Source organism: Helicoverpa zea, chromosome 7 (genome assembly GCF_022581195.2).
Source record: "Helicoverpa zea isolate HzStark_Cry1AcR chromosome 7, ilHelZeax1.1, whole genome shotgun sequence".
Taxonomy (NCBI): domain Eukaryota; kingdom Metazoa; phylum Arthropoda; class Insecta; order Lepidoptera; family Noctuidae; genus Helicoverpa; species Helicoverpa zea.
This window is the reverse complement of record NC_061458.1, coordinates 5,642,977-5,787,155: the sequence shown is the minus strand read 5'-3', so window position 1 is coordinate 5,787,155 and position 144,179 is coordinate 5,642,977. Positions and strand designations below refer to the sequence as shown.

Genomic DNA, 144,179 nt, shown 5'->3' with positions numbered 1-144,179 from the left:
AAGTTTGTTTGTGAAAATAAGACAGGCCAGGAAGTGAATTGCTTATAAACACCAACAGAGCATTTGCACCTGTTTGCTTGATATTTCCCTTTGTTTGTTTTTGCTGAATACTAATCACATTGGAGGAAATCGAATGATAATAGAGTACCTTATTTCATTTGTGAGTAACAATGTAGGTAAAAGTTGTTTTATCCTTGAATTGCCATTTGCGTTTCCTTCTTTGTTTATTTTAGGTACAAATGTATGTATTGCTTACATTTAGATTCGATTCTGCAATGTAGCTACCGTAAATAGCAATACTTGGAATACACATTAACTCATGCGGTTTTCTGCAGAAATTATTCGGTATACCTAGTTTTCTATGTAAATAACATATCATTGGGGATCGGATTAAAATAGATGCGGTAATTTCTATGAAGGAAAACTGGACGAGTTCATCAACGAAGAGAGTCATTTCAGTTCTGAAACATATGGGACACTGGAAAAAATACGTAATTAAATTTTAAAATGTGTTACATTTAACGGAATACTTAATTTATTCTTTAGTTGCTGCATCTCATAATCTGATGTTTGACTGTTCTGTTTGTATCACAGATGCGTACATACATAGAATAACTAGGTATGTAATCAGGATCATTTGTCTCCTTTCTGACTGACGGAATGGCGAGATTCCATCAGAATAGAGATTGATTAGAAGTAAACCATGCCAGTCAGTCAATCTGCACCAAATCCTCTAGTGCATTCTAATTCAAGCAGAATGGATTAAAATATATACCAGCATATTGCGGTTACCCGTAATCCTAGGATTACTAGGCACTAGGTACATGTGATGTCTAGATAATCTTCCACCAAGCTCCTTTGCTCTTCCTCTACTAATTTGATTATTCCACAGAAGCGGATAATATTAAATATAATATATTAGAAATAAGCTTTTGCGGTGCGATCTTACAAAGCGAAATAGAAAATGGAAGATTTAGTTTTATGGTGTCACGGTATGTCTCGGTAAGAAGCGCGCAAGCGTGCCAACTAAGTTAAGTGCTTACCGCAGTTCGTTACTGCATTTCCTTGTGACACGTCAATCAAAACGTGAATGTAGTAGAGAGCAGATACCGGAAGCATCAGACAGAACTTCAAATAAGTTCTACGTTGAACTATACTTGACAGTAGAACAAGAGACTTAGGTAATAAACAAATGCCGGTAAGTTCAATTGGTTGTTGTAGAAGGATGGCTCGCTGATCTTATTTATTTCATAGCTGATTATAATAATAAAATTACGGCCCCCACAATTATCAGTTTTAATAAAAGACATTTTTATATTGTCGTACATTCACATTTTCTCGAAATACATTGATAATTTAACTAGCTTCAAAGTTCGCCAGTAGCATAAAGGATCATGGTCCGAAGTGCATGTCTCCTACATCTAGCCTTTCCTAACTACGTACGGGGTCAACTTTCACTTCTCGTTCTGACTAGATGCTGCATATTTTACGAAGATTGCAACTTTAGGTGGACTTGGTTCCTGGGATGTAGTCGCTAACCTGAATAAGGATCAAATCCTACTGCCGGTATATATCGGTCGGTACTTGGTCGTTACCGATATTTTAAACACAGTGCAGAGTTTGTGTTATGAAGGAATTTCAATGAGTCCTGGAGCGAGATAAAAACGCAGCTACCTAAGACGAATAAGGTCGTTTATTAATATAGAGGTAATTGCAATACATAGGTATACCTAGAACTTTTTGGACTACCTTTTCAAGTTTACTGCCATTCCATCTGTTATAGGGCATGCAATACCTTTTTCGTTTTTACCGGTAAATCGCCCATTTTTGCGAGTTTTAAATTACCGGTAAAAATAATATGAAACCGGTAATTTACCGGTTTTAACGTTTTTCTGATAAAATATAGCAATTGTTCATTTAACGTCAAATCTTTGTTATGTAGCCTGAATATAATGTAATGTTGCATACATTACGTATTGTAAGAGTGTTAAAGTTGCTGTTTTTTAGAAAAGTAAACTTGTGTGTCCTTAACTATCTATAAGTTAGATACAAATCTTCTTTCTCATCTTAATTTATAAAATCTAAACAAATTGTATTCATTCGGTTATTCTGTTTTTCCTCATAGCTGTCAGCTCATACTAGGTACAAATGTAGCTAATGCTTATTTTACCTACTCTATGACCTTACTGAGCAAGGGCTTTTACTTCACCACCATGCGGACAGCTCTGAGGACACGGTGGAGCACACAGTCCAGGTGTGCACTGCCTGGGAAATGTACCGCCGTGTTGTCGTCGAGGCTATAGGCAGCGGCGACCTTTCGCGTCCTTCCCTGGTTCAAGCCATGGTCCGGAGCTAGAGGGAATGGGAAGCCGTCGCCCCTTCTGCGAAGCAGTCATGCTCGAGAAGGAGACGGCAGAGCGACTGCGAGTAGCACCTCTCATCCCAGCCGCTGTAGTGGACCAGGAAGACACCACGGGCGCCAAGGGTCGAGAGACGACTCCCGGCCACCGTAGGCGTCGGTCTGTGGGCGGTGAGTTCGGTTGGCTCATCGTTCCACCGTCTGCATAGACAACAGACCCGTGTTAGCAGTGCGCGTTGTTCCACGGGTTCCTCAGGGAGATGTCACCAAACCCAGTGGGGCCCAGCAGGGCCAAGGCCTGCCGGGGCCGCGGGATTGTTCGAAAGAGTTACCGCTACCCTGGTCCATAAAACGCCTACTAAAAAACATGGGTTTTAGACAGAAAGAGTCTGTCATTTGATGATTTACCATAAAAAAGGGCTTTCCCTTCAATGAAAAATATATTTTTTACGGTAATTCTTAGCGTTCATCCCGTCTTGTGATGGGGTCGGCTTTCCGTATCTTCCTTCTTCCACTTGGCTCTATCCTCCTGAATAGACATCTTCCTCTTCGAGTTCGCAGATTTTCATGTCATTCATTACGACACTCAACCACCACGGTTTCGGCCTGCCTTTGCGCCTTTGACCGGGTATATTGAGATTGAGTATCACATTCACACTGCCGATGTCCTCAGGTGTCACTCCTTTTTACATGTCCGTACCATCGCAGCCGTTTCTCTTGCATTTTGTCGGCGACATCGCGTACGGATGGTACTGACATGTTTTTTGTTACGGCCCACGACACAAAAAACGTTTACCACCTTATACTTTTTTTGACGACCTCGATGGCGCAATGGTCACCATGCCGGACTGCCGAACCTGAGGTCCCGGGTTCGATTCTCGGTTCGGTCGACATTTGTGTGATGAGCATGCTTGTTGGCCGTGGTCTGGGTGTTATAATGTGTATTTATAAATATGTATATATGTAGCTATATGTAGTTTATCAGTTGTGTTAGCACCCATAACACAAGTTAATTAATAACTTACCGTGGGGCTAACCGACCGTGTGTGAAAAATGTCCCGGCATTATTTATTTATATACTTTGCATATTTATTTAGTTTTTGCTTTAAGACTACCCAATCTTATTGTTACAATATCACATTTTAAAAAAATTACCGTTTTACCGGTTTACCGGTAAAAATATTTTTATTACCGAATTTTTACCGGTAATTTTTGTTTTACCGAAATTGCATGCCCTAATCTGTTATAATAAAAGCTTTACCTATTTAACGTATAATAAGGTATAAAATATAGGTATATCTGCGTCACAAGGAGTTTCTTGTGTTGCTGAGTGCATCGATTTCTCACAACTCTTACTAAGTCGCGAGCTTCAGCTCTAGGGTAAAGGCGGGATAGATGCCCCACTTTTTGAAATATGCTTATAATTTAATAAATATTGGTTCTACATTAATAACACCTATGAATGTAACTAGTTTAATCCTTTATGTTTATTTGTGATTTGTCTTTTTGGACCTATATACTACACGTTTTGCAGATTTTAGCTTTTTGTAGACCTCAATTTTTGGGGATAGATGCCTACCCCTATGGATAGTTGCCCCACCTTGAAAATACTAGCGAGGATAGATGCCTACGGTGCGGGATAGATGCCCTTCATACTGTTTAAGTATATTATATTAATAATATTTATATATTTTTTGACTTTAATTTATTTGAAATGAAAAGTATTTTGCAGTTTTTAAAATCTTTTTATATTCATTATCAGATTCATTAAAATTAACACAATAATATTCTAAAAGTATTTGTTCAACAAAAATAATGTATTTTATATTTGAAACACTTATTATAAAATATTAATTATTTAGTTTCAACATGCAAAATCATAAAAATCATTCTTTCTTAAAAACTAAAATAACACAATATACTTAGCATCATAATATTTAACCGGACAGTGCTTTAAGTTTTCTACATCTCGAGCAAAAATTTCTGAAAAGTATAGAGGTTTCATGTAACGAGCACTGACACATTACACATTGAATCCAGTCGGATTTAGACTTTGTTTATTCATAGTTTTCAAAGCATTATATGCAGTTATTTTTATTTGTATCTTTAGGCTCATCCTGCCCATCTCTTTTAGTCTTCTTCACCGGCAAACCTTTAGTTTTCTATTCCTTAACTTTGTTCTTAAGTGAATTGTCTTCATCTTCACTGTTTGAACTGTAAATCATTCGTAATCAATAAAAAGTGTAAATACCTATACATAAACACATGAAAAATATATATTCAAAGCACTTATAATACATTCAGGGTACACGTGGTGTATGGAGGGATAGATGCCCCTAGGGGCACCTATACCGTAAAAAATCAGGGCAACTATCCTTTTTGACAGGGTTAGATGCCCTAGTATTTTTTTAAATAAATAAATACAATAGAGCAACTATTTACATCAAAATGTATACTTCATGAAACAATATACATACGTAATAAAAAAATTGATGGAATTAATATCTACTTATAAAGTGATACAACAGCAAATACTCACCTTTAAAAATTTTACGCTCGCTGTAAGTTCGCCGCGGAGATGAATTCATACACGAGCGAAACGCGACCTCATCCCTCGATGGCGCGTGGCTAATTTAGGTGCGGGGTGCTTGTGGCTTCTAGTTAAACGGTTGTTTCTTAATCGCGAACATGGGAAGTTAGGTTTTTTAAAAATGGGGCATCTATCCCACTGCGGCATCTATCCCGCCTTTACCCTAACGTAATTTCCACTGTAAGGTTAAATACCGCTTTATGTTACCAATTGATTGAAATTCACGTTTGAATTGTTGTCGAGCAGCTATTCAAGATATGGAATTATATAACTGGATATAACAATTTTCAATGGCAATTGGCTTCGAATTGTTCCAAAAATATTTTGAATTGTGAACATTTATGATAAATAATTTATACACAAATGATACCATACTATAATACAGTTTTGGATAATAATGTTTTGCATCATATTATGATATTAATGATCGGCTTAATTCCAAATCCTGCTTTGAGCAATAAAGTTTTGAACAAACATAACACTAAATGCAGATTTATTGCATGTTAAAATAGCCTGGATTATAGCAATGAGAGTGGCAATTGTTTAGATAGCAAAGGTAACTATTTGCAGCATTTAACTGTCAGGGAAACTTGACTAATGAAAAAGTACCTGAAGTAGTGCTCACACCGAGCAATTTATTGCGAGCACTTAGCAACCCTCCGCGAACACGCGTTAAGTCAGATAGTAAAGTGCCCTCTTGCTTGAACCAACACTTAAAATATTTCTTCTTTATGTCCACGCCGAGAGCTAAACGGTTAAGCGCAATAAAATTTGGTTCACTGTTTTCTAGTGAGCTGCATATCAAGTACATTGTACACGTGTTTTCACTGAATTGCAGATTTAAGGGTGTTGTAATTTACACCCAAAGTGCATTATAGTGCCGTCAGGACCGAAAACGACGCGCCTTGGGAAATCAGCTCAGCAACCGCCTTGCTGACTTGTATTACTTGCTGGGCCTATAAAAGTTTTTACTGCGGTATGAGCTATTTAAAATACATATCACACTGTCTGGTACAAAGGTAAGGGATTGGTACATTTATCAACGTCCATATTTATATCACAATTTGATCGCCTGGTGCCATTTTAGTTCTAATAGATATAAGATTCTAAGGCATTCCATTTTGCTAACACGAAATATAAATCACGAATACTTTCAGACATATTAAATTGAATAAATTACGTTTAATATTAATATTACGTACGCCGAAATCCGTTGGGTGGTAAGTCAAAATACAATGAACATTCTCGAATCAATTTACATAATACACGTAGCGTGTACTTGAATTTAAAAATCAGCGACGCAAGAAGAGATTGTGAGATAAAGTTATCCCGGGTTTCATCCCGGTTTTATCCCGTATTCGCCGCTCATATGCAAAGTGACGGCCAAGCAGAGCCTGAATCTGACATAAAATGCACGCTAAAGGGCGCACACTAGCAAATATTGTACTTACCTATTCGCAAAGACAACGTAAAATGTTTGCATTTCAAACGTTTCCCGTCTTAAATATTCTTTTTACGTATTTTTATCATGTTTTAGAGCGAAACGTTTTGATGGAAGATTTAATATCATATATAATTGCTTAGTACGTACGTTCTGAAGATGTGCCGTATGTCTGCTGATGTTTCTCAAATTTCATTTATGCTGAGAAAACAGAAAGATTTTGTGAAACATACATTACACCTGTAGGTCTAAGCAAAGTTATTCGGAGATCTAATGTTGTGAGAAAAGGCCACCCATAGTTTGTTAGGGTCGGGTTTCTATCTTGTCAACAGCACCTATTTATACTCAGTCCTGTTTAAATTATGTACAATAACACAAGTTCTCATAAATATAAAAAAAAGTTTAGTAATAACATGTTACCACTACGATGAGAAGCAAAAACATTTGAAAACTGTTCATCAAACAAGATATACGCGACTATGTAGATACTTGGTTCAGGTATGAAATATTTATTTTGCTCTCCAAAATGTAGTTAGATTTTAGTATTACAGCTTGATTGCTCTCGGGAAGCTCTTACGGAAAATATAAAGTTGTTAACTGGATGCCGTGCACAGTATGCAAGCACCCTAATGTTTTTTTTTGCAATACTGTGATTCATGTGTGCAGTATTGAAAGTTGGCAGGTCGTTAAAATTTTGTTAGGTGTTTTAACGCTATGAATTTTACATAGTTTGTGTTTTAACTGTATAAATTCTATAATATTCAAAATCTCTCTGAATTTTTCCGAAAGTGAAATACCGAAACTATATTCATTCAATACAGTAGTTACCAGAAAAAAAATAGAATGGACTTCTGACGATCAATGGACGATTTAATCGGTTCCCAAAACCCATGCCAATTTATATCTATGGACAAGTTAGATTGGCTACAATAATTTGGGTCAAGCAATCACCACGGCCAACATGAGATTTGCCATTTGGGATTTCGTGAGGGTTGCCACACTTTGTATTCATGTCAGTATAAAATGTCAATCAAGCTGTTATCTTTATCAATTACTTTCATAATAAATGTAGAACATTGGGGTACCTACTTAACACATATTGTTATGGTAAGTTTCTCCATGACTAAGTTTATAGACATGCACCTTTGCGCATACATAGATTTAGTGACATACCTACATTTATGCAGTGAAACTAAGTTAAATATATTTATTTGTTTGCAAACATACGTTCTACGCATTTAGAATTCAATACTATTCAAGCAACAGGTAAGCCAGTAATATTGATATATCGGTCACCATTGAATACGACAATATTCAATTACAATAGCAATTAATTATGGTACAAATGTTAGCACTATCTAATGTACGTACAATTATAGCTCATAAATAAGGTACCTACAATTGCTTGTTTCTGAATAAACATAGGACTTGTATTCCTACAGTAGTGGAGTTCGTTTTCCACATTTCCTTCTGCTCTGCAATAGCGGAAAACGAAAAGCATTCCAGACGTCCACCAGACAGAAAAATAAAATTTAACCAAAAGTAAATCTCTTAGTAAGTTCAATTTCGCTCTCAAAGTTGCGTGAGAACGAAAATTGCACTAGAATTTACCGAAGAATACATTCATGCCTTTTAGCGATTCCACATTGCTCGCATATTTTTTACCAGGCTATCAGAACTCGCAAGTGATGTTTCAGGCGTTCATTCTCGCGTAGTGTGCAAGTGTTCAGTTTAATTAAATATTGCAATCGGACACAACTGTGTTGTTTGCTGCGATAGAGTACGTTATAGTCTCCGTGGAGCTAAGTCGTAAACACGAGCGCGGGTGAGCTAACATATTCTGTTTTCTTTCGCTCGCAGATCAGCGGAGAAGCAATATGTGTATCTGTAATTACAGTTGCAAAGTAACGTCTCTACGTAGTGAGTTGTGCTTTCCGCCGACGAATGCGGTTAAGCGAAATTATGTGTTGTACGTGTCCCGCTCCGTGTCGCTTAGACAGAACTAATTCTAGATATCCGTTTTTGCAGCTTTGTGTAAACAATTCTCGTTTAAGCTCGACCATCGTTTTGTGCGACTGAACTTGATGCAATTATTTTGTTGTAAATTGTATTAAGTTGCTGTGCTTAATTAAGAAATTTATTTTAGCAGAATAATCTCTATACGATATTTTATGTAGAGGTTTATATTGCATTAAAATTTAAGTATTTTACAGCTTTTCGTAACATATTTTCAGAAAAGATATTTCAGATTTTTTCTGCATCTATGTTACCTACTAACACATGAAATAAAATATGAAACAAACAATATTTTGACAATATGTTTTTGTTTAAATATATATTTTCTTACCTATAAATCTTACCTACCTCTCAAAAGAACATTGTCTCAAAAATTAATATCTGCGTGAAGGATATGTAACATTGATCATGACATAAGTCTCTGTTTCAGATGCTGCACTTGTTTTATTGCAATCTATCGGTGCGGGCGGCAGCTGCTCGGTAACACTCCGTAAGGCACGTTATCCACCTTCGCGGTGCAAGAACATTTCTCTCAAACGTTTTATTTCCCAGCTTCGCTGCAATATCGGGGATAATCCCCGTTTCTGCAACTTGTGTCGGCATTTTCCTTTTTTCCGGGAACACCGCACGCTACTACATATCGATTACACGTGAAACAAACACAGAATTAGCTAACTAAACACTGAACTTTGACCGAAGTTTTCCTATCTTACATCTGTATATATTACGAAAGGACAACAACAGCCATATTTTGAAAAGAATGTTGTGTCCCCTAATAAAAATTCCCTTTATGTTCCATAAAACCCCCAAACCCTTTAAGGCAAAAATGGAAGTAAAACACGTAGACTCATAAATATGTGACCGCAGTGTCCAAGTGTAGTTGTTTAAACTTACAACCCGGCCAGAAACATAATTATTAAGTTGAAACTACACTTCTTTAGCAGGGGACGCGACGGGACCGGACAAAATCTTCAAAGCAATAAAGATATCTTGGCGTGAGATAACATCGTAACGACTTAAAAACTATGTACAGTAAATACTTAATCTTAATTTAAATACATAGTCCGAAGAGTTGGAGGAAAATTATCCTGATTAAATACTACTAGTTTTCAGTTTAAGAAAATCTACCGTCTTCTTAAGGTCGACGTGATAAATCCCAGCTTTGATTCGAGTTTGGGACTAGCTGAAGAAATTATTTCCTTGAATTATGATACACAGAATACATAGGTACGTACTTTTTTCTGCTTATTCGATAACGATCATAATATAAAATTACCTACAATACACTAACTCTGTGTTCCATTAGGTAACAATAAAGTCTGTTAATCATAACTATTGGATTTTCAAATGACTCATTATTACTGGAAATTGTTAATTACAGAAATATTTATCATTGTAACTGTTGCACATAATTCTATTACGCTTATTCTGTCAGGTCTTGTGCCAAAATGAAAAAGGTGCACGCAATCACGTACCATAGTGAATGCTGCATCATAAAAATATTCACCGACAAAAATATGCGAAAGAAAAATATAATTTCCTTTGCACTGTCACATGTCTTCGTCACAGAAAGTTGTCTGTTTATGATACACTGAATAAGGATATAAAAAAATGGTACGTCTGCGTATGACGTTAGAATTGCAACTGCAGTAAAAATGTGTATTCGTCTTGTGAGCCGCGGAGCATTGCATAAGAAAGGATGCTTTTATATTTTCAGTGGGGTGGCGTGGCCGGAACATCGCCTCACTCTGCCTAGAATTTTAAGGCTAGTTGTTACATTCGCTTTATGCATTCACTTTTATACAAGACGTGAATTTGAACCACAGTTAGACTGAGATGAATGTGATTGGAATTTTAACAAGAAACAAGTCAAATCGAGCCGTATTTTCTTTAGTACTTTTTGTGTTACGATTGTGACATTATTATTTACTCACGAGCTGAAAAGAGACATTTTATTAAAGAAGAACCTCTGAATTGATTTCAATTAGATTCTAAAATATGATTTTTGTGAGCGTTGGAAGCTTTGTAGTTATGTACACCTTTTTAGTCATCCCAGTACCTCTAAATATTATTTAGGATAGGATGTTAGTTCGGGAAGATGTTAGATAGACTCATTTGTCAGCTAGGGCGATGCAGGCGCTCTGCCATGTAGGAATTCTAATTAAACTTACACAACATTTAGACGAACTTACATAGTGTGGAACGATGAGCTCGCTGAACTTTGACCGGGTTACTACATGTAGATATACACGCCAATACGGGATCGTGTCAACACATTGAATATTTGACGACTTCCGAACCTAAGCCAAATTACGGGCACATTACCCTGACTGTTTAATGTTTTACAGTCACGTCGCAACGAAAAAACACTGAAAGTATAAACTTTTTTTAATTTTTTATTAGTTCTCTAATGGTTGCCATTTGCAGGTTTTGAGCATAAACGTGTAAAAAAGGGGAAGAGAGACTAGAATAACGATGGATGGATTGTGCGTTACTTGTGAGATGGCACCAAATAGAAGAGTATGGAAGAACCAAACAATTCGCACCGACTATTACTAAGATTGGAGTAGGTAGGGGCATGAGGTAATGATTGATTCAGTATTTCTCTCCATTAAAAGGTAGAACTTTTTCAGAAAATCTCATACCTATAAAAGGGTTGTGTCAGTTATTTTTTACCACAGACGAAATGCAACCGTAATTGAGGAGTACTTTAGGACCGTAAACTTTGACTGAGAGTCGGCAAATGAACGAGGACAATAAGAAAATTCACGCTTTAAATTAGAAGAAAAATGCAGTCAGAACCACTTCCAAAGCTTTTTATAAGTACCTGCTATTACTCGGACGCCATCAAGTTTCACCCTTTAGATTTGTATGTGGGATTTTTATTAAGACTGTTTATAAATAAGCTAAATTGAACTGTTTGTTTGGATAGCAACAAAAATAGCAACTACACGATTTTTAATTCCCCATTTTTATAAAAGGCAACTAAGCTATGCCAAAATTTTCACTTTCCATTGTTCCGCATCACAGTCGGTTGGAAATCTGTAAAGAATGCAAAAGCTTGGAAGACAAATTCCCTTGGAGAAATTCGCGACTTATCTGTCACTTTCACATCATTGCACCGAATAGCCCTAGCTTTGCAATTGATTTTCCGCTTGGCTAGAGCAGAAACTGCAAAAAAAAGTAAAATACTATCATATTTATGAGACCGTAGCCCATAAATTGTATCTAAAATGACGATTTTTGTATATAAGTTTCGGAAATATAGATAAACGTTGTAACGTTTGCTTTTATAAAAAAAGCTCTGTCGTATTAGCGGTAGTAATACCACCATCTGAAGACAACAAGCGGTCAAACTTGTCGACGTCATACTCATAAATGTTGTTTCTTGACTACCTATACCTAGCATATAGCTATGCATATAAATGTCTGCGTGGTATACGCCAAATCCAAAGAGCGAAATAATGCCTTTGTTTTATATGTTCCTATATTATTTAAGTCAGTCGGTACATCAGTAAGTGCGAATCGTGAAATAGGCTTTCAGACAAAAGTTTCAAAGTTAATTTCATGAAGACAACCAGTTTGAAAGATGTGCTTTAATTTAATAAGCTCAAGTTGTTGATGAAGATTTTGTTTCTTTGAGATTGCATAATAACTGTTTTCCGGAATGGTCATTTTATGTTAATCTGTAGATACACGAGCATATTGTATATGGTAATGTTAATATGTTCGCAACAGAATCGAATTTTCCCTTTTCCCCGTTAAAATTCGTTTCATGAATAAAGCTGCGTGTCCCGCGGGACAGTCATCGGATTCGACTTCTAAATTGGATCGGAGTTTTCTTAGTCGATACTTCACCGTCCGCTCGGATAGGATGTGAGTGGCGTGACACGCATCGCTTGCCGCGTCTCTACTCATATCACTCGAATAAAAGTGAATAGCTACAAACACTGCGTACGGCTGAGTCGTCAGCGCGACAACCGTGAATTTCCTCTGATTGCCATATACGACTATATCCAATATTTTGAGGACAACTGGATATGTTCATTAAAAGTGACATGTTTTTAGGCTATTGTTTTCCTTTGTAGTCAACAGTCCCAGCATGGTGCTTTAAATTTTCTATGCCGTAAGTGGCCTTTATAATAGTCATGTGGAGCGTATATCCGTAAATTCCGACTGTTCCAGATATCTCGCAGTGCGACATGCAGTTCCCGTCATTATCAAAGCCGTTGTTGCAATTTAATAATTGCGCCATTTTGAAGCCTCCAACTGTGAACTATCGCATAGTTATCAACTATTTTGGAAGTGTGTGAAGTGACATTGCTATGTGCGCTTATATACTCGCAACACGTAAAGTAGGTCGCTACTCAAGTTTTAATTAAACTAAACACTTGATGTAAAAGGTCTGCAGGTATTATCGCAAGCCAAAAAGTTATACGTCTTCTTACGAAGTAAATCTAATAGGGAGGGAAGATTTCTTTCTTTTGTTTACTTTACTCTCCTGTTATCAAGCTTTTGTTATTTTTCTATAAAGGTCCTGCCTTTATACGTAACTTGAAGATTTTGGTTAAAGGAATAGAATCTATGGAGTCTTTTGTACGTAAAAGTTAGTTAAGTAATTAAATTGGGAAGTATTTTCTTCTACTTAGTTCCTTATATTGTGTTGAAATTGTTTCCAGGAAGAAACGTTTTTACCTTTGTCGACGTCATGTTTGGCAGCATTTTGGTGACGCTAATAGAACAATCCTGCCGGGTAATTGCGAACACAATTGTATTCACAATGCACGCTGTGTTTTGCCATTTTCAGAGTCGTAAGTACTCTGTTAATCTAGTTGTCTTTTAAATAATACCTATGGCTTGTCATCATCATCATCATCAGCCTATCGCAGTCCACTGCTGGACATAGGCCTCTCCAAGTGCACGCCACTGAGATCTATTTTCGGCTTCTCGCATCCAGCTCCTGCCAGCCGTCTTGCGCAAGTCATCACTCCACCGTGCCTGAGGACGTCCTACACTACGTTTGCCGAGGCGTGGTCTCCACTCTAGAACTCGTTTACCCCAACGGTTATCGGTTCTTCGGCTAATATGGCCAGCCCACTGCCACTTCAGCTTGCTGATTCGGTAGGCTATGTCGATGACCTTGGTTCTCTGACGGATTACCTCATTTCTGATGCGATCCCTCAGAGAAACGCCGAGCATAGCTCTTTCCATAGCCCGCTGAGCGACTTTGAACTTGTGGACCAGCCGTACCGTCAGTGTCCACGTTTCGGCTCCGTAAGTCATGACAGGTAGGACGCACTGATTGAAGACTTTTGTCTTTAGGCACTGTGGGATCGACGATGTTAGGACTCGACGTAGCTTCCCAAATGCAGCCCAACCCAACTGAATTCTCCTATTCACCTCGTCCTCAAAGTTGTTTCTACCTAACTGCAATGTCTGCCCGAGGTATACATATTTCCGAACAACTTCGAGAACGGCGCCGTGTATCGCAATCGGTTCCGGTAGAACATGTTCATTGAACATGACCTTGGTTTTGTCCAAGTTCATCCGTAGGCCGATGCGTAGAGAAGATTCAGCCAGGTCGTTCAGCATCTGTTGTAGGTCCTGCAGCGTTTCCGCCATGATGACGATATCGTCAGCAAATCTCAAGTGAGAGATGTGTTCTCCATTGATGTTGATGCCGCGTCCTTTCCAGTTCAGCGTCTTGAACATATCCTCCATTGCATTAGTGAACAGTTTCGGGGAAATAACATCCCCTTGTCTCACTCCTCGATGCAACGGTATGGGCCTTGTTTGCTGATTCTGTACTTGGACGGACATTGTAGCGGCTTCGTAAAGACATCTCATCACTTGGATGTATCGCCAATCTACTTGACAACGCTGCAGGGACTCCAGAACAGACCAGATTTCAACCGAGTCAAAGGCCTTCTCATAGTCCACAAATGCTAGACACAGGGGCTGATTATACTCTTCGGTCTTCTGTATAATCTGCCGCACTGTGTGGATGTGGTCTATGGTGCCATATCCGCTCCGAAACCCAGCCTGCTCCGGTGGTTGGAATTCGTCGAGTCTTCGCGCAAGTCGGTTCGTGATCACTCTTGAGAACAGCTTATATACGTGGCTTAGGAGGGAAATGGGTCGATAGTTCTTCAGCTGGGTTTTGTCTCCCTTTTTGAAGAACAGGACGACAACACTCCTACTCCACGCCTCTGGAGTTCTCCCTTCAAACAGGACGGCATTAAAAAGCTTCTGGAGCTCCCCCAGTACGGGCTTACCTCCTGCTTTTAAAAGCTCTGTTGTAATGCCATCCTCGCCAGGGGCTTTTCCATTTTTGAGCTGTCTCAGAGCGATCTCGATTTCGCCACTGCTGACTTCTGGCAGGTCTTCGGTGAAATGGCGTGTTAATGTGGCTCTAGAATCCTCATTTCCGGGATCAGGTCGAGATGCATGCGATGCGTATAACCGGCCATAGAAATTTTCCACTTCCGAAAGGACTGCCGGCACCGAAGAAACGACTTCTCCACTTGTTGTGGTCAGCTTCGTCAAGTGGCTTCTTCCAAGAGATTGTACGAACACCTTTGACCCCCGATTCAGCTCAATTGCTCTTTCAATGGCAAGAGTATTGGAGCACCGGAGGTCGCGTCGTACGTGCTTGTTGATCTCTTGGTTTAGAGCCCGCTTAGCTGACGAAGTGACAGGCGGGTTTTCACGTCGTTTCTTCATAAGCCCTAATGTCTCTTCCGAAAGCTTTGATTTCTTGCCCTTACGCTGCATGTTACAGAATCGCGAACCTTCCTCCCTGAGGATCCGAACCACATATTCATGGTTCTGGTTAACGTCTGTTGTGGTTTCCACGGCGGCAAATCGGTTCTCCAGATTTGACTGGAACGTTTCAGATCCTGTCATGGTTTGGAGCAGTGTTGGTCGGAGCCTGGCCTTCACCAGACGGAAACGTTCGGCCTTGAAGTTGATATTCAGAGAGCCTCGGACAAGTCGGTGATCGCTCCCGGTATTAAACCTATTGATCACGGAGACGTCTCTGAATATGTGCTTCTTGTTCGTCATGATGAAGTCAATCTCATTTTTAGTCATAGTGTCGGGGCTTTGCCACGTCCACTTCCTTTGGGGCTGCTTTTTGAAAAAGGAGTTCATCAAAAAGAGCCCCTCGCGTTCGAGGAAGTTGACGAGCATTTGCCCCCTATGATTCCTGCTTCCAAATCCATGGGATCCTACTGCCGATTCGCCGCAAATCTGTACTCCCACTTTAGCGTTAAAGTCCCCCATGACAACGGTGTAATGGGTCTTTGTAGTGAAGTGGAGGGCCCTTGATATATCATCAAACATATCCTCCACTTCATCGTCTGAATGTGTCGAGGTCGGTGCGTACACTTGCACTACCTTGAGGCTATACCTGTCGGTGAGCTTTATGATAAGGTACGCTACCCTGTTCGACACACTAGACACCTCCACAACGTTATCAGCTAGGGACTTATTTACCAGAAACCCAACGCCACCTTGGGATTGTTGGTCTCCCTCTCGGAAGTACATTAGGTGACCTGATTCGAGGGTTATGGTGTCCTCCCCCTCTCTTCGAACTTCACATAACCCTAATATATGCCACCTAATCTTCCCAAGTTCCACCTCGAGTTGCGCCAGATGCGAGTCAAGCCGCAGCGTGCGGCCGTTGTACGTCGCAAGAGTAAGTTGTGTTTGGTGGCCTCCCGTAACCCGGAGATTCTTCGCACCCCCTGTCCCGCCGTAACCACGGTCGCCACCGTGACCGGGAATAGCGGGACTGCCGGGAACTAGGGGCCGTGGCTTTTTCGTTCTGCACATTGAGGAATTTAGCCTACTGCTATCACGCTGGCCAGACGGGTTGATAGAGGGTTTTTTTCGAGTTTTCCTTCTCTCGCACGGTGTTCGGTGCATTTTTGACTCCATTAGTCGACTTCTACGACACCCACTGGAAGAAGGGGGTAGCGACACATGTATTCTTAAGCCGTCGCTACACGGCAGTTTTTGTATAAAACGTTAGAATAAACCTTACTGGATAAGTTCTCAAAAATATTCTAAAGTAAACAAAAAAATATTGTTGTATATAAACGCTACATTTCACTCCAATATGTAAAAAAAACTTTCAGTTGTTCTGCCAGTTTATTAAATGGGATACAAACATTGAGAGGGAAACAATAATCCTACTAAATTCCGCTATATACGACCAATATTTGTTCAGTCGTTCGTTCCACGATATTACAGGCCCATAAGTAAGTTCAACTTAAACAATATACAAAACTTTTGCTAATAGGGAGCCCCAATAATAACAGTAAAAGGTCTCGTAGCTTATCTAGATGGCATATTTGGAGGATATCCAAGCCATTTAGCACGACGCGACAGAAATACCACTTTAGACCCAAAAGCAAATGACGTGAAAACATAGATATTTATGTCCGTCCGTCCGTAGATTACTCTGAACCCACTGGACTGGTTAGCGCTGCGTTTTAAAGGGTACCTTTAAACTTTGAAGTGCTTTTTTCTCATTGCAATTAGACATAGAAACAATCCATTATAGCTCGATACCAAATGTGTAAGCCCCAGAGGAGTATCCGCCAGTCATTCTTTTGACCGTAATCTTTATAATAAGGATAGTTCAATAGCTTCGCTAAAAGTCTCGAGCTAATATTCCAATTCAAAAAGTTACTACAGTTCTAAATCTAATTAATATTCAAACACCAATTTAGACCACAAACTTATTTATCTTACAAAACTTCCTAAGATTAAGTTTTTCTTCCTCAGATTTTTTCGTTACTGATCTAGATTCATCGTCCTCGAGTGTAATCTCCACTTTTTTATTGGCTTACGAACTAAATTACTTGAAACTGCAAGCACTTCTCGAAGTTCTATTCTCTATTCTCTTACAGCTGGGGATTTGCAGCGTGCCCGACGGATGGCGATTGGCTTAAGGCGACGAATTGGTCAACAATAATTCCATAACCTGCACGCGCATCTAAGGCGCCAAAAGGGGTCGGAGCGTCTGAGCGGGGCGAGGATAACAATACGCGCGCTAGCTTATAACTAAAAGTCGTAAGCGACAAAATGGTTTTGTAATTTTATTATTTAGAAATGATAATTTGATAAAAATTCCTTCTACAATTTTAAAGAGTATGTATATACTCAACTACTAAAAAACTTAAGAGGCTTAAATCGGTCCCGTTTGCCCATAATATGTGAATCTCTTTTTAAAAAGAGGTATGTTTGATATATTTTTCTCTGTTACAAAAGTTACCTAATCATGTTTCTACGTCTAACAAAATAAGGTTTATATCATGAACTTTCAGGTAACCAAGTTGTATTTTGATCCGTTTTGTATTTACTGAGAAAAATTGAGATCCTTGGCGCCAAAAATTCCAATTCGTCCTCTTAATAGTATTACTGGGTGTAGTAACATAATTATGTCAAAGGCGAAAACTATTTCGGTTTCACCAAAAGGTTGATGAAAACTTTGTTTGTGTTTTCTTTTTGTGTGTTTCCCTTTTTCAGTTGTTATTTTTTTATTGTAAATATTAATTTGTTTTGAATAACACTGATCACCCTATCTGTTAAACTGAAGCATTATTTGTCAGCATATTGTCAATATTAAGCAGTTTGTAGAGGTTTGGCTAGAGAAAATAAATGGATGTATTAAAATAAAAACTAATTTACTAAATTAAATACCTGAATACTTGCCCAACACTTACAAAAAGAAGCATTAGCCACTAATGCTTCTTTTTGTAAGCTATTTTAAAAACCAAAAACTTGGTATTTGGTACAGCCGACTAAATATGGTCTCACGTTTCTATAAAACACTAGGTAATTATGATAATGTTTATTATTATAAACTATTTAATAATAAGACGCCAACAAATTATCCTGCGATACACAACAGTAAATAAGTGGTACGCAATAAAATGGCTGATAACGTTCCTAATAACGAAATCTTTTTGTACATAAAATATATAAATAAAAGTGAAACCGTCAGATGTTTATACCGTATGACAAGAGCGACGCAGCCTCCCTAGGGGTTGATTAGTTGTCGGGGGTTCCACCTGACGAGATTAGCATACTGAAATTATACGAAAAAGCCTATTGCTTTAACATGAAATTTTCGTAATAAAGTTAAGAGTATATTGCATATTATAATGCTACACGCTGTATATGAAAAAGCAATTTATATGGCGGCTGGAGACTGAGGCTTATTTTTTATTTTAAAGCTGATGAAAATACGAGTACTTAGATGTAGTAAGAAATAATGCTGATTCAGAAATTCAATTTGTGATTTACCAAATATTTTAGCATTACGAACGAGATTCTAAATATATTATTAAATGCCAATATATTAGTATTTATTGACCCCTTAAAAAACTCCACTATTTTTCTATTATAACACTTAAATAGACTGGATTTTAGCTATCACTTACGGGAGCAACAATGGACAATTAGGCGCCGTGTATACAAGTCACTTATTAACGTAAGCTTGTAATTAATACAATTTTACTGGAGTTACAAATTAAAGCAGCGTTTTCTTTTAAATAACCTCTAAAAGGCAGAGTCTGCTATTTTTTAGCGTCTAAATTAATTTCATTTAGTGCCTACTTCAAGGTAACGCTTGTAACTGTTAGGAATTTATAGTCTATGACATTTAAAAAATGTAGGGTTGTTAGTCTATGAAAAAGAATGACTGTGGTGTGAATTGTCATGATGTAAAAACTAGTGAGAACAATGTTATAATTCCTAACAAAATGTGATTGTATTTCTTTAACTATTAATAAAGGCTTTCAAGAATACCAGAAGTTTGAATATCTACAATAGGTTATGGGCCCAGAACGCCCGAGAAGAAAAAATTAAAAACCGGGATTGGGTAATGAAAAACCCAACATAAAAAACAAGTGAAAAAAAAAAAACTAAAAAAAAGTAATAACAAGGAAGAAAATAAAAAACGGTGAAAAACTAAAAAATGGAAAAACCTGAGATAATACAGATAGAAAAATTAAAAGATGCGGAAACATTTTTATTGTGGAAATTTGAATTCAATATACACTTAAAAGCGGCAAATCTTGCAAAAACAATTGCACAAACAAAAGAAGATGACAAGAAAAGTGACTTCAGTATCAAAGATGCTCAGGTGCAAAGAATTATCATAAGCAGTATTGATAAGAAACTAAAAGGTCACATAATTAATTGTAACAGTGCACGTGAAATGTACGTAAAATTATGTGAAATATTCGAAGGTTCTGAGCAAAGAAACAAAGATGCATTATTACAAGAGTTTTTCACATATAAGAAACAAGAGAGTCAATCGCTTTCCCAATTAATAAGTGAAATAGAAAATTTACAATTTCGTATAAGTCAGCTAGGAACAAAAATAGATGATGAAATGGTCATATCCAAAATACTAAGCTGTTTACCAAATAATTTAAACTATTTTATAACTTCTTGGGAATGCATGGCAGACGATAAGAAAACCCTTCAAAATTTAACAAACAGACTTCTGGCTGAAGAAAATCGAATGTTGAAAGCAAAAGAAAGTGACAAGCAGCTAGCATTTCAAGCTACATCTTCATCTACATCAAAGAAAAAGTTTAATGCAATAAAATGTTTCAAATGTAACAAAACAGGGCACATGAAGAAAGACTGTAGAGCCTGTAGTATCTGCAAAAGGGACAACCATGAAGATAAAGACTGTAAGTTTAAAAATAAACAGTGCTCAATCTGTAAAAAAATTAATCACAGAGAAGAAAATTGTTTTTTCAAAAATAAGAATAAGAATGAGAATGAAGAAAAAAGTAACAAAAGAATAGAAAAGGCATTTTTTACAAACGGTGAAATTCAAGAACCAAAACTGAAAGAATTTGTTGTAGACTCTGGGTGTACTGCACACATGACCAAAAATGTAGACATACTAAAATTTTTTGAATGCAAACCATCATCTGTTTTGACTGCAAATGAAGAAACAATAGAGGTGAAAGGGACTGGTAAAGTCATTGGAAAAAAATGTACTCTTAATAATACCCTGCTTGTTCCTGACTTATCACAAAATTTATTATCGGTTAATGCAGTTACAAACAATCAAGGAGTGGTTATATTTACCAAAGATAATGTAAAAATATATAAGGAGTCAGAATTAATATTAACAGGAAAAAAAGAAAACGGTTTATATAAAATTAATTTGGATGATAATAATATGCAAGAAAAAACACTGTTAATGAAAGAAAATGGCACTGCCTTAGAATGGCATCAAAGACTTGGACATCCAGGAAAGAAAATACTAGATATATTACCAGATGTGGCAGATGGAATAAAAATAAATGGATTAAGGCAAATAGACGAATGTGAAATCTGTACACAAGCTAAACAAACAAGACTTCCATTTAACACAGTAAGAAACAGAGCCAGTAGACCACTTCAATTATTACATACTGATGTATGTGGACCGTTCGAAAACAAAACGTATGATGGCTATAGTTATGTTTTAACCGTCATGGATGATTATACTCATTTTACAAAAATATACTTGCTTAAATATAAAAATGAAGTTAAAGAAAATTTAAAACATTATATAGAAGAAACAGAAAGAGAGAGAACAGAAAAGGTATCTACCATAAGATGCGATAATGGAGGTGAATACACAAGCAATGATTTTAAAAAATGGTGTACTGAAAAGGGAATAAAATTAGATTATACAGTACCATACTCACCACAACTAAATGGTAAAGCAGAAAGACTAAATCGAACATTATTAGATAAAACCAGAGCATTACTATTTGATTCAGGGTTAGATAAAGAAATGTGGGGTGAAGCTGTATACTGTTCTACTTATATTATAAATAGATTACCAAGTGAATCTTTGAAGAATAAGACACCTTATGAGATGTGGCATGGTAAAAGGCCTAATATATCTAATATATGCAAGTTTGGTTCAATAGTATATGCTAAACAATTACATTCAAATATTAAGAAACTAGATCCAAGAAGCAAAAAGTTAATCATGATTGGATATACTAATAATGGATATAGATTGTGGAATAAAGAAGAAAGAAGAATTGAAATAGCAAGGGATATTGTTATAATTAATAATAATAAGAAAATTGGAGAAAAATATGAAGAAACAGGAAGTTCGGTGATAACAGAAATAATACCAGGTAATAATGAAGAAGAAATAAATCAAGAAGAAGAAAGTGATGACAGTTATTATGAAATAGAAGAGTTAGAACAACAAAGTAATGTAATAGAAGATAACATCCCAGATATTATTGATGAAGTAGAAAATGATGAAAATAAAGAAAGTAATACTGCAGAGATAGAAACTATAGAAACTATAAATACAAAACGACAACGGAAAAAACCAGATTACCTGCAAGATTATGTATTACTTACGTATGATGAAGTCATGAAGTCTGCTGAAAAGAATAATTGGGAGAAGGCCATCAATTCGGAGAAGGAATCATTGGAAAGTAACAATACATGGGAAATAGTTGATGTAGGAAGAGCAAAAGGACACAAGATATTGTCAAGTAAATGGGTATTTTGTATAAAAGAAAATGGTACTTACAAAGCAAGACTTGTAGCAAGAGGCTTCGAACAGCAAAGCATTGACTATCAAGAAATATATAGTCCAGTAGTAAGTCAATCAGCAATAAAATCATTAATAGCAATTGCTGCTTCAAAGGAATATGAAATGATAACTTTTGATGTGAAAACAGCATTTTTGTATGGCGAGTTAAAGGAAGACATATTTATGTATATTCCTGAAGGATATGAAAGACAGCCTAATAAAATTTGTCATTTAAAGAAAGGACTATATGGGCTAAAACAGGCACCAATGACATGGAATAAAAGATTTACAGAAACTTTAAGGAAACTTGGACTGAGAGCTTCAAAGTCGGATCAGTGTGTGTTTTTTAATGAAGACAAAACTATAATATTGGCTATATATGTTGATGACGGTTTGGCCATATCAAAAGACAAGGAAAAGTTATTACAGATCTTGCATCAATTGGAAAAAGAATTTATCTTAAAAACATATGAACAACCTCAAAACTATATAGGTTTTGAAATAAAAAGATCAGAACAAGGCATTTTGTTGCATCAGCAGAATTATACAGAAAAATTACTTAGAAAATATAATATGTATGATTCCAAAGCTGCAGATACTCCATGCATTGTGGGAAAGGAAAATGAATCTAAGATGGCTACGTCAAATTTCCCATACAGAGAACTAGTTGGTGGATTATTGTATTTGTCAACCAGGTCAAGACCAGATATCAGTCAAGCTGTGAATGAAGCAAGTAAAAAGGTAGAAAATCCATCAAGGCAAGACATATTAGCAGTAAAGAAGGTGTTGAAGTACTTGAATGGAACGAGAGATAAAGGGATTTTGTATAATGCTGGGAAAGATATTACAAGATTGCATGCATATTGTGACTCAGATTATGCAGGTTGTACAGAGACCAGACGAAGTACAACAGGGTTCATAATAATGTTGGCAGGTGGACCTATAGCTTGGTGCTCCAAAAGACAGCCGATAGTAAGTCTATCGTCAACTGAAGCGGAATATATAGCAGCAGCAGATTGCGTTAAAGAGTGTTTATACTTAAAGACTTTTATAAGTGAATTAATTGGTAGCAGTATTAAGATTAGTTTGAATATTGATAACCAGAGTGCTATCCAATTGATTAAAACAGGTTCATTCAGCAAGAGATCTAAACATATAGATGTGAGATTTTATTTTATACACGAAAATTATAAGAAAGGATATTTAGATGTTATATATTGTCCTACAAATTATCAGATAGCGGATATGTTGACGAAACCACTATATAAAGAAAAATTTAAATTTCATTGCGATAAAGTTGTTGTGTAAATTGAGAGTTATAATTAGAAGTGTTTAAGTTAATGTTTTGAAAACTTGTTTAAGTTAATGTTTTGAAAACTGATGTGTTTCTGAAGTAATTATAAGGTATTTTTAATTTATGTTCATATATTAAAAATAGGAGAAGGTGTTAGGAATTTATAGTCTATGACATTTAAAAAATGTAGGGTTGTTAGTCTATGAAAAAGAATGACTGTGGTGTGAATTGTCATGATGTAAAAACTAGTGAGAACAATGTTATAATTCCTAACAAAATGTGATTGTATTTCTTTAACTATTAATAAAGGCTTTCAAGAATACCAGAAGTTTGAATATCTACAATAGTAACAAGTAATGGGGATAAGAGCTTTCATAATACAGAATTTTTAATTAAATAATATTATTATAAAAATATGTGCCTGGAATTCTTAACTAGCTACCCATTCCGATTCTTAATTTTAAAGCAGGTGACAGTGTTCAAGACAGCCCGAGAACCAAGTTCTCAGTGCAAGCGTTCTAATGTATTCCCAAGGTCACTTTTGTCCTTGTACTTAGGTACTAATAGAGCCCGGGCACAACTTCCTAAACGGCGTCTTGATATCATGATTGGTATAAGTTATCGGAATCTCCAATCCCCGTAGGCTGCAAACTCGGGGTCCCGGGGACGACCAACTTGGCTATATGATCCGCCATACTTCAGATATAGCGAATACTTGTTAAGTATTCAGGAGGTAATCCCTCTAAACTCATTTTGTGAACGGTGTTCTATGTGCGTAATTGTCTAATAGCGGAGAATACCTTGTTAGTTGACTTAATTATTGGAAGTTTGCTTTACGTGCCAGATGTTGATTGCTATTAAAGACTTAATGCATGGTTCTTATCATACCTATACTTTATTTCTATTTTCGAATTTTAATCCCTTACCTTTATTAATCCTTTATTTTATGTGAATCATCGTACTCTTAAGCTGTGAGTGCAGCGTGAGGAAACAATGAACAGAAATGTCAGACTCTTAGTGACTAAAACCCAACATGTTCCTTCATAACCAGGGCCGCGGTAACTCTTTCGAACAATTCCACAGCCCACCTTTAACCTAAATATAATAGTATAGGTGTATACGTCTCAGCCTATCAATCTCAAAATGTTTGCTCGCAACACATGTTTTAAAGTCTTTTATTTTGTCGTACAGCAAGAACAGCTAAACAGATTTTGATAAATGAGCTGTCATTGAATTCGTATCAGCGTCGCAAGTATCATTGCATTTGTATCAATGTCGGAATGTCGCTAGGGAAAATGGGAGAGGAGCACATCTTATAAATATATGCATGAGAAAACGCTTTTGAAAATGCCCGAATGACTTTAAAATGCAAAAGATTTTGTTTCCGGTTTCAATAATAACTACCATGTACATAATATGTTTGATGTACTTTTATGAGTATTTTCCTCTGAGCTATTACGACAATTGCATCTCGTTAAGCTTTTATAAATAAGATATTAGGCGATTATCACACTGCCCCGCATGATGCAGCGTAGTGCGTGGATGCGTTTTTTTTCGTTGTATGGAAATATCTCCGTTTGTATGGAAAACACGCATAGTCCAACACACTGAAAATGCATCCACGCGCGTTCATGCGGATCACGCACATACATGCGGAGAAACACGCACCCCCGCGCGTAGGTGCGGGGCGAGACGCAAGGTATGACACACTGAATCCCGCAATGCCGCGCGTGATTTTGAATGGGCGTGACGTGTATATTTGAAAATGGAACTCGCTGTGCGTGAATTTACAAAACGCACCTACGCGCGTGAGTGCGTGAAAAACCCGCACGATGATGCAGATCTGCACTCCCGCAGGACCGCGCGTAGGTGCGTCGACACGCAAGATGCAGCGTGATGCGGGGCAGTGTGAAGAGCACCTTAGTCACTACAGCTTTTCTGACTCTAGACTTCTGGCTATAGTAGGAGTCTAAACTTTTATTTTTAAGACACAATTAACGCTAATTGTTCCAAAAACGGAAACAAACAAAAACAAATTCGTCACAAATATTAAAAATAGAACGAAAACACGTTACCAAGTGTCTAATCTCGACTTAAGTGGATGCCACCCCGATACCTAATTAAAAAGATTTTCAGAACACCAATCAAAGAAGGAACAATTAATGAGAGATATCCACACGAATGAATTTACCAACTAATTAAGTGGTACTCAAATTGAAGTGTGCCTATTTTTGAACGAGCATGAATTAGAAGAATTTGTAATAAGAACGCCAAACAGCTTTTTAAAACCAGCAGAATAATAATGATCAGTCTTTGATATGGATTAAGAACGTACTACAATAACGGATTGTTGCTCCACATACATATCATATTCCGTTATCTTCTCTAAACACTGAAAGCTCAGCATTTAGCTTGTTAACTGGCCAACAGATCTTAAACTATATCGATCAAAAGCTTCTTAATATGTGCTCAAGACTCAACATAACCAATCTAGAGAACTGCCACGGAACCTGAGCGCCGCTTACAACTATGGAAAGCAATTACAACTTACTGTATGATGCAGAAGCACATAGTCGCCTGATATAACTCTAAAACGTACTAACAATATATACCCATTGACGTCATTTTCTTCTCTAATTAAAAAACTACTTAAAGTAAAGTAATCAACTTTTCCTTAAATGTTTGTAGAGTGCTCTTACTTTCACACAAATTACTGTTCGCTAAATTTAAATAATTACAGAGTTCCAAAAGATAATTCAATTAGCGAACAAATAATTACTAAACATTAACTTATGTACATGACGATAACTGGAAATTTTTCCTTGTTCAAAGATACGAGTATCATTATGTATAATTAGTTAAAAGCCCGTCGCTTCTGAATTTTAATAAGAAACTTTCGAACTGTCGTAGTTGTTATAACTTCAGCGTATGCCGTTAAATAGTTCTTTCTCATTTTTCAAAGGAAGTTATTAAACAAGTTCAGATAGCGAACTTAATCTTAAGTATTCTCATTGGTTATGAAACTTGGGACCTACTTAAAGTTAACTTTAAAGTCTAAAAGTACTTTTGTAAGTACTTGGCCCTTGAGACCCAGAAAGTTATATTCTCCTGTTTGACATTTCCCATAAGCGTTAAAGGTGAGGTGGTGGAAACAAATTGTTCGTATTGAGTAGATGCCACTTACTTAAATTGTGAAGACACGACTCTTTGCTCTTTCGAGTTCTTTTGACCTTTGGATTCCCATTTTCTTTTTATTTCTGGAAATTATATTAGATACACGCCTGTTATTTTCTGCCAAGAAAAGCTATTTCTGTTTAAATTCTATCCGAGGAACATTAAAATCTACAACTTATTTTGACGTGTCGTTAACAGATTCCGGGAAGTTATGGTCATTATGGAATAAATGAAAGTCCTTTGAATATAATTCAAAGGAAATTTTATTTACTCGACGTTTTACATTGTGATCATAATGAACTAAAAATTACTGCTCTGCTAGAACGACAACACAATTTATATGAGGCATGAATAATATAAATTGAATTACTATGGCGCTTATAAATGATGGATAAGCAATATCCAGCGCCGGGAGTTTATTTTATGATGTTCCTAGAGATAACAAAAAATGCGCTTCGCTAACTTAATAAAAAAATACGGCGATACATTAATACTTAAGTACTTTGGAGTACTACTTTCTGAATAAGGAAATATGACTCCATATTAAAAGATGCATGTTTTATGCCGCCATATTTCTTTAAAATTTGCTTTCACTGTCATTAATATCGCGTTTCTGGGAACGAGTAATAAACCAAAAAAGACAAACATGTTCGTTTTAATCAGCTCGCGGTGGGAGTCACAGAAAGCTGCCTTAATTTGTTTAATAAGGCATTAAAATAGCACGTAGTTGCACTCATGGCGGCTTTGGCTGGCGTATTGGGCCTTCATGTTTGCTCGTTAACATCGCATTACGTGGGAAAGCCTTCATTACGATGAAAGCAACCAATCTTTGAATCCTGGCTTTCACTGCCCACCGTTGTCTAAAACTGCTCACTTTTATACACCATTACCAGCAACCCGATACACCCTTTTATGAAAACCCTTTGGCTAATTCAGAACGCATTCATGGGCGTAATTTACAGTGAAATGCTTTTCATTCCATCTGAGTAATTAAAAATGTATGTTTACCTCTCAGATTATTTTATTTATGGCTATCGTTAATTACGGATGGTAACTTTTACGTACTTTGATGCCAGTGTAGCTCTGTAGGAGAATATTGAGTGTTCGAATCACATTTACTGCGATGGAAATATAGGAATTAAAATACATATGTAGTAGTCATTTAAATCGATTTAATAAAATATTGCGATTACATAACATACATTCTTATTATTATTTACAACAGTTTTTTTTATTAATAAATACATTACTCTAAATATAAAAATCTTTGAAAATATTATTAAAAAAATAGAAATATAAATGCGACAAATTCTGCTTATTGCATTCTTGACCCTGAAGCAAAAAAAAAGATTTAACAAATTATTTAATTTGTGTTTACAGTAGAAGTCCTAACCATAAAAAGGTGAATTGTAATCAGGCCAAATAATTATTTTTATTAATTACAACTAAAAAGATATTCCAATCTGGTCAAAAGCCTGCGTCTTAGTATATTTCAATAGATTCCTATATAGGTACCTGCAATTCCTCCAAAGCCAGCACAAAGTGTGAGATTACAATCCAAGTGATCTGGATTTGCTCAAGTTTCAGTTCCCGTTTTCACTAGTTTTCTCTGAAAAGTAAAATTATCCGCATTTCAGACATCAGCCGACAAACTTATACCATTATTTATAAACGCAAAAGTATTTGGAGTTATAGGTCTTTTATAGGTATCATTTGCAGAGTATCGAGAAATTGCTTCAATCATTTCATTTCGTCAAATGATACTCGTACTTTGGTTCTGGTCATTCCATTTACCTTTAGTTAAAACTTTACGATCTGTCAATTTAGATTAGTTCCTGCGAAGATTATAAAATGGAACCCGTTTTAACTTTTAAGTATTTGAATCTTTATGGATATAAAGATACTATTAAACCATAGATACTGTAGAATCTATAAGCAACAATCACCTGATTTATCCTTTGTGATTTGACGCACGTTGGACATAACCAGTCCCCTTCCGGCGGCGATGTGATACCTACACAGGAGAAGTGGTACCACTGCAGTTGACAGCTGGGTCCGTCGCACCCTATCATCGGAGCATCAGCGATATACTTCCCGCAAGAACAGAAGTCGGTCTCTCGCTCTGAATAATAGGGAGGGTCCTCCGAATTCAAATCGCTGTCTTCGAGGATTTCGTAATTTATCGGCAGAACATGGCACACGTGAACGGCGTATCGCCACCGCTTCAGCTCACACTGTTTACACCAAAAACTTTCGGTTCCATGGCGCCAATATAGATGCTCCAACAAACGTTTGTAGTCAAAATACAACATGGAACACCGGCCGCACGTGAACGTAGATTTTACAAGGGAACTTTTGGAAGTTTTCATTTTGTAACTTCAAGTTTATAGCGAAAGTTTGATAATCCTAAACCTGGAGCAGACTGGAGCTGCCTGGACAAAGTAACGAGAGTTGTACTAGAAACAAGACATGCCTAAGGGTAGTTACACCGACAACACTTTAGGTTTAATCATTCAGTTATTTTTAAATCTTACATTTTATACGTGTCAAAGAAGTATAAATCTTATGAGAGGGGGTGCAATTAATGCACCCTCATTATCTGTAAAGTCTCTAAATGACCGACATTATCGACAAAGTATAATAGGAGCTAATTAGTTAAAGTTTAATTAGTTTCAGTTAAATAGGAGCGTCAAGATAATTACTAATAAGTGCTTGCTAATTACTAGCTTTGTTTTCTGAGAAAAAAAAAACGAAAATACCCTTATCAGATAACTAAAAAAAAACACAAGTTACTGTATGTCGTTCCGAGTAAAGTAAATATAATAAGTTTCGTCAATTAATGCAATTTACAAGTTGAATTATAATCATTAATGTTATATTGTTGTTGAGCACGCACTAAAAGGCTCTGAATCTCTGGACTCTGACTTTGGCGAGTAGTTAACTATGACAGTTTTTTTTTAACTCCTTTATTTAGGATATTTTAAACAAAATAGGCCCGGAATATACATACAAGACAAAACATTCACGATGAAAATATACAAGCAAAGCTGGTACCCGACTTCAAAAGTCTTCGTGGTATTTACGAAACGAGACTGAGTAAATAATTTATTTGCGTGGGCTATGTAGAACATCGTCTAGGTTCTCTCTTCACTAGCAAAGGCTTCCTAATCGAAAGTAGCTCTTCTCAATAGAATCGCTCTGGTTATCATTTTAAATAGAAAGGACAGAAAGAATCGATTTTAAAGGTTACTAGTCACCAACAGCAGTAATCGAAAACACGCAAGAGTTCAAGAAATTATTTTTGTAGATGACTATTTCGTTTTAAGTTTATCAATTAATGAACTAATTTTAATTCCAATACATCAAATAATAAATACAAATGCACAAAACGATTCTGGCTTGAGATGCAACTGCACACTCTTCAAAGCAATCTCGGTTCCAAGCACTTGAGCTGCAAGGACAAAATTACCCGTTTAGCAAAATGTTACCATCGAAGTCTTTCAAATTCTATCTCAGATATCGGTGAAGGAAAATTTTGAAATTCATCCCAAATCCTCCGCTGCGCTGGTGGACCCTAACCTTAAGGCGGCACTTAGATAACAGACGGTCTTTTCAATCGAGGCGGGAGCTTCCTTGTATGTATAGCGTTCATCCCGGCTTTGTCAAAGATATGAATAAGAATAATCTATAACACTTGAATAGCTTTTCAGGTTTCAGGAAAGTACTGTTATGTAGGTTCGTCGAATTTTAACGATTCTGTGTAAAGAGAAAATTGACTTTTCGACTTAATATGGGGTTTTTCATCACCCACGCTTTGTTCGCTTGAAAGTAAATTATGTAGACTAGTAGGTATATGATTTTTTTATAACATTTTTATGGTTTCGAAATAGTCGTATTTTTATCCTTAATCCAATGCTGGCAAAAGTATATAGCGTCCGGCTTCTGACACAAAATGTCGGGTTTAATTAACTGGCGCTATCTTATTTTAGATCTGACAACCCTACGCGGGTCCATCAGCTGCATTTAATGGTATCTGTTCACAATGGTCAGTGTTAGCCACACCTCCACTACGGCCGATGGAACTACTTTCATAGACTTACTTTGATCGAATGAAGCAAAGAAATGAATACAGACTTGAGACCTTTATCTACTTTTTTTTACTGCACTAAAATCTTGCGTATATTTTCCTTTTTAGGGTTCCGTACCCAAAGGGTAAAACGAGACCCTATTGTTTTCGCTCCTCTGTCCGTCCGTCCATCCGTCCGTCCGTCCGTCCGTCTGTCACTAGGCTGTATCTTATGAACCGTGATAGTTAGAGAGCTGAAATTTTCAGATCATGCATTTTTGTTGCCGCTATATCAAAAAATACTGAAAACTATAATTAAATAATTATTTTGGGGGGCTCCCATATAACAAACGTGATCTTTTTGTCCGTTTTATAAATAATGGTATGGAACCCTTCGTGCGCGACTCGCACTTGGCCGGTTTTTTTTATGTAGACAAAACCCAAGCTACTATCATGAGCTGTTATATTTAAAATGGAATTGTTATGATTTGTAGAAAGTAGAAAATGGATGCGTCAAGCTCAAAACCGCATGTACTATACAAGTTTAACTACCCATGTCCAGGGTTGAGGGTTCTTATACATATTATACAACGGTGTCAATCGAAAATTCCTGCATGACCAGGGACTCAAACGCGCTCCTTTTGCTTCAATAACTTTTGACATAAATACGCAGGTCTGTCTGATATGAAACCGTGTACTAAGTAAACAGATCTGCAAGCCGTACAAATAAACGGAATAGGACTTTAATTTTCAAATATTATTAACTTCGTATATACAATATATATACATAGTATCACATACCGAGTGGTTGGTTGGCTACCATCAACCTGTTGAAACTTTAATTGAAATGTAGCAAACTAGTTAACCTTTACTGTACTAATACAAACGTTGGCTTAAAAAAGAACTACGTAAAAGGAAAAGCAAGTTACCATGGGACATAGACTGACCAACGAGTCGTAGATACAATGAACCTATTCTTACAAGATTGTTTCAAAGAAACTAGTATGTTTTGATCAATCAACCGCCTTTCTCAGTCATACTAATTGGGTCATTGGTCGCTTTTCCAGGAACAGATAATTCTATGAATCCATTTTACTTCAAGAGAAGATTATATCCAAAGACAAAACATAAAAAACAAAGACCAATATTTTTGACACTCTTTTAGCTAATTTTGGACGTGTTATTTTGTGAAATTACTGGCTGTCAGAGAGTAAATAGCCACGCTCACCTACAAACGCTGGGCATAAGAAATGGTTAAAATATAGTGAAACTTGTGCAGGTCATAGCCGTCGGCTGCCGGCTCTCCCACTGCCAACGTATATGTATGTAAATTCGCTTGCAAATTTTTAACGTTACAAGCTTTGTTCTACCTGCCTTCAGTTTTCTTTAGTTACCCCATTGCTACTTTACCGAGCTGCAGAAAATCCTAGACCGTCATAGAACTAAGTGCATGTTTACTGTAATTTCAGTTAATGAAAATACAAAATTATGATTTTTTTCATCGTTTATCTGCAAGTGATTGCGTTGATGAACATGATAAGACTTAAGCTTAGAAGTGCCCAATTTTAGCGACCCTTTCAAGTTAGACCACTACATAGAGTTGTCAAGAAAACTGCCCAAAAGTTTTCTATAATAATAATAAATAAACCAATTCTTATATGAACAAAAGACAAAAGAAAAAACACGAAAATCACCAAAGAGATTTCAAAGCAATATCAGTTTAGTAACGATAGGACATATCGTCGCGACTGTAAAAACAGTGCGCAAACGGCTGTCCCCTACACGCCTCGACATTTGCCTTGAATACGAATATATCTGCGTCTGACCTCATTCAATATCCTTTTTCCAAGCGAACAATTTTATCGTCTTTGTTATTTCCACCCAATGAACACTAACCCCTCGAAGGGAATGATTCTGACGTGCACACAAAATCTTTTACTTCTTAAACCTTAAACTCGTATATCCTTTGAGATTTCTTTGTACTTTATTACCTTTCCATTAAATTGTTAGCTACTTCACAGAAGTTATTATTTTATTTAAAACAAATTAATTATATCTTTTGACGCTTTTGAAAGAAAGTTATAAGTTTTATTTTGCGTGAAAACAATATATTATATCGGATAAAAAACTACAAACCTTTATAATATAATAAATGGGAATCGAATGAACCTCAATGGCAGTAACGTGATCAGATTCACAATATGAAAACTATGAGCAACGAATTTCTTCACAGTGAAATGCAGCCATTCAGGAACGTGACTCAATATTATCCTCTTAAGATGGATAAATGATTTTCCCATATTTTACCAATTCTACTCGTAGCTGTTCGTAGTCATATTTAGTCATAATTTATTATAGAGCTGCGCATTGAATTGTATGGTATATTGGAACACTAATGAACAGTCGCTCCGTTACGTGGAAAAGCATTAATTCCGTTTTCGGCTAAAAGGACATCCGAGAAATCATATCAGCATGACAGCTCAATTACGTACTTGTGGTTGGTACAGGCGAATTGAAAATTCATCGCAGTATAGGCAAATTGAATATCGAGAAACGTGCTAAAGGAGTTTACAAGTTTATTGTTTTTCGGTTTTAGCTTTCTGTCCACAGAATTTCAAATTTATCCTAACAGTGTACCTAGATACATAAACCATAGTTCACAATAAGAAAACGTCGTCTGGAAAATACAGTTCTTGAAAGTTCCCACTGAAAGTATAGTTTACAGAGCTATTCGCGTCGAACAGCTAGTTAGGCAAAGTTAACAACAGTTCATGTCGACTGAATAAGAAAAAGCTGTCGCAACGTCTCTGATGCATTCACTGAAGAAAAAAACCTGTTATGTTAAGTTATTTTACAGTCGACTGCTCCCTTTAGCATTGGATGCGGCGCGGGCATTCTTTGCAGAGTTGTCAAGAACTTGTGGAGTTCTACACAATTCATCGACATCACTTCGCCTTACTTTGGATTAAGTTTACAAAATTTTGTGTTCGCTCAGTCGATCGTGATTTATTGTCGGGTCTGCTCGCTGGACTGGCACGTCCGCGTTCATAAACATGATGCTGGTTTGACTTTGCTATTTTTAAAACTCAGCAATTTTTCAAGTATGCCTTACATAAGCATGAATCGACATCATGTAGACGTAGTCATTTACAGATTATAACAATTTAATGACAAAAAATATGTTCAATTGTCAACTGAGAGCACAAAAATAATTGATATTCGATCAAATATTGGACGATAGATAGATTAACAAAGAAAACAACAACACTAATGGTGGATTACACTAATATTTAATGGAAGCCATTAGCTAAATATAAACTACAATCCAACCATAATCCCTTAAATAGATTCATAGTATAATCTATTATCACAGCGAAGTTGATTATTGCCGTATCCATTTATATAAGCTTGCCAGTGACACTCGTAATGCTGGGCTACTTAATTAATTTGAAGTAATATGTAAGTAATTTATGGGGAAATAAAGAATTTGTTATGATATACAGAGAGTGGATTAACAAAGGTTTATTTTTTTATAGAAATTTGTCAATTGGGTTTAGAATTAAGATACTCACTTTTTTATCAACTAATCTAATAGATATGTATGATTTAAATAAAATAAATGAATCAATAAAGACTTAATAACGTAACAGGAATGCTTCAATTTGCAATAGTGACAGACTAACATTTTCTCATGGCATGCATGGTCAGTCGGTCAAGTTCGGTGACCCGAAACCGCCCCTGTGCTTAGGGCGTTCCATTGTAACCTCCTCTCTACAGGAAAATTATGGGCTAGCTGTAGTTTTCCCTTACTCCTTTATATCATAACCAGAATTTTTATTTAATAAATACCTAAAAATATTATATGTATAGAGAAAAATTATAAAATAAAGTCTCAGATGAACACAAAACCGCCAAAAACTCAATAAAAATTTATATCGACTCCTGAGTATAACGATACGATTTTTCAATACAATTCTGATTTTCCTTTCAATAAGTTTTATAACTAGAGCTTTCCAAGAGAAATTGCATTAAAAATAAATTGCTATTTGTATTTACGTTGAGAAAAAAACAGGTTTATTTTTTATTTGACTGCGTTAGCTGCAATTTTATCGCAGAAGTGAGTGCGTACTTGACATTTAAAATACTCTTGAGACTAAATCTGTGTACACATTAAATTCATATTTAACTAGAGTGTTGCCAAGCGGCGGCTTCAAAATTGTTTAACACATAAATCATTATTAATTACATAAAACACACAACTTGTTGGTATGATTATATAATTATTCAGCTTTGAATTTAATTTATCCCACGATTAATTCTTATAATGATCACTAAACACTTCGCAACAGTGTTCATATTTCAGATTTATGTCTAGAATCTAGATATACCAACATATTTTACGTTCTTATCCCGCAGCCGATATTCCACTTTCATCAAAGTGCTACATAAGAAAGCTTCTTACTTCTTTATCCGAAAATATAATATAAATGAGATTAACCCGTTAGTGCTGAGGTACCGAGGCAGAGCCCGAGCCGATGAAATCTCCGCCGCCGCCGGCGCGTAAACGGCATATAAATAACGTTTTATGACATATTAAATTCCGCTAAACGTTAAATATGCCATTCTCATGTTTGAAGTGTTCTCGACGAGAAAAATATTAATTTTCAAAGTACTGAAAATACGTTTAAAACACAATTGCATGCCCTCGCATGTGAAAATTCTGAAAACGGTCCAATCTTCATAAAAACGTTATGTTAGAACGGCTGTTTAAATTATTAATAACCATAACCGTAACTCCGAAAAATTAAGCAGATACGTGTACTTTCTTACATTTAGAGGCAGCTGATGGTGTTGCTAGATCTAAAGTGAAAGAGGCAGGAAAAGGTATCAAGAATTTTCTGGCTGAAGAAAGATCACGAACTAATAGAGGAGCGTTCTAAAGTTGAAAAGGACACCAGACATGCAAACTAGAGTTTGCACTATTTGATAGTTGTTACAAATATGTTTAAAACCGGTTTGACATTTACTTTTAGTAATCCCGATAAAAAACTGCTCGTTCAATTCAAAGCCATGTTCCAAACTAACACCTTTCTTTTTCACATTTATTTTAATATAGGGATTACGGTGTAACAGCACGATAAAACACGTGTGAGTCTTCGTAACGACGAATCCATTACTTTTGCTGACTGCGCCCTAAAAATCTCATTAAATTGCGATTACAGTAACACTCGTCTCATCTAGCATATGCAGACTGTATAATCTAATAGGTACTTCTCTCACACGAGGGCTCCAGAACACCTTTTTTTCGTACATCGTAAAGGAAAATTCCGATATTGAATATTTTAAGCAAAGCTCTCTAGGTAAGGCAAATCAAAAATCCTTTAAAAGCTAGCGCCATAACAATTTTATGATGCTGCACTTTTATTGTTATTACAGCCTTTGCGACAAATTGGGTTTGTATGAGAAATATTTATCTCCACGTTTGCAGCACTGAACGGAGATATGAGAATAATTTAACGAAGTCACTTAGTTGACATGCTTATCTGGCGAAAAGAGGCGGAACGGCGACAGAGTAAATGGTTTTTATCAGCCCAATATTGTTTCAATCCAAGCCAGTTAGTCTTATTATAGGTTATTCTACCTAATTATAGGTACTTAGTAGTATAGCGTACGAGCAACATACCTGGAAAAGTAAAACGATATGCTTTGAGCATATCGATTTTCTTTTCAATAGTTTCCTTCGTGTTAATATATAGAGATGAAGCCGTTCTGGTTCTGTTTTTTTTCCATATTATACAAACAGATGTAATAGAATTTAGTACCTACCTACATATGAACAAAGTAAAACGTCGGAATATTTTTTCAGAGTACAGCAACTTTCACAGGGCGCGGCCACAAGGTTCAGAAGTGTTTGAGATAATGCCTCCGTCTTGTGCGAAACATTTACAGGTAAAGTTATATTTCAAGATACACGTACCTACCAATTTTATTTTCGTCTGCGTCATCGGTATGGGGGAGATGAAAATCCGAGAAAATCCTTCAGGGACGCCAACATTAGCATATTTATTAGTATCATCCGAGCCGCGTCCGCGCCACGCTACGGATCTGTTATCAATAATGACTTACGCGGAATTACAATAAAATTTATATTGACTTGTGACCGTTATTAGAAGCGTCTTCTATCGACCCGAATGGAAATTACTGCGAACACTGCAGTTACCTAGAAAATGCTTACAATCTAAGTACTTACCTAGTTTCCTACCAAGATATGGTAGGTACATGATTTATAAACATGACTTTTAGAGCCATAACTCCTTAGAAAGGGAGTGCGGGAGTAAAATAAACACGGATTTATATGAAACGTCGTTAAATTGTTCTATTATAGTATTACAAAATAATTTGCATGTACTAATGGCTCAAGTAGTGACGTGGTGGCGGCTTTATTAAAGTCATATTATTATATGAGTACATAGGGACCGAGTCGTCTGGTCTCAGCGTTCTGAAGTCAAGGCACGTCTTGCTTGTAGCAGCTGTATCTATTATTTTACATAGGTCTTAGTGGCATGGTTGTGTTCCTTCTGACGTGTGTCTACGTACTTACAAATGTCACTGTTGCCCTAGTGCGAGACTGAATATATTGTTGTTTATGTTACATCACAACTTATACATCAAGGCATATATCTACTTTTAAATATGGGTAGGTAATGTATAAAGTCAATAAACTTGTTACCCTTCTAACGATTGTTTTTTCTGTAGTCGTTACAGACCTACGTAAAACCACTAGCAAAACCACATCAAATCAAAATGCAAAATGTTTAATTCATTGGTGATAATATACAAAGTATGTCATACTCAATCACATTAAATTAAATACATTAATATACTGGTAAATATATGTCGATTAACACAAAAAAAAATACGCAAAAATTAAAAAAAAAGAATTATTCACTGATTTGTGTTGTAGGGGCGGCAACGTCGCATCGCAACAAATGTCGGCGAACCAAACGCGGCAGACTTAAACAATCACTTTCATTTTGAATATTCATTATGAACCACTAGATCAATATTCACTTTGATTGCATTGCTCTTACAAAGATTCGGGAATCTATTAGGACAAACGCGACTGTTTCCATATCACTCACGATATGTCCGCAAAGCTAGAGCATTTCACGAATACAGGCTTCATTTACTAACACTAGCAATAAATTCACTACATCATCTGTCTGTAGGTTGTACATAATCTTCTCAGCAGAGGTATTGAAGTCATTATGCAAATATCATGAGCCGGTGCAGCGGATGTTCACTTACCCCCGCTTTACTTTAAATTCTCTTCCCGCCCACGGTACATACGCACCCTTTTAACTGTAACTACTACAGTTCATCAAGAATTTAAAATTCCAAAGTGGTCTTTTTTAACGAGCGAGTTATAAAGAAAAGATGACGAAATGTGCACATATCGATCAAATTACCACAACATAAGAAATAAAGTTATTGTATGTTCTAACATGATTGTACGTAACTACAATATATAATGCAGATCTATGTACTTAAATATCACATTTTAGCTTACACAAAAACAAATTTAGTAAGTTTTTCTACTTAAGACTGAATTTTGTGGATAGGGTCAATTTTAATCGGTTTTTCACGACTACGATGTATTGTTATCAAGAATACAGTTTCTAATTAAATAGCTAACTGTAATAAGTACAGCGCCGAGCGGAGCACAGCAAACAGCGATGAATTCATCGGGGAAACAAATCAAGCGAAGCTACAAACATATCCAAGTGATTGTCGAGCGCAGTTTTGATTGTCTAGCTCGCTCATTCGATTTGGAGCTTTACAGTAAACTCCGTTGACTTTACCTTTTGTCCAGTAGCCGGTGTCATTGTGTGAGCAAGAGGTGGCCGTATGCAAATATAATTGCGGCCCGATGCAACGGACGGGCGCGCATTAGTAGCGCTTTGTGCGGGAATGACTCGGTCCATTTCACACCGCTCTCTGCAAATTAGCCGCTTTCGAGTCTACAGTTAGATACGCCTAGCCATATTTCCCTATGTTCCTCTCAAAGCGCTGAAGGGATCACAGTAAAAACATTTACGTCTGCAAAATCATCATCCTCCGAGCCTTTTCCCAATCATGTTGGTCACATTTACGTCTGCAAAAGCGAATACTAATTTGATTCCACGCATACTGTTGACGCGGTACTCGACGGAACTAGGCAGATGTTAAAATTGTTTTCGCTCAATCAGAATGAGTCAAGAAAATTGCTTGTTATGGAACATAAAGAATTACAGCCAGTATTCATCCTCATATAAAGATTCAATTTATTTTACTTGCCTTAAAAAATATAGTACCTAATCGTAGGTTTATGTTCATCGTGTCGTTTATGTGAATAACTTTACTATGTAGGTATTGTGCATATGACGGCAACAGCAATGTAATCTATTGAAATGTTGAGAATGAGAACTAATTTAGCCCCGTTAAACAATATCCTTCCAAATAAAAAGACAAGTTGAAAGGAAAAGAGTTTGATGGGACACAGAAATTATGTGAAAGCCAATCAAAGGAAAGGGAGTTTGTCAGTTTTTAGCTCTGATCCACTGGAAAATAAACCTCAGAGGATTTATTCATGCAGAAATATCATTAACGCTTATGCGAGTCAAACGCGGATCATTTTCCGCGCGAGTGCCGGCCGCTGCATACAAACAGAATCACAGAGTGCGCGCTAAATACGACCGTGTTCCAATTAACTTTGTCGTAGAAAAAATGCGGAATTAGGAGCGCAACTCACTCTTTGCATTCACCAGAATGTGAACGCGACCATACGAGTACCGCCGCGCGATTTCCGAACCAACTTAGTTTAAAATTTGTTCTAAATTCAAACGAAGTCGCTCTTTGTAGTTCCCTGTGGACGCGCGATAAGGCTATTTCGAAGGTAAATTCTGTACTCGTATAAGTATCGCTTCATTGGTTTTGAATTAAAGATACTTTGTTTTCGGAAAATCTGTTATTATTGGAATCACGTACAGCTGCTGAACATGCTTTGGTAATAGCAAAGTTTATTAAACGTAAAATAAAATTGAAAACTCACGCTAATCCTAAAAGCATCCATATTACTTACGCCTCATGGGTTACAAAGATACTTTGATTAATTTCGTTTTAATACTTTGGAATTAAATGCGCAGGTACCTAGTTTAAGCTTTAAGTATTACTTTTAGGTGTTTAAAGCTCTCTCTTATCTGGGTACAGCATTCTGGGCAGCAAGTGTTAGGTAAATATTTAGCAAAACCTTGTAATCCTGAGGGTTTTTGCTCGTCCGTACGGCGGCGGTGGGCGGCGTGTCGCCGTCGGCGCGACCGGTATTCCTTTGTCCTACGCTTAGTGAGAACAAGCCCTCTTATCATCACGCTTTGTGTGCAATGATAAATTGTTACCGCAACTTCGCTATTTTACCTTTCTTTCCTCAAACTGTATTTTTTTACGTAAATATTCAGAAGCGATTGTCATTACTGCGGAAAAGCGACGTAATTAATTTATTCTTTCCTACAACTTTTAGCAAGTTCCTACCTACCTACATATATACCAGTGCCATCACAATGTATTCCACGAAGCACACAATACATAGCAGGTAGGTATACCGTTCACGTCGATTGGATTTACAGGCAGCGGGACAGATTGGATGCAAAAATTACAAGCGGCCTCCATGATGAATAGCTCGACGTTATTAAACTCATTCTGCTATAGAGCTCGTAAAAGTTACTATTAAAGAGCACAAAGATTTTGGTCCTTTTAAGTTTTCATCCCAAAGGCTAGCAGATGATTACGCGGACGAAATTCTTTTATAAAACCTTATAGACTGCGGGAAAAGAACAGTGTGCGGTAGTAGCCAAACTCAAAAGTATGAGTTGCATATTTCTGACTAAACCAACGAGTTATATCAACTTCAGCGAAATTAAGCGATGACTTATTAAAGCAACACGAATTCCCAACACAATTTGGGCAATATAAAATATGTGTAATGCTAGTCATAAAATATAATAACCTAACCGCGCCAATCTAACGGAGTTTGGAAGTTTCGTCAATTAGCTGGAGCCAACTAGGTCAATCGATCTATCAGGAATTGATCTGAGCCTTATAGGCTCATCTGGAACAGAAGTGACTAATAAATCAGATGTCCCGATTTACAATTAAGCAGTATTGCGTAACCATTGTAAGTATTTTCAACATAATTTTGTAAAAAATTTGACACTCAGGCCAGAATAGGAAATGCATCTCTCATTAAGTATCTGTGTACTCATACCTATTGATGCATATATGTATATCATACCGTATGAAAACATGACAAGAGATTCGCAGTATTCTAACAGCACAGACCTGTTAATTCGATAAACATGGCAAATGTAGGTACTGCTGTTGATTTATAGACTGGCATTATGCGACTCATCCATAACAGCCCGGTTTTAGCGCAACTCCTTATTTGCGAAACGAGCACCATGGCAAGTATCTGAGCGGATATAAACAAATAAACATCTGAATTAGTTGTTTGACAGGATAAACAATTTTATGAGCGGAAAATCTGTAGTAGCAAATCTCAGGGAGCTGTGGGGACGTTGTTGTGTGAAAGTGAAAATTTATCCGTCGGGATATCAAAAGCGCTTTTATCTCGCGAGATGACGTAACATTATCGCAATATCCGTGCGTCGACGCTGTCCCGCGCCCTGAGAATATCAAGAAGATATATTTTCACGGAACAATGCCTCTCCGGTATCTCAATTTTCATTTCCCCTCGGCGGGACATCCGGTGTGATTTGTAGCACGAGATAATATACAAAACGGTGGCTTCGCGGGACGTTCCGAACTCCCGACACTGCGTCAGCGGAAAATCTAGGCCCTATCTTTATCTCTAATACTTTAACCGGCTTTCTCTATAGAAATATCAAGCGGATCTTTCATGGCGACTACTATCTGATCCTCTCACATAGTTGACTATGTTCTGTACATATTCACCTATGTATTTACAATTGTTAGTGTATCTATGGATTTCTCTTGAATTTTAGAAGATAAATTTTAAGATGATTCAACTCATTTCTACCTAACCTTCCATAAATTAATACAAAAAATTACTTAATTAAAAATCAAACACAGTCTTAATTGAAATAAACAGTCAATTGAACCCTTATACCCTAAAGCCAAAAATGCACTTATACTTATTTCTATTAACATTCAGCTATAGGAAATCCATAAATACTTAATGAAGTCAAGTACTTGCCAATAAGCAATTTTGGAGAAAATTATTTTGGAGGTAATTATGTAAATTAAGCTTTTAATCCGATTACAAAGGCAATGTTTCCAAGTTTTTTTTGATTTTCAAATAAAGCTAGTAGTTAATTCACAGCGAAAATTGACAAACAAAATGACGGTTTTGTTTTAATTATTAATTAAGTTAATTTTGAACAAAACGCCAATATTAACTTTCTTCTGGCGATAATAATAATTTATCCAGCCTCATGTCAGTACAATAATTCTAGATAGGTCATAGGTCTTTGCGCCTCTTTGGATAAAATAACTGCCGTACGTATTTCTACATGAACATCTGTTGCTACATCTGCGACAAGTTTTGCTAAAAGGTACGTCTGTAGAAGTGGGTAGACGTTTTGTTGTGGTTTCAGTCTAAATATTCATGTTTCACCAACACATACACATTTACCAAAGTTGCGAGGACTGTTGCAGCATAGATGTAAGTAAACTTTATCTAAGCTCAGAGACGGCTAGGCTCAGACAACCACACCTGGGCTCTCACAGAAATCTGTATTTTACTCTGCAACAGAAACAAATCTCCTTTACCGCAGTCTAAAATACGTTTATTATTTACAGCGGCAAGGAAACCGCACATCTCCTATCTGTGACGAAAAATGTCTATAAAAGTATTTTCGTTGCTCGTAAACACTACAATAAAGTTTAGTGGCCACTTACGAGTATGAACGTTTGCAACGTTCCCTCCGTTGTGTCTTCCTCCTAACGCCACTGTCCACTTTTAATTTATCTAATGTTTCCCCTCACATAACACTGTCAGGCTTTCTGAAGAATTTATATACAATGTGACTTTCGATATATTGAGGTCTTCATAATGTGGAATTACTCTTGATATGGAATAGAGAATGATTAGGCATACCTTAGTATATTTTATAATGCCAGACAAAATTGCTATTTCTAAGGCACACAAATAGTTTATTTTATCTAAGGCTGTCTCGTCAATTCTTCTGCCCGACAATCTATGTGTAATTGGACGTCTGCGAACATATTATCTCACGGTCTACTATCATAATTCATCTCTAATATACATAAATGTACATAAAACGTACATTACGATCGTCCTCCATGTCCCCAACGTGGAGTTATCTCGAATAAATCTTAGTATTAATGATAAGCGTTATCATTTATCTCATAATTTATAGCTACCTAATAGGGAACGTACGCCCAAAATTCGACATAGATAAGTGGTTATGTAAGCAAATAAATATGAAGGACCCTATCCCAGAAATAAGATAAATAAAATTGACGGTCTTCCCTCATTTGACAATATTACTGGAGTCCGCGGTTCGCCCATACATATACCTACCTTTATAATATAGTGTTCCTATCCGCCGGATCACTTATAGTTCACGCAGTTCAGAGGTTCCATTTTATTATGAATTTTAATGGCAATGCTCGGACTGAGGTATTCGCGCAACTCAGATAATCTCCTTCTGTTAATGCCTGTTTAAGCTAAATCAGATAAAGTTAGTATTTAATAAAACATTCATCCGGTTTACATCTTATTACTTAATTTCGGGGTAACGAAGTTTGTTAGAGGTGAGTGGCGAGGCTCTAAAGTTAAAAGTTTCATCTATGATATTAAGTTAGTAGTATCCAGTAGCAGCGGCTCGCTATTATAAACCTGCCAGTATCTAGCCGCAATCTAAGTTTCAATTCTATTTCTGTACAGATCTGAATATAAATTGAATTTGCAGCCACAATGGAGCGAGCATATTGTCCTCCGCAGGACTTTGCTCGCAGAGAACATTTGTGCTCGACAAATTGATTTATTAACCTGAACCGAAATTGCAGACGAAAAATCTATTCGTTTAACAATAACGAGGTAATAAACCCGTTTGTATATAAATTATGAACTGCACGGCTTTAAATGGGGTTCTCATTATTTTGAGCTGAATTATGGATTGTATGGACCTACTTAAAAGACCGCGTATTTATAGGATTGAGTTTTATGTAAATAGATTTCTTTCGGGATCCAAGTACAAAGATGTCAAAAGCTTTATCGTGGTTGTGCGTCTTATCCACGCAAAAAATTGCCGTATACTGTTGTAATTGAAGCTTTTTAGCATTCGTTGCAGCACGAGTTGTGCTAAAACCATATTTCACTACAGAGAAGATTTTCTTGTCAATCAATTAGTAACTAGAAAGGTTTATACGCAGACATTTATTACTCAGGTATGAATACAGAATATCGAAAATGAGACCGAACAAGTTAATAAAACAAAAGAGGAATACGCAATTTCAATACAGAAAGAATTCAAGTCGGTCTTATGAGTTGCGCAGAAATCATTCATGGGCAATAACACCCATTTCTGCTGGGCGCCACCTCAGTTATTGCCCCGGGATAGGATTATTGGCAAATTGTTCCGTTCGCATTCCGGCCTGACTCGCACATGAAATATTAAGCACCTATGTACCGATATCGAAGGCCTACGTGGGTACCTACTAACACACGTCTTGTACACGTAGGTATATAAATATGTGCCGAATGATGTTTGGCCTTGTATGACACGTTACTGAAACCTCTCATTTCTTTGAATATTTTATCATAATGTTGTAGCGACAAGTCTTGTTTTGTATTCCAATATAGGTGTTAAGTTACTTTATTTAAAAATATACTGAGGCAGGTAGGGTGCTGATTTGAACAGCAAGGTAGGTAACGACCTTGAAAACAATTTACGTGATCAAGAGAAATAATATTGTTCGATAAAACCTAATCGACAATCATTATGAAGCAGCGAACAATAACAATAGCACTGGTACTAAAGATAAAGCACAGGTAGCTCCGTACCTTCTGTTGTACGTACTATGTAGTCCCCAGTAGGTAGTATGAGATAAAGCCGAGATTATACTGGCGAATATTTAAATACGAGCTGAATATTTGCTCTAACTAGGTTGTAACGGTCGATTCCTGCCTCGCGAACGGATGTTAGCGCCCATAAACTGAGAGATAAGGCTCTCAGCGCGGATGCTGCTCCGTGCCTATACTCCAACTGACACATTAATGCGTGAAAATCAATTTTCATATGATTTTATACGTTATAGTACAGTCGCAGGTATTGTACTACTGACCGTTATTACGTAATGTGGCACATAATAGTTCCTTCCAACAAAATTGTTTAACGTTCAACGCATTTATGAGGGTTTCTACCTACACAGAGCTATAGTGTCTCACAAAATAAAAAGTCATAGGTATAGGTACATAAACATATTACATTTCAGAAATATCTACGTATAAACACAAACAAGTTTTCTCTTTTTTTTTCTTAACAACGTAAGTATATGCCTACTTTTGGAATGTTGAGATGGAAAATAAAACTTTCAATATTCATATTTTTATGGTTTCATAACAAAAGGAGCTTTGAATGTGAGATTTTAGGTATGTAAAAATGTATACATAAGACAAATTGTTGAATATGAATGTTTTATTTTTTTATGTGACATGACATTAGAGATAATCGAAAATTATACAATTCTTAACATACGAGTACCTAGTACCTATGACACACATTGTTTAATCCATAGGTACATGAATTGACGACCTAAGTATAGTTATCGGCACGAATCTTGAGCTCTGACCTTCACCTGCGCAGAAGTAATTTATTGGGTCCCTTTTGTGGTATGAAGTGAGGCGCGGGGGCGGGCTAAAGCGGTGATTGGCCCGCAGTGCATCGCGTCATAGCCGTCACTCGGGATTGGTTCTTTGCTAATAAATCACTTCTGCGCAAATGCAGGTCAGAGCTCAAGATTCCTGCCGATAACTATAGGTCAGTTTGAATGTTATTTACCTTTGTTGAGCAGACGTTTCATACTGTACAAGTTTTTGGACATCCACAATTTGATCCATATAAGTAAAACAAATAAAATGAATGTTGAAAATTCGAAACTCCCAACTATATTCTACCAGCTAAACAATGCTACATTACGTTTGAAAGTTACATGAAACATACTAAAACGAAATTAGGTAACCGAGCACATAATTTTCTAAACAGAAATTGTATATCAGGCACACAAAGCTTGTATGCTTTAAACCAAAAATATAGACAATACGGAGAGAGCAACTCCTATTGTGGTCTCACGTCTTTGTTCACCTATCTATGAATCCTATCGCCTCTCCTTATTACATTTGGGCGTACATTCTGTGGATTCAATGGCCACGGTATGCCGGGGATGGTACTCAATACAAAATATGCCTTTACCCTTACGATGACACTGTTTTTATGATTTCAGGAACATATTCGAAGGGACTGAAATTTGCTTTTGGAATAAGATGGTTTTCTATCTTTGATACGCGATCTATCTATATTGTAATCAGCCAGTGTTTGTCTAAAACTGATAGGAAAGCAAATCTATTAAACCGTCCCTTCTGTGATACCTAAACATAAACAGAAAAAAAAAATAATTAGATAAACAGTAACAGAAATCGAAATAGGTAAGTAAAATTAAAAAGTATTTCTTTTCCAAGTCAAGTACAAGTCGTGTCTAAAGAAATAGCTAACGGTTACAACGAAACAGAAGGAAATGAAAGTCATAAGTCGGACCATACGAGCGAAGAGTTTGTTACTGGGGCCCATCAGTTCCGGCCATGTTACGAGCCTGCGAATTTGCGTGCAAATAAAATTGCCAGCCACATTGGTATCGAACGAAACTGGACTACCCTAGAGACGAACGTAAAGCGGGTGGGATATAAAATGTGGACTCGCCCAAGTCATCTCCTACGGATGTTTGCAAGTAGGGACTTGGACGTATAAACAACCTTCAGTGCCGTTACGATGGAGATTTTTGTAAATAATTTTGTGTGCGAAAAATGTTCGGTCTATATATAACCTTGGAGAACCTCCACATTCAAACTGACAAACTTGTCTAGTATTAGTAAAATAAATACTTTTTCCCATAAATAATGCTACAGTTTTTGGATTACCTAGAATTGTACATAACTAATGCCACAATTCCAATTGTTATAATATTGAGCAGCATAATGCTACTGACAGTAGATACTAACAATATTGCGAAATCCGAATTTGAAATGCAATCTAATTGAGTTTAATATTCATCTAAATTATTAATTATTTGACTAAAACACACATGTTGAAACTGCGTTGTCAATTAACTAATTAACGTAGCTACATACATACCTATTGCAATAAACTGACCTACGTGACACTGATACGATCTACTTTATGCGGGTATAAAATAAAAGTATGCAAAATTTAGTTTAGAAACTTTAACGGTTCCAAGTTTTCATGTAACTCGATAAACTCAATCATAAACTCTCCAACGGCTTGAAGAGTGGCAAACAAAGTAGTCCTAAAACAGAAGCAGTTCTCCATTGAACAATACTACCCACCAATTGCGATAATATCTCTTCGCCAGTCATACTTTTAGCTTGCGGCGATTCTGCGTGGTCGCGCCACCAGATTTTATAAGGCATAAACCCTGAGATAGCGGCAGTAAAACTTGGAACTGAGGCAATATGCCAGCTCCCTATTGCCAGTTCCATTGCTTTGTTTTAAACTGACTAGGAGGGCGATACCTATACCACAGTACGAACACTTCACAGTAAACTCAGTTAGATCAAACATGCTTGATTGCATTCCTATACCTACTGATAAATAAACGTTCTACAAAATTATCAACTACATAGATGTCCAGTCACGCCTTCGTAGAAATAAATTGCTGACGTTAGAAAAACCTAAGTAAACAACACATATCGAACATTTTGTGCCGCTTGCTTATATATTTAGGTATTACATAAGCACGAAGCGTATTAATAAAACTAAGTTATAAATGTGTCAGCTAAATTATTTATTTCCAAGAAACTATAAAAGAAACAAATTATTATCAAAGGCGAGAGGCTAGCAGTGAAAGCATTATTTGTTCGTAATATTTTGATACCGCAAATATGATATCATAACTTTTTATGGCTAAACCAAATAGTGTCATCAGTTTCCTGAATGGTCCTAAAGAAGTATCACTCTATTACGTCGGAATAATGCCAACCCTCCCAAATCCGTTTATCGCTACAGTGGTAAGACTCTCTGGGAGGCGTTTCAGCCTGTTTAGATACACTGCACTCGATATACTTCGTTCAAATTGCGAATTTCGCTGTTCTCCCTGCAACATCATACCGAAATAGCCGAGAAAAAAGAATACTGTGATAATGTTTAACATGAACCAAGCTCTGAGGAAATTGTTTTATACTTACGAGAAACGAATTTTGAGCTCTTAGACATTTAACTAAAGTGTTTTCCCTGTTTATATGTCTGATATATTTTTGAGATGTCTTCTTCAAACTAAATATTTTTATTAGGTTTGTGTGTAAACGGATCGGAGCAAAAGTGACAATCCTGAATATTAAGGAGACGTATAAAAAGTAGGTAGAGTATCGGGGAGTATTCTAACAAACAGTAAGTAATGTTTATTGGCTGAAATATAAATGCACAATATACGAAGCGTGACGGCAACGATACTAACTCCGGGCTATGTACGCTCGTAAATTGAGGAAGTAACCGACCACTAGCGTTCGAGCCGCGACCGGCCTTCGGATTTGGGTACAAATAAAACGAACGTTTTATCAACCGCAGGGTAAAATGTCTACTGCAATAAAAACGTGAAAAGCATCGATGATACAGTTTAAAATATGATTTTTAAAACTCATAATTATGGAACCAGTATGAAGTTAACTTAAATATCTAGTTTAGTATTTTGCATAGGTTTTTAGTTTCTCAAAATAGTGGCTATCACACTTCTGATTTGTATAGGTAATGAAGCTTAATATAAAACTAGTTTTACATAAAAGTGTTTTTGAAATTAAGTAGGTAACCTAGTCTGAAAACTTTCGTATAACAACAAAATGTAACAAGCAAAACGCCAACAACTTACTCTTTAATAAGAATATCTACTTATATTCTCCACATCCTTCACAAAAACTCTGTCTATCATTTATAGACAGACGTGACCGTCTTTGAAAACTGAATCCTCATGTGTTGATATCTATAGACAACTTCACCACATGCTTGCATGCAAACTTAGTATAGCTATAGCTATACCACCTAATAAATATTCTCTTATCTGACACTCACGTTACAGAATCACTTTAAAATAACTGACATCACTCATCTTGAGAGAATACATCCTTTTTCAACCGCATTTTTTATATAAATTCATATCATAAACCCCATTTATATTATAAATTGGGTTAAAGGGAGTCGTACGTTCTTCGCCTCACAAACTCAAATAAAGAAATTTGTGATGGAAAGCTATAGATCCTACTGAGTAAAGCCTCCTTTAAGATAGCTCTACTTAGGCCTGAGAAATAAGGATGTTTAAAATTCAATATTTAATCAAATGCTCTTATTCACAAATAATTTATTTAACATGCGAGAAATTCCTCCATCACCTTCGTATTTAATTACGTAGTATCTTATGAGTTGCGCAGAAATCATTCATGGGCAATAACACCCATTTCTGCTGGGCGCCACCTCAGTTATTGCCCCGGGATAGGATTATTGGCAAATTGTTCCGTTCGCATTCCGGCCTGACTCGCACATGAAATATTAAGCACCTATGTACCGATATCGAAGGCCTACGTGGGTACCTACTAACACACGTCTTGTACACGTAGGTATATAAATATGTGCCGAATGATGTTTGGCCTTGTATGACACGTTACTGAAACCTCTCATTTCTTTGAATATTTTATCATAATGTTGTAGCGACAAGTCTTGTTTTGTATTCCAATATAGGTGTTAAGTTACTTTATTTAAAAATATACTGAGGCAGGTAGGGTGCTGATTTGAACAGCAAGGTAGGTAACGACCTTGAAAACAATTTACGTGATCAAGAGAAATAATATTGTTCGATAAAACCTAATCGACAATCATTATGAAGCAGCGAACAATAACAATAGCACTGGTACTAAAGATAAAGCACAGGTAGCTCCGTACCTTCTGTTGTACGTACTATGTAGTCCCCAGTAGGTAGTATGAGATAAAGCCGAGATTATACTGGCGAATATTTAAATACGAGCTGAATATTTGCTCTAACTAGGTTGTAACGGTCGATTCCTGCCTCGCGAACGGATGTTAGCGCCCATAAACTGAGAGATAAGGCTCTCAGCGCGGATGCTGCTCCGTGCCTATACTCCAACTGACACATTAATGCGTGAAAATCAATTTTCATATGATTTTATACGTTATAGTACAGTCGCAGGTATTGTACTACTGACCGTTATTACGTAATGTGGCACATAATAGTTCCTTCCAACAAAATTGTTTAACGTTCAACGCATTTATGAGGGTTTCTACCTACACAGAGCTATAGTGTCTCACAAAATAAAAAGTCATAGGTATAGGTACATAAACATATTACATTTCAGAAATATCTACGTATAAACACAAACAAGTTTTCTCTTTTTTTTTCTTAACAACGTAAGTATATGCCTACTTTTGGAATGTTGAGATGGAAAATAAAACTTTCAATATTCATATTTTTATGGTTTCATAACAAAAGGAGCTTTGAATGTGAGATTTTAGGTATGTAAAAATGTATACATAAGACAAATTGTTGAATATGAATGTTTTATTTTTTTATGTGACATGACATTAGAGATAATCGAAAATTATACAATTCTTAACATACGAGTACCTAGTACCTATGACACACATTGTTTAATCCATAGGTACATGAATTGACGACCTAAGTATAGTTATCGGCACGAATCTTGAGCTCTGACCTTCACCTGCGCAGAAGTAATTTATTGGGTCCCTTTTGTGGTATGAAGTGAGGCGCGGGGGCGGGCTAAAGCGGTGATTGGCCCGCAGTGCATCGCGTCATAGCCGTCACTCGGGATTGGTTCTTTGCTAATAAATCACTTCTGCGCAAATGCAGGTCAGAGCTCAAGATTCCTGCCGATAACTATAGGTCAGTTTGAATGTTATTTACCTTTGTTGAGCAGACGTTTCATACTGTACAAGTTTTTGGACATCCACAATTTGATCCATATAAGTAAAACAAATAAAATGAATGTTGAAAATTCGAAACTCCCAACTATATTCTACCAGCTAAACAATGCTACATTACGTTTGAAAGTTACATGAAACATACTAAAACGAAATTAGGTAACCGAGCACATAATTTTCTAAACAGAAATTGTATATCAGGCACACAAAGCTTGTATGCTTTAAACCAAAAATATAGACAATACGGAGAGAGCAACTCCTATTGTGGTCTCACGTCTTTGTTCACCTATCTATGAATCCTATCGCCTCTCCTTATTACATTTGGGCGTACATTCTGTGGATTCAATGGCCACGGTATGCCGGGGATGGTACTCAATACAAAATATGCCTTTACCCTTACGATGACACTGTTTTTATGATTTCAGGAACATATTCGAAGGGACTGAAATTTGCTTTTGGAATAAGATGGTTTTCTATCTTTGATACGCGATCTATCTATATTGTAATCAGCCAGTGTTTGTCTAAAACTGATAGGAAAGCAAATCTATTAAACCGTCCCTTCTGTGATACCTAAACATAAACAGAAAAAAAAAATAATTAGATAAACAGTAACAGAAATCGAAATAGGTAAGTAAAATTAAAAAGTATTTCTTTTCCAAGTCAAGTACAAGTCGTGTCTAAAGAAATAGCTAACGGTTACAACGAAACAGAAGGAAATGAAAGTCATAAGTCGGACCATACGAGCGAAGAGTTTGTTACTGGGGCCCATCAGTTCCGGCCATGTTACGAGCCTGCGAATTTGCGTGCAAATAAAATTGCCAGCCACATTGGTATCGAACGAAACTGGACTACCCTAGAGACGAACGTAAAGCGGGTGGGATATAAAATGTGGACTCGCCCAAGTCATCTCCTACGGATGTTTGCAAGTAGGGACTTGGACGTATAAACAACCTTCAGTGCCGTTACGATGGAGATTTTTGTAAATAATTTTGTGTGCGAAAAATGTTCGGTCTATATATAACCTTGGAGAACCTCCACATTCAAACTGACAAACTTGTCTAGTATTAGTAAAATAAATACTTTTTCCCATAAATAATGCTACAGTTTTTGGATTACCTAGAATTGTACATAACTAATGCCACAATTCCAATTGTTATAATATTGAGCAGCATAATGCTACTGACAGTAGATACTAACAATATTGCGAAATCCGAATTTGAAATGCAATCTAATTGAGTTTAATATTCATCTAAATTATTAATTATTTGACTAAAACACACATGTTGAAACTGCGTTGTCAATTAACTAATTAACGTAGCTACATACATACCTATTGCAATAAACTGACCTACGTGACACTGATACGATCTACTTTATGCGGGTATAAAATAAAAGTATGCAAAATTTAGTTTAGAAACTTTAACGGTTCCAAGTTTTCATGTAACTCGATAAACTCAATCATAAACTCTCCAACGGCTTGAAGAGTGGCAAACAAAGTAGTCCTAAAACAGAAGCAGTTCTCCATTGAACAATACTACCCACCAATTGCGATAATATCTCTTCGCCAGTCATACTTTTAGCTTGCGGCGATTCTGCGTGGTCGCGCCACCAGATTTTATAAGGCATAAACCCTGAGATAGCGGCAGTAAAACTTGGAACTGAGGCAATATGCCAGCTCCCTATTGCCAGTTCCATTGCTTTGTTTTAAACTGACTAGGAGGGCGATACCTATACCACAGTACGAACACTTCACAGTAAACTCAGTTAGATCAAACATGCTTGATTGCATTCCTATACCTACTGATAAATAAACGTTCTACAAAATTATCAACTACATAGATGTCCAGTCACGCCTTCGTAGAAATAAATTGCTGACGTTAGAAAAACCTAAGTAAACAACACATATCGAACATTTTGTGCCGCTTGCTTATATATTTAGGTATTACATAAGCACGAAGCGTATTAATAAAACTAAGTTATAAATGTGTCAGCTAAATTATTTATTTCCAAGAAACTATAAAAGAAACAAATTATTATCAAAGGCGAGAGGCTAGCAGTGAAAGCATTATTTGTTCGTAATATTTTGATACCGCAAATATGATATCATAACTTTTTATGGCTAAACCAAATAGTGTCATCAGTTTCCTGAATGGTCCTAAAGAAGTATCACTCTATTACGTCGGAATAATGCCAACCCTCCCAAATCCGTTTATCGCTACAGTGGTAAGACTCTCTGGGAGGCGTTTCAGCCTGTTTAGATACACTGCACTCGATATACTTCGTTCAAATTGCGAATTTCGCTGTTCTCCCTGCAACATCATACCGAAATAGCCGAGAAAAAAGAATACTGTGATAATGTTTAACATGAACCAAGCTCTGAGGAAATTGTTTTATACTTACGAGAAACGAATTTTGAGCTCTTAGACATTTAACTAAAGTGTTTTCCCTGTTTATATGTCTGATATATTTTTGAGATGTCTTCTTCAAACTAAATATTTTTATTAGGTTTGTGTGTAAACGGATCGGAGCAAAAGTGACAATCCTGAATATTAAGGAGACGTATAAAAAGTAGGTAGAGTATCGGGGAGTATTCTAACAAACAGTAAGTAATGTTTATTGGCTGAAATATAAATGCACAATATACGAAGCGTGACGGCAACGATACTAACTCCGGGCTATGTACGCTCGTAAATTGAGGAAGTAACCGACCACTAGCGTTCGAGCCGCGACCGGCCTTCGGATTTGGGTACAAATAAAACGAACGTTTTATCAACCGCAGGGTAAAATGTCTACTGCAATAAAAACGTGAAAAGCATCGATGATACAGTTTAAAATATGATTTTTAAAACTCATAATTATGGAACCAGTATGAAGTTAACTTAAATATCTAGTTTAGTATTTTGCATAGGTTTTTAGTTTCTCAAAATAGTGGCTATCACACTTCTGATTTGTATAGGTAATGAAGCTTAATATAAAACTAGTTTTACATAAAAGTGTTTTTGAAATTAAGTAGGTAACCTAGTCTGAAAACTTTCGTATAACAACAAAATGTAACAAGCAAAACGCCAACAACTTACTCTTTAATAAGAATATCTACTTATATTCTCCACATCCTTCACAAAAACTCTGTCTATCATTTATAAACAGACGTGACCGTCTTTGAAAACTGAATCCTCATGTGTTGATATCTATAGACAACTTCACCACATGCTTGCATGCAAACTTAGTATAGCTATAGCTACACCACCTAATAAATATTCTCTTATCTGACACTCACGTTACAGAATCACTTTAAAATAACTGACATCACTCATCTTGAGAGAATACATCCTTTTTCAACCCCATTTTTTATATAAATTCATATCATAAACCCCATTTATATTATAAATTGGGTTGAAGGGAGTCGTACGTTCTTCGCCTCACAAACTCAAATAAAGAAATTTGTGATGGAAAGCTATAGATCCTACTGAGTAAAGCCTCCTTTAAGATAGCTCTACTTAGGCCTGAGAAATAAGGATGTTTAAAATTCAATATTTAATCAAATGCTCTTATTCACAAATAATTTATTTAACATGCGAGAAATTCCTCCATCACCTTTGTATTTAATTACGTAGTAATTACTAACTTCTGCTCACGTTTATAATAAAATACTTTAGTATGAAAACAATTTGTATTTATCTTATACTAGCTTCTATCATACTCTATCTACATATTCTATCAATTTATATTTTTCGTCCCAATATCAGAATTTCGCACCACATTTTTTTCTATTAATGTCTCCATTGGGCAAAATAAAAGTAATGTGAAGTGCCGAATTATAGGGTCGTTGAAAAATTATAAGCTCGATTAGTTTTATGGCGTTAGGGAATATGATTTACTCGGCTATAAGTTGTTGGACTTATCTAACTATTTTGTTCCGGCCGCTAGAGCCCACTTTACTTCCACGTAAAACTTGGATCTATACGATTAAAGATTTCATCCGGCGATATTGGACGATCGTAATATTTTAACGATGGCCCAACCCTGCAGCTACTCCTTTGTTTTACTGCCCTTATTTTATTATTTATCGAAACATTTGATATAAAAGAGCCATTATCTACAATTTTATGTGATAATTTATCACCCAACCTGCAAATAACAGTAGTATCGCTTTTTAAAAAAGATCAGACACTTACATGTGTGGGAAGAAGATGGATGTTGCTATTTAGGCGGCTTTGAAAAGAATTATTACTAAAATTCCACGTGCCTAATACCATTTTCTTTGGCAGCTCAGGCATGATAAATTAATCAATTAATATTACTATGAATTGCATCCAAGGCAATCCAAGGCTATTCTTTCCTAAAATACAATAGACTTTGGAATTAGTACAATTTTCATATTTTTAGCTACGATATCACGAAGGGATATTATGTTATTACGGATAGTGTTGTTTAGGGAGGTTTTGTAACCAATCCTGGTTTTCTTTTATAAAAAATAATGGAGCTCAAATATCTACACACCAGAGATACGTTACAACATAGTTTACCCTTATATATACCGTTACACATTCTTTCTTATATCACAATGATATTAATACAACGAATAAATACTGCGGTAACATAAATAGCAATACAAGAATAACAATGTCGTTTAGATACCTAACATTTTGTTACAGTAGTTATAATATTACATACAATGTATATGTACGTGATCCAAGAAAGAAATTCTGTATGAAAGCGGAAGACACGTCTTAGTACATTCATAATGACTCAGGGTATTCACTATTCCCTTTATACTCCGATAATATCGGAATATGTAGCGAAGATTTCTTTCGTTCCTTTTATTTTCTTACAGGTTACTTGTAAAACAGGTGGAAATTGAGTTATCTTTTCAAGACAAAGAACGTTAAATACTTATGTACCTAGATACTCTTATACTATTTGCATATATTACCTACGTATTATTAAATAAGTGTAGGTACATAATTAATCCTCTATTTTTTTAATGATTACAATTTTTAATTAATAGGTAGGTATAGTTGGTAATCTGAGTAGGCGCCTATTTTTTGGGCTCATCACAACTTTGGCAGTAAAAATAATTACGATTAAATCACGTAAATTATTCATACCTTAACCTGACGGCAGAGTTAACAATGGAAACGTGCTCATAACATAAACCTCGTTGCTGCTTCAGCATTTATTAGAGAAGTTTATAAATATGAGTGCATCGTAAAAATGTACGTAATCAACGAAGTCGTTTGATCAAACGAGATAAAAATGACAGAAAATGGAAATCCGAAGATGGCTTTACTATGTTCTCTTTAACTGTGTGTTAATTAAATGTACGTGTGACGTTTTTCTGAAAACCGTTGGCACCATTAATTAAGAAGAGTTGTATTTTTAATATAAAAATCTTATTTTCTTCAGATCTGGAAGCAAAAACGATTTCGTTGAATGAAGTGATCACCGCAGAATCAAATCAAAAGGAAGCCTTCGAGACAACACTTCCGCCTAAAACAGGTTGGTGAAAATTGTATTGGTTACTTATATTAAAAAATGCCTTTGACAGCAAAATAAAATATCATAGCGAATTGGGTCCCTCGAAGATTTTACTAGGTATAATGATGATTGGGCGACAGTCGTTTGTCCTAGGTCTGAAACTTCTGATTGTAGGTACCTACTTAAATATAAATATATTTAAATATATTTATAGTACCTATAAATTGAGCTTGCTTTGAACAAACCTAACTCTTGAGTCTCATTTTGCAACTGTTTGCATTCTGTGGAATGTTTAACTGCATCGTTGTCAGAGGTTCTAATTCCGATCTTTAACATGTACCTACCTAGGTGCACATTGTATTTTAAGTATGTATACCTATCCAAGAAGTATTCGTCACTATATAGGTAGTATATACTTAGTTTCTAAGTGGTTTTAGCGCCTAGTCTTTTCCTAGCGCCGGTCGACATCAATCATTCTTCTTTTGTGCTCATTCATCAAGCCTAATATTTAATATGTATTGTTAATTAAACTAACACTCTTGTGTTCTACAACATACCTACACTGTTAGAGTCTTCTCTTTGAGTCACTGGTTCGATTCTATAATGGAATAATATGAATTAGATTTTACGCCTTTTAAGATTAACGAAAAATACTCAATACGTATCTACTTATGCCTGCCTAACTTTAACTTTTTCTTTTATATATTTTTCAGAAGGCATTGGAAAACGTCTGCCGCTTATAAAACGCCTGAAGTCTACCTCGAGGATTAAAGATTTCCTTAAAACAGGTCTATCACTAGGTACGTACCTACTTGATCGAATTGTTTTTTATTTTATATCTAACAGTTAGTAAAGGTGTTTTTTTTTTATCATTCTCCAGATCATTCAGCCATAAGAGGACATACACTATCGCCACTAAAATACAGGAAGACATTTCTGATCAAAAGTCCATTAAGACCTAGAAAGTTAAATCTTTTACAAAAATCAAGATATAAACGTAAAAACCAATCGGCAAAACGCGAAATTAGTGGAAATGAGAGTCTCAAACAAAAATATATTCCACTTCTCAAAAGTCTTAGCATGTTGTTTGATAATCTTCTTAATTCAGACGAGAGCGAGTCCTACGAACGCAAAACAAAGAAATTTAAGCGAAATCGATTTTATTCAGAGGAGACTTTCAACGTCCCCATCAAACTTACAAGTGAATCCGATTATGGAAGTCTTGAACCCAAGTCGCAAGAAAAGACAATTACTGTTTCCACGCCTTTCGCCACTGAGACCTCGCCTTCTCCCAAGATTGCCACCACTGCCGAGGCTGCCTCCAAGACAGCCAATTTTACTGCCACTCGTAACTTCGGTTCTTTCAGACAGCATAAGAACATACCCTTATTACTTACAAGAAATACCTTTAGCAATCGGAGAGTCGATAATGGAGTCAGTAAGAGAAGCGGCACCTCACTTCACGGGGACATTGAAAGAAATATCACCGGGCATTATGGAGATTATGAACATGCTGCCGGAGTCAGAGAAAATGTATCCAGCACAGAAAATGATGAAAAAAATACCTACAGTGATACACGAAGCAGTACAGGAAGCTTTCGACACCCAAGACCCTCGGGACATGGAAATAATACCGGATTATTTCAGAGAGGAATCAGAACTGTTTCCGAAGATAAAACAAAAAACGCAAGCGTCAATGACTCCCTTGGAGAAAATCAATTCAAAAATAGAAGAAACGAAACAAAGAGCCCAAGAATTTTACAAAAATCTGTTCGAAGACTACGAGGATTTGCATCCGAAGATAACGACCACATCACAGAGCATTTTAAGCCCAAAGAAATACGTGAAGAAGGCGACAGCGATGTCACATACATTGACACCGGTTATCAACGAATCACTGACGGAGGTAGCACAGTTACCAAAGAAGATCAAAAAGTTCGTCAAAGAGATGAAACAATGAAACAAGTAGACTCAGCAGGAATATTCAGAAAGCCTTCCTTTAAACGACTCAAAGACGCACACAGTAAAGTTGCCAAAAAAGATCAAAGGGATGATCACGAAAATGATGCAGCGACGCTAGTAAATAAGTCGGAAGACAACACTAAAATCATAACTCTTGACGCCGGTTTACAAAGTACCAATGATGAAAGTAGCACAGTTATCAATGGTAATCAAAAAGATCTTGAAAGCAATGAAACAATAACGACAGTAGATAATTCAGCAGGAATATTCAGAAAGCCTCACGCCTATTTTAAACAAGATGGCGATGCCACAGTTTCCAAAAACGATCATAATATCCATCAACGAAATGAAAATAATAAATTGGTAGATATCGTAGGTGACCCCAACGTCTTAAATGATAGAGCCAGTTATCAGTCAAACACAAACGGAAGTGGCTTAGCTCAAATGAGACACCAAAAAGTTCGACAAGGTAACGATGTGATTTCGTTAGAAAATAATATAGAAGACAATGGCGTAAATGTAAACCACGTTTATGAAGAAACCACTGACGAAGATAGCACGGTTAGCAAAGATCAAAAAGCTGGTCAAGAACAGGAAACAATAACTGTTGGATATAAATCCACAACGTTTGGTGATATCACGCCCACTGACACGAGTAATCAGCAAATTGTTGATGGCAGAGGCTTATTCGCCAATGATCAAAAAGCTGATGATAGTACTGAAATAATGACGTTAAAAGATAAATCAGAAAGCAACAAATGTGTCTTACTCATTGATCAACCAATCACTAAAAAAGGTAGCCTGGTTGCCAAAGAAAATCAGAAAGGTCTTGGTAATGAAATCAATAGGTTGGCAGCTAATGTAACAACAGTTCAGAAAAAAACCCCAGTTGTTATGATTTTTGATGGGTACAGTATAGCAAGACACAAAAATGGTGAAAACAAATTCTCAGAAAAGTCGATTCGTGTCCGTTCTTAGTGAAGGTTTTCAGTGTTAGTATTTTACTAAAACTCTGTATTTTGTGTTTTTGTGTAGTATATTAGAAATAGATAAGTATTTTGTACAAATAATTACTTTTGTAATAAACAAATAAAATTAACGGCGTCCTTTTTTCCCCTTGCTCTTGCTTGTTTGGGCTGCTTGTTGAGGTTGATCAGCAGGTCTGAAATTAAAGAATGGAAAATTAGGCAAATAGATATTCATTAACCAGTTGTATAAAACAATAGAAAATCAATTGTGTCTCATATCAATGTTATATTAATTAAAATTAGTAAGCTAAAAAAAGTTGTGGTGGCCTAGTGGGTAAAGGACCAACCTCTCGAGTAAGAGGGTGCGGGTTCAATCCCAGGTCAGGCAAGTACCAATGCAACTTTTCTAAGATTGTATGTACTTTCTAAGTATATCTTAGACACCATTGGCTGTGTTTCGGATGGCACGTTAAACTGTAGGTCCCGGCTGTCATTGAACATCCTTGGCAGTCGTTACGGGTAGTCAGAAGCCAGTAAGTCTGACACCAGTCTAACCAAGGGGTATCGGGTTGCCCGGATAACTGGGTTGAGGAGGTCAGATAGGCAGTCGCTTCTTGTAAAGCACTGGTACTCAGCTGAATCCGGTTAGACTGGAAGCCAACCCCAACATGATTGGGAAAAAGGCTCGGAGGATGATGAAATAAATAGATTACCTGTTTTGTCTTGTCTTCAGTTTAGGTATTGATTCACCGATATGCTTCATGACAGCCTCACGCGTTGGAAGGTCTGGTTTGACAGGAGTTCCATCATCATTTTTTAACTGTACTCTGATTCTACCTCTGTATAATATTTCCTGTGTGGTAAAAAATAAAAATATAATAATTTTTTTTAGAAGACTTATTTGTTTTATGTTCCAGATTCAGTCAAAACCATTGAATTTTTATATTTAATCGCAAGTGATGAGTCGTGGCATTCCAGCATCTATTTTTGTGTATTTTATTTAACAATAATATTCATATAATTGACCATAACTTAAATCATTATAAAAGTATGACAAAATCGCAATATTATAAAATGTGCCAATATTATCAATACAAAGCTTAGCACTTACCTTACTGGGTTCCCTAGGATACAGCTTGTTCTCAACCCCCACTCTCAAGCCAGCTGCTACCAAAACATCTCTGATCTCCTGATGAGTAGGATTCTCCACACAGTATGATTTGGATAGCTTACGGCCCTGAGCTAGCGTCTTCTTGCTATTCAAGTATGCAGGGTAAATACATATCCATCTGTAAATTGATAAACTTTTTTTAGCATAACGAATAATCCTGCGTTGCATTCAGACTGTTACTATAACAATGCAAATAATCACCATTGATTTACATGAAGTTTAAAAGAATTTTGCACTCAAAACCATGAATATTTAAGTTAACCAGGATAACTTACCTTTCCACGTCGCTGTGCTTCTTCTCTGGATTCCAAGAGCTTATCATAGCAGCCATGATCTACTCTTTATAAAATCTCTTAGAAACGATGTTTTAAGTTAACTCCAGAAAGTAATATTTTAATCAACAATCTGCAATTTTAACAAGAATACGTATTGGTTTTGGTTTTGATTTTCTATGACATTATCAACCTGACAGTGACATTATGTTCCACGTTTTAATGACATTGACTTCAAGTGCATCGTCTTAAAAAAATGCGAAGAAATACCGAGAGATACAGAAATTATTTGTTTCGGTATAACTTAACGAACAGCTGGACAACGGGCACGGCGGCCATTGAGTATGCATTAAATTAATCACTCCAGCTGGAGGCAGGGAGATCTACCCCCAGCTGGGGCGAATGCTGCGTAATGGAAAACGAAATAATGTGTGCAGAAATATGTCCATCATATATTTTATCAAAATTCAACAATCAATTGTAACAAATATTCTTTATCCATGGAAATAACAAATAAATAATATTCATTTTAATGGTTTACCTTTTACACCACAATCTTTTATTATGTCATGCTAGTCATACCAAACAAGCTCGATGTACCAAACCAATATGCCAAATTAAAAAAAATACTGACATTGACATAAATTGAGACTTCTAAAAAAATAACCTGCGAGTGCAAAGCAAAAAGCCTAGTTGTAAAGTTAAAACTTTAAATTTTATTAAAATCTGTGCCTTGTATTTAATTAAGTATAGTGTTAAATATTTAAATCATACATATAACGTGCAATAATATAAATAGAATACTTAGTGCAAAATGTCTCATTTAGTAGTAACGGATAAATACATTGCAGTAGCTAAAGAACTTCATGTGGATTTTTATGACTATTCAACCCATAAAACTATTGACATTCCACTGACGCCCAAGCAGTCCGAGAAGGATTATATATCCGATATTTCAATTTCTAGTGATTCCAGCCACTTAGCACTTGTAACAGCTACGTCAAAGCAACTAATTGTATATGATTTGCTTCAACTAGAACGTGAGCAAACGTTTATTGTACCCAGAAGTGCTAGCAGGATAAGGTTCACAGTAGATAATACGCACATATTATTGGCTGACAAAAGTGGTGATGTGCTGATTTACGACATAAAAAAGGAGAATTCTGGAACTAAACTTCTGGGCCACTTGAGTTTGTTATTGGATGTTATCCAATCAAATGATACTAAATCTATCATTTCATGTGATAGAGACGAAAAAATCAGAGTATCTTGCTACCCCAATACATATAACATCCAAACATATTGCTTAGGCCACAAAGAATTTGTGAATCACATAGAATTTCTGCCACACAATGACAAATTCTTGACAAGTTCCTCAGGAGATGGTACTATAAAAATCTGGGACTTCAATGAAGGCAGATTGATTCACACAATGGATACATCAAATGATGTAAATGATAATCAATTGAGGCAAAACTTTATTAATGTAATGGATGAAGGTGGTATTGAAGTAAATACCTTGCCAATCGTGCATTACACTGCGTCTAAGCTTAATGACAATATGAGTATACTGGCTGCAACCGTGCACACATATAATTCAGTTCTTATTTACTCGGTAAATATGATTGACAATCAATGTAGTCACAAGTTAGAAGAGAAATTAAAATTGCCACGGTTTCCAAGTGCAATGAAACTACACAATAACACACTTTTTGTTTATGATGACACAGAGAGCAGCATCATTGTATATGAATTAGAAGAGAGTGATGGAAAAGTTTCTATCAAAGAAAAAAACAGAATAAAAATGTTTGACAACAAAAATATTGACTCAGAAACTGAAGAAAGTCAATTAGAGTCCATCAAAGTATTGTACAAAAGAAAGTTTGACAATGTTCAAGAGTATCAAGAAAGAAAGAAACAAAGGCTAGAGAAAGCATCAAAATAATCTTTGTTGACAATTTGTTTTATAAGTATTACATTGTTAACACTCAATAAATACATGTTATTCAAATCTATATTTATTATTGATCCACCATAAGTGTTTTCTACCGTATTCAAGACTAGAGCGTATTTTGAATACATTTATTTTCTCGCACCCATAGAAACACAATAGCCTATGTTGGAAAGAAAGAAAAATGATTTAGACAAATATTTTGATTCTGTGGCACTTTTGGGGTGCCAAGTCTCAAGTGTGCATTTCCAACAAATACCTATTAATGAGATCCTAAAGCTGCCAGCCCATGTCTGATATTGGTGACCTATTTTTTTTATAGAAACAGTTATAGAACACGCTGGTAGCAATAGTGTAACAGACATCTTACAAGCAGGCAGCCTTAAGCTAACAGTGGTATCGCAACCCAGGTGACAAATCACTTTCATGACATTTCAACTTTTTAAGTTATACAGAAAAGACTAGGCAGAGGATGAGACAGCTAAACATTTTGGCTCCTGTTGGGTGCTACACGCCATACACACAAGTACACCCTTGCCTCCGCTGCGCCGCCATCCGTACTCAATCGGTTAATATTAGGCTGGAAACAGTGCTGACCGTACGACCGGACCGAATCACATATAAAATCACGCATATAAAATCGCGCGTACCGTCAGCATAGCTGTGAGCGCGTTCATAGACTTGCACAGATATATCTATGTCGACCGACTGTTTCCAGCCTTAGACTTCAAATAGTAACTCGGTAAATAGGGTAGGTAAACCTTTTGCTGACAATAAAATAAAACAAGAAATCAACCAGGTAATTATTTATTATCTTTGTTACAATTCAAACAAGAAATGTGAAATGTGCAAGTCTTATGGGTTTTATAAAAATAAATGAAACCTAACATTAGTTAAGCTAAAAGTTAATCTAAGCCAATTTCGTTACAAAAACAAAAACCTAAAAATCACAATATCACATTTTAACTAAACACAACAAGGCATGTTATAACTAAGTTATAAGATTCTGGTATTTTTAATACTTATTGCTTTTTGAGAAGAGCAAAGTTCAACCTGGCAAAAGATTCAAAAAGTTCATCGAACTTTGATATATTTTGTATCACTATAATAATACATATTTAGGTATCTAGTTTTTACAATCGCCATATAACTAAATGCAATAAATACATACAATCTGGATTGTTTACGTAATTTACCTAGATTTAAGCACATTAGCAAAGTTGCGGAGCTGAGAGCCAAGATTGTCGATTTCATTCAAAACACTGTCAACTTCATTTTTCAGTTCCATTAAATCAGGCAAATTGTTACAATCCGGAACGTTTAGTAGTGTTGTAAATATCTTGTCCCATAAACCAACCTTCATGTACCTAAAAACAAATTTTAACATCAATTAATAAAATTACAAAAACGAAAACTTTCAATTATTTTAAAAGCCGTTTTCTCGCAGTTTCACCCGCATCCCGTGGGACTACTGCTCGTACAGGGATAAAATATAGCCTATGTGCCTTGGAAAGAGTGTAGCTTTTCAACAGTGAAAGAATTTTCGTAATCGGTCCAGTAGTTTTTGAGTTTATCCATTACAAACAAACAAAAAAAAACTCTTCATAATATTAGTATAGATTTAAAGTAATGTGTAAACTGAACGCGATATGGCAAAATTGAGTTAGTTTTATAACACAAGAAAACCAATTAACTCACCTTGGAAGTTTCTTGTCTATATTCCATTGTCCTAACCGATTAGCTACTTTCATATAACTGCCCATTAAAATGACGTGTATTGTACCCGCCAGGCAGTAAAGATCAGTTTGATAAGTCCAAGGTTTTCTTTCCCTCATCTCAGTACATGTGAAACCCTCTGTTGCAATCAACTAAAACAGAAAAAGATGTTTTAAAAATGCTCTGTAAAGATTTTTCTTTTAAATAAAATTATACATTTTATTCTTTTTTGTCCTGAATACTTACTTCTCTAAATGTAGTCCCTTCAGGAAACAGGGACATGTCTATTGCACAGCCAAGATCAATCAGTTGCAAAGATGGGGTTCTCCATTCCTGTGTAGGTCTGCAATAATATAGGGGTAAGATACAATTTCATAATGCAAGTAAATGTTTGGTACATATAGGGAATAGAGAAGGCCTGTTAGTATTTTCATACATTGGTATACTTACATCTTCATCAGCAAAAAGTTGTCAGGCTTAATGTCAGCATGTATGATCTGAGCTTTATGTAAGTAGTGAATTATCGACAACATCTCCGATGTTAGTAGGATGACGATAAATTCATTTATACATTTAGAAGTAGCAGCTCTGATTTTATTAGCGACATCTAACAGAGATCCATATTTCGAATATTCCGACACAAATAAGCTGGCATTATCTCCTAAGAAAGCAGTTGTTATGTCCATGTATCCTGGAAGCTGGAATGAAAAATGTTATTAGTAAAATTTTATTTCAATAATCTTTTGTGATTTTAAATAACAATAAAACATTACCATGAATGGGTCTTTTATTCTTGCTTTTATTTCTTGGCAAATGTAGAACTCCCAAGGTCGGCTCGGCTTTTGGTATTTCACTGCTACAGACTTATTAGAATGTAAATCGAGGCACAGAAAAACTGCGCCGTAATTTCCTTTACCGAGCTGCTTGTCAATGGATAATTTGCTGTGTCCGACACTAACAACAGTTGCCAATTGCACTTTGGGAATGGTTCTGACCTCGACATATCCATCAGCATGCGTCTTATTTGGAAATTTAACATATTCTAGCAGAGAATTCAGTAGTTTTTTACTGAATGGATCAATTAACGCAGGAAATTCAATATCAGCTGGCCTAGGTATGTCACTGGTCTCTACTAAGGATATAGAATGAGTAGATTTAAATGCAGCACACTCCATGGAATTTTCACTGTCCACATCCATTCCATATCCATCAGAATGTCTAGAGTAGACTCCTGAAATTCTACTGTCTTTGCTTACAGAGTCTCTGCTATCTTCAGATTGGAATTCAACTCTGTGCTCAAAGTCCAACTGCCTCTTGGAAATATCTTTTTGTTTGTCAACAGCTTGTGAAACCTTAGCAGATTGAATAGGTGTTCCTGTTTGTGCTGTCATGCCATCCTTACTGTCTGAGTCAGACATACCAGAGGAAGGAGGTATTTGTGCCTGCTCTGGACTGGACACATACAAGTTTTTATGCATTTTTTGAGAAATGCTTGGACTGTTTGAGAATTTAGGCGTATTAGCATTATCTTTTGGTTCATTTCTGTTAGAAATGAAATTGAGATACTGGTTTGAAAAACCAATATCTGGTGATTTCTGACCAATTTTTACTGGGTTTGGTTGGTCATGTCTCACATTTCTGAGTGCAGATGTAGGGCTTTTATGTGTTTGTGGATTTTTAGATCCAGTATTATTTTTGTTTGATACATTGTGATCTCCTCCTGCAGCATTGTCCGGCATCAAGTGCATCTCTGAAGACTGCTCGGTCACGTTAGTAGCGTGCGCCGCGGGACTGCGGTAGTTACTTTGAGCGGCTTGAGGACTCTGATATATTTGGAACGACTGGTTGTTAGTAGCCCCATACCCAGCAGGTGAATTTTCAACCATTTGCTTAGGATGCTGTCTGTATTGACTTTGCATAGTGTTATAACTTTGGTTACTTGAATGGTTGGGGTACATATTAGCGTTATTGTACTGATTATGCATATGGTAGCCCTGCTGGTTGTAACCTTGGTTGGCTGGTGCCGCTGCAGGGCTAGGTCGCTGATAGTACTGAGGATTTTGATACTGAGTCTGATGTGGAGGACTTTGAAAAACAGCTGCTTGTTGTTGCTGCTGTTGAAGCTGTTGTTGCTGCTGTTGGTGCTGTTGTTGCTGCTGCTGTTGGTGTTGTTGCTGCTGCTGCTGGTGTTGCTGATGCTGATGCTGTTGTTGGTGTTGCTGATGCTGCTGCTGTTGTTGATGCTGATTGACATAAATATGCTGCCTATCAGTTTGACTAGGATAATGATAATCCTGACGGCTTGCGAAATTTTGTTGAGGGCTCATCATTGCATGTCCTGGACTATGGTAACCAACTTGGTTGGAGTAAGTAGGACTTTGAAAGCCAGGAGCAACATTTGATCCCATGGCATGAGGACTTTGCATGCCTGTGTGCTGGGGACTGTGGTAAGCATTAGAACTAGGACTCACATAGCCCTGCTGTTGCTGTTGATTCATCATCTGGTTATTAGAATAGTTTTGTTGGTAACTATAATTTTGCTGCTGGTAGTGTGCATGCATCGACCTTTGCTGAGGAGAGTAGCCGTTGTAATTCGGCGGCATAGGCTTTTGGTATTGATGATCATGCGACGGGTAAGCTGAAGTTGACGGCGCAGCAACTTTATTTTCCGGCATTTCTCGCTTTTGAGGATGGATCCTGGCAAACTGTCCATTAAGCTGCCTAGGCTGAGAAGATATAGAACTCCTTTTTGATGTTGTGGGCTGTTGTGATGGATCATTATTGTTGTACATAGAGTCATAGTTAGTTGTGTAGGCAGTGAAGTTGGTTCTTGTTGATTGTCCAGAAGAACTAGAGCCCGATTTACTGAAATATTTAAAAGGATTATTCATTTTTTACTGACTGCATAAATCGTTTTAAATATCTTGATGAATGGCACATACCTATTATATTCCCTTGTAGCTTCCATGATTACTGAGAGTCCATCTCCTTGATTAGCTACTGTAGCATGTTGATCAGTTGCGTGTTGTCTAGAACTTTCGTCCCTCTTGGTAAGGCCAGCTTCCTGATGTTCTATGGCACTCTCATCCATACAAAATTTAGGCATAGATGGGAATTTACTCGACTGATCAATGCAGGAGGTTGGTTTCTTGAACTGAGACATGTTTGGTGTACTAGCATCCTTTATATTGAAATTAAAAACTTGTGTACAGGAGGGCTCTTCATAGTATGCAGTTTTATTAACCTGTAAACATCATTATGATAAATGATACAATATATTTTGTTACTTTCTTATAATATGTATTCCTAAAAACAAGTGAATCTTACAGTTTGCTGCACAGCAGGTGCAGGTGCTTGGAATTTAGAAGCATTTTCTTTATCTTGAGGCACCACGTTCATTTCAGTTAGTTCCTGCTTCTTCTTAGTATTGATAGCCATTGTAATTGACCTATCCTCGTGAATGTCAAAATTAGGAACTTCAAATTGTTGTACAACAGGCTGGACTATTGATGGTTCTGAAAAATATTAAAATGTAAGTAACATAATAATTTAAAGTAAATTGCAAAAAAATTCTGATGTAAATACTTATTACCATTGTCATTAAAGAGGTTTCTTAGTTCCCATCTGGCCTCTTTGGTGTTTACTGTTACAGAATCACCTAAAAGGTTACCCATCAAGCTTCTGTTGAATTCCTCCATCAAGTTGTTTTTTCCATAATTAGGTACAGCATTTTCATTCCCATAATTGTTACTTGAAGTAAGCATGTCATTTTCTTTGTCAGACATACTTGAACTTGGTTTGTAATTTTCATCAACTTTCTTAGCAGCAGTCAACTCACTGAATTCCTTAGAATCCAAGTTAACTAACACTTTAGGTTCACCAGGTGAATGCATGTTAGTTACTTTTGTGATGTTTTGTAATGTAGGCATAGTCAAAGGCATCAGTTGTCCTAAATGATCTTGTTCTGTGTCCAGGGCACAGTTAGCTAATGTTTCTAGAGCACTGCACTGGGCAAGTGTCTCATTAATATTTTCATATTTCTGTGGAACTTCAGTAACTTCAGTTTTTTCAGTCTTCACTTTTATCTCTAAATTATATTTTCTAGATCTTATTTCTTCTAAACTGTATTCTTGTTCATTCACATACACCTGGAAAGCACAATAATGTGTTACAATTAGCATATTCTGTAGAATTAGTTGATTTACACTGTGTATGTAAATCCTTACCTGTGACTTATTATAACAAGGAATTTTCGTTGAATCTGGGGGATCAGGTACACATAGAGGCACAGTAAATGATAAGTCATCCACACAATAAGGCATGTGATTTGCTGGAAGCCTTAAGACATCATCCTCGTCTTCATATGCTGTTGAATAACAAACAATCGAATTACATCTTTATTTACAAAGACCCCAATTAGTAATTCAATGATGTAAATTATACTTACGTGTAAATGGCAGAGGTTGATGTGGTACAACATTAGAATGTACCATTTTAGTTTTTGGATTAGTCCATATCCCAACTTCTTTCTGATTTTCAACATTACTGCATGCCTGAACTAAAGATGCTGGACCTGGGTCCTCAGCAATAGGAATAGTAGCTTGTGATGTTGATGGAGCATCCTACATAATGATACGAAAAATTAAACACATGTAATTTTCTTAATGTGGCTAGATTTTTTTCATATAGCATGTAAGAATACTGTTTTCAAGAGTATCAAACTAGCTTAGGTGTTCCAAGAACGCAGAGATGAACATACCTCATACACATTGACCATGACATTGGAGTTAGGCAGCCTGTTATCATAGTTGCCTGCCTGCTGCCTCACCACTCCAGGTACAGAACTCCTTACACTCTCCCCAACCCTCTGTATCGGCACATTGGCGATGTTACGACGTTTGAACGACTTCAAGGAAGTGAGAGCCATCCTAGTCTCAGCCAAAGCTGATGCTGCCTTCCTTTTAGTTGGAGAGTCATCGTGTAACATTCTTTGCGCAAAGAATAGTTGAAAGTTCCTGGAAGCAATGTTTTGAAGAGTGACTATTGTTGGGAACTGTTATTATTTACAGTTCTCCTAAATTCATTGTCTCAGTCCACTAAATTCTGAGCACAAGTACACACATGTACCCTCACCACTACTACTGTCACCCACTGATACCTAATACTGGGGTTGGTGCAGCAAATCTTCTTCCATACCTTCCTACCTGCCCTGTCTTCCTGTTACTTAACATAATACGGAAGTAAATTCATAATTATGCAAATTCAAGGCTCAGTTGCCACAAATTTTTGAAGCTAAGATGTTTGAAAGTAACATTGAATTCATTGTATAAATCTGGCTGATTGCCAAAATTATAAACTACTGTAAATTTCCAAAGCATACTGGCAAAATTGATTAGATATCTCTATATTTTATTTTTTCTTAAGACTTTTCTTGCTTAATTAAATCTCAAACAAAATCAATCAGCTAGTGATTTGAAATACATTAAAATTTTGAACATTGTTTCTATGATCTACTTCTGTCGATTTTTAAAATGCACACATACTGAAGACTAAGAAGTTAACATTATTTTAACAGAAAATGATACTTGAATTCAATAGTTCAACCTAAATCTATTCTTGATGATCCCCATACCTTATTTTGATTCTATATTAAAGACTTATTGTACATTGAAGCAAGTCAGATATACTATTGAGAAATTACATAACTTAGCCATAAGACTTACATATGCGCCTGTTCCAATTCATCCAACGGTTGAGCCTTAGCCTGCAGACCCAGCATGTACACCTGGTTAGCTTTCTTATAGTCTCCAGACTCCTCACAGTAGCATGCCCAAGCACGGTAGAACTCTGAGCATTCTACTCCAATACCAGTGTTATACAGCCTTTGGTATATCTCCAAAGGGTTAGAAAGACAATCAACCTACAAAAGTAACATGTGTAAAGCAACATAGAGTTTCCTATCAAAACAGTATGACATAAGAATCAGGAAACCGTATCAATCATAATTTCAGAAACAATAGTAAAGTTTAAAATAATATCAATGTTTATAAGAAGCAGTTGTGTTGACAATTATATTCAATTTAATTAATTGCTAATCAGATTAGTCTGCAATGGCAATTTTGTTCTTATAACCTGCCATTTTGATGACACAATGGTAGATTTCATCACTATCATTTTTAGCAGTTTTTTATTGGATTAGTACTTAATGTAATAATTTTTTTGCATAGTTATAATACGCTTGAGATTACCAAACTTAAGAGCAGATATACTTTAGGGAAGCAGTAAGATGGGGACATTTTACTCACATATTTTATCCACAACTTAACAAATCTTCTATCTTGATAATATTTCCTTTCATTTTCAAACAACTGTAGGCAGTCTTTTATTAACTTGTCAATATGCCCTTCATGTCCATGTTTAGGATAGCACTGTTCAACCCATTGGATGTAGTTGAACCATGGATCCAATGGATCAGTTCCTTGATAGAGTCTGATAGCTGCTTCATGTTCCCTGTCGATGTAATTGATGAAATATCGGTTACTGATGATAGAAACAATACAAATCCGCTAAGATGCTTGCAACATAACGAAATAACACCACAAAATACGTGTGGAACAACAAAATTATTGTGATTTCAAAATGAAGAAATTTTGGATAGAAAACATGTCAATTTATTTATCAATGCTTAAAATGTGAGAGCTAGGTGTAAGTTTAAAAATAAGTTCAGAAAAACTTTACTCTTTTTGCAATTGCAGCTGTCTCTGTGCTTCAACATCCGACTGAGCTTGCAACGCTGTACCCAACTGCACAAGGTTTCTACCACCTCTCAGTGGTTGAATGTTTTCTTTACTAACGTCGATGTCCATTGTAGAACTAAAATAACGCTGAAATATCACAGCATGAGGGATAAACACAGCACAGTGAACCACAAATAAGCGATCTTGAAAAATTAGGTTTTAAGCCTAGATATAAGTTAGTATTATTGTACCGCGTAGATGATAAAAGTAAACTTATTGTATTACTAGATTAACATTTTACTACAAGCAATAGTAAATTATTTAAAGTTTTAGCTTTGAAAATCCGAAAAAAATTGGCGACTACCAACTGAAGCACCAAAAACTAACTCGAAATTGACATAACTCTATAGAATTTCAATGTCTTTGACAAGATTTGAATTTTCACAAAATAAGTCCGTTACAGAGCGTGACTTGTCTTGAATACAAGCAAAATATTATAATGAATCAAGAAGGAAGTTTGTTTCTTCGTTTGATAATCAAGACTTTAGTTATTATTCTTAAATAGGTTGATCAGCTTCATCATAAGATATTTTTTCAAGTTCCTGTACATTAAAATTTTAAAAGAGATTTAATTCAGTAATTAAATATTACCTAACTGATTAGAGAATTTATCGTCCAAATAGCAAGTAGTGACGATGAGTGAACGAATGTTGCGAAGTCTGTTACTGATAAATATGAATGTATGAGACATTAAAGAATGTCTTTCACGCACTAACTGTTGCTAAAAAAGATTTTGCACGTCTCGCTCGATATTCATGTATCTGTTACAGCCTTTTTATCGTCCCACTGCTGGGCACAGGCCTCCTCTCACACGGAGAAGGATTGAGCATTAATCACCACGCTTGCTCAATGCGGGTTGGTGATTTCAGACTATATAGTCCAGGTTTCCTCAAGATGTTTTCCTTCACCTTTTTTATCAGCCATTGGTGTCTAAGATATACTTAGAAAGTACATACAAACTTAGAAAAGTTGCATTGGTACTTGCCTGACCTGGAATCGAACCCACACCCTCATACTCAAGAGGCTGGTTCTTTACCCACTAGGCCACCATGACTTATTCATGTATCTATTCTATACTATTATTTATTTGTTTGTTTGTTTGTTTGTACTCTAAAGGCTCACTTGCACTGTCGGCAAGCTACGCTGTAGCGGGTGACATTTATATTTTATGCGGGCACGGGAAGAAGTTTCCTTGAGAGTCCCGAGGTGGGACGCATTACGCTGAAAACGGGAGAAACAGCTCATATCCACTTCCTATCCCTTCGTATTTATTTGACCATATTTACCTAAGAAACCATACGTCGTCTTAGAATGAAAACCTCGGAAATGCATTTTTTCTCAATATTTTTTTATTGCATTTCTTGGAAGATAATCGTAAAAAATATGGAATACTAATCCTTATCATGAAAAATGCATTTTTTCTCAATATTTTTTTATTGCATTTCTTGGAAGATAATCGTAAAAAATATCGAATACCAATCCTTATCCTGAAAAGTTATCTCTTGCACTTACGAGGTTTTCACTCTAAGGCGTCGCATAGGTATTTGAAGTGGGGTGGTGGGATCTTACCGAGTCTCTCAATCATAATATGTCTCTTCTTTCAGCTGAAGTGAACATTTCAGTAGTAATTTGAAGGGTGTACTATAAAGGCCCCAGTACACGTTGGCCTGTGTTGGGCCAAGCTGTGCAATGCACAAATGTAGGCCACGATCAAATGGTGTTTACACATTGGCGCATGGCTCATTGCTGCCTGGCAAGCCACTTGCGATGGACGTCGAAGTAATTAAGGCTTCGGCTATTTATTTGTACACTACTATACATATTTTTATTATACTACACTACTATATATATTTATATTATACTACACTGCTATATTTACTACTATATTTATTTTTACACGCAACACAAAAGTGTACAATCCTCAGCGGTCGGTGACGAACTAAACATTGGCCGAATGTGTAAACACCGCACGCCAAGCTGGGCCAAGATTCCTTTGATGTGTGCCCAAAAAACCGACAACTCGCCAACCTTGACAAATGTCCGCCAACCTGCACCAATACCCCGTGTACACATTGGTGATGGCATGTATTGGCCGCACTTGGGCCAACGTGTACTGGGGCCTTAACCGTTGACATATATTCTATAACATATATTATAACATATATGACATATATATGACATATATTATAACGATAGACAAGAACATCCATACAAATAATGTACCCGCTTATGTCGCCTGTTGACATCTTGTTGACGTATTGTGACATGTAGTCATCCTCATTGATGTGAATTGCAGAAGTGACATAATATTTTCGCTCGTATTTTGCCTACACTGTTCATTACTCAAAAAGTTTATTTATATCTAAGTGAATTCAAAATCATGTTATATATTAAAACTAGGAACTTATTGTTAAGAATCTTTGAATATTAATTACGATGTTTTCTTTCTTAAAACTAATAAACCTTAGACATGAAATGCACTTCGAGTGTGATGCATGTTTGTTATTGGATGAAATGAATGGATATCGATGTTTATGAGAGGTATGGCTTATATGTCAGAACTACATATGTAGAGTTTTTAAGAATGTGGGGAAGCCCGCACCGGGATAAAATATAGCCTATGTTTTTACATTAGCGAAATACATACATTATTTTCTTGAAAGTAAGAACCATGACAAAGTAAAGCCAGTTTTCATTGATATTTTACCTACTACCAGTTTTATGACACATCTGTTTTTGCATGATTTGCATAATCTATTTTTAAGATGGCGGGAACAACAAATTAATGTATATTTGTAAAATTGAATTATAAATGAAAAGTGTGATGTACGATGGTTGTAATTGCATGAACAGCGTGTAATTTTACTAACTTGACTATCGAATAGTAAATATATGTAATTATTAATATATGTAAGTATTAATGTATTATGTTTTTTCTATTTTACAATTGTCGTTTCATAGACATCCATCTGACGCAAGTGTCAAAATCGAACTGATTTGCTATGCACAGTCTGCAGTGCATTTCAGTGTGGTAAGCTTTTTGTTCGGAACGTTCTATCTAGTACGTAGTACATATATATCGATGACTATAACAGCCTTTTTACAACGTCAGATCATCCGGGTGGAAAAATAGAGCAACATGGCCCGATTTCTATGTCTCGAGCTCGAGATAGTCGCAAAATATCACTATCTACAGAAATTAAAACTGGGATTTTCTAAATTTTCTAAAGGACTGGCACTGAAATTAAAACTATTTTCATGAAGTAATTTTCTACTGTCGACGACAAATAATGTCATAATCAAAAATTGCTGTCAATGTCAGTGTCAAGTTTTTGCCAAGCTAAAGGTTTCTGTTGTTATTAGTGAAAAGGTTATTTTTATATTGTACAAAATATTCCCTTACGTAAATTTAAAATTTGGTGATGCCTAATAAATATCTATGATGTTCAAGATCATTTGAATAAATTCGGACACCAACGACACCAACATCCCTAACTGCCATAAGTGTATCTGTTTAAAATTTTGAAACACCTTTTTATCCTTCAAATATTTGAAAATATCCAGAATGTCGCTTCGTTTACAAATAGAGAAGCAAAAGGCTCAAGAAGAGATGCGGCGGTTGATGGCTGAAAGGAAAAAAAAGAATATAATACCTACGAAGATAGATAATCCTCTTGCAAAATACAATAACACAGGACAACTTATGTGTATCCTTTGTAATTCGGTAGTTCGGTCTGAGCATGTTTGGCAAGTGCACTTAAATAGTAAACAGCACCGAGAGAATGTTGAGAAAGCGAAGAAGCTAAAAGAACTGACAAATAATTTCACAGTTGGAAAGATCAAACATAAAAGTGGAAGTCCTCCGAAGGATGCACCACCTGAAAAAAAATTGAAGGGAATTTTGAAAAATGTAGAAACCCCTCAACCTATTGTTCAACCACCTAAAAACAATGCTCCTCAAGTCATTTCATTTCATGATGAAGAAATCAAAAGAACACCGTTAAATGTTCCACCTGCTGCTAACAGTGGAGGTAAAGTTAAACTTGGTTCAAAATTAAGAATAGTACTACCTACCCACTATACCTTTAATACATAGTTAACGATCTGTATCTTAAGGCAGATTCTTGTTCAAGAATTTGACTTAGATTTTGATTTGACCTAAATTGCAGTCATTATTTCATAAGTTGAGTACTTTTACACAGTACTGGAAGCATGAGTTAGGTTTTGTATTATTGACTTAAGTATACACAAAACAAAAATACCTAAATAATAACAGCGTAGAAACTGACTATATTAACACGTTCGTTAGGGTGTCCCTTAAAATTCAACTTCAATATATTTTTACGCATACCTTCTAAAAAGTTTCGTATGGACTTAATAAAGTCTAGAAATAAATATAAGCCCGATTTATAAGCGATAACCGGTGCCGACTTGAGTTTTTAACTTGTCCATACAAGTTGCGCGGGAGCAGCGCGGCGACCTGTTATTGCGAGTTTCAATTGTCATTTCATAAGTGATTTCTAACATTTTTAGTGCCTTGTTGTTTATTTTGTGAAAATGTCTGTGAAATTACGAAGTAATAAACAAAATATTTTCCTTATCGGACTGCCAAGCCACCAGATAAATGGTGCAAAATTACCATCTAATCGACCAGTTCTCACCGTTTTATTTTACAATATTCGTGAAGTCAAGCTGACTGTTAGTGAAAGTGCGAATCTTGTTATAAGAGAGTGCATTATATTTTGGGAAAAAGCCAGAATTCCTACGAAGACAATCCCTAACTGCGTGAAGAAACTTGTTGATTTATATCATGTTTGGAGGGAGCTGCAAAAAAACTGTAAGAAAACTCAGTTGACTTTCAAGAATCGTGAAACTAACTTTGTAAAAGACCTTGATAACTTATTTGATATTGCACATGCAGATGCTTTTGACAGAATGAAGATAGAGGAAGACAAAGATTTCTTAAGGAAACAGAGAGAGCCAGGTCGACCGGGATGCTTAGGTGGAATCGACAAAAAATTGGCGGAGAAAGAAGAACGAGATAGGTAAAGACGATTGGAAGAACAGGAAAGAAAGGTAAAACAAAGAGAGTTATTGGCTGTTGCATCTACTTCTTCGATAGATAACTTGGAATGTCTTGAGAATTCGGATGAGGAACAGATTTCGAACTCTGAACTTAGTACTCAGATTCCTTGCCCTGAAAACAGTTTTAAAAGAGGCACGAAATTTCGTTAAAGCACATATTGCTAAGACAAACATTACATCTTTGTTAACTTTTTATAAGACTGAACTATTTGTTAGAGACGATTACCGCGAATTGGTTGAACTATGCGGTGTGTTCTTAGGAGGAGACACAGTGTATAAACTAAAACTCAGGCCCCCCGAGCTTTGCATCAAGCGCGATGGATGGCGAGAGCAATCTATTCTATAAAAATATGTTTGCTTCAATCGCAACTTAAAATTACTGCAAAGGACAAAAATGCTCTACAAGATGTTTGTTTATTTATCGTCACCTTGTATACCAAACCTTGGCTCGAATGTACAATGGCAGTTAAAGCACCTAACCAAGACTTGTCCTTTTTGAAAGCTCTAAAAGAATATGAAAAAGTAGACGCGACAATTTCCAAGGCATCCATAAGCAAGTTTATTCGTCATTTATGGTATTTGTGTGAAGAAACAGTCATATTATCACTCTTTGATGAAGAAGTTGATACCAAAACCAAGACAAAAATTATTAATAATTTAAACAGAGACGAAAGTTCAGATTCCTCTAAACGCTATGTCCCATCGAAGGAAGAAATTACGCAAAATTTGTTTGGTAAGTACTTAATATTTTCTTGTTTCTTTTTCAAAGTTTTGTGGTTTAGTTTTTGCTTATTTTAATGGTTTTTTCTTTATTTCAGATATGACGCTGGATGATTCTGTAACTCAAAGAAGCAAACGATTTCTATCTCGACTACAGATCGACGACAGTTTTCTTCGGGAAGACGTATCTTCGTGGGGTGACAATCCTGCTTTTTTGGAAGCTAGAAGACGATTAAGTCGTTTGAAGGTCGTAAATGACACTGCTGAAAGAGCTGTTAAATTAATGCAAGATTATAATGGTCTTATCACGGCTGAAGAAGAGCAAAATCAGTTTTTGTTGCGTTGTGTTCAGGAACATAGAAATCTGTATCCAGACTGTAAAAAAACTACACTAAAGAGAAGTTACCCTAATTCATTATTATTATAATTTGTATTTAAATAAAAGTTTGTATTGATATTTTTTTAGTATTACTCATATTTACTTTATTTGTTGCATTTTAATTAGTTTTGGATCAACCCAAAACGTCAGACCAAAACACCATTTTTTATTAAACTTTAGAGCCCGGTCGGCACAGGTTGCAAACATGCTACAGATATGAAATTTCATATTTAAGTACATTTTAGCATTTATAAAAAAATTGGAGGGTATGCGTTTCGAAATTCTAAAAAAAAATTTTTTTTTGCCATATAAGGGACACCCTAACGTTCGTGGACAGAACGAGATTAAACGTCATCGTTCGAAATTAACGTGCAACGTGTATACACGTCCCGCGCGCATATCGCGCTCGGTTGTGTCATGATGTCTTGGGACGATACGCTACGATGGGACGCAACGTACATACACGTCGTATTATTTGTATGGACATTTACTGTGTCATTTTGGTACACAATTTAAAGTTGTAGTGTCCGCGAACGTGTTAAAATGCTTAAAGCTTGCATGATATTCATGAAATTGGCACAATTGATAAGATGGTATTTCTAAATTGAGCACAGGATTTTAATATCTTTTCTAAAGGACTGGCACTACCTGTGTTATCATAATATTCGTAGCTCAAATTCTGTTCTCCCAGGACCTGTTTTAACAGAAACTTATTTTTGTATTATTTACAGTTTTTTAAAAATTTCTAATTGAAAACTACAATCATTTAAACGATATAGGTATGTTATAGCTAAATAACATTATTCCGACTTTTGTTTATGTATTCAGATGTTCCGGCAACAAGTTCAACAGAAGCAGAAAGCGTACCAGGATCAGAGCAACCTATCCCTGAAGGATTCTTTGATGATCCCATCCTAGATGCCAAGGTATGCACTGAGAGTAAAAAAAGTTTTATATTTTTTTTTCTATAATGGAAAAAATAAAACATAATTACAGTTGAATCCGTTTATAATGACATCGAAGGGACTTTACAAAAACGTCATAGTAAACGGACGTCATACAAAGCATTTCATAGAAAATAAAAAATATCTCCTCATTTTGTCAGTACCTATGTACAAATTTATTTAACTAGAAAAAAACAATAAGAAAGATAATAGAGAAATAATATGCAATAAGTACTCATGTGAAAACAAAAATTTAAAGGACCAAGTAACAAAATTAGAACTAAAAATCACCAGCATGGAAAAAGGAAAGCGGAAAAATAACCTGATTTTCTTTGGTGTAGAGGAAAATGGAAAAACAGAGGCAGAACTTGTGGATCATATAAAAGAAACCATTGAGAAAGCGGGTATATACTATGCTTAACATCAAGTTCCCCAACTACACGAAGACCTGGACTATTGTCCAAGCATATGCACCAACGGAGAAAGCTGCAGAATCAGAGACAGAGGCATTCTACGCCGAACTGGCAAAAGTTATTGGAGACTATGCAAATAATCATATTATATTGAAGGGTGATTTTAACGCCCAAGTTGGAAAGAAGCAAAGCACTGAATATATATTAGGAAGCTATGGGTATGGAAAAAGAAGCCCCAACGGCCAAAAACTAGTTGATTTTTTGCTAGAACACAATTTAACCCTTTTGAACAGTAAATTCAGAAAACCCCCAAAGAATAAATGGACCTGGATTTCTCCAGACGGTAATTACAAAAATGAAATAGATTATATAATAAGTAACTCTCCCAAGGCGTTTACAGATACAAGCGTAATCTCAAAACTTAATTTCAATACAGACCACCGCTTGGTCAGAAGTACCATTCTGCTGGCACCACCAAAAAAAGCAAGGAAGAACATCATAACTCCAGCCAAGACCGTCGCTGAGAGTTCGAAAGAAATTAGCCAGTCGTTAATACTAAAACTACAAGAAGCTCCATACGCTAAGGAAAGCGATATCAAAGATAACTATGCGAACCTGGAAAAACTACTTTCCTCCACTAATAATGTCAACAGAAGCAAAAACAAACTCCTATTCAGCGACGAGACTATCCGACTTATAGATCGTAGGAAATCCATATTGGCCCAGGGGAAAAACAGAGAAAACATGAAAATAGTTACAGAAATCAGCAAACAAATCAGAACACTTATGAGGAGAGATCGTAAAAACAAAAGAAAAGAAGTTCTAGAGAGACGAATATTGAGAACAGGGGCCCGATTCTCCTAATTTTACTTAAGCGACATACGATTCACGTTCGACTCGATTCGACTGAGATCCAATCCCGACTCGATTACGATTGAAGCGTATGTGGCATTCCGCTATTTTTTCTTTGAAATAAACGTTTTTATCCTTTTCTGTCATTCAATAATGAATCATTTTGTCTGCAAATGATTTACGATTGCAAAATGATTGTACAGCAAACTACCGTATAGACCAAAATCACCAAAATAGCAGACCAATCGCACACCAATCAAATGTCAATCGAATACGATTGGTCTTTTATTAGTAGCAGAATGCCCGATATGGTTAAAACTGCTATTGCTATCATATTGCGATTCGATTTCTATTCGATTTTGACATTATTAACTTAGGAGAATCGGGCCCCAGCTCTAAAAGATCTTAAAGAAACAGGAAAAGAGTGGATACCTAAGCGAAAGAAAAAAGGAAAGGAAGTTACGGTCACAAATAGAAAAAGAATACAAGAACTAGCCACAGACTTCTACAAAGACCTGTATTCGAACAGAGACACACAAATGCCTCCATCCACGCAACTGTTTAGGAATGAAACAACAGTAGATCAGCCCGAGTGGCAACCTCATATTTTACCGAGTGAAGTGGAGAAAGCTATCAAAAGCCAAAAAATGGAGAAGGCACCTGGAACGGATAAAATCGCAAACGAGATGCTGAGAGGGGCTATTGACGATTTAGTGCCAATACTTACTAAGATGTTCAACCAAATACTGAGAAGTGGCTATATACCAACACAATGGGAAACCTCATACATAACTCTACTACACAAAAAAGGCGCAAAGGATGACATCGGGTTCTATCGACCAATAAGCCTACTGTCGAATGTCTACAAAATATTTGCAAAGATCATCTTGGGCAGGATAACAGCAAAACTAGACGAAAGCCACCCAATGGAACAGGCCGGTTTCAGGCGGAACTTTCCAACGATAGACCATATCCACACAATCAAACAGATAATTGAGAAGTATAACGAGTATAATAAAAAACTTTATATAGCATTTATAGATTACGCAAAAGCATTTGATTGCATCAGTCACAAGGCAATTTGGGAAAGTTTTGAACGTCAAGGTATACCGGAACAATATATTAATATCATCAAAAGTATATATGCAAACAGTAAAGCTAATATATAACTGGAAACTTTGGGCAGAGAATTTCGAATCAAGCGAGGAGTTAGACAAGGAGACCCACTGTCCCCAAAGCTTTTTTCAGCAGTTTTAGAGAATGTCTTCCGCATGCAAAAATGAACATAACAAAGACAAAACTAATGACCAACTCGAAAATGGAACCCATAGAAATTGAAGAGCAACAACTAGAATACGTTGAAGAGTACTGCTATTTGGGTCAGATCATCTCCCCTAAAGACCAAACAAGTAAGGAAATTAACAAAAGAGTTGCCAATGGGTGGAAAAGATATTGGTCCTTAAAGGAAATCGTAAAATCTAAAGACCATAAAATGGCAAACCAAAAGAAAAGTCTTTGATCCTGCCATGCATCTCCTACGGCTGCGAAACATGGTCCCTTACAAAACACCATAGAAACAAATTAGAAAAATGTCAAAGAGCTATGGAACGAAGCATGCTAGGAGTAAGAAGGCAAGATAGAGTTAGCAATATCCAATTAAGAGCAAAAACCAAATTAACTGACATCCTGGAAAGAATAGACCTACAAAAATGGAGATGGACCGGACATCTGTTGAGATCCAGACAAGAAAAGTGGAGCCAAATTATAACGCAGTGGTATCCTAGAGATGGCAAAAGACATAGAGGATGACAACAGATGCGCTGGGAGGATGAGCTCAAACTCACTGCGGGTTCGAAATGGAGGAGAGTTGCTCAAGATCGGAACCAATGGAAGCTACTGGAGGAGGCCTTTGCCAACAGGCATACTGAGCTGAGAGACATTTTATAACTACAACATATTGTTGACACAATCTAAGGATCAGTTCTCTCACCCAGTCCAAAAGGCTAAATAAATAAATAAAAAGTACACATGTTTGTACATTTTTCTCTGAATTAGAACATGTCGTCGGACATCGCATTACTCCCCCGATTAATGTTTAAGGTAGGGTGCAGATCAGTCGGTTATTGTGACGCATTTTTAACAAATTTAGCAACATGTCACTGTAAGGCAACATGTCACTGTAAGCAAAGTCATTATATCTGAATTTTTTAGAGAATTTTATGTGAAAACCAAACTTCAAGTGCAGTTATGTCACAATAAGCGGTTGGTCAATATAAGCGAAGTCAAAATAAACGGATTCTACTGTATACCTTGAAGCCCCACATTAATGGTAAACTTTTACTTCATGGTAAGATAGAAACAAGTACTTTCCCTATTAACATTTACTTTGCAACATACAGAATTGTCAGCAACATATTGCCAACAAGTGAGCATCATGTTAATGCAACTTTGTTTATAAACAAAAGTTTACCATGGATATGGGGTTTTACCGTTGTCCCTAGTCAAGGTATCCACATGCATCCTTTTCATATGCAGTTGTGAGCTTACAGCAATTCATAATTTAAGAGGGTTCTATTTTGGGCACATAACCACCAAAAAGGTAAAGGAGGACCAAGCCATATGTTCCAATAAAATATATTTCTCACAAAAAGTGTATACAGTAAATAAATGCAGTATAAAACGGGAAACAAGTAATGATACAACATGAAATTTAAATTGGTGTAAATTAAATCTTCATTGTCATTAGTTTATCCCTCATAAAAGAGCAGTCCAATATTTTTGCTTATCTAAAAGTTGAACTTTGATTTCAACAATAATTATACTGGTTATTGACCAAACAATTCTTCAAAAGACTCATGGATGTGTTCAACCATATCGGAAGCTACCATACTTCTTCCTTTTTTTGCAAAAGCTTTCTCATTGCATAATCGTATCAGACGGCTTGCACCATAGCAAGACAGGGATGAAGCTAATAATACCTTATCACATGTCTCTATTTCTATTTTGTCTTTGTTGGCTAAAGTCCAGTTCATCATGGTAGCGATAGCACCAGAGAGCAAGTCTCCTTGCCCACCACAGCGTCTGCCAGATCCTCCAACATTCGATTTCCATTGGACTGCAGGATCTACACTATAAACTTCATCTTCAGCACCCTTTTTAAATACAGTCACATATTTGCCCAACTGGCTTAACCCTGAAGGCCCATTTGTTTTGGCACAAAGCCTTTCAAACTCTATTTTGTTTGGTGTCAATATAACTGGAGACATAAAATCTTTTAATAAATGTATCTTTTCATTTATCAAAAATAACCCATCAGCATCAATAAGCAGTGGAATCCTCTTCTCTCTTATGACCTCTATTAATTCAACAACTACATTAAATGTTTCTTTCAATCTACCCAGTCCTGGTCCAATAACTATAGCATGGAGTCGTTCAAACCATACTGAAATTTCTTGAACAGAATTTGGCCAATCTAATAAGGGATGCACTATTAGCTCTGGACTGTATGACTTTATAACAGCAGCTGAATCTTTTGTACAGAATATATGACTTAAGTCTGCTCCAACCTGCAATGATAAAGTGCTCTTTAGTTATTATGTTTGTCATAATCACTCTGACGTAGAAAAGATATCTCTGTAGTTACATAAACTGACCCTCAATGCACTTATCCCCGCAAAGTATGGTGCGCCTGTGTACTCTAGTGATCCTCCTATAACTCCTATCCTTCCTGCTTGGCCTTTGTGACTGCTTAAATCTAAAGGCGGAATACACGCCTTGATGTTTTTCATCAAAAACGAATCTTCCATTTTATGTAAACTACTCAAGGACCTAAAATGATTTCTAAATCTTGTCGCCAAACCTTGGGACAACACCATCGAACTTCAGTAACTACACGTTTGCTCTAATAAGCAGGAATTAAACAGAATATATCTTTTTTTCTCTAAAGGTCCAACAAATTGCAAAGGTCAACATGAAATTCAAAATCAAAACATCGAAAATGTTTTGTCATGCATGATTATGTCATTGTCAAATATTTGACATGTATGCTGTACATGTTTACTTCGTTTACTTTCTTTTTCACCGCTTTCGGTTTTTTTCATTCGCATCGCATTGGACAGCAGCATTTTTATACGGGTTTATTTTGTAGTGTACATTTTTTGACATAATATAATAGTTTCGCTAAACTCATTTATTGAAAGCAAAAGTTTTGATTTAATTTATTTCTTTACAGGTACGAAACATAGAATATAAAGACCCAATTGAAGAGGAATGGGATAAATTCCAAAAAGAAATAAAAGAAGAGGCAACTGCATCGGCAGAAATTATTGCGGGTGAGCAGGAAGAAGCAACTGCTGAGCGACAAATTGATGAGATCGACGAACAAATTCGGATTTGGTCTAAGTACGTATTGTATTGCCTTTGTGATTTAGATTTTCCTAACAAAAATTAGTAACTGATGTTATCGAATTTGCTACACAGGGTTCTTGACCTGGAGTTAAAAAAGGAAGAAACCAAAAAAACTATACAAGAAATGGAAAAGATGAGCGAAGACGATATTGGAGATTCAGAAAATGAAGATGATATCGATGAATTTTTAGATTGGCGAGCGAAGAAATCGTATACCTAATATTGTATATTATTATTTATAATAAGGAAATAAAACTACATTAACTAAATTTTTTGCTCTGATTTTATTACCATGACATTGCATTTACAGTCTTCGTCATTATCGTTTTGGCCGAGAGACTTCCAATGATTGTGTCAACTTGGCTTAGTTTTTTTATCAACACACACTCATTTTCGCGTATCCTGCAGAAGGATGAAATTGTCGTAAAAAGGCTGAGGTAACACCATCATTCTGGCCTCAGTTTAGTTTGCGACCTTGACTTTAGTTTCTAAAAAGCACCATCGACAATAGAGCTAACCCGAGACAAACATCTAGCTTCGGGAGCTTCGGTCACAAACTGCTAGAAAAAAAGTGTCAGAATGATCGTGTAACCTCCACCTAATAACAGAAGTGCGTACTAATTTCGATTAAAGAAGGACATCTCTAACAATGACTTGACAGATTTCTACAGAGGTTCAGAATGACAGTGCTGATTTATGACGTTTACTGTTTATTTATTTGACAGCACGTATTTGAATTTGTTTTGCATTCATATTTTTTTCAAGATTTACCAGTCTCGTTTTCGCAACCATTTAATATTTTTTATATTGAATACTGTGAAACAAATAAAATACTAAATAAGATGTCGACTGAGGATACAGAACAGTATCGCCAGTTCATAGAGAGATTGCAGAAAGAAGAACATAGACCGGCTGCACTGAATGATATCAAAAACTTGTTGGCATATAAGCCTGCAGGCGAGGCTATCACTACCATAAGAGATGTTGGGATATCTAAAATCGTTCAATGTCTAAATGTACCTAACACGTATGTTTGTGAACTTTCTTTCATATTATGCATTTTACTTTAGCACTCGAAAATAGAACATTGAGACGATTTCCTTTTCAGATCTCATGTAGATTTAACATGCGAAGTTCTAAGGGTATGCTTTGAGAAGTTTCAACCTGGAGATGTGGTGAAGAACTATACAAGTCATATCATGTACTTGCTTCGTCATGGAAATAGTTGTGTGAGGAGACTAGCTATTGATCAAGTTAGTATTATTTTTGACTGAGATCAACTGCTTTGATAACAATAGTTTCATAGTTGACATACCTATTTATTTTCAGGTACAGAAGGCAGTTACTACTAGTCCTACAACATTGCCGGTACCACAATACATTGATGTGTATGTAGCAGTGGCTCAATTAGTCAGCGATCCAGATATTAGTGTTGCCAATTCAGCTGTGTTGATAACATCTAACTTGCCACATGAGGCTTATAGTAAAGTTTTGGAAGAGATGCGGATTGCCCTTGAGTATAATAGCAGCAGCAAGTGTAATGTTTTTGAGGTAATTTATTATCTGTACACTAATTTTATAGGATATGTGATTTTAAAATTAAAGCACTAAAGGGATAAAAGTTACATCTAAAATAATAATTTTCTCACTCATTCAGGTTGTGGTCCATATCTCAACAAAATCCTATGAGCTGTTTAAACTGTGTGCTGACCTGAAATATGTGGATTTCATGATATCAGAACTACAAACTGATGATGTACTGTACCAAGTCAACATTCTAGAACTGCTATCAAGGTTGATTATCAAACCTCATGGCATCAATTATCTTGTAAAAAATGGAGCACTGCAGAGAATTTTGGGTCATGTTACAGAGTTGCAGAATAATCCTCTTCGTGGGTTGTTGATACCAGGTATCATAGAACACATTTACATTATACATATTTAAGTACTAACTGGATGTAGCTGAGTGCATACGTTAAATAAAGGAAAGCTTTAATCATAAATATACCTAACAACATTTTCTACTGATGGGATGGAATAGGGTTCTCGAATAATGTACCTCTTTTGTTTTAACCCCAGGATACATGAAGTTCTTCGGGTGCATTGCTCACAGTTACCCTAAAGAAATATTTGAGAAACACTCAGCAGTTTTTGATACACTATTTGAAGCCATTGAATCTGGTGACCAAACTGTTTTACCTGTTGCATTGGATACTTTGGGATTTATTGGTACAACTGTGGAAGGAAAGTTATGCTTGGCTGCACTAGGTATGTAATAATTTTATTGTGTACAAATTGAGATGAAATAGAACCAAAAACTAATCAACCATTTTTTCATTGGCAGGTATCAGATACACGCAGGCTGTGGATCACGTCAGTCAGCTCATCAGGAATAGTGACACTGAAACCAAGATTCGTGCTTTGCACTGCTTTGCTGGCCTTATGAGCATTGACAAAGATCCTAGTGTGTCCAAAAACACACCTGTTGACCACAGGGTGACCTTAATGACTAGAGAATGGTTTAGAACTTTGGATCCTAAGCCTATGGAAACCTTATTTGATATCTGCAAAAACCCATTTCCTGATATAAGACAAGCTGCATTTATATTGTTGGATGCAGTTTGTCAACATCAATGGGGTGAAGAAATGGTTGCTCGAGCTGCAGGTATTTTTACATTCAGCAATTCATATTTATGTGTAGGTTATCAAACAAAAAAAAAAAAACACATTTGGCCTTAATTAAAATCAATTTATTTTAATTATTTTGTATTTAACACTAAAAACCTTAAAGATCTATTTTATAAAATAAATAGTGGAGCATTATAAGATACATAGAACATATAAAAAAATAATGAATACTTTTATATCAATTTCAGGTTTCATTGAATTTCTTCTAGATCGTTCCATAGTTTATACAAAGGAGACCAATGAAGCTAAGTATGATATAATTAAAAGGCTGGCCAATTCACCAGCATTTGATTCTACTATTATTGGGCGACTTCATACTTATGTAGAGCAAGGTCCATTTTATTCTGAAAGTCAGTTGGAAGTTGCAATGGAAGAAGGAGACTGAATTATCTAATTAAGTCAATAAAACATGCATTGTGTCAATATCGTTTTAACATTACTTTCGGCTTTTGTACGCCAAACAATTTCAAAACATTTAACTCACAAAGTGTGGCAAGAACAACTTTATACATTAACAATATTAACTATAGTAATTGGATATCCATTTTGTTCATGTTATTTCTTACAGGAAATTGACAAATTGTGTTGTTTCATCCAAGTGTGATGAGATGGTTCAAAAAACAATTCATTCTAAATGAACTATAACTGTTGGCATATTTACTAAAAATACAAGATTTATTTTAGTTTCAAACAAGAAATGTAAAATTTAATTTTTTATTAAAATATTGTTGATCTATTTCCTTCTTTTATTTTTGGTTGTTGTTTCAGTCTTAGGAGTTCCTTTCCGTTTAGTTGCTGTTTTTTTGCTGCCGCCTCCATATTTTGCAGCTAAATTTTCAATAAAGGAATCAATCTGGTTAGCCCTTTCTTTTTGCTTCTGCTTTATTGTTAATTCCAAGCTGTTTGGCCCTGAAAATACAGAAACATGTTGAATGTATGTGTTGCTACCATGTCTAGTTCAGTTGTAATGGTATTGTTATACTGGTATCCAAAGGGCTCCAGAAGGACCAGAAGTGGGGATAGCTTTACAATAAATTTCTTATATTTCAGTACATACATCATGTTTAGCTCTTTTTTACTGTCAAGTCCTAAGGGAAGTTTTTCAATTTCTCCCCAGATTAGAAGTTTAGGGTTACTATCAATATCTGTGCCTCACATCATCCAAAATAGAATCTGTCTTTTGTATGTAAAAGTATTTGTATGAATGTACCTGAGCTCAGATTTAGTTCCTTCTGCATTTCTTCTGCCAGCTTTGCCTCTTTTTTCTCTTTTGCTATTCTTTTTTGACGGCGGCTGGCTGGTTCGTGAGTAAATATTTTATACTCTGGTACTTCACCAGTTTTTATCATTTCCTAAAAACAAAATTTGAATTGATTTCAAAAATTTTTTAAACATTATACCATAAAATATGTAATTGATATAGAAAATGCATATAATAATATGATCAAATGAAAGTTAATATAAAGCATTATCTGAACTTACATTGACAATCTCTCTTATTCTTGGTTCTTGGTCCGTCCTTGCAAATTGAACGTGGTCAACTATATAATTCATGTCACCTTTGGCTGTCAAATAGACTTGTTTGATATCTTGTCTTTCTACTTCCGAGCCTGAAATATAACATAGCGCATATAATTAACATAAAAATTCTATTAAATCAAACCCTTTGGTACATCATGTGGAATATGTTAATTTAGCTACAAATTTATTTGATTTATATCTAGAGTATAGTCTATAACTATTCACTTACCAACATATTCCTTCTCATAAGCTCTGATATCTTCATCAGTAATTTTTTTAAACAAACATCGCCAATATATACCCCAATCTCTGTCGACAATGACATTAAAGTCATCATCATCTACAGATTTAGTTTCATCATAAATGGATCTCTTGTCTTTGTCAGTAAGGATCTCATGAATACTTCCCAACACTTTAAATTTTTCAGTTGCTTCCAGCTTTTCATCTTCCTCAACTCTGTCGGGATGTACTTTTAGTGACAACTTGTGGTATGCTTTCTTCACTGTTAATCAACATGTAAATAAATTAGTACTGTGTCGATGAATCCACTATAGTATAAGAATATGAATCCACTATACGATTTAATTTTTTACCCTTAGAAACATTTACAGTAACAATATATACAACCTTAAATCAAACAAAACTAAAAAATATTTACAAATAATTAAATATTACATGAATTTATCTTATACCATATTGTCGTACCTTCTTTGTCTGAGGCAGTTTCAGGAATTTGTAAAACTTCGTATAAGTTAGTGGTTTGGAAGTACTTTTCACAAAGTTCGAGGAGACCCATATCTCCGTTTTTTAAATTATGTAAGTATCGTGAACTGTAGCTGAATCTATTCAATAAACTATTGACAAAAATCTATAAACGCGCCAAAATTACCGGTAAACTGCTGAAGTGAGTAAATGTCAAATGTGTCAAATGATGACGTTATTATAAGTGTTGCCAAAACATAGTTTGTTTATGGTGATATAATGGTGCCTTGAGTCGGTATCAGAGATATTAACTATGTATTTTGAGCAAACTGTATAGAACGTTGAGATAATAAATAAAAGTATAAATAATAATATATATAAATAAATAATATAAATATAAATGGTCGATCAATTGATATTCAATTATTTGTTATTCGATTTGGCATAGTACACCCGATGTACTCAGGTGGTCTCATATATACTTTTTTATCAATAAATTGGCTATTGGGTCCAATTAGCTGGTATTTAAACAGAAAAAGAATACCTATGGATATGGAGTACATTATTATGTACACTTAGACAACATTATGACATACATTTTCAGGACATTCATATTTCTGTAAAGAATCTTTACTAAAGATATATTGTTTTTGATGTTTGAGGGCATACTGGGGGTCATAATTTTCAAAAAATTCTTTTAAGGTTTTAGTTGAGTTTATCATAGGCTTACCTTTACCCCCAATAAATACCTTTTGGATTGTTATTGGTCTGTAGGGTCAGTTGTCGGCTGCTGTGCAAGAGGGCTCGAGTTCGATTTCCGGATCGCGACGAAATCGCTTTGTGGGTTTTAAATACCTAGTTGGTGATTGATGAACCTGTGCATCGTAGAGCATGCAAAAGTCGGTCCTGCGCCAGATCTATCTCCGGTCGTATCGGATTGCCGTCCCACCAGGCTATGAGAGTGAAGAAATAGTGAGTGCATCTGTGTTTTTGCAAATGCTTGTGCACTGCAATATGTCTTTTGTAATCTCTTTCCTTGTACGAGAACAGCCGCCGTGGCCGATGATCGGCTAGGAGCACATCACCATCAATAATATTAAAGCAAAAGGTAGGATATAGGTACAACCTCCATGTATCTCAATTTCGACGACTTCATTTGTTTAGAAATAAAACCTTTGGTATTTTGACGGATAATTAGCTTTTATCGGAATTTATTATTTACTGGATCTGATACACACTTATTTCAATATCCATATGTGTTTTTAATAGAAATGGATCCTATAAAACTAGCTTCTGGCGATAATAAAATTGCTATTACTTCAAGACAAGTCTACGACACGAAAGCATATGAAGCTGAAGATGATAAGCAATCACCTAACTGTGACGAGGTGCAGACAGAAAGTGATATTGAAAAAGTAGGACAAAGTGACGTCACACCACAAATGATTGATGATAATGAAGCCAAAATGAAGGAGAGAATAGCGCAATGTAAAAATATTATTGAGTCACTAAAGATTGAACTTAACGAAGAAAAGGCGAAATTGGAAAAACAAAGTCTCAAAAACTGTCAACGTGTATCGGAATCTCCGTCAAAATGCACAACTAGCTACCAGTGTGTATCATCCTCTAACGCATTTGCAGGTGATCTGACATACAATACCAACTTATACAGGGAATGCGTGGATAGCAAACTAACTTGTGATGAAAACTTAATAGAATATGAGAAACAATTACAGAAATATCAAAATACCCTCAATATGGCCCAAATTGAAAAGAAAAATGCTATAAGAAAACAAATGCTAGCTAAAGCTTATCGACTAAAGCTTTTAGAAGTCGAAAACCAATGCAATATAGAACTGTTAAGAGTTAAGCAAAGTTTACAATGCCTCGAACCTTTGCAAATGATCGCTAGCAAGTGGAAAACTAATACTGATGAAATGTATGATGTAAATAGCTTTGAGTTGATCCCGAGATATCCAGAACTTAACGCTAATTCTAGTAGTGACATCACCTCCTACGAACTGGAGATAAAAACAGCGACAGAAAGAATTGAAAATGTTGCTAAAGAAGATTCCGTCTTTTCAGACTGAAACATCTATCAAGCTAAACAATAAACTGACATAGCATAAAACCATAGTTGGTATTTTTAGACATTTTGTTTCAGGTCCTGAAAATTTTAAAACTGTTTTGTGAGCTTATATAACCCTGTTTTAAATTTTTCACTTGCATGGAATTTACAAAAATGTTATAAAATTTACTCAATAAATCTATTGGTACTTAGTACTTATCATATTATTTATTCTAATGTTTTTTGTTTCTGAACTCAAGTCTAACTTCATTGATTTTATCGTTATGTTATGAGGCTCAGACGTAGGAAGTGAGAGCATCGTTAATTTCGAAAAATCACATCAAGCATGTTGTCTCCGCCTAGCAGACCTTTGAACTTTCTATAGGAGTCACACAAGAAATTACAAGAAATGACAATGTAGCTAAAGCTGCAGGTTACTGGGTGTCATGACGTCATTAACCATCATCTGAAAATTGATTATTTATTTCTATTTATACGTAATTATTAATTTAAACTTACTTATTTACTTAACTATAAAAAATATCTACTCAAAAATAAACTAAAAATAAAAGCAAACATCACAACTTGAAAATTTGCACAACAGCAATCAAATCAATTACCGAAAACGGGTGTGAAACTCTGATTTCAATAAATCAAAAGCCGAGGAGGACCTCCGCAGTGGACCACACACATTGAGGCACGCGCTTTGAATGCTGCTGACTTTTTATTCTCGCCGCTTGAGACTCGATCGTGTTCACTCGGCGCTCGTCGGCACCCGGTCGGCAAGCTCCCGCACTGACATCACACACGTCTGCCTGCGCCCGCGCCCGTTCAGTTAGGAACTTGAACTTTATTTTAATAAGATTCCAATTTGTCAATTAGAGGGCATCGCATGAACGAAACAGGTTTGACTCCTTTACACCTTGTGTCTTTATGAGTTTCATTTAAAAAGTGCTTTTGAATACCTACATGTTGATGTGAACACATTGCTAAGATTAGCAGATTTAATATTTACTTTCCTTTTAAAAGTATGATTTATCTTCCTAAGTAATTTTTGATCTTTATTTTAATTTAAACTTAGATCCTTCTTTTTGTAATTAGATGTATTTAATCGTTTAATACCCGACCTAGACTGATGCTCCTTTTTTGTGAAAAAAAAAACAACCAGGAAAAAAAATATTTACATTCGACAAATTTTATTGCAAGCATGTTATTGTACACTTTTCGCAAAATAAGTGAATCTACCTAACTTAGCAATTGTGAAGTGAGCCATTTGACTCCTTGTGCATTTGTTCGTAGTTAGTTATTATTGATCGTAATTGAAAAATTATTGAATTTAACCAGTTTAAAACTACCTACAATTTTTTTCATATATATTAATACCAAACCGCGATTTCAGAAGAGGCCATTGCTGGTTGTTTACATTTTGCACTTGATTATTTAAAGGGCAAAGAAGGTAGACAAAGGAAATTAAATCAATGAAATGTGTTAAAAAAATTAAACAGTAATACGCTCCGGTAGCTACGCGCCGGCGATACGAAAGTATGCAAAGTATTTTGGCCAAGCAAGTTTTCGATTCTGCATCTCAGCAACCTTTAAACTTTGATGTTTTTTTATCTGAGTCTGGAATTTAAGCGAATTCCATGTCCCTGGAAAGATATGTTAAGTATTTTAATCCATCTCTGACTAATTGCATACAGAATTTAAATAAATAAGAAGGTTTGAAGTGGAAAAGAGGGTATTAGTCACTAGTTATCCTTTTTAACATGCAGTGGTGGCTGCGTTCGCAGGAAACTTTGTTTGTTGTTGGAGTAGGGAGATATCTCACTCCAGCCGCGCGTTGGACGACACGGCACCCGTCTTATGTGTACGAACTCGAGAGTTTTATGGAAGAGTAAACAATTTAAAACACTACACGCCGGGCGTATTGGTCCAGCACTCTCCTCCATTAGCCTTAGCCGACACCTCGAGTTGCCGGTCCTTTGACGAAAATGATGTTTGTTCACAAGCGCAGTGACGGAGGTGCGGGCGCGACACTCGCTCGCCACTTGGTACAGTTTGCTTTAGCTGCCTTACAGAGGATGGTAATCGGTTTGTCGATCTTGTTTAGTTATGTATGTGTGGGTGATCACCGACATGTTTTTAATAATAACCCCATCTTGCATGTTTGATTTGCTTCTTCTTAATGTAGAAATGAGGAAGAACGACAACAAGGTCGTATCATTCTTATATCACAATTTTTAAAAACTACAGGTACACCTACTTATTAGCCTATTAGTTACAACACCTAAAAACTATTTACAAGATTTCTATACAGCACGATAAATTAGTAGGTCCTACTATTTTTTTTAATTTAATTCACGAATCATTATGGTCCATTCAAATCCATAAATAGGCTACGTAACTTTATTAACAGTTTTTTTTTACCATCACCATAACACGCTGGAAAATACGCAATGTTACTCATCCGTATTGACTCTGAAACCCTGATTTTTTTCTAATAGAATCTAAATATTTCAAACTTGAATGCTTTTAAAACAGATATTTCGATAAAGGAGTGTGTATTTTAAAAATTCTGTAGAACGCAAATCCGTTTAGTTATGAATGAACGTTTAAAGTTGTGGCCGTTACAATAACATCCCTCAGTTATTGGTCTAGTTTATTGTATGCGAACGTTTTTATTGTGCCGGGAAGTCTCGGCTATCAGCGTTGGCGCCAGAATTAGTGTAGGTGTTAACACTGATTACGTAATACGTACCTTTTTGTGATTACTTCCTGCCCTTTCTTCTTGAATATTTTTTTTGGTGAAAATATACGTTGATCTGACCGCCATCGCCAGTACTGAAGATAAAACACGTGAAATTGCAACTCGCGTTAAATCCTCTACTGAAAATTCGTCTAACTGCTTAATACATTTCTCGCAATTTTATTTTTGGGGTAAATATATTTTCGATTGACGTGCACTTTCCCACGAACATGAATCTAGTAGTCACGTATGAACTTGCCGCACTATTACATTAATGAGTTATCAGAATTAGAACAAAAGTAAGATGCTTTTGTTGTAGCAAAGCCGCAAATATTTAGCACAAAGGGGTTGCACTAACGTAGGTAACGTTAGTGCAACTTAATTGTTTCAGACCGGGTAGAAGATGACGTCATCGGTTATATTCCAAGGTAGTTAAATAAGGAAGTTACTTATCGTCACCTATCTTATCAGTGGTCCGCAGCGCAAATCTTTGTGTGCGAGGTGCGAGCACGTTGCGTTCGCACCCCTTTTGTTAAAAGTTCTCATGGGTCTTTTCTGGGTAAGGCAGATAAGGATGTGTGAAAGTCTATCTAACTGAGTTTACTCTATTTGTAAACGATTCCAGTGTTGTTAAGCATTAGATACCTCATGGATACATTTATGTATCTCGGCCATCTCAAAGTTACTGGTAGAGAAAGAAAAGTAAAGGGATAAGGACACTTATCAAAGAATGTTTTAGTTATCAAGGATTAGTTATCAAGCTTGCTCCTCAGTAAAAATATTTTCCTTGTTGTGTAAGCGATAAAGCAAAACAAGCGGGGTGTCAAAGAAACAAATCTTGTCCTTACGTGAGACTTACGGGATCATTATGCAGATTATGCGTTTTATTGCGCAAATATGCGTAAGAACTGTCCTGAATAGATCCAGTGTTGTCAATTTACATACAAAACTTCCCTATCTGTCATTATATTTTGAGTTTATAGAGGAAAAATACGAGTTTATTTTGGGAAGCTGTTGTGGCCTCTGAAATATTAGTTTGAGCTTGATACCTACTTTCGTTTATGTAAGTAAAATTACGTGACAAATTATTTCCAGGTCATTTTTGTTGAAATAATTTTGTGTGATTAGATTGATTTTAGTGTGAAAGAGGATACTTTTAGAGGCCTATCTGCTTTAATTAGGTAATATTATAGACAGACTATTCAATTTATCACGTAGTTGACATTAGTAAGGCTTTATAGTGACTTAACTTGAGACGTATCAGTTCTATTAAGTACGCCTCTCAGATATGACTCAACGCTTAATTCGCAGACAGTTAATCTTTGATCAATGGGGTTGAGCTAATATGAGACTTACTGATATACCATTAAACTAATGATACAGCAATAAAGAGATGTACGTAATCCTTTGTTAGTGTCGTCTTGCCGATTATGTTACAGCTAAAATTAGAACTGAGTATAAGTTGGGATATTTGATACCCGTACCGAAGTCTTGTTTAGTATGTTTGTAAATATTTACTTGAACAGTCATTAACTGTTATTTTTGAATAATCTTTTTACCTCAGATTGTAAGAAGTCATATATTACTAGGTAAACGGTACGTACGGTGTGTAGACTCAGTCCCGGGTTTTTCACAATTATTTATGTAGGTATAGGTAAGCGTATTTCAATATTTGAACAGTTTTCAAGTATTACTTGCCTATAACTAAAAGCACGAATTATTCGTCACTCAAAACAAACTCCACGTTCGTTGGGGGTAAAACCCGAATACGCTAATGATACGGGATTTGCAAAATGTGTAAATTAAGGTCAACTATTATCTATTTATTGACGTTTTTCGTAAACCACAATACACCATACCTGTGCCATTCACAGCACGCGAAAAGATGAGTATTACTCATTTACAACTGAGTAATAGTTACGAAACGGAAAAGCCATATTTCCATAAACGCGTAAATGGATACTGGATACCCCAAAAGTAAGTTTAGTATATGTAACTGCAGAGATAAACCGCCCTTACAGATTCGAATCTACCATTATATATTTTTCAAGTCAATAACGTTAAGTATGTTTTATGATATTATAATGATCTATAAACCTATACTACCTAAGTAAATGCTTTTCTAAAATTGTAATTGACTCCAGGTAAATTAGAGAACATTTTTTTTGTAATTTTTTGTGAGGAACTGAAATAGTTTCGAAATAACGGTGATGACTGGACCTTTATAAGTATAGGTAACTCATTTGAGGACATCTTATTCATTAGTTACATAGGTATGAGGATAAAGTGAAAATTAAATACTTATTCACGTGATGCTCTACTGTGTTAGGTACCTACGTATGTACCTAATGAATACGAGATCTGCGAATTCTTCCATGTTTTTCTATATCTCCGTGTCATGGCTTTGGTTTAAATGCGGAGACAAAGGGTCATTAGCTCGCCAATAAGCGGTTTCTGAGAGACCGCGAAGGCAATCCAAATACAAATGCCACCATGCCCCTTCTAGATCATACTACGATTTCAATGTAAGTTTCTGAGCCATGTATGTTGTAGTTGATTAAACACGTGACAGGGTTTAGAATACCTACAAACTTCTAATACATGTTTCAGGTTCATATCCGCTGAAAAAGTGTCAGTTTTAGTTAGATTGTGATGTTGGAAAATTGTAGTACTTTGATGGTTGGCACTATGCATTCCTATCGTTGTTGCACGAAAAAAATAAGTATAAAAAAAAACTGAAAATAACATTTTCTGAAACTTTTCGTAGATTTATGAATTCGATCGCCATGTAGAACATTCTCTTTATTTTAACCTAACTTTTGGTCACGTTTTGGCAGTTTTGAATTTGTTTGGTCATTTCAAAATGTTATTAATAAAGCATCTCCAAGTAGTAAACTAAAAGTCTCGGAAATATAAGTTTGTTGGTTTTATTACGTCTTATTGAAGGATTGTGAAACTGGTAGGTAGTAACTATAATCTATGTATGAAGTAAGTATGGTATGGAAAAAGGCCAATGTTCCTGTTGCCTACTAAATTAAGTTACCAATTATTTACCTGTTGTTATTTTGGCTGCCTATGGTCATCTGAATTGCATATCCATAGTTCTCTGTATTTCAGTTGCAAAAATACATTCCCAATGCTTTCACAATAACACGAAATAAAACATTATTGAGATCATACATGATTTTGTCGCATTTCATTTTTGTACTGGTTTTTCTGCAAGCGGGTATTGAGAAAAAAAAAAATAGATTTATAATAGTAGGTAGGGTAGTTGCAAAACTTTGATGACATTAATAGTTATTACGCAAGAGGGGTACTGTTAATGAATAGACATGTGACAATCGGATTTCCCTCGGCGGCCGAGGCAAAGGCTCGCTGTGAATGCAGCGCGCTGCGGGTAGCGGCGCGGCGCGCTCGGTGGTGGTGGCGGCATGGGCGGCGAGCAAGGGATGCAGGCCGGGCTCGGTGGTGCACGCCGATCGGATCGGGCTGCGGCAGCCGGCTCTCAGTGTCGCTCAGATCGCGGCGCGCGTTGGTCGTGCGTCGAGCGCGTGTGGAGTGATGTCTGCGAGATGAGGCTGTCGCTGGTGCTACTGTGGCTGGGCGCGGCGGCGGCATGCGGCCCGAGCCGCGGCTATACCCGCCGTCAGGGCTCGCGCCGCATCACACCCCTGGTCTTCGGCCAGCACGACCCTAACATTAGTGAAAACAAGAATACCGCCAGTGGACCTCCTGAGGGTCGCATCACCAGAGACGACGATAGGTTCAAAGACTTAGTGCCGAATTATAATCCGGATATCGACTTCAGGGATGACGAGGGTACGGGTGCTGATCGCCTTATGACACAGGTGAGTTTTCTCATTTTCCATGAGTTTTCCTCTTAAACTGAATTAACTGACTTCAGCGTCGTCGACGCATGCAACGATTATGGAACTTCAGGAATGAAAGTTTAGTGGACAGTGCTATGGTATGCTGCCCCGTTATAGTCGTTGGAAGTTGTCTCGCTAAACAATGGATTTCATGAAGTGTCCACTGTTTTGAAAACAGCTCCTTAGTGCGCGGCCAGGGACAATCGCCGATGTAAACATTACGCGCGTGGAACAATGGGAACAAATTGCGGGCGTTACGGTAGCTTCGTAGCGAGTGTTTCGATTGTAGTACTGCAATTACGCAGGCTTTGTCAACAAATATTTTGACTCTGTGACTAATGGATGAATGATGAATTCTTTACAATTTTGATGCCAGTTTCGGTGAATATATGGCCGTCATAAAATTTGGTGTCGAAGGCATTCAGTATCGTGCGTTGTCATTCAAGATGCTTTGTATAAATATAAAGACAACTTACGGGAAACTTATTGTTGAGGGTTACTGTATTGTTCCCGATTTTAGTTCAACTTCAATATTACGCATCAGAACAATTGTGAATTATTTTTTATTTGACGAGCGTTGATAATTAATTAAACATGTCCTGAATAGGTCGGAGCTACCACCTACTTGCGTGGCGGATGATCTTGTTTTTAATATTTAAGATTACAGAACAGTTATGCGCATTTTTTTACTACATGTTTATTGTACGGATCTACTTTTATACCGCACAAAAATATTTATGTATCGAGGTATTTAGCTACGTTAAGAGTTAAATTGTTTACAATTGAATGTTTATAGAACGCGCACCGCCTTGCAATCGCGTCGATAGAATTATTTGATATTTTTTGTGACGCATTATATTTATCATGAATTGAATACTATTTACCTACCTATAACTTCGCACATGGCCCTGTGGGAAGATGACAAAATAAATAATTTAATTATTTAAACATAAAAATATTGCACGCAGGAAAATAAGTAATGGGGTTCTATCTTCTTTTTTTAAGAGAAAAACTTTTAAATGAAGAGCTATAAAAATAATTTCCCTATAAATCACTTAAAACATCATAAGTAATCTCTGAATCATAAGTAATATCTGAAGTGTAAGAAAGAACTTAAGAAGTTTAACACCCCAGATTTTCTTGTGGTGAATTTCAGAGATAATTTTGTGTAGTGTTTTTTTTAATTCGACATTATAGGCGTGCCTATTCCGATTGAGCCCACGTGTAGCTATAAAAATCAGCTTAAAAGATAGCCAGTGGAGTACAGCTAGGGCACAAGAGATTGAACGTTTGTCGCCTACGATCAACATAGTAACCCATTTCCTTCAGTTCACTAACACGGACGGATAAGCGATTGCAGTTTTCTTGAATTTTCTTCTGATGTTGAGTATCAACGTATTTTAACCGACTTCATAAAAGAAGGTTCTTAGTTTGACCCGTATGTTTGTACGTATGTATGTTTGTGCACGATTATCTCACGTTTGGATGAATCGATTTTGATGCGGTTTGCAGCTTAGGAGAAGGTTACATGTCATACTTAGGTGGTTTCACGGATAAATTGAATGTTGAAGTCATTTAGATTTTTTTGTAAATAAGTAGGTACCTATTTTGAATTAATGAGCAGTAGCCAAGTTAATATTTTGTTGTATGTCGTGTATATAGTTTCCCACCCTGAGTGTGATATGCATTATCGCATAAATGTAGAATACGTTGGTACTTAATCTTGTAACCGCGTTTGACATTGGTGGGTTAGTAGTTGACAAATTGCGCTGTGAAGTGGCAGGTTGCCAACGGCTTTTAGTCAACTTTACAATTTGCGTGGCATCATAACCAGATAATTAAATAGTTTTTCAATGTAACTTTATGACTGCTTTTAATGCAAAGGAAATATAAAATTTCATTAGTTCATTATCATCATTTATTGTTTACCATAGCAACAATATTTGCCAATTTCTTTATCAGAAAATAGTATCACGCTGTTTAGCAAAAAGCTATCAACTGAACAAAAACGTAAACGTCAAGCTATTAATTAAAAAAAATTACATTAAAAAACTTAATGTAAAATCTTAAATACTTTTAAGTAATTTTTTCTTCAACTTTGCTTCCTGTAGGCTTTTTGAAGGCTAATGGTTAATAATTTTGTAAATTGATACAAAAATAGTTCACCTATAGGAGTTACATAACTATAAATAGAGACCCACGTATATAAATGATATTTACGAACTCGTTATAATAGTTTACATGAGTAATTGACAATTGCGGTTAGCAAATAACTACATCGTGCGTATCGTCAAAGAAACCGCGCAGATTCCTTATAGCTGTTGCTGCTGTGTACCTACGTATATATATTATGTACATGTTTATGATTATAGGTAGGCCTTAATAACTACTATTTAATTACCGTAAATGATAATTATACAGGTAATAATTTATCTGAAAGAATAGATGCAATTTCTTGGAAACACTAAATCTCTGAAAGCCGTGAGTGACTCGCCGTTACTTCATAGTAAAGTACCTAAGTACCTACATCAAATCGTTTGTTACAAGTTTTGATTTTCCCACGCTAAGCACAGAATAAGTTTTACTCTAATATTTTTGTTGAAGATATTGAATGAACTGTGCATCGGTATCTACAATCTTAACGTTAGGAATCACATTAAGGCTGTGCTTAGTTGGAACAGGTTTAGTTTGAGCGAAGAGGCTATCTATGTTATGCAGCCAGGCTAGACTAAACTAGTGAACATCTTTTCATTCGGAACATGAGCATCCTTGTGAGCCCTGTTATAGATGATGCCATATTTAGCAAATTGCTTCTCAAACAAAAATGTAAAAATAGATCAGCGTGAGAATCCAAATAAAAATTACTCAAGCAATGATAAATATGTACGTGTGTATAATGTTAGTCTTTTGATTCATTCATGTTTAATGAACAGGAGTAGTTTTCTCAGTGAGATTAATACTGATAAAGCTTTGACTAATAAATGTCATAATTAACATGCAAAGTGTAAGTTTTTTTCTATATCAATATAATGCCAGCAATAATTGCAGTATATTATTATTTTAAACAACTATGCTTAGTGCCTGCTCATAATTTTTGTGATAATGAAAATTGAAAATTTACTAAACGTCATTGTTGAGGTAGTGTGGGAAGTGATGAGATTCCATGAATCGCATTGATGTCAACTCATTCTACATTGTTAGATGGTTATGTTTCAGTTATAAAATGACACAGTCACCACAGCATAACTTGTTATAAATCATATTTACATGTGTTGTTGGTCTACCCATAAAGTATGACAACAAGTTTGTTCTGTATTTAGTAGGAAAATCGGTCAGTGGCTGGAAACTAATATTTCAGCGTTCAGCTAAGCCGATGGACAAGTATGTGTTTGGCCTCGCTCTAATGGCTTGTCAAACATGTGCGCGTGTTGACAAACAAATTCACCATCGAAGCTATAATACAGTTACTTGTACGATGTGGGTCAGCGATGTGATATTCTATACCAAAAGGTCATCGCTTAATTGATGCTTTCATACTTCAAGTAAACATAGTTTTCCAGTAAGTACAAAGATGAGAGATAAGAAATAATAACGTAAGATCAGCCGCTTGCAGAAATGTTCTGCGTTGCGGGAAAATATTACATTTGCATTTTATATGTTATGTTCTTGCTGTCTAAGTTATTCCTTGTTGTGATCTCAGAAAGTAGAGTAGATGCTAAAAGAAAGAAGTATCTAATATAGTAATGCACATTTTAACAATTTCACAACATCAAAAGATAACATCTCAAGAATACGTTGCATATTTTCTCCAAAATACGGGTTAAGTAATAAAACTGATTCAATATCCAAAATTAGTTTACTACCACTATACCGATACCACTATTAGTAAACTAATTTTGGATATTGACGACGATCTCAAAAAATACAGTAGGTATGTGATTTCTAACGTTAAGGGCCTTACTACAAAAACTTTAAACCCTGTTTTACACTTGTCTAATAAAATTTTGGCTGCAAAATGAACCATATGTCAACGTCATAATTTGACATTTTTTTAGACAAGGCATAAACTGACGTTTAAAAGTTTTTGTGGTAAGACGGTATATGTTTAAGTAAGAGATTTACTTACAAGGATATGTAGAAATTTTTCATTACATATGATATCAATCAATAGATATTCATCATGGAATGCAGTTTGACTATAACTGCGATGATGTTTGCGATTACATATCCTGCGAAACTCTGTCAAAATCCATAATATCAACCGGGGGATGACGTGGGAAGGCTAAAATTCATTAATTCCGTTACAAAACTATGACATGTTTACCGGGTGAGCTATTTCTAAACTAAACGGTTTTGATGCAATGTCAATCGGATGTAATTAGGACGTAGTCGACTTGATTTAGCGATTTGGACAAGGTGTTTACAATCAAAGCCCAAACAAACTCAATACGGTTTAACGTCATCACACATAATTCAGGGTAAGTCAACCCAAATCCTGAAATAGTGTTGAGGTGTTCAAGGATACTATTGTTTGGCCGAGTATTAAGGATACTATTGTTTGGCCGAGTATTTGTAAATAATGACTCAAGACTGCGAGTTGATTGCACAGCAAATCTTTAATGGGCGTAGGTATCTTTAGGCGGAATCCAGTTATATGCAGATAATAATCGGTTGAAGGAATGTACGGACGATGAGACGCGAGTGTGTGCGTGGAAGAAAGGCCGGCGCGAATCCGGCGTCGGTCATGTTATGTGCTCGCCGCGGGCAGCACATAGTCGGAGCCGAGCTGAGCAGCCTTGCATTCGTAAAAATCTCCAAACCGGTTCGATGCGCCTCCATTACTTTCTTTCTGCCTCCACCGAGCCTCCCATTTAACTCGGGCCCACTTTTTATCAGGAATCGGTATCTCCGTCTAATAGTATTATTTATTTCTCATAAATAAGAGGGAATATAAGTAAAGTTAATGCGCACGGGAAGCGGTACATTACATGCCAGATGCTTCACAGATAAATGCGTTATGCTCTTTCCGTCGGTTGTTGTGTTGCGTAACGTGCTCGGTGACAGCTCGGGATTTATGCTACAGCTTCCACAAGCTTGTAATCTTTATTTACAAACAATTGCCCAGATTTACATCATCACTGCACTGAAATATTAAATGGTACACAAGTGCACTTTATGAACTTTGCACAAGTTAACCAGTACACATTGCATTGCCCAAGTTAATGCATTCTGAATTAGTGATGTTTTGCTTTACTGACTGACTGTACATATGTCAGGTAAATGCATACCAATGTACATGACCACGTGAAAACGAATTCGAGTCGGTATTTCAGAGTAAAAACGGTTTAGCAATTGGTTGGCTAGCCGGCAAACCGCAGAATAGGCGCTGAACCACACCGCTTGCACTCCTCCGATTCCAATCGGAATTACTTACCATTTTATGTAAGTTTTTATTTAATATTTTATATCCCTGGACGCGAATAACGCAAAGGAGTAAGAAGGGGTGCGGCGGAGGCGCGGGGGTTGAGGGACATAAATATCTCGGTGATTTATGGGCAAGGCGGTCGCGGGATAGGTCAGCATTATTCAATTTCGTATTTGAAGCTCGAGTTACAATGAGCTTTTACTGCGGTGCGCGCGCGCAGATAGCGTAGCAATCCCACCCGCCACACTCGCTTTTGTTATCTACTTTTTAAACCCTATTGTAATCCGAAGATTAGCCTCGTGTTTGACATCCTCTTAAATAACGAAAACATTAATTAACACGGAGTTTCTATATTTGTAGAAATGTTAGGAATTAACCTTAATTCTAAAAGCATGTTCTCAAGCCGAGCGGTAATTAAGTAGGTAGGTAAATAGTTGGGTAAATCAAATAAACGTTTTATATGATGGCACCGTTTTAAACTTACTTAATTATCGATTGTTAATATTGATTTAATTTCATTGCCTGATACGCTAAAGTGGTTTAATTTGTTAGCGGCAAAGACACCGCCGACCAAATTAGATACTTTTGGGCTTATTAGCGCAGGATAAAAAACGGAACGAGGCCCGATCGCTTTGTGAATAATTGACCATAATCAAATTAATCCTAAAATTCTACGGTGGGTTTACAACGTTGTAAAATGTTATAAAGACCTCCTAACAGCCGTATTATAATATCGCGTTTTTATCAACGGCACTCGTACTATCTACAACTCGAATGTATATGACTTTACAACTATTCAAAAGTTACAACTTTTCATACATGAAAAGGTATTTTACGATAGGATTATTCAGATGTTGTTAGTGATTCAAATAGTAAACAAATATGGGTTCTTGTTGGAATCACATCTGGCGGGTTATTAAAATTAATAAAATAAACATTTCTGATCTTCGACAAGATTTTCAGTCTCCATGTAACGTGCCGATGTAAAAATCGGATGTACGTTTACCGCGAAATTACATTTTTATGAGCCTTATTACATGTGTATGACCAAGAGTGCGTATATGTGGAATACTAATTATATTTCTTTAGCAACTTCTTTTTTCATCTCTAAATCAGCAGCTTAACCTTGAAAATAAACAAACATATAAACTGTTACTTTCGCGTTGGTAGTACTAATTACTTAAGTATGTTTTACGACTAGGAATGACTGATGAGTAAGTGTCAGTTTAACTTAGGCGAGTAATATGAATAGTCACTTCTGTACTCTAAAACAATGCTGTAATATTTTTTCTACAAAATACTGTAATTATATATCAAAATTACTATGGCACTATTGTTACATCGAATAATTAGGTAGGTCGAAGCTTCGTTTGTAGCAGTCACACCTAATGTTTCTTTCATACCGAACAATCGATTGTTGTTGATAACTAATTTCTTCAACGCTTGATTGTAATCGGATACATACAATTAATTGCGAACGCGGAATATCCCCCGACCTGTCCTTATTTACTAAGTATAATCTCTCTTGTATGTTATGTTGTAACAATCACGTGTAAGTATGAGTCGTTATTTTTAGCTTCTATTGTTTACGCCTCCGTGTTTGATTTAAAATGATCTTGAAAAGTGGCCAGTCTTTGTGAAACTGTCTTGTCTAAGTAAGTGCAATGTGCATTGTGCCATGGTAAAACATATAGTGAATTATAATTGTTCATATTATGGAAGCCCTTTATGTTCGCAAGTTGTCGGCGGACACTTGTTCAAACACACGCCAAACTGTTCAAGTGATAGGTCTTTGAACCTCGTCCGTGTTTGCGGTTTGTTTTATATAGTTGCTTCTTAAGGTGGCGATAAATTAACGATTTGAATTTCTCTCACAAACGTAAACAGTCGTGATGTATGTAAACACAAGTGTGCTAATACCTTAACATAAATCAGACATTTAGTGAGCACTGCACAATGTATGAGTAGTTGTAGCTTGTTCTGCTTGAGCACTTGCTAGATAAACAAACCTTGGTGAAATGTAGTCGTGTACTCGGAAAAACTTATTGTTGTATGACTTATTGTGGATTCAGTCATAATCTTATGGCAGAACGTACTTAACAGATTAACTTATAAGGAAAATGTACGGCTGACAATAATGCTCGGTCCTATCATTGATTCAATATCTCTTTATGTTATGAAACTGACGTGGTCCCTTCTAAAGAGTTGCATGGAGTAATAGAAACATTCAGTAGTTTATGCAGTAACACTTAATTTATTGCTTCGGAGATGGAGAATCTTGCCGAGTGTTAATATATTCCGGTAACTATGGCTGCAAGACTCGTTAGATAAACATAAACGCACAGGATAACTGTTGGAACAACTAATTACGTAATCTGTAAGCTCAATACAGAATGAAAACGAAAATCGCGCGGCCTTGGTTGAGAAGTTTTCATTTTATTTCAGAAAATATTTCTGAAAAGCACATGACATTGTCAATACACCTAAGCTTAAAAAAACTTAGAATACGTTAATATACCTAATAAAATAACATATTTAATTGATCATATAATGTCATAGCAACGATGCCTGGGCTGAATAAAAAATAAATCCTTTTAATACTGCGGGACTTGGATTTGTAGAATGCTTTGTTGACTATCCTTTTATGTTACTTTTTTCATATTATCTCAACTAAAAGAAAAGAAAAGCGAGTGGGTCGTCGCAAAAAGCGGTCCCCAGTGTTTGCGTGAGTGTCGTGTGTCTCCGACGTTGGTTTGTTTTAATTACTGCGGCAAATATTTGTCAGCTAGCTGTTTGTGGTTATCTTAGCGTTATCTGTCAAACCTCAGTCAATGCTAAGAGGCACGGGCTCAGCCACTACAAAAATGTATACGGCCTGTTTTATGATTGTTCCGCTTTCCAAGTTATGAAGCTTCTCATATCTGCTTACTTAATAATGAGAAAATCGTGATTTATGTTACCATACATAATTCTATTACAATATGTTGCGATATTGTATCAAACATATTTTATTTTGGAATTTGTGTCGATCACAGATTAGGGAAATATGAATAATGTTATTTCACGTTTGACCTCTTTTTCGGCTGATTTTATACTATGGTTTATTACCCATATTTATTTGTTAAAGAGTTAAATATATAAATTTGATTTATTCGATGTCCAATTATCTTGTAGGAAACAATTTTCTACAAGCTACACATAAACCTAACCCTGTGTTTATGATAGTTTTTTTTTTGCTGTCCATGGCATGCACTCAAGCGATATTACCTGAAAAATGAGAAAATTAACTACGATGCAAGTGTAATTTATCAAACTCAAACTCAATAGAGGTCGTGAAAACATTCTAGACTCATTCACCTCGATACTGCGTACCTATTAAAAGTGTTTCAGAAGCTTACCATACACTAAAAGAACATGTTTTCATAAGTTTATAACCAACCGGTTCCGTGTCCATAACTATTATGTATGATGAAACATTAGCCGCCACAATTTATCGATGATTACTTTGGCATCATCAGCAAAGAGTTTTGATGCATCTCGGCCGACCGTAAATCCAAGGGATTTTCTATAAGAAAATGTAGAGAAATGGGCCATTGTTTTAAATAGATTTGGTACTAAGGATAATGTTGGCGTAATTTCAATACATGTAGTAAGTACTTTTTGCTTCTGTACATTTTAAAATCAATTAACTTACATCGCATTTGATAGGTATTGCGTCAGGTATTTAATTTGATTAATCCATTCATACTTTGGTACCTACAAATTACAATTAGGTTGCTTTGTTATTTTCCGCATAGCGTAATGAAGTAGACACGTATTCCTTTTTCTGTAGGCACCGTATGACGTCACGCACAGGCGCCAACATCAATGAAAAGTCCAAAATTTATCGTTGGAGTTTGTTTATGTAAGATTGTTCGCATAATATTGCAATGTTTGAGCTTTAAAGTGCAATCCGTTTTGAGCTTATCGATGGATTTTGATGATTTATTGCGATCCCTTCCCTGGTTTTATATAAGACATTATGATATATTGGCTATGAAACGTTGGCATGGAGGTGATTCAACCAACCATTTCAAATATCGGTTATGAATTAACCATGAGAAGTTCCATATAGCAAAACTTTTACAACTTTTTCTCTTAGGTTCTTCACATCTTTCTTTCTCTGCAGTGTCAAGATACTATAGGCTTAAAGTAAGATTTTTCTTCTCAAAACCTGTCCTCTACTTTACAGCCAACAATTCATCATCATTTACTGAATCGAAAATGTAATTACTGATTTTTCAAGTCAATAATGATAGACAACGATTAATGTACTTAAATTTCGAGTAAAAGCTGTCCGTAAAGGCTTAAGTGGCCGTAAAAATCAGGCAGGGCCAGACCTCGGCGTGTCGATCGGCACTTAAATCTTACACCCAATAAAAGTGCACGTTGGCCTGGCACAAGCCCGTAATTGGTCCTGCTGTACGATTACACTCACAAGCGCAAGCGATCAGCTCCGACAATACATTTACGACTCTCATTGGTCTCATTTAATGACGTGTGACAAGTACATGTAAAGAACAATGAGCATGTAATTGAGATTTTTACAATGTACAACGTTTTTTTAGCAATGTATCGACGCTTGGTTTATTACACATACCTACTTGTAACACAATGTGCGCAACATCGAGATTTTTTAACCGACATCAAAAAAGAGAATGTTCTCTATTCGGAGGTGCCTATTTTCAATCAAGCTTTGACATGTGACATGTTTCAAAAATACATTTACTATTGCGGCAGATTTAAAGGCATCTATGCCTCTGTGAAAACACTTGAGAAGCGTAGCGTTTTACAAGCGATAATGGTCTTAAAACTTTGGAGATATTAGGTACGTCATTATTTCATTTTTCTTTCATGTTAACTAGCTAATAGGTTAAAAGGGTATAAACAGTTGATAGCGCCGAGCAAAAGGCCGGCTTGTTGAGAGCTAGATCGCGACGCGCGCGCATGCCTACGAGCCGAGGCCCGAGGCGCCGCGGGACGCCCGCCTCCCCCGAGCCCCAAGCCGCCATCACTTTTATTTATATTTATTTACCTTCCCTTCATTCAACGAGGGCCGCCCTTTCGGCCCTTTTTGTCGTACCGTAATACGCCCGATACAAATATTGTGAAAGAGCCTGCGGTTTGGGTAAATTTATTGTGCTACGATTTGATGTAGCACCGATGACGCCCGCATTCTGAAAGGACGGCTTTTAAATATACTTACATTGGTTTGGTTAATGATAAAAAGGATGACTTTTCATGTTCTTGGTGTGATAGAAGTTTGAGAATTATTAATCTTAAGCAGTGCTAGGAATCAATTATCAAATATATTATAAAATATATATTATAAAATAAGATTGAAAATCAAATGTTAATTTTAAACCAAATCTATTGAATATATTATTTAACTCAAAACTAAGCGTGGAATTTAATAGTTTTAGAAACTTAACATATAGTTAAGTGCTATGATCATAAACACTCAGAAAATTAAATCCGTAGCTTCGTAGCACTGCAAAACAATTCGTTTAATTTGCTCCACCAGTCATAAATTCTTATTTTCATATTACCACGGCTCCCACTAATAATTTATCGACTATTACTAGAAAACAATGCAAAGATAAATCACTACAAATTGTTCAAAGTAAAGATCAAATCTTCACTCCATCTGTGACGCGGCGGCGACGTTCACGTGCATCAGTTATCTATCATGATAAATGGCGTATTTATTTATCCGACGAGCCTAAATAGCTATGGTAATATTGGCCCTACAACAGCACAAAAGGTAACAAAACACAAAAGTTGAAAAAGGTAAACCGCACTATTTACAAAGTGGCTAGCGAGGACCACACAGCCACAATCGAGCCGCGCGTGCGACTCAGCCGCTTCACAATAAAAAAATCCTTCCCAGCATAGATCTTTTTCGGTTATACATCTCGCATTTTGGTGGTGTGATTTGTGACGTTCGGAAATGTTAATGGCACGTCCTGTTGATTTCCTTTTGCGGTCTTAGATATTATTTTTGGACTTTCTGTTGCAATTTCAAGTTCTGAAGTATTTCGTAATTTCGCAGAGTTAGCTAGATATATTTTTGTTTAAGTGTAATAGGAAGTCATGCCGGGTACGCGGAATCTCTTAGAAACGCAAATCGTTTGGCTGCGCGCGCGCCGGTCGTTGTTTACGCGATCGCGAGCGGCGCGGCGCATCGCTGATGGACGATGAACAGAAGTTGCCAGTCTTTGACACCGCAGCCGCACCCGGCCTCCAACTCAACATACTTTGAGAACAGACTATTTATAAATTGTATAATTTGGTTAATAGTAGACATCGTTTCATAAACGGCATTTTACTAAATATAACTTTATGTGGAATGAGATAGATCGGTCGTTTAGCTTTTAACTTTTTATTTACAAACAAAACCACATTCTCATATTAGCGGAAACTGTTGACAGTTTAACTCAATTCTTAAAACATAGGGAAACTGAAAGTAGGGTCCTTTGCTTAAGCCGTCAGAGGGATATTGTGATACATGTCGTGTTAATGTTCGCATCTAATAAATTATAATTCAGATAAATAGAAGTCATCATGTCTGAAGCATGGTAGAACAAGTTCAGCCGCACATTGAAAGGAGATGATCTGCTTTCTTCATTAAGCTTTCTCTGACATTGAGTGTGTGGAGCGTTCGCGCAAGAGCTCTTGCGCATCGCCTCACATAGCAAGTATTTTTATGCGGCTCATTACACACGTGTTTTCGGTAGGTACACGTTATTAGCTGTGTTTACACATGCACACATGCGCTACTTTAGGGTACATCTAATTGAACGTAGGCGCGGCGGCGGCCGGCCTAACCTAATTTACATTAATGCAAACGAGGAGCATTGTTCAGGTGTGAAACGCCAGTGTCAACACACGGCCTCTACTCAAATAGTTTATTAGCTCCACCCAGCGGTGTTCTGGCGGACAAACCTTTGTAATACTGACAGCCCCCTAAAGACACGCATACTTAACGCTTAAATATGACTATTCAAGACGTCGCAGCCATACCTAATATACATACTGACATATCTAAATAACAACCATACATAGACACAAAAATGTATAATATTTACGTGAGACTGAGAATGTATAAGATTCCGTACCCTGATATCGCACTTAAGGTATTAACTTTCAGTTCTGCTTAACATTTAATTCTAATTCAATTTAAGGCAAACACGCAGTTATCTAGATAGTGTAACAAATAATTAAGTTACATTTTTTAAAGAGGTGTAATGAGGCTCATGTACACTATTTAATTTTGTCCTATCTAACACCTATAGTTTAACAATTCCACAAAGTGCAGTAACGATTTTACGACCGCTTTACATCTGCTTTATAGGACCGTTTAAGAGACGATTTAACGCCTATAAATGTTTTTGATTGTATGCGACAAATTGTGATGGTCAGGGAGTGTCGAGGTCGTTGACTGAGGTGCGCTGCGGTCAGCTGAAATACAAGAAGATCGCAGCGGTCACCAGTTTGTGTGACAAGCAGCCGACGCGGCGACGCGCCCCGGTACCGCACGCGCGGCGCGCTCAACCGCGCTGTGGTCTGTGCCCGGCCGACTGTCGCCCTACGACTCTATGTGTTTACATTGTTTTTGGCACACATACCACTCAAATGTTATGTTAAACTACAAGCTTTCAAACTCACCAGTCGTTAGAATCGTTCACCTTCTACGCGCTCACTTTCTTAGCATTTAAACACCTTCATTCGTCCAATCAGCCCTAAATTGTATGCATTGAAAAAGTATTTTTAACAATGCAAGTATATTTAATCAGATGGCAATGCCTTGCATAAAATGACGTCACTTAAGAGACAATGGTCGATCATAAATTATAGTGACAATCTGCCACATCGGAAATTAATCTCGCCATGTCGAGTGTCATGTATATCGCAGTGGTCCGTCCGTAATAACATATAAAAAATTACCGATTGAGACCTCGTCGGAAGGTAAAGTGCATTCTTGTGTTGTTGCTTGAAGTCAATTCGCAGGAATGTGCGAATGTGAGTGAGCGTGCCGGTTGTTATTGTAACCATCCCGGCGCGGAGTAGTAACAAACCGCTTGTGAATCATGCTTGTCTCTCAGCGAGAAATTATCATAGTAAATTACGAGTTCGCCATTGTACATCATATCAAATGACTCGCAAAAAATAGATGACAACTTTCACTATCAATATTATTTGACGTAACAGTTTCAATGTTAAATAGACATGGAAATGAGCTTGTATTCTGTTGTCGGGTCGTGTTAGAGTTGTAATGCCGTTACATCGTAGGTGTGTGAAGCTTCTAAGGTAGAAAAGAAATAGAAATTTGCGTAAGTACGAGTAGTTGTTCAGACTTAAAATTAGAACCTGCATAAGCACTTCCCGTAATTGAAATGGATAAGGAAACTCCTTCGGTGAAAACCATCTGAGGATCGGCTTCGTTGGAATTCAATTGTTTACTGTATCGTACCGTAATTTATTTTAGCACATATGGTTAGTTTACACAAGCTTATCGCAGCTTTTATAAGGATCCTAAATAAGTTACAAGAATTATGAGTTATTTGTTTATTCTTCTTCTTTTGATCATACATAATACTACATAAACTTAAACCTCAAAGAATGATATGTTTATATTAACGCAATATTTTTTTATTCAAGATAAAGACACGAATGCTGAATAAAAATATCATGATATTATATTGATTAAGATGTAACCTTTTATCAAAATATTAAACTAGCGAGCATTATGAAACACAAACTACGGCAAGCGCAAGAGTACTAAGACAAGTACCAATATAACTTTAAAAGTAATGATGTATTTAATAGCCGATACAGAATTTACTGCTGCAGGTTTCGAGTGTCGATATAAATTGGAATCCAGCGTTAATTATTTGTTACCAGCCATTCAAAATATTACAAATGCGCGCTTCTACGACGACCGTGAACACTCGGCTGCGGTCGAGTTCAAGGGAAGTATGGCCGAGAGAACGTTTTATGGGCAATATTTGCCGAGAAATAACTATCTACACACCTACTATTACGTTTACTCACTTCTTCGTTTTACACACATTTAGTGCTACTTAAGAATGTTTGACCGTTTCACGATATGAATCACATGTTCCTAATTTCAGGAATGCTCCCTTTATGTATTCGTCCTATATCGCCTCACCCGCTTCTGTTTAACTGTTTACGTTTGCGCTCGGGAAATTTGTTTCCAACAGTTTTCATTTGAAATTTCAATTGGTGTGGCAAACGATCCGCCCCGAAGGTTTCGGCATTAAAAAGTTAATTTCAATTATCATAAAATCATGCAATTTCAATTTTTACATTTTCGTTGTTGTTAAAATGGCTTCACGAGCATGTAATTGGTTTTCTTTATGGGTCGGTTGTTTATATGGGAAGGCATTGATGCGAATGTTCGTATGCTGCATGCGTTTATGATCCGCTCCCGCCTTGGAAAAATCTGGAACGAGTACCTTCGCAATAAATTAATAATGCAGGAAGGCTCTTACTTAATGAAAGTGACTATAAACTTAAACTAGAAAAGTCTACGCGACATTTTACCTGAACAACGGTTAAAGCGATGTAACTTTAGTGGTGAAAACCATGGAGCTACAGGATTGTTCGTTTAAAGGTGAGATACGAGCTAGTCGGGTATACTTAAGGAAGGTTCACTACAATTGATTGCAAAGCCGAATGGTGGAGGAACTCGTTATTGTGATGAAATCAACTGATGGCACTGCCGGTCGTAGTTGTTGCAATCCATCTACGGTCTACGCCGAAGCACATCTGTTTATGTAGGCACGTATGTAAGCATACAGCTGCCTATAAAAACCTTAATTGTAAACCGATGTAGCTTTAAAGTATTGGCAAACGCTTCCAATGAGCATAGTGCCCCTTACTTAAGGTTTTATATACATTAACCTATGACATCCGTATAAATCGCCATAGTGGGTAGCTTAGCGTGAATGTATTGATATAAGAATGCACGTTTGACATAACGCTTATTTACGAACTACCGTGCAATAGAAAGGCATTCGTATTGTAACGTTGCCTATATTTATAGGTTCGTGGTTGGTGCGTATGAAGCCTCAACCGCATGCGATTTGTTCTCACGCAGTTTGTATTCCTATCCCACTCCCTCTCTTCAAAGTCCAACGCTTCTCTCACTCTTTTTGGGATTCAAGTTGCATTCTTTCTTTTTGATATTGCGCATTATTTACATCTTGCATTTCAAATAGTATTTTTCAATACTCGCCGCGTTTCTTTGGATTGTTTTCCACTGAAAACAATTAAATGCTATGAGTTTTACAGTTTTTAAGGTTTTAATCGGTTAGCTTCGATAAAGTAGTGATTATACGAACAAGTGTGTAATGCAATACTTTCAATGCTTTGGATTTTTTTGCTTTCCGTTGTTGTATTTAGGTAAGCTGAGCCGGCGTTATTTGGTCTAGCGACGATTGTCCCCGGCGGAACAATGGTCGGCGCGTTCGCGATTAATAAACTAATGGGTATAATTGTTACCCCGCGGCCGGTATGTTCACGTCATTATTTTGACTATGAACGATCGACTTCGTGCCTCCGATAAGGCACACTCGACTCTCAGTCGTGATTGTGTTTTATTGTTATTGAAACTGTCGCGGGAAAGTTGAACTTCCTCTTTGCCAAATGATAACATCAATTCATAAACCATGGGTGTAGCGTTTTGTTTTTTAATGGCCACTTTGCGAACCTGAGATAGTTTTCTTGGATTTTATTTAGCTCCCACAGTAGAAGATTATTTAGCGACGGAGATAGAGCGGCGCAGATGCAAGCTATTTGTAATACCCAATGAGACGTAAATACAAAGTTATTGGTCATTGTTTTAATACTAAAGCCAGTGCACTGGCCATAACTATTAAAATGTTCTATGCGTTGACCTGAAAAGTTCTCACAGATATCTGGAAATATACAAAATACTTTGAGCATCATGCCGATATAGTTTTAAACGCACCTTTAAATTAGTGTTCCCATTTACTGCATAATATGTATTCTTTATTACTTTCCGCATCAAATCGCAGATAGACTGAAATGTAGGTACGGTATCTCAACATTCTTTACCTGTGCTATCCAATGCAATTAGATGAGGCATTATTTAGGTAGGTATACCTATATGCAATTCTTAACCCCAATTAATGCAGGTATAATTAATAATCTAGACACACTAAATGTGTGCAGAGTTCATTGTGCATAGAAACGAAATTGCTTAATTAGCACAGTCATAAAAGCTTGCGTAACCGAAGATAATACCTAGGTTATACAAAGCATTGGTATTTTACATATGTTAGGCAATACAAAATATTTAGCGAGTAGAATTATTGCTTGAACTACAACCTCGCGACTAATTATGTAATGCTTAAGGACGTATTTATTGTTGACCAACGTAATGGCTTCGGCTAGAGTTGTCGAGGTTTAAGGAGACAAGGCGACTGCAAATATTACAATGGTTACAGCTATAATTATCACCTAGCGCGGTTCAGGAGTGGTCACTACATGATTTACAATAAACCTACAATCTTAACTCCGTGTAAAATAGTTTTGCGTGTTAGAATTGTTCGGGTACAAAAGTTACTTGAGCATACATAGGTTCTTTTATTTATGTTAAAAGTTTGTTTAACGACCAGTTTCTTCATCAAAAGTTAAAGTTAAAGTAATGTCTAAAGTAAAAGTAACGGTCAAATACGTTTTTTCAAGGCTAAAGTGACAGCAAAACGAATAGAAAAATTGAATTTGACCGTTACTTTTACTTTAGACATTACTTTGACTTTTACTTTGGCTTTAACTTTTGATGAAGAAACTGGCTGTGATTTATTATAAGTCAAGACGACCCTGTCAAAACAATATAATATCAGTCATACTTAATGACACGAAGGTGCGACGTAGGGTCTGAAATCCATATAGCGTGGTCGAATTAAATTTGAAATCGCAGAATTATCTCGGTCGGTTTGTAAGCGCAGGCGCAGTGTTTGGTGGCAATAAATTATCGCGTCGGAACACAAAAGATGGCATTGTGAAGTCGACACGGCGACGTTTGATAACGATCGCACGCGGGACCAGGCGCGCGCGCAACCACCGCTACGGCCTACAGACACTTAGCTGCTATGCGCAGGGACATGTTACTAATTCAGTTAAGTCTATACGGTTTTATATAAGTACTTAGATATATTTTTCAGTATGTTGCACTCTAAAATCGCAGTCTAAAATTACACGAACTGTAAGTGACAACAAAAGAAATTGTACAACTGCATCAGAAGACATTTTCTTATTAACTATTTCGCTTATGCATTCATAGAATCAGTGCTACAAAGGAATTTTCCCCTTATTTTTACGCTCTAAGGAACTCAAGTTAAAACGAAACGACGTAAGAAAATATCTCTCGGACTCCAAAACGCATACATATTCAACATTAATGTGATCATGAAAAAGTTAATGGTGAATGTTTGATTTATCACGAGACGGAGCGCAAGCGGTCCGCGACTCGACTGTTCAGGCGACACGCTTTTGTGTCGCCGTCGTCGTTTTATGTCCAATTAATTTAAATAATAGCTGCCTCCCGACCTACCTGCCTGCGACTACTGCGACCCGTCCGTCGCATGTCGTGAGTGTCGTGACGACAACCGACTACGACACGCTCTACTTTGTTTTCTACTCATTTGTTCTAAACATTTTGATGATATCTCGACAATTAGTAAATGACAATATATTTTATGAGAAAAGTTTTCATAAAATTGCACCTGGTTAAAATAAAACTCATATGTAAAGACAGTATAGATTTCTATGTCCAGCCAAACTTGTTTTGTCAAGGCTAAAATCTAAAATAGGCTGACCGTAACGTAGTAGGTAAGTTTTTCTATTAAGATCAAAAGAGGTTGTTCATATTCATATATGCAGTCCATTATGGCCCTAAATAGTTATAAAGCACTCTAGACTTTCAAATTAGCATGTCTTAAAAGCGGATTGATCGCTCAAAAGTTGTTCATTGTGTTCTCTAAGGGGGACATTTGTCTACCATTATTATTTCGGGCCGGTTTTTTCATGTACCTGCCTACATGGCGCCTAACTATTCATATTCAAATTAGTGTTTCTTGTTGGGTAATTTTTAACATTTATTTACAATTGTGTAATCCGATCACTTGGAAGATAAATTGAATGAGTCTGTGTAAGTGAGATAAATTGATGCTTTCCATGCCACAATCGGGCGTTAATAATGATATCGAGTTCCAATACAGCGCACTGGAGACCGGAGGAAACTGAGAATTTATACAAAGCTATTATATGTCTCATGGACACGTCATGATGCTTACTGATCTTTGAGGAATTTTATTAAGTGGAGGTATGATTATGACTATGACCAATAGGAGCGATGAGGCCGTGCGGGTTTCCCGATGGTGCTCCGGGCCGGCTGGCTGGCCGGGTCAGCTTATTCATTAACGCTCAGTTCCTCCCACCGGCGTCGGTCATTTTACTTTATTTATGGCCGCCGACTCGAGGTGAGACCCCAATTTCGCATGCGCCCGTGGCTTGATAATTATACCCTAGCTGCGGCTGAAAAAGGTCGCTGTTTTATATTGAATATGAATAACTCCCCATGATACCCTTGGATACTATATACCTAACCTTTGTTTTTAGTTTTGTAGGTTATGCTGCAACTATACAGGATGCACATAAAACTGTACGGAAGTTTTTTAGGTACGCTTGTCTTTGTATGAATTTTCCTATAAAACGAGAGAGGAATTGAAAAACTTAATAGGATTGATTTTAAAGACGCTTAGACGAATGTTCTTCTCAAGGATAAAATTTAGAATTTTCCTTTCATAAATCTAGATCTCTTTTTTGCATGTCTACTATGCTACACAACTTCCTACATACGCTTGAACAAAAAATAAGTGCTTAGGTATATGATTGGAATCAAAGTAAAATTTGAATCTCTTAAGATATAAGTATGATTTTAATAAGCTATATTTTTTATTAAATATCTGTAGGATCAGAAATCTTCATACGTGTAAAGTTTGAGCTTCGCAATAGTGTCGCAACTAAGTAGTTCTCGCTAGAATTAAACTTACATAAATATTCAATTTTTCAACACTTCGCACTCGATATATTATGGGCGTACATAATAACCGGTTAATGTATGTATGCAATTTTTTATCCCCATAATGCGTTTGCCTCACAGGTAATCGTTTATCGCAGAACATGAATACTAAACGTCCTATTTATTGCCACCAATAAAATAAGTCAAACTCAACGGAAACTTGTAATGGCTATGTGTATGTATATTTTATGGATAGTAATACATAGATAAGTGGGAGAATAAAATGATTCTTGTTGTTGATGACGCGTGTTGAGCTTTTACGTAGCACGCGTAGCAAAGCTTCTAGTATGTTGTACTTATAAATTAAATTTGATAATAGTTAGATAGATAGATAGATATATTCTTTATTATGTACACCAATTAACAATCAACAAGAACAAACAAAAATTTTGAAGTCGGTGACACAATGGGCGGTCTTATCGCTAAAAGCGATCTCTTACAGACAACCTTTACTGTAGTTATTGCTGAATGTATAAACTAGTATGCTTAACTCAATTTATTTGAATATCGGTGCAGTCCTTTCGTTTCCTGATGTATCTATATTCAATTCAGTCGCATAAAGTTAATAATTTATTACGTGCAAACTTTTTATTTATTCGTCTTCCATATAGAAACTAAAATAAATATGGAAACAGTGCAAACTTGCGATATTCACCTGCAATATAACTTAATACATGGAAAAATATGATGTGGAACCAATCCTAGTACCTAATTGTGAACAACTGATTAGTGAGTGGCGTGACAAATTGCTGCCAGTTCAAAACGTCTATGTAATCAGCATGTTTCTGTAGATTAACCTCTAACAGACCTATATAAGGCACATGCAAATGCTCTTGTAAGGAAACTGCAAAATAAGGATCCTACGAAGCACTAAAAACCGGTAAAGATAACGTTACAAACGAAACAAATATATTTCTTGGTACATAAGCATGAATTTATTAAAGATATCGAAGGTCCAAACACAAGAAGGTCGAAGGATGTGGTGGCAAAAAGCTCTCTCATGTCCGCGATGTCGAGATAACATTAAACTGAGCATTTGTTATCCTTATCTCATGTTGGAGCGTGGCTAATGTGGCTGGAGGCAGATACACCCGATCGATTTATGTCGTCCTGGCACCCACGACAAATTGATAATTAATTTTCCAACGATGCGTTTGATGGTGCCGAATTATTTTTGCGAGGTCGTTCATATCGCTTTATTTTAAATGGTGATCAACATTAAACGGGTTTAAGAAACGTAAATGTTTATATCTACTAAATTAATAAATCGTGCCGCCGCTTCTCGGCTGCTCACAATGACATTTGACTGATGTTCCACTGTACTATGCATTGTTCACAAGATAAGCCGCATTAATTCTCGGTCATGCCACCTGATTGGGTTCACGTTCATTCTTTATGGAATATTTTCTATTTACATTATGCAAACTGATTTGTTCGATTTTATATTACACACAGTTACCTACACACAGTTATTACACACTTAATTGAGAAACAACGAAATACACAGTTGTAAATTAATTGTATAAAGAATTGATATTTATTGTTAGTAAATTCTAGAATAAAACTAGCTGAAGAGAGTTATATGTCAAACATAAAACCTAATACAGCCCGAAGAAGTGACACATTAAAAAGGTTATATGCAATCAAAAAGTTATGTCCCGCTCAACTATTCTCACGCCCTCGCGCCAGCGCACACAAAAGCCTCATCTAATGGACGGCCATTGATAAAAACAGTTACTACCTCAAAATAAATAACAACACGCGACTGTCGGACGAATTATCTCGCGCTATTTATGATAACCATTTCGAGGTCCTGTGACAAGTCCTACAAAAACGAAATGAATCATGTTTCGATAATGCGTCATCACATTAGAATAATATTTCGATAATGTTCGTTAAGTTTGTACAAAGCTGTCTATTTAAAGTGTTTTACGATCTAGTCGCTGAATTCCACGCAACTAGTGATGCGGAAACGACCGCAACATCTTAGTCCCACGTCAAATTGTCTCTTCAATAAATCATCAATAGATTTGATGCGCGTTACTACATGTAAACCAATATTCCATGAAACTCTGCCAAGATATGTTTTACAGATTGAAAAAGCAGATTGGTATCCTTCTGTTTATATTTAAGGTTTATAATTGGTGTTGCACAGCAGATTAATGTTGCAAGGTTTAAGTTGAAAAAACGAAAACCTTCTGTCGTCGGGTAATTCTGTAAAATCGTCGGAGACATCGGTTTTTATTTCGACCCAAAACAATCTAAAAACGTTCGATCTTTTGTGTAATATGACACTAACCGCGGACGCCAGCCTGACACGACAGCGGTCAAAGCGCCCAGATTTAGAATATGCAATTTATATTGTTTAGACAACCTAAAGAGATCTGTGATTTGTGTATCCCAACAATTTGTTTTTTTCTACCCGAATACACCACATATGTGGGTTATCAACACCTCCGATACGGTAGCCATTTCACACTGATAATTTGAAATAAAAAGACATGTGTCATAAAAATATGCGTGTCGAGCGACACATCACCCGGAGTGAGCCTGGTAAGCGCCGCTCTAATCCTTTAAAACAATGCTAATGGATCTACGTGAAGTCCACCGCCTTAAGTCCTGTCAACGTATTTAAACATTCGACCGATCGCCTTAACGCTTCGCTCGCCACCAATAAAGTTGACACTAAATTAGAACTTTTATTCCTTTTCTACCCGAAAGCACAAAATTGTAAATAAATATTTTATTATACTTGTTCACTGGACGCATTTTAGTGTGAGCGATGAACACGGGTTCACGTCAAAACATCTTTATCGGGTTATTTGTCTTATAAAATATTATCAAGAGGCTCCTCGGGACCGTCAGCAAAAGAGGACGTATAGTGTGATACGTGTGCGGCTGTTTACTTTACACCCACGTGATGTGGTCACCTCGCTTTGGGGCGAGGGATAAACAATGAGAGAGGCGATTGCTCGTCAATGGTGTAACAAAGATGGTTTATTTTTCTTTGAAGTTGAGATCTCGATGAGAATAGGTTGTTAGGTGTGAATCATAGCGGCAGACCGTACCGCGGAGATTATGCGTGAGCCGCGCACCGGCGCGTACCAAATCCGACGCGACAAGCAGAATTATCAAGTTTTGATGTACTGATAAATCAATAACTCATTTCGATAACAGAGATGCGCCAGAATTCGCTTTTAATGTTTGACTTTCTGGTTTAGATCGAGCTTTAGATGTTGTTTTAGAGAGAGAGAACATTATGAGTAGATATTTGGGATGCTTGGATGTAAAGGGATGTGTTAAGATTAAAATGAAAAGTATGTAAATGTCGTGTGTTGTATATACTTAGCTACTTAGTTTTATCTATTAGACCTCTGACAGCGATCATATGATAGTGGAAGTAGCGGCGGCGCAGCACAAGTTAAAAGCTCGGAACCGGTCGCGTCGGAAGGGGCGGGCGTCGCCTCCCGCAATCACGTACTTGTCGCGTTTTCATCACCTGCTCGCTAAAAGTGACGTAATTACGGATGCAAATCGATCAACAGCAGTTATCGAGTCGACGAGGGTTGACGCTGGAAATTAGCGCGATACGCCACTTTATGTTTATAGCCTTCCGCGATTTAGCGAATATGGTATTTACGACGATGCAGCGGCAGCCAAGCTACGCAGTTATGAGCTACTTCTAACCCCCTTCCAGCTTTAAACTGATCATTTATATTTTCTCCTAATAATGTTGCTTTTGGAATTACCATAATTTATAGGTGTCGCAAAAGCTATTTCAAATTGGACGTAAATTCCTAAATACCGTTTCTAGAGTTGTAGTCATTACTAAAGCTGCCAATTACTTTCTCATATCAGGCTCACTATGCAAAGAGAACTGTGAGAAAACAAAGGATAAGTATACAAAGTTGATCGATGTCGGAAGCGTGGATTCCATCGCTCACTCGGATGACTTGCAACTAGTGAGCATGCTCTCATTGACTCCGCCATTGACCTCGCGTCAGCCAGACTTAGCGATCACAATAATATAAATTATGGTATTACATCCGTCTCGTGGGCATTACCAACTGTAAACACACAATAACGTGGAATAAAACATAACTTAACAGATCGGCCCCAGGGGTAAAAACGAGCACCCTGCCAGCACAACTGGAACCAATTATTTGTAGATAAGACGGTCCATTGTCATTCACACTTTGTACTCACTCAATAAATGAAGATTTTGAGATTTACAGAAACACGCATGAACTCAAAGGTACATTATGTTGAACACAACGAAGCCAATACACAATCCACGTGAGGGGAATGCGGCTAGTTACAACGTAACACGTATAACAACAGCTTGGAAGCAACTGGCGATGTAAATAATTGTTATTCAGCTTATTCTAACACAGGCACAAAGCAAACTTCATTATGTCTGGTAAGACACTTGCTCCAGTTGAGTGAATGAAGTGTAACGTTTCATTAACAGAGGTCTGTGGCCCAAGCAAACACCGCATATCGGTGTCTTGTTTCAAAAGTTTTTTTTCCAACATAGTGAAAGGCGCCCGCGTCTCCTTAAAAGCCTTGTGGACTGTATTCGTTAGCGCGCGCGCCTTTACATACGGAATATAGCCCTCAATGGGAAAAAAACCTCTCAGAAACGAGAAGAAGTGTCTATAAACCATGTTTGTTTGAATCTGTAATTGATTTTGGACTGTGATTACTCAGAAGATTAGATCTTATTGAAATAACATTAATTCTTACAAATTGCTTAATTCTCTATTATGTTTAAATGTAAATCGATATAATATAGTCAATTTGCAGTTTTCGCTTCAAGCAAAGTGTAAATGTTTAAGATTCTCTCAAGATGATTTCTTGCTCACAAATAGAATTTGCTAACGAGTTGAGGCGATTATGGCTGGCAACATTTCATAGTGTATTAGAGACGAGTGCCTGCGAGTGAATGTATGTGTTAGCGCTCCTTGGCCATGCGTTGCACTGACGACAGCCGCATTAAGACAACAAAGGGTGATATTTTTCGTGGACAAACATTAAAGGGCTTTGAACATGACAGACAGGTGATGCACACGATGCATATTTATGATGTGTTCGACAGCTAGTACACCACTAGGAATTATGGTCAGCCAATATTTGTAGTGTTTACATGCACACACCGCGACTTATAGCTGTGGAACAAGCAATATTGTACCATAAGTAGTTACTGCAAGTGCTGACTTACAGAGTAGTTATGTGAATAAGATGTAAAAGGGTGTCTTGTTATAAACTAAGAAGATCTCCTAACTTATTAGCTTAGTAATCAACACAATCCTTGTTTTGCAACACCGGGCCGTGTCTTAGCTATATAATTACGTAGTCAATCTAATACAGGTTATAAAAAAGTAAAAAAAAAAGAAACAAAATGGCCGCCTGGGCTAGTGATTCACACATTGCGGTTTCTCTGACTATTTGTGACTGAACAAAACGATTTGTGTGAAATCATTGATGGTCCCTCCCAGCATACCATCCACCAATCCGAAAAAAATATTCATTGCCATAAAGACAAGGTGTTAGTTTGATACAGGGGATATTATGCCGCCTAATTTGTACTTTGTAGCTCCGAAAATGTTGCTTTGAATCAACCATACGTTTTTGGAACGCGTCATTTTTGCAGGTACCTAAGTATGATGGGAACTAAGGCAGGCTATAAAAATCAAGCATTAAGTGGTCTTATTTTAGCTTAAATGATATTGTGTGCCGTTTAAGTCGTCGGGCGGACTAAACACATCTCCAACAATAATAAATGTACTTGGCCCGTCACTAAAATGTTAACATTGTTTATATTTTGGAAATCAATTTAGATAGGCAATTGTTTTTGCAAGTTTATTGAAGTATTTTAAACGATAGCTGTAACGGATAAGCTGACTTTGCGATACAGGTAAGTCGTCTATCGGGGTCTACGTGAACCTTTTACCCGACACCCTCGCGTAGAAATCTTGTGGGTTCGCGTGAACAAAATGAACGGTCGGCATAACAAAAAATGCCCTAAAACTATTTGTTGTGGTTTCCACAAAAAGACAAAAAACGGGACATCAAAAACCAGTCAGCATTGGTCGGCTTTTCGACTCCAGTGGCCTTGTAGAAAAAACCATGTGTTAAGGAATGTAAAGAGCCATTTAATTATCCTAATATATTGTTATGGTCGCGGAGGGAGGTGGTTATAAATTAGCGGCAAGTCCGAGCTTGAAGGAGGTGGCGAACGGTGCGCCATGTCGCCATGCTTCTATGGGAGAACAATTATACTATGAGAGATATGGGTTTATTGGGTATTTAGAGGAGTGCTAGTCTCTAATAATTCCCGTGCGTGCGCAGGCTGCGGACAGCACTCGCGTTCTCACGTTACTGCAGCCGCTGTTTCAGTGCGATGATCCTGAGAGTTTTTATTTCATTTTTACGTGAGTTCCATCGAGCGGCCTTCATTATGCGTCCGCAAGTGCTTCGGTCGCCACCGGTTCAGGTAGCTTGGAGTTTCGCTTCAAACTTGACCTTAGGTATTCGATACGCTTGTTATATTTTTTGTTAATCAATATAATTGAATATGAGCTTTTGATGTGGTGTAATTTGATAATTTGCGAAAATAAATTTACGTAAATTGACTCAGTCGTAAAAACTGGTTTAATATTCGAATCTTATTGGATGTATAAGTTGGTATGATTATATACATACATTATGTGGGTGCATACCGACTTGATGATAATCGTGATATTAGGGTATGTAGGTATCGAACGGGACAGGGCGAGGTGTCGGAGGCAGGGCTCCCCGCTGCGCGTGAGCATTGTGATCGACAGCTTGTTTACTAAAAATATGCATAATGAATTTATAATGGCCTATCGGGCCTGCCACGTCGCCTCGCCCCTTCATACCCGTACGAGGTCTGCTTCATCTACCTATTCAGATGTGAATGCACAAATCGATACCTGCTTACACTTTCGTACGAAGATAACTATTTATGAAAATACACACGTTATTGTATGAAAGAGTTCTTCTCTCGTAGTCACATTTATTACAAAGAAACAAATATTGTAAAGTTATTTTACTAATATTGTTTAAGGCCATCGAAGAAAGAATGTTGGTGTTACGATGGTGAGAGATGCTTAATTGCGCCACCGATGTGTTCCCACGTTTAAATGCAGCAAGTGTTTGTGTAAGCATTTAGCATTCGATTGTTTTAGTGCGGACCGAGACGTCTGCAGAGAAGCAAACATTGAGCTTCCTGAGCGTGCACCAGCGTCCCCCCCCTTCGCCGCACCTCATGCCGATGTCTTCGCTTTTCTGATTACATACATACCTCACTAAAGATAACCTCATTACCAGCACAATTACCTTATAAAATAATCGCTTACAGCAAGAACAGGGATCTTTTTTACATTAGGAATTTTGATGTCTTGAAATGTCAAAAAATAAAAGCTTCGCAGACGATGCTAAATATGTCGCAGTTCTCGCAACTCTTTATTAGGCGGTTGAAACGTTCGTAGAAGTAATTATATACGGTGCTTCAAACTATCTGTCGCATGAATGTGGCCGAATACACCGGCCAGGCGGGGCGCCCGGCCCGGTTCCTAGCCTCGATTCGTTACGTCAATCTCCAAATTCTGTTCACATTGAAATCTGCATAGAGTGAGTTGACATCGCGCAACAAAGCCGCCACGCGGAGCGCCCAGCTTTGTCCGCATTTCTTTATAAATATTTTGACATTTCCCTCATTCGTCCCGCGGACCTGGTGCACAAACAAATCCGTGTGGATCCTTTTGTGCAGCGTGTGTAATTTGATTTATTCTTTGACGACAAACGTCCGACATCCTGTGTTGTGAGGCGTTGGGGCGGCGCGTTTGTCCATTTGTTAGCACATCTATTGGTATTTTCTTTAGTAGGTGTAAACAAAAAGTTTCGCATGTCTTTAGAGCGTCGATATTGTTTCTTAAAGGTGCATCGAGTGCGCACTCCACTTACGTACCTTTTAGGTGGTCGACGCGAATTGCGATGTAAATATTAGAAATCATTATGTTTGCACAGGGCTGTTAACACTAGTAGGGCTTAAATTGTTACAATATGCACTAACAATCGCGCTCCAACATACTGAAACTGCAAGCTTGAGTGAACGCTTATGTGGTTGAATCATTGTTTATGTCTGCGCTCATCTACAATCTTGGCATGGAAGTGGATACAAACACATATACCTCACTCTATAGTCTAACGTAAACGTTACTCAATACAGTTCTATTCAGTAAAGGCACCGTATAGTTCCGCTGTCTGGTTAGGAAGATTTATGTAAAACTTGTATATGGAATGTGTCATAACAAAGAGTGAATGGGAAGGTGTAACGTTGCAGAGATGCAAGGAGAAGCTGAACACGCTGGCGATCAGCGTGATGAACCAGTGGCCGGGCGTGCGACTGCGCGTCATCGAGGGCTGGGACGAGGAGAACTCGCACCTGGAGCACTCGCTGCACTACGAGGGCCGCGCCGTCGACCTCACCACCAGCGACCGCGACCGCTCCAAGTACGGCATGCTGGCGCGCCTCGCCGTCGAGGCAGGCTTCGACTGGGTCTTCTACGAGAGCCGGTCTTACATACACTGCTCTGTCAAAACAGGTAATTCATCTTCCTGCAATCAAATAGTCACTGTACGTGTAAGGTTAATTTAGAAATGATAAACTGATAGGTAATGATAAAGTCTTATAATATTGTCTGTTCACTAACACTCCATTACACAAAATAATTATAATGTTAAATATAACACAATTTTAACTGTTTAAGCTATTAAACTGAATAATTTTAAAAACCTTTTATTAAATACACATAATAATTATTTAAATAGTTTAACCAAAGCAATTTCAAAAACTTCACAAAGTATGCAAAGCAAATAGTAAACTGCTGAATTTATTAATACAGATATAGATAATAGTTAAAGAACATAATCATAAATGTTTTTCATAGTATGAGCGCTGCCTATTTCGTAATGCACACAAATGCGTTTAAGTCTTTTGTATGACGGCGCGACGATAGTCGCACAAGTTCTGTGTCTTTGGAAAAAATACATGTGACCGGGAAACCGCTTTGTTTTGTACTAACTAGTTGAAATCAAATTAGGTTTGTAAAAACCCTGTCGTGAATTTCATGATCAATATCGAAAAAAATATGTTAAGATAAATAGATTTGTTTTCCAATTTGCAGTTCCCTTATAATCAATGAATGTATCGTCGTATAAGTTTAGTAACATTTCGCTAACTAAAAGTCATATATAACAGAAAAATGCGGTATTTCCTGACATACTATATTTTCTATGCAGTAAACAATAAGAATTATGTCATTGTACCATACGTAGGTGTCCAATCACATCTGGTTTTTCCGAAAAGAAAATCCGCTATTATGTAAATGTGTGAAATCATGACTGACAACTTACTGAAGCATAACAAGAGTGATAATTCACTAATGCAGAGTATACTAGTCGAGGGAAAACTGTGGTTTTCCTGAAAGCGTTCGTTTACACATCAATATTGACGCGGTGCTAATCATTGTAAAAATTGTCACGTGCTAATGGTAGTGTTTATCAATTACGGGTACATAACTGTATAATGCGGGCTACAGACTTCGAAACGGGCCAAATATATAGTTGAACTTTACAAGAAGAATGCATCTCAGACAGCTTCCCGCGCCCGCGCCCCGGCGGTGTCGATCAAACGGACGAACGAGCCTCTTGTTAGCATCCCTCTCGCTCACACTCGCGGACAGAAGTACAGCCGTCTCTTGCGCACGCAGCCGCATCGCAGCCAATCCCCCACTTCTATAATTACACCGGTGATTCAATGGCTACTTATATCTATATATATGTATACGGCATAACGATGAGAGAAGCGCGTATTTATATGTATGCTTGTGTTTTTAGATATTATGGAGGCATTCCGGCGCGTTCGCTAGTTCCCATTAATTTCGCAGATGGGTCTATAAGTGGTGCACTAGTCATGTTAACAGTACTAAGTGGCGGGTATGCGTGGTCTTGTTCTCAACACTTTGTAATGAACTGTCGGCAGTTTTTACTATAATACGAGCAGTTCAGAATTTCAAAGAATTTCCCACTATTTATTTGCGTCACTGAAATACTATTTGTATGTTCTATGACGTAAAACATTACGTTGTTTATTTTTCTGATACCCTTATTTGTGTGCAACGTAATTATTTACAACGTATTTACAACGTCATTGCTATACCACTACTTTTTCCTGGCTAACATCAAAATGATTTTTCAGTTGTTGTTTTTGAATTCTATATCTACAGCGATTAGTTTTCATAAAAATAGAAGCAGAAAACTATCCTTTTCCGTTCAAACTACTGTTCCGATAAGAGATTTAACTATTTCAGCTCTTCACAGTAAATTTCGAAATTAACACGGAAAATATCTTTGACTGTTTTTCCTCGGGTTAAAAGGCCATCGACCTCTGCATCCTGAATTGTAACTTTCTTAACCCAAACGCCCTTTGGCTTCTACCGTGGAATCATTCAAGCAGTAGGTGCCTACGGTCGATGACACATCACACTAAATTCCAACTTTCCAAAAACAGCGCTCAAATGTATCCTACTTTCGTAGCCTTTTCTCAAAATGTCATTCCACATTTTTTCGATAGTCGAGGATATTTCTTAAAACTAAAGGATAAATATTTTTTTTATTATAATTGGTTTTGGAAACCATTTTTGTGTAAAATAAATATTCCGGTCAAAAGTTATAGTTTATTGCATGAAACATCTTTAAAGTAACTTATCTTTAAACAACGATATAAAATCGATCATATACGTATACCGGCACAAAATAAAAGTCGTAAATTTATAAAAAAGATACCTAAAGTGATCCTAAAACGATAAAGAGCAGTCATTGTTTCAAAAGCTCGACCACTGATATCCGACGGAGTCTCCCGCGGTCGCAGGCAATTTGTTTCGATGTTTATTCATTTATTCTGGCGTTTTGTACGATCCGAGTCTTTTAGTATTAATTTGGATCTTATAAATAATTAATGTGCTTTGTGTAGGTATGTGTGTTGCGGTCGTGGCTCTTTGTTGGTCGCGGTCAAGGCCGGATCGCGCACGACCATCCGCAGCTCCTTATGCTATCCCCTTAAAAGTTACAAATCTTCCACTCCTGTATTACATTCAACACAATCTATCGTAAAGTCCTATGTGTCCAAATGTTTTCGTAGATTTCGACATCGTATTTTAGAACAGTATTAACATATTTTATTTATAAATTAACATTAAAGTCCTTTGTCAGTGTTATTAGCGTGTCATTTTATATTGAAGAAGCCAATTAGCAGAAACTCAATAAACTAAAATTCATCCAAAACACTATTGTAAACTATCTACTCGTATCTACAGATATAAAGTTTTTAATGATTAATCATGAATATTTTAAAGCAGGAACATTTTTCGCTCTAGCACATGGAATGAAAAAGAGACAGAGAAAAACTGGCCCATTATATGCTCGTATATTAAATTAAAGCATTCAGTGATTAACTCGGCGCCAATAAAACTATGCCGAGCGTTAATTTTTTGTGTTGGACTCGATTAATTGATTTTCATTGGTCGGCGATGATTGTTTTTTTATTCCGATCGTTGACTTATGGTATTTATCTATACCAACGTCATCAGTTTAGGCGGTGCATTTATACAAACTAGTTATTTAGTCATCCTTAACAGGATATCGCACTACATTTTTTGTTTATTTTACAATTCATGAAAACCGTAACATTTAGAACGCCAAGTAAGAAGCAATTGCATTTTTATCAATTATAGCATCAGTTGCGATAAATTAACCTGATGCCTGGCACAAGCTTGTTGTGCAACATAACATTCTTAAGTAAGACATTAATAGAGCAATGTTTTATGTATCAAACCAGATTCGTTCCTTCATATTTTCACTTTTTGCTACGATTAAGAATTCTTTGAAGCCGGCGGCAGATTAGAACAACATATACTTGAAATTATTACTATTGGAGTTGCTATTAAAGGGGCATAAAATCAATTTAGATTTTTATCGAGTCCTTTTGAATGTTTGTTTTCTAGGAATTTGGTCATTGATGGCATTAGTTTATGTAGTAACCGTTGTCGGACATAGAAGAGGCTCGTGGTAAATGGGGCGTGACCGACGACGGCCGAGACAGGTCACGACTCACTACATGTCACCACCCTAGCTCGCTCTGAAGGACGAATTTTAATGCGATATGGGCATGTAGTTTTATGGAGATGCTTCCTACCTTGCGTAGGAATGTTCTCAACCATGAATGTATTAGAATGCAGTTCAAATCCTTGTTAATTCTTAAACCTCGATCTCGTCGTGATAGTTACGGATACAGTTAAGTATCTGATGGGAATTTCATTACGGCTTTCACATGTTCATTACCCTGTTAAAGGTTTTGAATGAGTATTAAACTTGTAGGTAATGTAGTTCGAACTGCATTTCGAAGTGGCCGTTTAAATATAATAAAATGTTGCTGAAATATGTTGCAAAAAGCTTACAAAAAGTAACAAGAAGGCATAGGTGATTATGTAAATTGGATTTAGACAAATTGATTAAATAAGCAGCAAAAAAAAACTTTTTTTTGAATGTTCGGTTGATTAAAAACTAATATTTTTATTTATGATGAAATCAATGACTTCATCGTATAGTTTGGTGCGTATACTTGTCTTAGCCACAATATCGATGAAGACGAGTAATATTTTTTGTAAGAAGTAAGGCAGAGGATAGAAGCGTGAGTGAGCGATGTTGCGCGGTCGAGCGCGCGCGGGGCATGCGTGCGAAAGGGCGCGACACCCGAGCCGCCACATCCCGGAAGACTGCGGCCGAACCCCGCCAGGTTCCCACACCCGATCATATCGATCACAACGACAAATGTATCGATAAAAATCGCAAGTTTACTCAGCCCGCACTTCGCATAGGTGTGCTAATCGTCTGCCGTAAATCATCTGCATATTTGCATTTTAAATATGACAATAATCCTCATGTAGATTAGTTACAATAAATGCAGTTTCTAAATAGGTTAAAATGAATTCTCTATTTAGATAGTTCATAAGTGTAGACCAATCTTTAAACATCTTCAAAGTCATAAAGCCAGTTCTAATTAAAATAGCCTTAATAAAACATGTTTTATTTAATTTAAAAATCCGGATATTTTTGTCATGTCCAACATTAATGCGCGTGTAAATATTGAACATTTGCATAGTGTGCAGCTTACACGCAGTCATACTTTATCAGGCCGGACTATCAATTATGTATAAATCATATTTCAATTTTAACTTTCGCACTCAGTTTCGTTTTATATCTCAGGCATTAATGTCGGCAATTCAGTACTGGAGAGCAATAAATTCAAACGTTAAGATCTCAGTACCACATTACCATGTACGAAGCTACATATTGCATCACAGTCAGCGTCGCTTGCGTGGCGCTTAAATCATTTCGCTACTGAGCCGATACAAGATGTGAATTACGAATAGGCTAGATCAGTCTTTGGAGAGGCAGCTTTATAAATATTAATTTATTGAAAGACTAATACGTTTAATGTGTTTATCTATCTACAGTTTAAACATATAAATATGTAGATAAATCTTCATATTACGTACCCGTTTGAATCGTACAATAAGAGTGCTTATTTTAAATTTCAAATATTTGAATTATGCTTTAAAATAATTCAGCGTGGCGAGCGCAAACAGCCGAGATGCAATCACAAAAGATGTTTAAATTGTTGATATGTAGTTAGAAGATTTTGTGGCAATTTATAAATAAATAGTAAAATTAAAACTATTCCATGTTTACTTATTGGTGCAGATACAAGAATTAAACCGTCCATATTTATTTATTATTTTCTTTTACATTGTATGTAACATACGGTGCGTGTTCGGTCGGCGCATGAATCATAACCGGCGCGGTTTGGCATTTGCATGACCATGCGTCGGCTAATTGCTATTCTACGCGATATAAATCAGATATAGTTCTACTGATCCCATGCGAGCATCTTGATAGCCTTACATCGCCCTAACAATAAAAGGTTGCGGCGGCCGACCAAACCCTATCGATAACATTACTTTTTTATCACATTCGGCGAGCTTTTGAGGTGATGCGCTTCCGACAAATGTTTAAGTTGCTTTGAATCAGAAGAAATAAAAACTAAAAATGCTTTACATTTCGCTGGTGGCGTATGTCACCTATCGACGAGATAAATTATGAATAGTGTCACGTGCTCACATTTGTCGAGTTGGTAATGTATGGTGACGCGCGGCCGGCTCGGGCCGGACGGCGGGGCCCAGCGCGCGCCGCCTAGCTCTCCCGGTGGTCCCCGCGGGGCGGGGTCTGCGCGGCCACTCGGCTGCGCCGGCGCACAGGCCCCCGCGCCCCCCTCCCGAGCGCCCGCGCCGCTTATCGCCGCATCTTCAGCCTAATGTTACTTACGTCACTATGAAATCGCGGTGTGACTGGTTTAAGGCTTTGGATTCGTTAACTTTGAAGCTTAATAAGGCTGGGAATTAAAACTTAGATAAAATCTTCTGCACTGTATGTTTGGTCCTTTTATGTACGTAAGATAATGTAAATACATAAATATATTTCTATGTGGGTACTGCTTCATAATTACCGAAATGAAATATGTATTAAATAATACTTACAAATCAAACAACCCATACAAATGGCCACCCGGCGAATAAAACTGCACCCCACCGACAAAATTGTACAAAAACGCAAAGGTGTCCGACGCCTATTCAATAAGTCGTGTGATGTGTTCACCCAACAACAAACGCATGTTGACAATAAGCGCTTGACTTTGAGCAAAATCTAATTTGTGTAGTTATTGTGTAATGCGATCCGTTCCGAAAGCATCGTTTTGAGAATATTTTTGTGAACAAGGATCGACTGAATTTATCGGTCGGTTACACAACAAATCAAAATTTAATGAGTTCGCGCAAACCAGAGGCTTTGCACGGTATCTTTAGCCGTGTTCATTTGCTCGTGTAATTGCACCACCCACTGCAACTGTAACTTAAAATATAGACGGTTAATACGAGTACAATTGTTATAACTTGACTACCAAAATTGGCGGCTGTGCTCTGTGCATGCTAAACTTGGGTTTAAGTTAAGCCATTTTTATTTATCTTTTGGATTCCATTAACTTTCACGTAAATAGACACTTTTTTGCGAAAGCAACCGAGGATCCCAACGAATTAAAAGATTACGTACAGGTACAGTTTAAGCTCGACGAGGATTTAAATAAATACTATTAGATAATATACAAACAGAGTTCAGCAAATCAGAATTCTGTGCTATTTTTTGGAGGCAGTTTTTTCGTGCAAACAATGAGTGAAAAGAATTCGAAAAACGGATTGAATTAACTTATCTAACGCTTAAAAAGTTTGTTCAGGAGATTAGGCTGTTCGCATTTCGTGGAAAACCTTTCTTCTTTATTGAATTTGGAAGACGGATAATAATATAATCTGCGTTACATCGGAGCCGGTCCAAGCCAATTGTGGATGTAAAGACAACTCCTCGGTGGTTGGTACGAGTAGGTTACTTACCGATAACCTGCCGCAGTGGAAGCTGTCCGCGATCCTCTTTTGTTTCGTATCTTATCCGATTTTAATTACGGGCGTAGAGAAATCTCGTTATTCCTTAAAGGGATATGACTGCTCCAAGCTAATTTACTAGCGTCCTTTGCACGATTTTATGTTTTCAATTTTATTTTATTGCTTTTGGTTCACAAGGTATTGCAGACACTTGTTTAGTTTACGAATATAATTTCATTAAAAGCTAAATTAAATAAGCAGAATTCTATCATCTTCATTGTAATGTAAATTGAAAAAATAAAAATAAATTAATTAATCTGTTTGTGTATTACAGAGTCATCAGTCGGAACGGGCGCCGGTTGCTTCCCTGAGGGAGCCATGGTGTATACAGAGCAAGGTCCCCGCGATATCTCTACGTTACGCAGAGGAGACAAAGTGCTGGCAGCTTCTGACAACGGCAAAATGGTGTATTCCGAGGTATGTAATCAAAATAATCAACCAAATATGTTCTTGTTTGACCCTTACTTTGATCTTGATGTTTGAGTTTGATTGGATTTTATAAAAAAAATATGTTTATTTTTCAGGTGTTGACATTCATTGACCGCGATCCGAATGCAACACGACAATTCATCGAAGTGACAGCAGAGAATGGTGTGACGATAACCACGACACCGTCACATCTGCTGCTGCTCGCAGCCGCCGACGGGTGGCGGGAGTCCTTCGCCTCCAACGTCGAGGTTGGCGACGTGCTTCTCACGAGAGGACCGGCCGACGTGATGCGACCGTCCAGGGTCGTGAGCACCCGAATGCTGTCGAAGCGCGGCGTATACGCGCCTCTGACGAGAACGGGGACCATCATAGTGGACGATGTGCTAGCATCGTGCTACGCGCTGGTCCGGAGCCACTCGCTGGCGCACGCGGCGATGGCGCCGCTGCGGTGGATGGCGCGGTGGGGCGGCTCCAGCGAGCTGCCGCGCGGCGTGCACTGGTACGCCAACGTGCTGTACTCGGTCGGGGACTTCGTGCTGCCGTCCTCCTACCGGTACCGCTAGCGCCGCGAGTGACTGACTCTGAGTGGTCGTGTGAGTAGATACCGCGCGCGGGACGTGCACTAAGACACTGTTGTAAATATCCGTCGTGTAAATAGTAGAGTGAGTATGACAGACTATGTTATGTAAATACTTAGGTCGCGAACATTAAAATGTTTAATATTATATAATATGCTCGTCGTTAACGAGCTTTACTTACCCTCATTGGAATTTATTTATTAAGTAATTTTAGGAACTTATTGCAAATTTTGCATATTATTTAGTTAACTTACGAATATTTTTTGTAAATTGTATCGGTATTGTTATTCTGCACAATGCAGAAATACTTAAATGTATGCGCTTATGTTATTTTAAGTTACTGTATAAAGATTATGAATAAAATGAATTCACTTCTTTAGCAAATCCGAAGAATAATATTCTGTCTGTAAATCAAATGTTTTGATTGCAACAGTGCACAGTGTTCGTATATTCGGTACGAGTTCAGCTGTAACCAGACATTCCATAACTCTAATCCTGTCGACTTACACACGTTAAAATTATGAAATTGTGATCTTGGTACCTAAAAACGTGCCTTAAGATTTTTTATTTATTGTTATTTATAAGCTAGGTGTCTATTTATGAATTGACGAAAGTATTTAGGTCTAACTTATTCTATTATGTCCGATATCTTCTCTACTTCTAAGTGCTTTAACTATTTATTTAATACTCTCATTCTTCCTAGTTTGTTGTCAATGTTTCCTGAAACTCGTTTTTATCTTTCTAACAATGCATGAGTATTCTCAGTATTTGACTTGTTTGAAAATACTAATAATAGACGTGTATGAAGTACCTACTGTAGTATCGGTGGACACTAACCTTAGTTAGTCGATGTCTCGTCACCACTAACGGCGACTATTATAGATCATTTGTTAGATCTTGAACTGAAGTATGGGTTCCTATAGATTGAATTTAGTGGAATGTTGTAAGACTTGTGAGTGCAACGATAATTTTAGAAATAATTTCTAGGACAAAATTGTATGAAATATTTATTATACATTCACATGATAATTGCTAAATGGTTGATGTCAGCGACAAGCGTTAATTAAAACTCTATATAATAAAATAGTGATTAGTGCTTATGTAGACGATACTAACAAATTTGATAGGTACATACATAAATCGGAAAGCTTTAACTAATATTTGGACAATACATTTATGCCATATTAATATTACTTAGTTTAAAAAACTAAATGCTCTACAGTAGATGTTACAGTACAGCCCTTTCAGTGTACATCGATGAAGAGTTTTATTTATAATTTGATATCATAATATGTTGACAGTCACTGTGGCATATAGTAGGTTTGTAAACATTTTAGAACTTTAAATATGACTTGGCTTTTTTACATTATTTTCTCTTTACTCAAATACATTATGTGATCGTCATCGAGTTAGCACCCATTTCCGTCACATGAGTATTTGTTCATTTGATTTACTATGACACCCTCATGAAGTTTGTGTTTCGAGTTTAAAGCTTAGCAATATTTGCATAGTTCCAATAAATATAATTACAATGCAAAATGTAAAGTACAGTCACTGTTTAAGTTATTTTGACGTCAGATTTAAGTTTTCACATTTTTACCCAGTCATTGGAATCTTGTTTGTCAAACACGGTTACAACTAGTCATGGCTGGTGCGTCATTCAATCCAAACTAATATTATAAATGCGAAAGTAACTCTGTCTGTCTGTCTGTCTGTCTGTCTGTCTGTCTGTCTTTTCTTCACGCCTAAACTACTGAACCGATTTGTGTGAAATTTGGTACAGACATAGTTTGAAACTTGAGAAAGGACATAGGATAGTTTTTATTACAAAAAAAAATAAAAATAAAATTATTCCGGACATATAGCGCCATCTATTGGTCAAATCAAAAATCTGCTGGTAGTCACTATTCCACGCGAACGAAGTTGCGGGCAAAAGCTAGTTGTACATATTGCTAGAAACACAATTGTTTGTTTTGTTTTAAAATCCATGAGTTCTTTGTTAACCTATAAGCTGAGGGAATATTCTGGACTACCTTTTTAGTAAACTGTATACGTTTCAAAATTAGAATCATAACTAGCAGTAACAATCAAAATAGTAGCGAATGTGGTAAAGATTCTTACTTATCATGTTCCTAAATTCTTACATATACCAATTAGAGAACACTGGATCTGATGTTATTAAAATTGTGTACTTTTTAAAATGCCATTATTGTATTCTTACTAGAACTTTGTAAAAAGCTAAGTTAGTTACTTAAAATGTTTTTTTATTATTTCAGTTTAAACAATAACTTATGATGACGATCCATAGTGTAATCACTAAAAATCAAAATAAACACTGCTCTTACCTTTCTCAAAATATAATATACTATTTATACTTTCAGCCGAATCATTGTTTTCTTTCTATCTTGTTTCCATTTAGATTCTTCGAAAATAACAGTAAATATGATATACAAACACTGCTAAGTTCCACAATACTTACGAAAAATGCTTACAAAACTCAATAATTAACATGCAAATGATAATTGGTGATATCCATAATCGCTATGTAAATTACAATAATACGTAATTATGCTTTTACACTATTTATTTATTGACGTTATATTTGTATTAATATAAAAAGGCTTCGCCACGAGTTCTGTATAGTGGCAAACTGAATATTTTAGAGGTTCTTGTAAAGAAAGAAAATGTTGAGGATAATAAATAGATGTACCACTGTCGTATTATCGAAATGTATTATAATATCAAAGTAAATAAAATGTTGGCTTCGTGGACATAACTTTTGTTTTATTTTGTTTAAAAAGGTTAATTAGATTAGCAAAAGGAGCGGAGGAGGTTAGTAGAACTATAAAGTTTAATTAAGGATGGATGACGGTTTATCCTGATGTGTAGACCCAATCTTCAAGAACACATAATATGTTCTATGAAATCATAAGTTTTCGTTGTAAATGAAAAGGGGTGACAGTATTAAAAAAAGATAAAGATCCATCCTTTCCTGTAGTGTTGGTCACCCTACCAGTTATTTATTGAGGGATTATCGTAAAATATTGCGGCGGCAATTAACACATTTCCCCAGTTTCTCGCGTTTATCTAACCAGGTATTTAGTATCTACTAAACGTTCGATATTGCGTAATATTAGGTCGATCCTAATATTAGAGCAAGTCTGTTCAGATTGCGAATCTATTAACGATGGTGTGTTTGTGAACCGCTTTGAAGCTCCGCAGTAATACTTTTCCTGTGTCTGGCTCACTGTAGTAATTCATTTCATTGTTATTGTGTACGTATGTCTGCTCATAGTTTAGGAGTAAACACGTAAAGAGTTTAGTAGCTGGAGGCGCAGTCAGTAAATACATACATAAATACTTCTATCCGTAACTTATAATTTATGTAGGTAATTCTGCTCTTAGATGTATTCAATCATGTTTGTATATACTTTAGTTTCAGGGCTACAGTCGTTGTGTTTCAAGCTTGAGGATAGATGGAGTCTTTGAAACTTCCAGTCCGTTCAATAAGTAAGTACCTTGTTGATCTCTAGCGGAGGTGATGAAACGGCAAACCCCCTGTAGGTAATAAATTAGGCTTCCATTTACATTAGCAACAATATCCCATGTAAGAGTGTTTGTCAGTCTTGCTGATTTCAGGCCAGTAAAAACTACCGAAGATTTTCAATTGACAGCTGGGACCTACCAATTTTATGTGCCTCACGGAGGAACTCGACATGACAACATGGTCACACATTCAAGGACCGAAACGTGCCAAACTTTACCTTGCTTAACCTTATGAGAGGTCAACCCTTGTGTTCGTACTTAGCAACAAGGTAAGTGAAAATATTTGGGCCTGAGAAAGAGGAAAAACGACCAAGATACATAGCCCTAATATTAAGCGATGTACCAACAAATATTGTATAAAAATAATAATTATGCTCAGATATTCTGCTACCTAACTCACTGTCGGATCAGACCACGATTACGACTCCAGTTGGGTAAGAGCTATAATTAACAACAGTTTCTCATCAACCACAATGGCGTTATTATTTAAGTCAACTATTGGTGTTAATTGACGGGTTTCGTACTTCGCAGCACTAATAGGACGTGGGTCGATTGTCAAAGTCAGTTTATCTGTACTAAGTAGTACCTAAGTCTATAACTTCGAATGATGCTTTGGAATAAATTACGAAGTATGAAGAGAGAGGAAGGTTCAAAGAGAAAATCAAACTAGTGAAACTTGTTGTAGTCAAAATTTACCTACCCCATTGCTCTACTGATTGTGCGAAAGGACTTTTTTAGATTTTTCCTAACATTACATATCAATTGCCATTTTCTCCCTTTTAAAAACTACTGCCCATTTAATATACGAACGAGTAGGTAACCGTCTTCTTTGTATACCTATCTAAGCATTTACTAAACTCTCTAAGGAAAACAGACATGATGTATTATTAATGTTCTTCAGTATGAAATTATTATATCATTCACGAGGTACCAACCTGTTCTTGGGTTAAAGAGGCAATCTCTCTGCTACTAAAAAGGTGGCTAGAATATTCTTGAACTAGTTGTTTCCTGCGGTTCCATTAGTGTCGTGATTTTTCTACTTCGGCTAAAAAGCAGCCTTTGTCTTTTTTCTGGCTCTTGACTATCTGTACACCTAAAAATCAAAAAATCTAAATCAAAAATCATTTATTCAAACTTGCTGCAAGACAGCACTTTTTGAACGTCAGGAATTTACAATAGAGAGCCCCCAAAAAGCCCACCCTTCACCACTTCCTATGTGTTTTTGCTGGGAAGAAGTGACTTATTTACATTAGCGAAGTAGTTTTGCCGAGAAAGCTCGACAGACAGTCCAAATTAAATTTTAAAGCTCCATTTTAATCATAGAATTGTCGTATCGTTTATTCCAAAGATATCTTACAACAGCGCTTAAAACTTTTATAGACATTTTTTGTGGTCGCTAAGAATAGATCCAATTTTCTTTATCAAATTATACTCAAAAGTTATTTCCTAATTTTAAAATCTCATTATTCATGAAACGATATTAAGTCCCTGACGGCGTTAGAATCAAATTTAATAAGATTTTACCTGAATAATATCTAAAAGGCTCGATGACTGAAAACGGATTTTATTATGTCGTTAAGCCTAAGGGAAAAAACCCTTTGAAATATTAACATGGAAATTATTTCGAGACTTCTAATAAGTAAATTAGAGAATATATCTTATTGGGTTAGATGTTTTTGTCGGAAGTCGTGGTGGCCTAGTGGGCAAAGAACCAACCTCTCGAGTATGAGGGCGCGGGTTCGATTCCAGGTCAGGCAAGTACCAATGCAACTTTTCTAAGTTTGTATGTACTTTCTAAGTATATCTTGGATACCAATGACAGTGTTTCGGATGGCACGTTAAACTGTAGGTCCCGGCTGTCATAGAACATCCTTGGCAGTCGTTACGAGTAGTCAGAAGCCAGTAAGTCTGACACCAGTCTAACCAAGGGGTATTGGGTTGCCCGGGTAACTGGGTTGAGGAGGTCAGGCAGGGTAGTCGCTCCTTGTAAAGCACTAGTACTCAGCTACATCCGGTTAGACTGGAAGCCGACCCCAACATAGTTTGGGAAAAAGGCTCGGAGGATGAGGTTAGATGTTTTTGTTTTATTATTTGAAAAAGAGTGTTTCGCGTTTATTATGTCTTAATAATTTTTTGTTATTTCGTTGCAATTTTGTGTTATCATTTTAATCTTAAAAAACTTCCTATCAAAGGGGACTTTGAAAGTAATAGTAAAGCTATTAGAAAACTTTCGACTTTTTTGTTGCCGATTAGTTTTACAGCTAGACCACTAAATTTTCTAAGTGGGGAGTCATTTAATGTATTTTTCGGTACACTACACAAACAAAGAAACAAACTTTGTGACAACACTCAATTAAGTTACGTTATTAGTTTCTTACAATTCTAGCGCTTCCTATTCTAAATAAATGAAAGTCTTAAGCGGGTTTCACATAGGGCGTTTAAAAATAAGCAGTCAGGCTTTGAAAACTAGGGAGGGAGTGGTGAAAAGGCGTTTTTGGTTGAGATATCCGTTTGTAATTTTTGCCGTGAAAACTGCTAATTGAATTAGCCTAGTATCATACATGATTTTGACTTTGACTTCGAAATAAGTTAGTGCTTATTTGTAATACTCTAGCTACATATAATCATCGCGTGAATAATAACTACAAGTCTTCATCTTTATCCCGGCAACTCTTCCAGCAGATCTCTTTACAGATGTCCTTCAATTTATTATGCATACTTACTGACTTTGAAACTGGCAATTTAAATACTTTAAAGATCTAAAACTATTAGACAACATATACATTTACGATTGTGAAAGCAGCCTATGAATGCTACTACAATTGAGAATTTAATTTGTTGATATAAAAATTTTCAGCCCACGAAAATTTACATAATGGTTATAAAATTGATATAGTAATAAAGTATTAGGCTGAAACATTTTATTTCTTCTTAACCTGCTTCCCGAAAACAAGGACCTTCTCAATTTTAATAGTTACTATAGGTTTATACAATGATGAATGTGATAATGCATCCAACGAATCAAATAAATAAAATAGATATTAAAAGAAACAAAAGGTGTTACCTATTTCAAGAATAACAAATCAACGCTGTATGACATCGTTATATCTCGCTAGCCAGTCTAGCATGAATCTCAACGAAAACAAGAGAGACACGTTCGTTAACAGTTTTGCAACTAGAACCTATTGTATTACATACAATGTACACTATCGATATTCGTATTTCAGTGTATCTGGACTATAAAATCTGAACTCACTAACCAGCATTCAAGTAGCGTAGTAGATAACGCTCAATTCTTCTTTCTGTAAGAGGAGGCCATGTGTCTAGCAGTGGAAGAAAAATAAGGGTGATAATAAATGTTAGAAAAATCTTGACAAACGTACGAAAAAATCTGTCTGTCCGCTAAAACTATGTACTATGGGGGGTTCTTATAAACTTGCCCATACATGTACGCATTTCCCTATGCTTCTCTTACTGGAAGTAATGTACAAATTAGTTTAGGATTCTATTGTCACTAAAGCCAGAGCCGAAACTACAAAAGTATACCGTATGCGGGACCCCTAACTACGTAAGAACTTGTACCTCAAACTGTTCCAATTTCCAAGCTGTTTGTTAATTATTTCGTAGTATCTTCTTCCTTTAATTTATGTGCACTCAATTTACTTCTCTTGTAAAGTTTGATCGCACTAAGATTTCGAATTTTCATTAACCTACTAATATTGGGAGTATCGCTTCTAAAATATTATTACTTACCTAAAGCTAGTAAGTACAACAGGTTGTTCATCATTTTTATTTTTATGGTTTTGGTCTCATGGGGCCATCACTTTGGAGATTAGAAGCAGCTTATGTCATTTTCCGCGCCATTATCCTCTGCACGTGGGAAACAGAAAAAGGCACATTTTCACTCACATAAAAAAGCAATATTAAAGATAAATTAAATTCTCTTTCCAAGATTTTACAACTAAAAACACGATACAAGAATCATATTAGTCTGAAAAGTTTTCTTAATAGAAACAGACTTTCTAAGTAAAGACAGAGATAACCTTCATGATAGACTAAAATGTTCAATAAAATATTTAAGTATATATTTGTGTATATTGGCGAAATATATTTGCTTGACAAAAATATTTTTTTCTAGTTAGCATTTAAGTTCCAAGTTGATAATTCTTACGCATCTGGAAGGTAGGTACAGTACAGTAAGTGTGGTTCTAAATAATAATAAGGAAAACAATAGCCTGGATAAGTTCACTATATACCCAGTTACGTATAAAATGTAATTAAGCTTTCAGCCCAACGTACGGATAGACATGTTTCCGATACGTAGATAAAATCCTTGGTTAGCTAAGAAATTCCCACTAAGAAATATATTAGACCCATTCTTTTTCTTAATAGAATTTATCGATTTGTACACCGTATTTCTGAAATTGCACTTTTATTATATTTTACATACATTTATTCTTTAATTAGACGCTTTTAATAAGCGCACATAAAAAAAAAAAAACAAAATCTAAAACATAGTCATCTCCTCGAAGTAATAATATGTACGTACGAAAAAAAATAAAGACTCATTTAAAAACAAAAAGAAACACTTAACAAAATCCTAACTAGATAGAACATCGTATGAACTGTTGTTAGCAACCTCTTCAAGAATTTATATTTAAGAAAGCATAAGGGAAAAATATTATTGAGAAGCCACACTTAAATCGTTTACTCGGAAGCTTTATTTGACGTTTTTACTCGATTGTTTCCTGTTACTCATTTAATTTGACTCTGATACACCCAGACCTGTGAGGACCATTACGGATTTCAAGTGGACTTAGAATATTCTTGAGCCCTCAAAAGCGGAGATGGATAGCATACATCTTGAAGTATTCGTTGCTTTCCTGTTCCCGAATGTAGCAATAGTAGTGTGGAGCGATAGGAACGTTCATCAGTATTATTTCAGGCTTGAGTGGGGACGCACGTTATTTCCCCGAATTTAATTTTGGAAATATAATTTTTCCTACTTCTAAACATCTGTTGAACCTGTAAATTAAAGCAGCAACAACTTTTTGAGAGGTCGTTACGTTTTGCCGCTACGTTTGTTGCCTAATTATAATTGCTAACAAGTTTTATTATAACTCTTTGACCGTAAAGTTTTTGTACAAAGTGAAATTTGAAGAAATGCTAATAATTTTGTAGACTGAATATAAAAATGGTGATGTTCACGTACTCAGTGTATGTAAGGTGAGTTTTACAATCAGTAATGATATATTGAGTATCGCCGGTGATTTTTCATAAAAGATTATTTTCTTTGAAAGCGAAAAAGCTTAAAGTTATTCTATGTTTATCAACGTGATGAATGTGTATCGAGATATATTTATTCAATATGTTTGCTCGGCTTATTATATTTTTGATGTCTTATTGAATTTTAATAGATTATTTGGAACTTGATTTAAATGATGGCTTAATTTAAACTTCATATTAATAGAAAATTGACTGTACTATATTTTACTGTTCTTAGATACTGTGATAATTTAATTTTAACTTTCTATTGAGTTGACGTCTACAGACTGTACCAATAATGAAATACCCTTTGAATAACTTTATCAGTGCGTTAATTAACTACAATTATATTTTGCGTCAACACCATTTCTTTGAACAATTTTTGTCTAATATCAATGTTTTTTTTTTGTATAAAGTAAGCAATCATAAAAAATCATTGGTTTTCACGTGTTCAAACGAGATTTCCTGAACGCAATACATTCAGGAAATCGTATGTTCGAACAAAAATAGCTAACAAAGTTGTAAGAAAATGTGTAGGAGTGAAATCGGTGATAGACGTAAACTGATTTCGGAATGTCTTAGTGATGAAAAAGTGAATCAACTTTTAATTGATCACATTCCTCGTTACTTTTACTCCAGTAGCGTTCTGCCTAATGTTAGAAAGCTCAATGACCTTTCGTGTACCACCATCAAATATGCGAGTTATTTAAAATATATCATAAAAGATCTTAAAAAAAAAACATTTACCACAAAAAAATTCAATCAGTGTCTCAAGAAATCGTACCCCCGACTTTGTGAAGTTATCGTTACCATCCGTAGACGAATAAAAATGCAAAGTCAAGTCACTTTAATGGACAAATGAAATACTCTTTCTGAGCAGTTTATTTCGAGAGCTTTACATTAAACTTAAGATTTTGTTATTGCGAATATTTTAAATGTTGTTCAAAGAGAACCTAATCTTGATTAGGTAGGAGGTAGGTACATCAGACCGGTAATTCAGAACCTATTCTTTGCCATATCGATCAAAAACAGTACACATAAGTGCCGTGCATCGGACGCAAAACAGGTCATGAGATTGACCCTGTTTTCCATACTTCGCCTCCTATCAATTAACATCCAAACTCCATCACTTACACGTCAAATTCAGCAATGAAGTTATTTTAAGTTCAGTTCTGAGTTAAGCTTCTTGTCTGCGCAGTGTGAGACAGCTCAAACTATTTAACAAGTTGCTACACAATAGATGTCAAAGCACCTGGTTTTGATACAAAGGGAATTTAATTGTAGCTCTTGTGTATGTAGGCACAATACCTATCCATATGTGGTTGTTATGTAAATTAAGATGTTTCGTCGCGTATTTCATCAATTTAGCCAATTAAATTATAGTTACTGAAATGAAATAAAAAGAAAATTATTTATCGCGTAGCAAAGATGATTGAATGTAAGTCAATTATCTATAAGTAAATGTTAACTATAGCTAAATCTCAGTGTGCATAGCCAGAGCGACCATTTGCGTCATAGAGGCGAGATATTATGTAAACTACGAAACATGGACGTTAGGATGTATAATAACAGTAATTGTCACCCCCATGACTGTAAATGGCGAGGGTTAAACAATGAGTTC

General features: G+C 36.4%; 10 protein-coding genes and 2 long non-coding RNA genes across 13 annotated transcripts; 7 read left to right on the top strand and 5 right to left on the bottom strand.

Moving 5' to 3' along the window:
• Window positions 1–56,008: 56,008 nt before the first annotated feature.
• Window positions 56,009–59,404, top strand: LOC124631887. Its single transcript, XM_047166522.1, has 4 exons — window positions 56,009–56,122; window positions 56,208–56,300; window positions 56,993–57,079; window positions 57,160–59,404. The coding sequence occupies exons 1-4, from the start codon at window positions 56,068–56,070 to the stop codon at window positions 59,217–59,219; spliced, it is 2,295 nt and encodes a 764-aa protein (XP_047022478.1). The 5' UTR covers window positions 56,009–56,067; the 3' UTR covers window positions 59,220–59,404.
• LOC124631886 (signal recognition particle 19 kDa protein) lies at window positions 59,259–60,843 on the bottom strand. The gene is made up of 4 exons (XM_047166521.1): window positions 60,656–60,843; window positions 60,321–60,498; window positions 59,923–60,062; window positions 59,259–59,403 (listed from the first exon to the last, which is right to left on the bottom strand). The coding sequence occupies exons 1-4, from the start codon at window positions 60,709–60,711 to the stop codon at window positions 59,337–59,339; spliced, it is 441 nt and encodes a 146-aa protein (XP_047022477.1). The 5' UTR covers window positions 60,712–60,843; the 3' UTR covers window positions 59,259–59,336.
• A 445-nt stretch (window positions 60,844–61,288) lies between these two features.
• Window positions 61,289–62,663, top strand: LOC124631884 (tRNA (guanine-N(7)-)-methyltransferase non-catalytic subunit wuho). The gene has a single exon (XM_047166520.1). It carries the CDS (start codon window positions 61,467–61,469, stop codon window positions 62,595–62,597), a length of 1,131 nt encoding a protein of 376 aa, XP_047022476.1. The 5' UTR covers window positions 61,289–61,466; the 3' UTR covers window positions 62,598–62,663.
• Window positions 62,664–63,394: 731 nt separating this feature from the next.
• LOC124631798 (myb-like protein P) lies at window positions 63,395–71,445 on the bottom strand. Of its 2 annotated transcripts, XM_047166404.1 has the most exons (15): window positions 71,308–71,438; window positions 71,058–71,203; window positions 70,625–70,829; window positions 70,043–70,239; window positions 69,079–69,334; window positions 68,767–68,941; window positions 68,546–68,685; window positions 67,912–68,467; window positions 67,647–67,834; window positions 67,262–67,563; window positions 65,093–67,184; window positions 64,770–65,017; window positions 64,566–64,662; window positions 64,302–64,471; window positions 63,395–63,970 (listed from the first exon to the last, which is right to left on the bottom strand). In XM_047166404.1, exons 2-15 carry the CDS (start codon window positions 71,183–71,185, stop codon window positions 63,796–63,798), a joined length of 4,929 nt encoding a protein of 1,642 aa, XP_047022360.1. In that variant the 5' UTR covers window positions 71,186–71,203; window positions 71,308–71,438; the 3' UTR covers window positions 63,395–63,795. The 2 variants fall into 2 exon arrangements, with proteins under 2 accessions (XP_047022360.1, XP_047022361.1); XM_047166405.1 differs by having other exon boundaries at window positions 65,093–67,169; window positions 71,058–71,445.
• A 2,991-nt stretch (window positions 71,446–74,436) lies between these two features.
• Window positions 74,437–84,185, top strand: LOC124631606 (zinc finger protein 830). The gene is made up of 4 exons (XM_047166090.1): window positions 74,437–75,147; window positions 78,129–78,226; window positions 83,741–83,910; window positions 83,989–84,185. The coding sequence occupies exons 1-4, from the start codon at window positions 74,682–74,684 to the stop codon at window positions 84,134–84,136; spliced, it is 882 nt and encodes a 293-aa protein (XP_047022046.1). The 5' UTR covers window positions 74,437–74,681; the 3' UTR covers window positions 84,137–84,185.
• On the top strand, window positions 75,180–77,522 carry LOC124631608. The gene is made up of 3 exons (XR_006984526.1): window positions 75,180–75,953; window positions 76,038–76,934; window positions 77,020–77,522. It is a non-coding gene; the product is annotated as an uncharacterized LOC124631608 (long non-coding RNA).
• Window positions 82,128–83,522, bottom strand: LOC124631605 (ATP-dependent (S)-NAD(P)H-hydrate dehydratase). Its single transcript, XM_047166089.1, has 2 exons — window positions 83,163–83,522; window positions 82,128–83,075 (listed from the first exon to the last, which is right to left on the bottom strand). Exons 1-2 carry the CDS (start codon window positions 83,382–83,384, stop codon window positions 82,335–82,337), a joined length of 963 nt encoding a protein of 320 aa, XP_047022045.1. The 5' UTR covers window positions 83,385–83,522; the 3' UTR covers window positions 82,128–82,334.
• A 432-nt stretch (window positions 84,186–84,617) lies between the features above and the next one.
• On the top strand, window positions 84,618–87,340 carry LOC124631604 (26S proteasome non-ATPase regulatory subunit 5). Its single transcript, XM_047166088.1, has 7 exons — window positions 84,618–84,943; window positions 85,025–85,169; window positions 85,246–85,467; window positions 85,574–85,826; window positions 85,996–86,184; window positions 86,261–86,581; window positions 86,793–87,340. Exons 1-7 carry the CDS (start codon window positions 84,759–84,761, stop codon window positions 86,987–86,989), a joined length of 1,512 nt encoding a protein of 503 aa, XP_047022044.1. The 5' UTR covers window positions 84,618–84,758; the 3' UTR covers window positions 86,990–87,340.
• On the bottom strand, window positions 86,645–89,047 carry LOC124631607 (dnaJ homolog subfamily C member 9). The gene is made up of 5 exons (XM_047166092.1): window positions 88,831–89,047; window positions 88,355–88,627; window positions 88,087–88,214; window positions 87,815–87,956; window positions 86,645–87,513 (listed from the first exon to the last, which is right to left on the bottom strand). The coding sequence occupies exons 1-5, from the start codon at window positions 88,919–88,921 to the stop codon at window positions 87,338–87,340; spliced, it is 810 nt and encodes a 269-aa protein (XP_047022048.1). The 5' UTR covers window positions 88,922–89,047; the 3' UTR covers window positions 86,645–87,337.
• Window positions 89,048–89,607: 560 nt separating this feature from the next.
• On the top strand, window positions 89,608–91,031 carry LOC124631861. The gene has a single exon (XM_047166488.1). It carries the CDS (start codon window positions 90,099–90,101, stop codon window positions 90,915–90,917), a length of 819 nt encoding a protein of 272 aa, XP_047022444.1. The 5' UTR covers window positions 89,608–90,098; the 3' UTR covers window positions 90,918–91,031.
• A 1,043-nt stretch (window positions 91,032–92,074) lies between these two features.
• LOC124631922 lies at window positions 92,075–94,159 on the bottom strand. Its single transcript, XR_006984559.1, has 2 exons — window positions 93,654–94,159; window positions 92,075–92,544 (listed from the first exon to the last, which is right to left on the bottom strand). It is a non-coding gene; the product is annotated as an uncharacterized LOC124631922 (long non-coding RNA).
• A 2,785-nt stretch (window positions 94,160–96,944) lies between these two features.
• On the top strand, window positions 96,945–135,532 carry LOC124631854 (indian hedgehog protein). Its single transcript, XM_047166483.1, has 4 exons — window positions 96,945–97,489; window positions 125,477–125,738; window positions 133,015–133,157; window positions 133,265–135,532. Exons 1-4 carry the CDS (start codon window positions 97,073–97,075, stop codon window positions 133,730–133,732), a joined length of 1,290 nt encoding a protein of 429 aa, XP_047022439.1. The 5' UTR covers window positions 96,945–97,072; the 3' UTR covers window positions 133,733–135,532.
• Window positions 135,533–144,179: the final 8,647 nt, after the last annotated feature.

Coding starts and splice junctions, on each gene's coding strand:
- LOC124631604 (XM_047166088.1), top strand. CDS start 84,759: ATGTCGACTGAGGATACAGAACAGTATCGCCAGTTCATAGAGAGATTG. Junction 84,944..85,024: donor TGTCTAAATGTACCTAACAC/GTATGTTTGTGA, acceptor TTTCCTTTTCAG/ATCTCATGTAGATTTAACAT. Junction 85,827..85,995: donor TCGTGGGTTGTTGATACCAG/GTATCATAGAAC, acceptor TTTTAACCCCAG/GATACATGAAGTTCTTCGGG.
- LOC124631606 (XM_047166090.1), top strand. CDS start 74,682: ATGTCGCTTCGTTTACAAATAGAGAAGCAAAAGGCTCAAGAAGAGATG. Junction 78,227..83,740: donor ATCCCATCCTAGATGCCAAG/GTATGCACTGAG, acceptor ATTTCTTTACAG/GTACGAAACATAGAATATAA. Junction 83,911..83,988: donor CAAATTCGGATTTGGTCTAA/GTACGTATTGTA, acceptor TTTGCTACACAG/GGTTCTTGACCTGGAGTTAA.
- LOC124631884 (XM_047166520.1), top strand. CDS start 61,467: ATGTCTCATTTAGTAGTAACGGATAAATACATTGCAGTAGCTAAAGAA.
- LOC124631605 (XM_047166089.1), bottom strand. CDS start 83,384: ATGGTGTTGTCCCAAGGTTTGGCGACAAGATTTAGAAATCATTTTAGG. Junction 83,076..83,162: donor CGGGGATAAGTGCATTGAGG/GTCAGTTTATGT, acceptor TTATCATTGCAG/GTTGGAGCAGACTTAAGTCA.
- LOC124631887 (XM_047166522.1), top strand. CDS start 56,068: ATGGAAATCCGAAGATGGCTTTACTATGTTCTCTTTAACTGTGTGTTA. Junction 56,301..56,992: donor AACACTTCCGCCTAAAACAG/GTTGGTGAAAAT, acceptor TATATTTTTCAG/AAGGCATTGGAAAACGTCTG. Junction 57,080..57,159: donor TAAAACAGGTCTATCACTAG/GTACGTACCTAC, acceptor ATCATTCTCCAG/ATCATTCAGCCATAAGAGGA.
- LOC124631607 (XM_047166092.1), bottom strand. CDS start 88,921: ATGGGTCTCCTCGAACTTTGTGAAAAGTACTTCCAAACCACTAACTTA. Junction 88,215..88,354: donor TTATGAGAAGGAATATGTTG/GTAAGTGAATAG, acceptor GTTATATTTCAG/GCTCGGAAGTAGAAAGACAA. Junction 87,957..88,086: donor GAATAAGAGAGATTGTCAAT/GTAAGTTCAGAT, acceptor TTTTGTTTTTAG/GAAATGATAAAAACTGGTGA.
- LOC124631886 (XM_047166521.1), bottom strand. CDS start 60,711: ATGGCTGCTATGATAAGCTCTTGGAATCCAGAGAAGAAGCACAGCGAC. Junction 60,499..60,655: donor AAGCACAGCGACGTGGAAAG/GTAAGTTATCCT, acceptor ATCAATTTACAG/ATGGATATGTATTTACCCTG. Junction 59,404..59,922: donor CTGAAGACAAGACAAAACAG/GTAATCTATTTA, acceptor CTTTAATTTCAG/ACCTGCTGATCAACCTCAAC.
- LOC124631798 (XM_047166404.1), bottom strand. CDS start 71,185: ATGGACATCGACGTTAGTAAAGAAAACATTCAACCACTGAGAGGTGGT. Junction 70,240..70,624: donor TTAAGTTGTGGATAAAATAT/GTGAGTAAAATG, acceptor TTACTTTTGTAG/GTTGATTGTCTTTCTAACCC. Junction 68,468..68,545: donor CTTGTTATAATAAGTCACAG/GTAAGGATTTAC, acceptor TGTGCTTTCCAG/GTGTATGTGAATGAACAAGA.
- LOC124631861 (XM_047166488.1), top strand. CDS start 90,099: ATGGATCCTATAAAACTAGCTTCTGGCGATAATAAAATTGCTATTACT.
- LOC124631854 (XM_047166483.1), top strand. CDS start 97,073: ATGGGCGGCGAGCAAGGGATGCAGGCCGGGCTCGGTGGTGCACGCCGA. Junction 97,490..125,476: donor CTGATCGCCTTATGACACAG/GTGAGTTTTCTC, acceptor GTAACGTTGCAG/AGATGCAAGGAGAAGCTGAA. Junction 125,739..133,014: donor ACACTGCTCTGTCAAAACAG/GTAATTCATCTT, acceptor TGTGTATTACAG/AGTCATCAGTCGGAACGGGC.